We start from the raw sequence: 144,179 nt of genomic DNA on the forward strand, positions 1-144,179 counted from the left end.
TCATTACTTTTATTAGTTCCACAGTAGTTTTCATCAGATTACATGCGGGACCATTTCAAGGCATTTTGTCTCTCAGGATATAGATGTGAGTAAATTGCACCCTATAATCTGCCATCATCCCTAGTGCTTTTTCCAGGGGGGATTTACACTCCCACATAAAATAAACATTTAAACCCCCACTGTAAATGGCAAAGGTTCTTACTTTCCGAGACTGCAAGCATCTAAAGTACATGCTGTTTATCTTTTGCCTTTGTGCTGCAGTCAAATGAGGAAAGCCTTATCAGATCATAATGTTAAGTAGGAATTTAACTTTATCACTATTTTCACTAAGTGTAACATTTTAACAAATTGCAATTGTCTCATTTCTCAATATAATAGTTTGAGATCCTAAAAGAAAATGTGCATGTTTTAAATAATTGATATGATTTTTAGTACAAACCAGCATTTTTTCCTATTGTAGTTAGCAACACTAATGAGGGAATGGACCTTGGGTTATCACTCACCCATGTTCAGCAAGTGTACCAGAAACATAGGAGAGAAACCAGTAGCTGAGTGAAAATAAATCACAGTGTATAAACATAATTTCTTTTATATCCTTTTACCGATACTCAGATATGCCATCTGTTTTCTGCCATAATTTAGTTGCTCTGCTGGAGGTCCTTGAAGAGGTTTCTTCCCATAGCACTGCTTTTCTTTTCATATTTTTATGTGGGATGGAAAACTGTTGGCTTGATTTCAGCAAGCCCCTAAAAAGGAAGACATAAGGAAGAAGCAAGGAAGTATTACAGGCTGCTCTAAGATTTTTTTTCCCCCCAGACTTGTTTCTAAAGAGTGATCAGAAAACAAACAAATAAACAAAAGAATCCCCATTGTCTTTATAACAGTACTGCCATTTTCTAAATTAGCCAAAGGTACTGTTCTGCATGCAGTTATTGAAACACCAAATCCATGCTATTACCTTTTCTCTTTAGAGAAGGCCACAAAAATACTATTTTTTTTCCTTTTCATCTTCCTACATTTTCATGACTGTATCCATCTATAACTCTAGAAGACCTCTCACATTTATGAACTCAGTGACTGTTATCACTTATGTCATAGGGTCAGTGGACAGGACAGCTTATAATACAGTACCATTTTCTGCAGGGGGGAAAGAACACCATATCTTATTTTCAGCAAAAAGACTGAAGCAAGGTGATAAAAGCCATTATACTTCCTCAGTCATTTAACTCAATGGCTGGCACCCTTTTTCACTGACCTTACATCTTTCTACAAATATCCTATTAGAGCTCCTTCCTGTGACTAAAACAGCCATCTGCCAAGGCTTGCAAGTCCTTCTGCCCCTGGAGAAGACCATTTTACCTCACTCTTTTTAGAGAAACTGACCTCCTGGACATATTTCTACTTGCAGTGCTTGGGCTACAAAACAAACTGCTGATTTCAGCCCATTTCCTGTTCATCAGGCACACCAATCAGCAAAAACCATTAGAACAGATGTTACTATCTTTAAGTGCCTTTAAAAGAGAAGACACTGGAGAGCTGAACTACCTTGCAGAAATTTCCAGATGTGAAATGGTCCAATGCACATCACTTTCTTAATGTTCCTAGCCTGTGGATAAATGAACTTTATTCTCCATTGTTGCTAGCTTTGCATTTTTCAAAATATTAAAAACCAACTTGAGGAAAAGCAAGCACAGTCACAGATAACAGTAGTTGAACTGCTTAGAGTGTTTCAGAGGATACCAGCATGGCAAACAAAAAAGGACCTCCTAATGTCTCAGAATACCTTTTAATTGTCCTTGTGGTGGTGCTAAACACAGAAATAAAAAAAGTTAATCTCAACAGTTTATGTAGTTTTTTCAGAAGAGGATTACTAAAATATGGAGTCACTACTCCTGGCTTGCCAAGAAAGTGTGTAATAATGCTGGATATTGGATATCAAATTCATAACTTCTGTCCTGTAACAACATGATCATCTTTCCACTCTGCCTTGCACTGTGAAGCTAAGATAGCAATGCTTTTTAATAATGTCATTACTGATAGTATTTATTACTTAAAAGATTATGCAGTGTTGTAGTACAACTGCCAGTCAAACTGTATCTGCTTATACCAGAGCTGAATCTGTTTCATAAGGCATTATAAAATTTGAAGCACTTCAAACATGTAGGTAGCCATGACCAAATACAAATGAGGAGATTGAAATACAAGTTTTGGATTTTCCTCCAGGTAATTCTCCCTATCTACCGCTACAGTACAAAGCAGAGTCTTTCAAATTCATTTTTGGGGTCTACTGTTGGCTTAAGCACACGCTAACTAGGTCTTCCAAGGTATCTTCTTCCAAGCATTGAAAGGTTGTGAGTTGCTACTCTTCCAAAAATCAGCCATCATCCCTATGTGAAGTAGTTTTATCTTTCCAGCCAGGGAGTGCACTGCAGATTTGCATTTAGATATACCTCCTGACTTTCTATCCTTGTCTTTGACCACCGAGAAACTCATCTTTTTCATAATTATGTTTTGAATTAAAGGTGCAATACATTCAATGTGGGTTCCATAGTCAATAAACAATTGTCAATAGGAACTTGAAATATTCATTTAGGGCCTAAAGTAAATTTCATAAAAATTGCATAAGAGTTAATTAACATAAAGCAGCTGAATGCAAAATGAATTAAATAAATAAAATAAAGTTCATGTTTTAATCAGCAAAGCCTTGTTGCTTAACAGCTCCTCCAGGCTTAATGTTCAGCTTAGTTTCTGGATCACACTCTTTCAAATTGCTCCACAGAGACATAAATCTGACTGCAGCTACAGTATACTCTTGTGAGAGTGAGTACATGTGTATATTTCTGAGTGGGAATGTAAAATGCAGCATACTGGTGCATTGCATGTGAATTAATCCTTTCTGTAGTAGAAAAAATACATTATAATATATTTCTCTTACAGAACACTGTCAAATATTTTCAACTTTCTTTTGTTACAGGTGATACCAGAGAAATTCGAGAACAACACTGGATTTAGTTAGACTATATGACAGCACAATAATGTTACTGACTTTACTGAAATTTTCCTCAATAGACACCAACATGTCTGAAATCTCATGTTAGTCCAAAGTCCCCTCCTTTGGCATGCTTTCACTGCAATATTTTTCTCTCTTGGGGTGAAAGAAAAAAAAAGCATTTCACAATCTGTTAATCCACTGATCTAGGACACATGTGTTTCAAAATAATGTCCAAACTTACACTTAAACCCACGCAACTAGATAAGTTATCTGGATTATGCTAACACAAAATGTGTTAGCCTGGCCTGACTTCCTCTATGCCTCATCATGCAATACTCTAAACACTACATACTCAGTGAATGAAGATGTAGCCTAAGAAGTCTTTTCTCCCTCTGGTTTCTTACTGAGGTTCAGGAAGTCTTGACCATAACATGCTCTAAAGAACAAAGCTTCCGTTGTTTCACAAGGTACAGCAACTAAGCAATCAATACACTAGCTAGCCACTTCTTGGATCTAAAGTGAGTGGGTTGAACTCCCAGTAGATTTTCACTAGCCCTCCTGGGACACTGCCCTGGCTGCTGTGTCTCTGTCTGGGAAGATGAAGAGAGAAATGTTGTACAACATTAGCTGTGACACTGGGTCCAGGAATGTATCAGACAAGTATTTTTTGTATGCTCCAAGATATGTTGAAATTTTCCTGACAAAAACCTGCAAGTTTTGTTAATAACTACTTGGAAATCTACTTGCATAGTCACCTAGTTTATAAGTATATTAAAAATCTACTCCATTGTCCAGTGTATATTTCTGCTAAGGATTTCTATTATCCTATAAGTTATCTGAATTTTTTTTCCTAATTTTACCTATCTGTAAGATCATAATAGTGCTATTCTGTACTGCAAAGATTGTGAAATAAAAGTGTCAGGAAGCAGTTTTTGAGCCTCAGATTGAAAGTTTCACACAAGTGGAAAGTGTCTTTTTATTTTCTGAAGTATATAAATGATTCTGCAGCTCAAAGCAAGCTTGTGAAAAGCAATTCTGTGCAGCAAAATAAGTTACGTGCTTCAAGTACAACTAATTGAATTCTAGAAATTTTTATATGGGAGTAATTACTGAACAAAATAATGATAATATTCATAATTAATATTAAGCATGACTTGTTGGGGTTTTTAATCCATACTGATTTCCAGTATCTTCTTAAATTACTAAAGACCACACTTAAAGAGGGTCCCCTCTGATAAGCTTGTAGCCACCAGTACTGTGTCACAAAAACAACACTTGTGGAAAAAATGCCAATCATCCTTTTGCTATTGATATGTCTTAGAGAGTCACTGCATGAAATTTTCTGTTTAACCCCATATTCAATGGAAAATTTTTAAGGGAGAAATGTAGCAACATCTTTGACAGCCTGGAGAAGGAAAAACCCTCAGGTACACTCTTGATTTTAAACAAAGTTGCTAATATGAAAACTTTTGATGAAGGACTTTTATAGTTTGAAATGCTTTCTCTGGAACTAACAACTCTACCTCAATATATCACTGCTAGACCCACCTAGTAAAAATTACTTGATTTTGATGATGTGGAGGAAGTTGCTCAGGGTTCTTTAGTAAATTTCCTATAACCATTTTCTGGTAACACTTAAAAAAAAAAAGAAAAAGAGAGCTCTAGAGGATACCCAAACTGATCTAAAGGCATCACAAGCCAGAAGAACATAATGAACTTCAAAAATAACTTGAAACACAGTTAGGCTTTATCTGCTTTGCACGGAGTGATGTAATCGTTCTTGGTCTCAGGGAATGTCTTTTGATTGTATAATGGAAACAAAGGTAAGTAACATTCTGCCTAGGATAATGTTTCTTGGAAAGATGATGTTGCCGTATTTTTTGTTTGTTTGTTTGTTTTGGGGGGGGGGGTTGCCACTTTTTTTGTTGCCATTGGTATTTCCTATAAACAAGGGTGGTCCTGATTAAAGCATCCACAAAATTGTGGCAAGGACATTAAAGTGCAATACATGCACTTTAACATTACAAGAATATCAGTCCTATACCTTTTTCAGTCTGTCCACTGCAAAAAAAGTGTTAGAACAAATTTGTCAGCACAGTGCCCCCAAATCAACATGAAATAGAGGTCAAAACAAAAGTGGAGGGGAAATAAGTAATTGAGCAATCTCTAAAGAAAACCAAGACCAGGTTAAATGCAACTTATGCAATTCTTTTTAAAGAGAAGATTCAATAAATTTATGGAGCTGCAGTCCTGATTCTCAGACTCAAGCAAATGAGAGCTGAGTGGAGAATACATTTTATTCGTATCAATCTTTGCTTCTGTGCCACAGACAACTGACCCCATGGATGACTTGAAACACAGTTCAATCAGTCATTGGATCCTTCAGTTGCTGTGATTTCTTTCCTGGGATCTCTGCCCAGGAGAACATTTAGTTTTGAGAGATTGCTCATCAGTTATAAGGACAACTACCCAGAGTGAAGTAGAGGGTCTCTCTAGACAAGAAAGAGATGCTAATGTGCCAAAATATAAAAAGAAATTTAAACCATTCAATGTCTATGTTTAGATGTTCTATAACTAAAGATAGTATGATTCCAGAGGACTTGCTTTATTTGCAGAGTTGATTCAATATACAAATTACATGCCACTCATTTATTTGAGAAACTATATGTGCAGATTAGCAAATGCATTTAAAAATACATAATGTATTGAAATTTAACTCTTTAACACTCATCTTCATAGGGCTTGTGTTGACTCAGCATCCACAGCAATTCCAATGTGTGGGTTTATTGATTTAACATGTAATGTACTAGCAGTTCAGTTTCATGCATTATTTCCTCCAAACTAAGTGAATTGACTTGAAAAGTGAATTTACATTTTGGTTTCTGATTACATCTTAGAACTACTGGTGATGAAGCAAGCAACTAACTTAATTTGTCATATTCTTGTACTCCTTGTATTCAGTGCATATTTACATTCCATATTGTGATAGCAATACTCACAGTATATCCCCAAGATACATAGAAACTACTTCAAGAACTAAAGTTAGAATGATCAAGGTATTTTTTATTTTAATAAATGAAGTACCATCTACATCTTCATAAACCTGTAAATCTTTCAGTATTGACATTCTTATTGTCAAGGAGCTCATCTGAGTATTGACAGCCTTGCTAGGGACAGAGTTATATTCAGGTTTAACAAATCAGCCCAATGTTCCATGTAGTTAAAATTAGTTTTAGGAATCATAATTTTTGCACACAATTTCAGGTGTAATGCTGTAAAATGCTCATTCCAGCCAGCCATGAGACTGAGAGGTCTCGAGTCTTCTCAGCTTACACTGATTGTTACTTTATACCTAGGGAATTAAAAATTCACAATAGATATTAAGGGGGTTTATTTATAATAATAAATAGAGAATTGTTCCTTCAAACTTTCTTTTGTTTTTTTCTTTTTTATTTTTTTAATTGATGTTTCTCTTCTTAGAAACATAGATTTCTTTAGGTCATTTGTATACTGCATTAAAATATTCTTTTATCTCTCAAATGTATTGCTATGCATTTTTATTCTCGGTTTCTTCATTCCACATTACAGCAAAATAGATGACTGCTTTAATTGCCTTTTATAGATTTCAGTGTCTGATAGACGGCTACGATTTTCTAAAGTATAGAGGGCATTTGGTATCCAGTTCAATTACTTCATGACTCTAAGACAGTAGTAACCTCAGTTTTGTAGGATCTTTCATATTTTCATTTGAGAATAAATGCTCTTTTAAAATATCTTTTCTTTTGAAGGAGCTAGTAGCAAGCAGTAGTGAAATGCCCTTTGCCATAATCTTTAATTGCAGATCATGCTTGGGACAAAGCAGCTCTGTGTATTCATGATATTTCTGAAGAATAAATTTAGTTTTTGCACTCTTTGGGCTCATTTCGGTGTTAAGTTTGCTCTATTCACTAAATATAAAGCAACTAAAAAAATACTGTTTATATTCTTTAAGGGGCACATTTTTAACAATGGAAAATAAACAGCCAAAGTTAGAAAAACCTCTAGAAACATTTTGTGTCTTCCTCCACTTCATAGAAATAAATCTTCTGTATCTCTCTATATATAAAGATTTCAGGATGTTCATAAGTATTTTCTTTGTGACCAAAAAAATTCAGAATTTAGTTTCAGGAAAAGAAAACCAAAGCTCAGTTTAAGTGTATTTAATTGGATATGCAAGTTTTCATGGCTTATTTTAACCGATTGTAGCATGGCTAAACTATGACTTATTCCTGTTGCTCTTTTATAGGTTTCTCCTGCTGCATTACAATCACTTGAGTTCTTTCTTACTTTTTTTCTGTTTCTGAAATATAAGAACTGCTGTTGGACCAAATAATTGGAGTTCTAAGGACTAAATATATTTGGATAGGAATCTATAGCAGAGTTCATATGCAGTTATACTGTGAGTGTTCTCACTGTGTCTGGTAAGTTCAGTTAACCAGTAGATCTCCCAGATATTCTACAAAGTGAAAAATTCTATCGCATTTATTTTGTTACATCAGAGCAATTGATATGTTAAATAAGTAACATCATATTTAATATACCTTTTACTGTAGGTTTTTGGCAGAGTACTGCCTTTTAAAGTGGAATTTATCAATAAATCTGATTTGAAACAACATTCACACACTTTATATGTCCTAAAATGAGTTGGAGGCTTCTAAATCAGGTAGACGGTTATCTCACCTGTGTAACTGTCTCTTAATAGAAAGCATCAAAATGATACTTGAGGTCTAGTCAAACTAAGAATCAGATTTTACTCTGAACTGAAAATAGCAAAAGTAGTCCATAACTGCATTTCAAGTATTTTAAGAAGTGTGTGCTCTCAGGATGGCTTAGTCTCAATTTATCCAACACAGCTTGTTGTGTTGGGGTTTTTTCTCACCCATTTTTTTTTTCTTAAACATGAATAACACCAAAAGAAGTACCATAAGGTATCTCATAAGGTTTGGAGGGAAGTCAAAATATACTGAATGTAAATTAGTATATTAATGAAAGCTTTTGGTCTGCAAGGGAGCTTGTTCTTGATTTTTTTGTGATACTCAACCAGTGACATATCTTCAAGCCTAAGTAGCCTGGAGGAGTTGGGGAATATTACTTGAAAGAACACTTTAACTTGGAAAGACGTGTTCACTGTAGAGCTATTAAAATTCTTCTTGACTTCAGTGAGAGTTTTGACTGAATAAGTAATGAAGGAACTATTCACATAAATATACATATATATATATATGAACACATGCACACACAGATGCATAAACATACATATATAAATATGGAATAGGAAAATCTCAAAATACAGTAAGTGAAAAAGAAGGATAAAGAAAAAGTAAAAATAACATGAGTGTCAGATTTTAGAACTGGTGAGAGTACCATTTTGCCTGGCAGGTAAGAAAAATATTTAAATTCAACAACAGTGAAATCTTTTTATTTCATGCTATTTGTGATATAATTCCAACAAAAAGGAAGCTGAAGACATTAAATAAGGTTTTATAAGGACTTACTAGCATTGATTTGTCTTGTCTGTTTAAGCAAAATAGTTAAGGGTACTTCACAAATGAAAAATAATATTAGTGTATACTCTATTGAGTTAATTAGTTCATGCTTATAAAGTGCTTTGAGGAAGCATGATGTTACACAAAAGGAGACATTTTTACCATAATATCATGCAACTCCTTTAGCTATTTCCCACTTTCACAATACATAATTTTAAACTGCTCAGTAATTGATACAGCCTTCCTTCTTGGGCAAAACTTGTGTGAAAGAGGACATCATGGAATTGTTCTAGAAAGGTAAGGATGTGACACTATGTTCACACTATATACACTTAGAAATGTTCCTGCAAAGTTGCAACTAGTTCTGTGACTGCCTTATGCTATTATTATACAGGAATTGTGATAATGATTCGGATCCAAAGCCTATCCTGACCAGAGTCACTGTCTGAGAAAGTGGCCAGTGTTCAGATGCTTTGGAGTCTTGTAGCTCCCTCCTCAGGCACTCCATATCATGTAGTCTGTCCCCACTTTTGACATAATTTTGGCTGCAAGAAGAGATTTAACTCTGAATCATGAAGTACTTCAACATGTCTGTATATACAAAAATCTAGTATTTTATGTATTGTGTGCAAAATAAGTTAAGTTCTCCAGGTAGATGTGGATGAAGAAAAGTTTTTGGCAGTTGTATTTAGAAGCAATTGAGTGAGCCAGTGGGCTGCCCTAACCCTCACAATCATGCAAGTGGTGCTCAAAGAATAGTGATGTGAGCAAGCAAACTTCAACCCTTAGCTGCGATTTATTCCCTAAAATCATCATTACCTCCACTATCCATCATCTCATTCGCAGTCAACTATATTGCATCCATGTTCTGATTTTACTTCTCTGTTTTTTTCTCTACCCGAGGATTATAGTGCAGTGTACCTTTCTGTATATGCTAATCCTCTCACTCATAAATCACTTCTTTATTCTGGGTTTAACACTAAATCAAATCAAACCCCTTCATAATCTTTTGGTTTCTTTTTCATTTGTATAATTTTTGATAGATCTTACAGATACTGTCCAATAACTAAAATGATACGCACAAGTAGAAATGAGAACTCCCTTCTCTGTGAAAATATGCCTGAATTTGATACTAAATCCTTGATTATGTTCGTAATTTGTTGGCATTTCAGTCTATATTCACTGTATCTCTTATCAGTTTCTATTTGGTTTTAAAAAGAAGGAGGAGAGCAGATTCCTGTGCAGTAAGAGGCCTTTTACTTTGTAGAGAAGTTCATTACCTTAGGCTTGTAGCTTCATTAGGAGACCACCTGCAGTTTGTGGCCTCAAGGACCAAACAGAGTGAGGCTTGTGAACTAAACTGAGATAATGAGTTCTCACTGGGGTATCTTCTGCAGCCCAAACAGCGTTATAAGGATCACCCATCCCTTCAGCATGGCTATATGCTAATGGATGCCAGTGGTTCTGGTAATCGTTACTGAAGAGAGCCCCATAAAGGACTAGAAAGGGATGAAATGAGTATTATTTGCCCTCAAGGATTCCCATGGATCCATAGTGGCCTAAATCTCTGAATTGCTGTCCAGTCTTCTTGATAGTTCTTGATTTGCCTGGAATTGACAACATATGCAATATAGGCACCTCATGTAAGCACAAAGTTATACAGGTGATCATCCTGCATGCCAACTACCATCAATGAAAACTGAGGACTCTGTAGAGAAAGATGCCACTTCAGACCTCAATGCTCTCCTTCAGTTTTCATCAGCTTGCTTCAGGTAGAAAGACTATGCTCATCTTCAAGTTTCTCTCTTACTTCTTTCTTCCACGTAGTCAAAACCAAAACTATAACTCAGGGTATCCTTTGGACCAGAAGACCACTATATTGTGGTTATTGTGAAAAAGAAAAGAAGGAAGTTTTGAAGTAGAGTTTTGATTTGTTTTTCCTTTAATTTATAGGCACACTGGAGAGCAATGAGTGCAGTTTTGTGCAAATAAGGCTTGCTCTGGCACTGCTGTGTAAAGACAATCACTCACTTCTGGGTTGTGATCTGGAATACATTCCTACTCTGTGTTCCGTCTCCTAATTAGTTTTTAATCCATAACATGACTGTGCATCATCCCTTTTCATTGCTTAATATCCTCAAAAGAAAAAGTCTTTCAAAAGGCATTTGAAATTCTAAAACAGTAATTTTGTCTGCTTCTGTTATGTATTTTGTTAACTACCCCAAGTAGTACTAACCCTTTCACAATGTAAAAATCTCTATAACAATAAGCTTTGTAGTTTTTTTTTCCTTTTCATGTTGTAGTCATCAGAGATTCCCATAGACCTTTGGTCACCGATACCAGTTAGGAGACATACATATACAGGAGCCCAGGCTTAGATCTGTACCAGTTCTTGCCTGTTCCATTCAGTACTGAAAGTGCCTGGAGTAAAACAATGTGATACGGATAGTACCTTTATTAACATAGGGCATAGCAATAGCTATCCATGAATTCCTCTAATGGGTAAGGCTTTAAAATTTCTTTTCTTCAGTAGCCTTTCTGCTCAAATTTTGAGGGCTTGAGTATTTGAGTTTTAGGCTACATTCTGCTGAGGCATAAATAGACATATATGTCATATATATGATGTTTTTTGTATATCACCAAAAAAATTGTGCCCACCTGAATATTAAGCCCTGCACCCTCAAAATTAATATATGGGAACTGATATATTTTTTTAAAATAGGATTTTCTGTCCAGAAAGGGCAGGGAAAAAGCTGTTGCACACTATTATTTTATTTTTTTACGCACAAGATGATATTGTGTAGAAGACCAAATGAGAACTTGTTTCTATCAAACATGAATTCAGACCACTTCTGTACCATGGTGCCTAGCTTATTAAAGCCCATATCGTGTCAGACTGACAAATGGCAAATGCCTAAACCCTTTCTACTATTCTCCTCAGTGTTTGACACTGTCTCAGACGTTCCTGCTTGCATGCTGTACAACTCTGGCAAATGTAGGCAGAAGCATGATGAAGTGACTGATCTTTCTTGTCAGGTTAACCCCAGAAGGATCCATTTCCATCTCCAGAACTTGCCATTGAAGAACTTGGTAAGGTTCAATTCCTTCCCCTTTCTCATTCAATATCTGTACCTTGGGAAACTATTACTTGGCAGAGGCTTGGAAAATGACCAACAAGAAGAACATATACCTTACTAGCAGAATTAGATTAAATTCAGGTCATTTAAGAGCAGATGTGCCCAAATACTTTTAGCATTAAGCTTTCCAAAGAAGTATGTATAAATCTTCTGAAGGAAATTGAAAGTTTTAATTTGCTTTCTTCTGCCCTCTCACCCCTGCTTTTTGTTATGCATAGTTACATATGAGGTTGTGCTGTGAAGTTGGTCAGGAAAGCAGTCCATGTTAAATAAAATGAATTGAAAACACTTCTCTTTTGTATTGCTTAATTTTAATAATTGAAGTGATCAGTTTTGCAATGTAGACTCACACACATGATGTCACCCTAGCTCACAGGAGAGCTAAGTGGCAGTACCGGGAGTAGGAAGAAAGAAAAAGAGGAATGTCTCAGCTGGTTTTGTTGCCAGCAACACCAAAACACACAATTCTACCCCTTGCCTAGGTAAATTTTCTGTTGAAGATGCAAGCTCTTCTTGATCTTCTAAAATTTTTATTGAACATGCAGGTTTTTTTCCTATGTGACAACAGTAGAAATAGGATGAAATGCTAATAAAGGAAGAATGAGGTGTACCTCAGTTTTTTGTCTATAATTGTAGGAGTTAAAAGATCTTTTTAATTTTTTTTATGTGAAGCCACGTATCACAGACCCTAGGACACCATTTGGACACTTTCTTTTTTTACATCTCAATTTTTCTGAGTTAGCAGGCAGATTTTTTGCATACATTTTCCCTTAGATTCCTTTTTTATACCTGCTAATTGAGCAAATAAGAAGATCTTTCTCCTTTCTTGTTCAGCTTACAAAGTTACCTCTTGGATAACTGTACTTCAAAGGCCATGTGTTATACTCAACCATTCCATCTAAATGCAGAGCCAGAGTAAATGCTGTAATTTCTAATTTCCCCTGATGTTAAATCCAGAGTTTTAAGAATTAACATCCATTTTTTGACCAGTCTGGCAAGATGACCCATATATCTGTAGAGATCTTACTTTCCTTTCAGAGGCATCAAAGCATGCTTCCTTTTGAAGTGGTAAGTGCTTGGTATTGTGGCTTAATGCAGTACAATATTGTTTTGTTCGGCCTCAGACTTGGAGAGCTGTTGGTCTGATTCTACACAGCAGAAAATATTGCAATCTGATATCTGGAACTGAAGCAAGTAATGCGCAAGCTTGGCTGCACCAGGAAAACGAGGAGGGCTATGCCTTCATCTTTCCCTGCTAATGCCTGCTCAGAGCTCTTATCTCATTTTGTAGATTAGAAAGAATTTAAAAAGAGATAAATACCAAACCTACTCCCCCTGCCCTTTTTTCTTTTATTTTTTTTTTCTGGGGAAACGGCTTTGTAACATCTTCCAGTCACTGAAATAGGTTGATAATAGGAAATGGTTCAGTTGATTATTCTTCTCTGTAAATTGATTATAGAAATAGTTCAGAGAACTTGAATTCAATGTTTCAAACAATACTGTGAGGGGGATGATGACATAACTGACCTTGAATTACACGTACATCACGAATACTCTGCCAAGGGTTAAACAGCAAGATGTTCCTGAGCCTGAACTGTCAGTGCTACTATTTTAAATGTCCCCCAATTAAATAATTAGGTGTAACTTCATAAATGTTTGAACACCATTTTCTCCGCTCTTCTTTCAGTCCAACTGTCTTGTAGTTTATGTCACTATGGCCTACTTTTCAGCCAGAGCATGTCTTAATATTGAGTGTATCAAATCTAATCCTACGGTTTATTGTGGGCAGCCCCAGTTGGTCCTGTTCTAAGGCTTTCCCTCTCTTTCTGGTGAAAAGAACTTGTACCACGGCCCTGCTGGTGGCATGAATCACCTCAATTTGTTCTAGCAATCAGAGGCAGCTGCTCCATGTGAAAGAAGTGTGGACCACTGAACAGAGCATTATGACTGACCTTAGGCTGAATGCAAAAGGCCCAGCCTTTTCTGCGAGGCCAGTCAAGCATGTGCAAACAGATTTGCTGAAGTACAAAATGGTCCAGTGATTTAAAGCAAGTTTTCTTCTCCCTTTCTCTCTTTTTTCCCTTTCAGAAATGAAACAGGATAGAGGATAGCCTGGGTACAATCTTAGCAACATCTGTTGCCTTTCACTAGGGTCTTGGCCAAGGCCAATAGCTATTCAAAGAGCTACTGACACTTTACTGAAAGAGAAAAAAGACTTAAACAGAGAAGCGTTTGGACATGTTTCCCAACACACACAGTTGGGTCTTTTTGTGGGTCAGACTGCTTTTGGTGAAACACTTCTCCACCTCCTCCCCCACCTCCCCCTTTTCTGGTGAAACTGTCAGAAAACAGATCTTCAGCAAGTCACAGAGCTCAGTGAGCTTACAACACTGACGAAGAGTTAAATTTTTCCTTCTTTTATTCTCTGAACTAGAGGGTGTCTGACAACCAAAACCTTAACCACAGTTAATAAGAAGTGCGAAGGAATTTATGCCTAAGATTGTTTCACATCTGTTACTTTCTAATTTCAACATTAATTTATCTTTTAAAGTAACTAGTAATAGCAGTGGAGCAAGTGCAGCATTTCAGCACTATTGAGGTGACTGATATCGTATGAAGATATATTTTATGAAGTTATTTCTAATGTTTGTTTTCCTGTGTGCTCTCCCCTCCCCACCCCCCATAAATACTAATTTCATCCTGCACTTAGGAAGAGGCAGTTACCTGTTTCTCTCTTCCTTTTTTCCTCACATAGCTTTTCACAGACAATTTTGCTCTGTCCAACCATGACATGCCTTCATAAAAATGACAGATGAAGCAGCTGAGTAACTGGTGGGTATATTATCCTCCTGCAGGCATCTGCTGCTCAAAAGGCACCTATTCTTTTGTTGGCCTTTAGACAGAGGATGTATATTGCATCCCGTATGTGAAGTCATTCTTATCAGTCTTGCCCTATTTTGAGGATAATTACAGTAAATTAAATAAAAACTAATCAAAGGAAGTCTAGTAGATATATTTAATTATACATATTATCAGTGGAGTTTGATATAAGTACACATCTGTAGACACAGAAGATACTGCCAGAATCGTCTAGGAGAAATCTTGTGGAGCCTCTAGTTTTGCTGAACTTTGTTTTGATCAAGTCATGGTCATCAAGTATGGTCAAAGCAAGATGAACATGTATGGAGGAACACACGCTTCATGACCTGGGATGTCTTAAAGTAGCTGACTCATGTGTGTATTGCATGCATATGTATAGTAAATTATTAATAAGTATCTGTATGGTAGCACTTCACACTGAGATCAGTGCACTTGTGCTCTGTGTCCCATGACTGACCTAAAACCCCTTGTATCAAAAGGTTCACAACAGAAATATTTATGACGAACCTCAGTGACTCAGAGAAACACAAAAGCAGTACTTCTGTTGAAAAACCAAGGCTTGCAGGACTGGTAATACTAAGATCAATGTTGCTGAATGATTAAACATAGCATCCTAGTGACCAATGCCTGATGTCTCCAGAGGCCAAACTGGAGGAAATATGCTAAAGTGTGAGAGGGATTGAATGGCTTTAACTTTTGGTGCTAGGACATTAAACCATTAACCTCCTAAGTGTGGGAGGAAGAAAGTTCAAGAGAATTGTCGGAGTAGACCCAGGGTTTATACAGTGGCAAAAATACTACAAGAGATGGATAGATGAGGATGCCGAAGTCCAGGAACCCGGCTCCCCGAATATGGAAGCTCTGCGAGAGATTTATAAGGACTCTAATTAAAGTTCACACCTTATATTGATGCTTCCCAGTCTAAATGTTATACCCTTAATATGTCTACCCTGGTTATTTTTCCCTTAGTCGTTCCTTATCCAAGTTTCCTCTTCCCACAAAACCCTCCGGGTGGCAGCCCCCTGTCCTGGCCCGACCCGGCCATGGGGGCGGTTGCCGGCGGGGCCGCCCAGGTGGCGCCGCAGGAGCCCGGGCAGGGGCTGTGTCTGCCTCAGAGTGCCGGAAGCCCTACGGTAGACTTTCCCCGCCCACCTCATTCTCCTATTGGTCCTTTTGCCGCTCCTCCCCTCCCTCCTTCCCTACGTTTGCATGTACCCAATGAACTGTGTTACTCCGCCCCGTCTCCGCCCCTCTTCCCCGCCTACATCCGGGGAATTCCCATGCTCTCCTTATAGCAGCGCGGCATTAAACTTGGCTTTTCCTCGTGGACTCCTGGCCAGTGCAGACTTGTTCCGTTGGGGGCGGTCGCCGGGCCGGGGGCGAGAGGAGCCGACCTCGCTTCTAAGGGGCCTGATCCTAGGGGAGCCCTGCTTGCCGCTTTCCTAGCCTTGCTCCTTGAAGCAGAAACCTCTCCACCGTATCGGTGGCTATTTACAATCCGCTGATAGAGAATGGCTATTTTTTTCACCTGCCCTCAGCCCCTTTTTCCCCCTTATATAGACAGCCATGGGTAGAAGTAGGAGGAAACAAGGATTGATCCAGCTCTTTCTTAATTCTTACAGCACAACCATTAGTGTAACACCCTGGGATTTGCATCTTCATAACAGTGGGCAAAGATTTCCACCACCTTCTGTAGAAGTGGGACAAAGTGCTGTGCTCCATACTCTGAGCTAGTTTTCAAACTGACAATTACTGTTTCCCTACTGATTTTAATGAATGCAGAATCTATCCCAAGAAAAGGTAGAAGCTGGACAGGATCAAGGGATTTATAATGTTTTTAACATTTTAAGTAGAAAAGTAATGTCTGAGTTGTCATTCCTAAGGAGTAAAAAAATTGATGGATATATTAGCTGGGTGGAAAACTGACATATCAAATTATGTCTCCGTCAGCACTCACACCAAGTAATTTTGAGAGTGGGCAGTTCAAGATGATGAAGACAGTGACATTTTTTTATCTAGCTTGCTTAGGAGACATTTCCATCTGCTTCCTATACAACTGCTTACATGCCAGTGTAGAATTCTTTCTCCATAAACATTCAGGCATAGGAGTTTAGCATTTAGGTTAACATTCAGATGTGAAAGTTTGATTGCCTGAAGGGCAAAATGAAGGGTCAGCAGCATGTTCCTTGCTTGTACTGATTCTTAGGCTTATACTACTCAAATTTCACACTTTGAAAATGGATAGTGTTTTGGAGTTGTTTGGGATGTTTTCTCTTGCTTTTTGTCTTTAGTTTTGGGAGGGTTTTTTTGACAGAGAGGGACTGGCTGTCCAATTATTGCTGTGGTCAGGTGAAAAAAACACAAATAATAATAATAAAAATTGCTTACTTAGTTAATGTTTTTACACAAGGAAGGTTATGAACATCTTGAATATCAGTCATGATGCAGAAGAATACATAATTTGAGCATGTTATTCAGAAAAGACATCTAAAATTACAGCTGTAATCTCTGATCTTGTTTGTCAAGTGTTCAAGTTTGACAAAGCACACTGGAACACTAAAATCTGGTTTGTGTTTAGAGGTCAGTGGAGGAGTTATTCACAATAATTTTGTATAGTTGGTGCAGAGTATAGAGTCTGACATGAAGAGCTACATCCTGGTATATAAGGGCAGTTACTGGTTTAATTGTGTATATATTGGCATTTTTCATAAGTAACGTAGCTGCAGATTTTTTGATGACTGCTCCACAGTAGCAATACCCCTGAAGCGTGTGTGTTATGGGTTTAGGCAGGTGGGCCTAAACTTAGGTTTTAAAGTTCAGCTAGGCCTAGGATTGTCAGCTGATTTAAGCTGGGCTGAGCTGACAGCTGACTTCTTCTAGCCAATAATATTGTATTCCATACCATACTACATCATCTCAAAGGGTGTAAAATCCAGTGTGTGGGAGTGGCTTGGTTAGTTCCATCATGGCTGCACTAAGAGGAGGACATCTGGCAGCTCCTCTACTATGCTGGGCCCTGCTTCTGTTGCCTCTGCTTGCATTTTGTTTGCATTCAGGGAAGTAGAAATATTTTGCTGTTATACTTTCTCTTTCTTGCTGAGTGTCTTTTGGAGTGCTTATGAATTTAGAGTAATGGGCTTTGTATTAATTGGGGAGTGGGAAGTTATTCCTTGTTATATATATGTAACATGTATAAGTGTGTGTTGTATTGTAGTATCCTCTTAATTTTCTCTTTTCTGTATAAATACATGTAGTTAGTTCCAGCATAAACCTGGTTTGAAGGTTTTTCTTTCCTCTCCCTCTTCTTTTTCCCTTAGCTGGTTGGGGGGAGGAGGAACCCTCTTCACTCTGTCCTGGACACTTGGTGTTTTGCCAGCTCAACCCAGGACAGTGTGAAACTCCCTGAAGCCAACTGGACCTCCTATGCATAGCTTCTCATAGAATCAGAGTAATGTTTTCATTCTATATTGCAATTCCGCTGGAAAAAAGAATGACCTTCATTGTGCCACAGTGTGAATGCCCTGCAGAATTTAGCTTAATATCCAGCAGAAATATACCTAGCCTATTTTTTTTCAGCATATATCAAAAAAGAGAGGAGTGCTGATTATAACAATGGTGATGCTTCCTCTCCACCAGCAGGATCGTGCTGGCATGAAGCATCAGTCTGCGACCTAAGTGGGTTTTTTTTACAGTTGGGATTGTGTTCATTAAGAGATGCTCGCAAGCGTAGCTATGTGAGGTCTGACACAGAGCTACTGTTTAACTTAGTACCATTGCAATGTTAGTGCAAGTCTAAGGATCTACAAGTAGTTGACACTTTGCTTGCACTTATCAGAAACTGGATTCTCTTCTGCTACTGCCCCAGTTCTGCCTTTGTGATCATTTTTTGTTTGGACAATGTTCTTGACTGAAACAGGAAAAAAAAGAATTTTTTATCATTCTGCTTCCCTTTTAATTATCTTTCTTATCCTAGCTGTTGTGGGTTTTTTATTTTAAAATTATTTTAATGGCTGTATTCTCAGCACCTTTCTCTTGCTGCTGCTGATTTTTTTTATTTCCCTATTGGTAATCCATACTTCTTGCAGAGTGCTCACTGCATCACACTTTGTCACGCTGTATCCTATCTCAGTGCTGGCCAGCTTGGTACATCCACTTTTAATATGATGAATAGGATCTGGAGCCTGGCCACACAGCCTACATTCTGGTCTTGGGGCTTTTTTAAGCCATCTATCCTTGCTTGTACAAATAATGCATTCCTGTGTGGCCTTAATGAAATTCTCCATTTCTCTTTTGAGTCTTCTGACAGCCTACCTGCCATTTGCCACCATCATCTTGTGACATTTTCAAAATTCTTTCCATGTAGTTGTTTTTCAATTGATTTATTCTTGTGCTGCTCTTACTACTGTGACTAATAAATTACACTCACTGGCAGAATTTTTTCTTTTAATTTTTTAGCTTCCTAATGATTAAACAAGCCTATTTTCTATTCTACAGCTTCTTAACTATACAGGTTCCTTTCTTACAACTTCCTCTGTTCCTTTTCTCTGTTTTTCCTGACAACATAAATTCCACTCTTAACTGCATTCACATTTATTATCTTAGCCAACAATAACTTCTTATAACTTTTACAGTTACGTTGCCTTAGATTAATTAGATCTACTTGTGAAGAATACCATTCTTCCAAATAGATCATTACTCAGATTTGCCAGTATATGTGGACAAAATATGTCATCAAAAGATTGTGGAAGGTCAAGGGAAGATTCAGAGGAACCAAACAGGAACATATGGAGCCATGATGGGAATGATGAATTGATAAGGTAACACTTCCTAAGCAAAATAGGTGGCTGTGGATATAAGAGACTTCATAAATTCCCCAACTGAATCACCACTACTATTTACTATAGCGTAGTTCATATTATTGTGTCTTTTTGGCTGCCATATCTTTAGAGGATAGTCTGCCAAATATATTCTAAAAAACAGGTTTTGAAATTGCAATTAGGCAGGTCCCTATAATTACTGCTTCCACATGGGGTGAAAAAACTCCTAGAATATAGACAACAATGTAATTGTTTAAAAATTCAGTTTAAATAGGGAATAAAGCTATGGCTGCAAGGACACAGAAAGGCAGAGACATTCCTGTGTTGAGTATCTTGTTAAAGGCAGTGAGTGTGTTCAATTTCAACAGGCCTTTTGTTTTCTCTTTTGCTATTTGTAGAAATGAGGAAAAAAAGAAGGCTAAAGAAAAACAATGCTCTGTTCTAGACTGTAATCAGAATTGTAGCCCCCTGTAAATAATATTTCTGGATGGCTGAGGCCCTTATGTAAGAGTAACTTATAGAGGTATTAGTACTTGTACAGGGAAACCATGTACTAATGGTCTTAAGAAGTGTTTTCCTTTAAACAAGATCCTAAACTGTAAGCTCTCCTATTTGCCTCATGAAAAACTAATATCCATCTAACTTTCTAAGAAAAGTAAGGAAAAGTTAGTATTCTGCCTCTGAGCATTTCTCAACATTTTCATATTGAAGAACTCTGCAAGCTGTTGCTGAGTGCATAATGGAAGTTGTTTCTTCCCACACAGTGAGTTACCAGGACTCAAGGTAGCCCTTATAAGACATTGCTCTTTTTCAGAATGTATATGGAAATGGTAATGTCAAGAGACAGTCAGGTGGTCAGAGGACTGAATACAATCATGAAACTTTTTTGGTTTCTGCTTTGGGTCAAAATCCTCCATAAGCAGGGGTGACCAGAGCTCTCACTGTCTAAGAAGCATCTCACAGTATGTTTCAGGACAGGTTTTGTGGTCCTAAATCTGCTTATGGATCTACTATACAGAACAGCAACATAACTCATACTGTGAAGAGGTATCTTTGACACTTTTAGAAGTCAAAAGATGGGAAAGGTGCCAGTACCAGTGCACACTTTGATGCCTGCAGTCAGTCTTTACAGAGCCTAGATAAGAGACAGCCTAGCATGGCCCAAGGTTTGTAGAAACCATAGACTTTCCTCTGAAAACAGTACACCTGTACCTCTCAAGATGAGTAAATGCACTACAAAACATATTAGAAGGAAACACAATATCACTGTAGGTATGGATTACTGCCAAAATGATCCAGTCAATGCACTGGAATGGACTGACTCATTGGCAAAACCCACAATCAAGATAGTCAAGAACAAATTGCATTAAAAAATATACATTTGCTTGTTACTAAAAATGGTAGCTTGCCAAAAATGACTAAGAATAATTGCCTATTTATATTTCATTCTGCCTGTGCAATGAAATTAAATTGGTGTGCTTAGTCACACATCTTGCTCGGAGTCACTGTTTTGCTCCCATGAAAGTCAAAGGGTTTAATACATTTTCTTTTGATATGACAACATAAACATTTAGAAAAATAGTAAGACAAAAATATCTATCCTATTTTCAACATAGTAAAAATAAGTTCAAATGTTCTCATTGACATACAGTTTAGTGAAAGGTTTTGTCTGAGAGACTAGATTTTTGGAACATAAAGCACATCCTTGAGAGAGGTCTGTTAAGTTAGGAAGAACATCATGAAATACTATGTGAAGGTCTACACGTGAAAGCTTTCTAATTGGGTGATAATTGACTGTTCCAGTTCTCTATTAGTAATATCTGGATCAGAATCAAAATTAATAAGGAGTACTTTTTTTATAAAGATTTTAAGTGACCGTAAAACTATTTAGTCCATATTTTGAATCTGAAGAGCAAAAATAAAAGTTTGAAGATGTTAGGTAAAGTTCATGAAGCTCATAACCTCTTGTTGATCATTTTTTCATATCCCCCTATTTCAAAACAAGGATTTTTTTTTCTGTTTTAAACTTCTGTTTTCACCATTGGAATCATAATTACTGAATTAAGTCAAAAAAGTAAGTTTTCCTAGTACTGGTTACATCTCTGAATGAATTTGAAAGAAGATAAAGCAGAGGTGATTGAGATACTTCACGTTGGAAAAAAAAAATTGTCCTTGAACCTTGTTCTCTAAGGATCGGTGCAAAGACTTTTATTTTGATTAACTTGTGAAAGATGAATTAGGGATTGGGGGAAGGAGAATAAAGGAAAGATGAATCCTTAATTACAATCTGAAGCAACTGTGTGCAATCATGTTTCAGGTTTTTTTGCCTGAATATATCTTATTAAGTTACAACCACGTACTCAGACGCCCCATAACTTAGAGAATTAAGACTGCTTCTAAGTTGCTGTCTTTAAACCACTTCTTCGGTTCACAAATGCCATGATGTTGGAATTACCTCCCTCTGATTAGACGGATGACATTGCAAATCACATGTCTGAAATTGAAGCTAAAAGACAAGTAACATATAGCAGTCATATATTACATTTATTAAAATAGTCACGCATGCTGCACTTGTGTGTTCAAAGGCTACAAAAAAAATCAGAAAATTATTTAAAAAAATACTTTGCAATCCGAAGTGTCTTTATCCTCACTTTACTTTTTTAGTGTTGACAATATTGATAATGCATAATCAGAAAGAAAATCAATTATATATGCACATTATTAGTTTGTTCATAGTATGTTGAGAATGCTCTTCAGGTAAATATAAATCAAAAGACATTGGCCAAGGTTTATATCATACAGTTGTCCTTGGTACGATCCATTGTTCTAAAAACAGTGTGTGTTAAAAATATTTTTGTCCGTGGAAAGTGTCAGTTCAGCAGCTCTGGCAATATTTGGAACCTCTGACTTTTTTTTTTTTTTTTTTTTTTTTTTTTTTTTAAGGAGGAGGAGGAGGAGGTGTCCTGATTCCTGGGTGATCGTCTTTCAGTCGTAGGTCTGTTTGATACTGCAGGCCCCAACGGCTTCAGGAGTGCTGAACGGAGGCAGAAAGTTTGTGCTGCTGCTTTCCCCGAGCCGGACCACGTCCAAAGAAAGCAGGTCCTCCTTTCCCAAAGCGGCTCCCCCGGGTTGCGGGGCTGTGCGTGGGCGCTGCTGGCCGCCAGCGCCAGAGTGACACTGCGCTTTCCCCTGCTCCCGGTGCGCGCACTCCCTCACTCCACCCTTTATTCTATGAAAGCACCTGTTTTACTTATTCTGGTGGGGGTTTTTTGGTTTTTTTTTTTGTTTTAGTAATCCTTTTCTCCTCGCTCAACACCACGGCTCCACCACCCCGCGGTTTAAACGGTGGCCGGGGAGGCGTGACAGCAGCACTAGGGAGACAGAGGCCAGCAGGGCTGCGAGGCTTTAGGTCCCCTGAGCAGGTGGGTGGTGGGTCCGTGCCCTGCCCCGGGCGGACGGGCCGGAGGAGGGAGTGCGGGATTCGCAAGTGTCAGGCTGAGGAGGCTGAGAGGGCAAAGCTATAAAGCAGGGATTCCCGAAGTTCGGATTAGTTTTACGACTTTTGTCTTCACGCCTCGGGAGCTCAGCCGCTCGTAGCTTCTATGACAAATTGCGTGGTGGGTTGCGGGGAGAGAAATAAAAAAATAAACCAAAAATCTTTAAGTCGCTACTTCAGCTCCGCAATTCAAATGCAAATCGGAGAGAGATTGGTTCCCGCCCCACCCCCCAGCCCGGCTCCTGATTTTTAGCCAAAGGATTCCATCTGTATATCCTGTCAAGGAGGAGGAGGAGAGGCGGGAGGGGGGCAGAGTGGGGCCGGGCAGGCTGCTTGCTCCCTGGATCCCTCTTCAGTAGTCACCGCTGGGTCTTCGGGCGGTACAAAGAGTCCCTGTGCCGCCTCCGTGCGACCTCGGACGGAGCTGGCAGCCGGCTCCGGCTGCCGAGCGGTGATATCCCCTGCCCAGAGCAGCATCCCCACCTACTCTGCCTTCTCCCTCCCTCCCCGCTCGTTCCCTCCCTCCCTCCTCTTCCTCCTCCTCCCGCAGCCCCGATCCGCACCCAGTCGGAGCTGGGCTTGGCACAGGCACCCACTTCTCCCGCCGTGTGCCCAGCGGCTGGCCGTGCCGGGCCGTGCCGTGCCGTGAAGGAGGAGGAGCGGAGCGGCGGCGGCAGCGCTCTTTCCTCCGCGGGTGCGGGCGAGTGCGCGGGTGGGCGCGCAGCCCCCATGCCAGGCGGGCGCCCCGCCGCCCGCAGCCCGACCCCCGCTGCCTGGGAGCATCCCGCCAGCACTTCGCCGCGGAGGCGCCAGCGGCCGTTGGAATTAAAATACGCACCGCGCTGGGAAGCCGAGAGAGAGGGGGAGCAGGTAAGTGTCGGCTGCACCTGTGCCTTTCCTTGCCTTCTTTCCCTTCCCATGTAGGCAGAGGGCGGTCGGAGCAGTTGCAGCAAAGCGCTGTGTGCTGTTTGTCCGCAGCCGGTCGCCCCGGAGCGACTCCTGCCCAGAGCGGGGCCGCGGCGCTGCGGGGCCGGCGCGGGCGCGGGCGAAGGCGGTAAGTTTGGCGTTCCCCGCGCTGGGGGCGGCCCGGGCAGCGCGATGGGACCGGCCGCGGGAGCACCGGCACCAGCTGTGTCGGGGAAACGGTGGGAAGTGAGAGCAATGGTACTATAGGCGTCTGTGCACCTTATGAGAAATAAGAGAACAATAACATCACTCTTGATTCTTTGGAGAAGTCTCACAGACAAGCGGGGAAGTGGGGTGGGGGAAGGGAGGACCACGGACTTCTGCAAAATACAGGCAGCACAAAGTCCTGACTGTCTCAGTCCTTTCTGCCAAGCGAAAGCGGCTGTCTTGCTTGGCCTCGAAGTCCGGCAGTGATGTTACAGTGCAAAAGATTACTGAGGCAAGAAAATTTCCTGAGTTGTTTCCCAGAGCTTTCGTCCATTTATGGCAAGGATATTCTAGAGTTTGCAAACGTTGAAATTAGGGGAGCTATTTCTTTGATTAGTATTCAGCTGGTAAGGCTCTGCAGTGCTTGAATGATACTGACCCTGCCCCCTCTGCCCCGTTTCCCCCCCCCCCGCGCCACCTACCATATATCCACACACGGGGATGTCCTGCTTTCCTGCTGCTGTGTGCACCGATAGCAAGTGGTTTGTCATCTGAATCCTCAGACTTCTGGTTGCTAATGGAGATAAAAAATAGCCCTTTTTGAGATATGATTTAGCCTTTATACTCGTGGTTTCAAAAGGTGAGATAGTTCAGGTGAGCCAGGATTCTGCAAACGATATCTCAATCGGGATTTAGGGTGGGATGGGAGATGGAAACTAGTGAGATACTCTGATTTGGGGAACTGAAATGCTGATACTTTATTTCTTTTTTCTATTGCAAGGATAAAATCTTGTGTTCTGATAGATAACTTCTCAAGTCAAAGTAGAGACTTGAAAGGGCAGAGTATACTTCATAGTCTCTCTAACAAGGCATACTGCCTTGCCATTTTTCAGCTAAAACATAGGTGATTGTGCAGCTTTGCAGAAAACAAATTGCTTTCCCAGGACAAATAAATAGATTAATACATAAAAGAGCCAAACTCTTAAGCATGGCAGTTTCTGAAAGTCTCTCCTTGGCGTTGATGTGTGACTTGACTTTTCTACCCTCATTACATCTTCTAATAGTTTCTGTGCTGTATTATTTGAAGTTTGCAGGGAATTGTTACTGGTAAAAGCTAGATACTTATTCTCTTTCTGAAATAGATGGATCTACATAATATCAGGTGCAGAGCTGTTCAGATGGGCAGTAGCATGTAAGTTGCATAACTGAATTAAGTTTGCTTAGAATACAGCTTCTGAAGGTACAACAGGTCTACAGATAAAGATCAGCTGTAAAGTCAGGTTGATTTTCTCTTATCAACAGAACAGTTTTAAAGATGTGGAGGTGAAGTGAGAATGTTTAGAAATTATGTGATTGTGCCTCATCAGAGCTAGTTCAGTGCAATGTGTGTGTTATCATCTTTGGAGGAAAAAAAAAAGAGCAAAAAACCCACTAAAAAAAATTCAAAAGAACTATCCAGGGACCAAATGTGTCCTCTTGTTTAAAGTCCTTGTACACAGTTTTATTGCTTTCCAGTCCACACCTACTAGGAAATCTAATCTAGGCATCTAGATGTACTTTTTTTTAAGGTCCTGAAGAGAGGATAAGATTTAAAAAACAATTGAAATAAAGCCCACAGCAGGGCAAGAAAACCAAAGGAGCTAAAACCTGACTCTAACAATTTCAATGTTAAGTATGTGCAATATATCCGGTTTGAGTACTTAATAAAGATTTTAAAACTACCCAAATTATTAGGGAAATGTCAAAAGTAATAAACTGATCTATCATTGCATGTTAGAAGTACATGTCAGTTAATGTGAATGAAAAACTTCAGTAATACAGACTATTTTCTTGCAAAAAGCCATTAAAGATTGCAGTTTTAATCAAGGGGCATTTCACCCTTGTAATGGGAAACTATATTGTAATTAAAGGCTGATGTAGGTCATTATAATTGTGTTGTCAGATGACAGCCTCACAACTCTCTTAAGTCTACTGTCATTGATTTAAGAGCAAAGCACTCTTGATTATTTGCTATTGATTTAATAGTAAGTAATTCTTATCTTTTCATATAAAAGGGTAATTGTAAAGGATTTGTGTAACTGCAGCTTAACTGAATTATCTGATGAGAAGAATGGATAGAGCATCCATGTAGATTTTCACCTATCCTTTACATGTATGACTGTCTGCATGCACACATTGTGTCCACATTTTTCTGTTTCTTCAGCATTCAGAGACTTGACTGAAGAAAATCATTATTAATGCAAGACCTTACGTTGCTCTAGTCCAACTTAAATTCATACTTTATTAAGGCTAAGCCTTTTCTCAAAGGGATTGAACTCACAAATTGACTCCACTGTGTGATGAAAATAGAAAATATTTTAAACTTCAAATAGTTTACAGATGAATATTCTGCTTGGGAGTCAGTTTTAGTGATGAGTTGACTAGTAAGTTTCTGTGTCTGTTTTTTGACCATTGACTTCAGTATCTGATGTGTTCAGCGGTTCTTCAGTGAAGGCCTTTCTTGAGCCATTCCATTTCCATTAGTTTATCGCACACATTTTTAAATGTGCACTTTCATACTACCCCTGGGTATTGCTTTCTTGTGGCAATAAAAATCGTTAAATTCTAGGCGAGGAAGGGTGCATAAAATAGATGGTTACTTCGTTTCTTCCTGTCAAACTAGGCTTAACTCTAAGCAGTAATGCAGGAGTGCCTCCTCTGGGAATTCAGTGGTTCTGCAAGAAAATTATCCCTAGGCATTATGTGAAGTTCCTCAGCTGAAATGAGGCTGCAGAAATTGAGCTTGTGGAAATTTAAATATTTGCCTTGATTGGTCCCAGATCCACAAATACTGCTGGCATTTCTTTTCAAAACCTGATCAAATTAGCATAATCTTCCTCAGCAACTTAGATCTTTCGAATGTACCATAGCAAGGTGAAAAACCAATAAAGCACTTTCACATGGAGAAATTATAGAGAATTATATTTAACCCCCTGCCCCCAAATCTGTAGTCTCTTAATTTTTCGTGGGAAAATAATGAAACTTACCAACAACCTAAACACTTTTAACACTCTAGCCACGTTCCATCTTATGATCAACTGCAGAGCTGTATAAAAGACAAAAAGACTCTGTTTTTCTTTATATACGTTTCAAAGCCATATCAGTTATTGAGGTGTGCCTAGTGTTTTTCTGTTGTCTCATCAGGTCCTTTTGCCTGAGTCAGAGGGTATTGGAGCCAGTTTAGTGTAACAGCACCATATGTTTGAAGCAGTGATAGTTTTTTGCTTGATAACCAGATGCAGACTGTAGGATGTGCACTACATTTACAGGTCTCCCATGTGAATATTTAGGCCAGTTAGCGGCAGGAGGTTGTGGTCTGTAGTTGTAATGTCATCTGGCACAGAGTATTAATAGGTTTCACCATACTGCCTTGATTTGCAGAGCTTCATTTCCTCAAAGGGTCCCCACTTCATTTTGTCCAAGGCACCCTCATTGTTTTTTTTTCTCTTTTCCTGAAAGAAGTTATAACCAGACAATGAAATTGACAGCATAATTAGACATGTTGTCTTCTCTAAATCTTTTGTTTCAAGGACCACATAGTTCTAGTGTCTGTGAAGGAATCTCCTGTAATACTTAGGATGTGTGACATGAAGGAGCTGCAGACTCCTAACAAAGAGGCATTTTCTGTGACATTGAATGTAACACCCTGTCTACTGGACATTTTAAAACTGAATGTCAAAATACAAATATTTCAGTGAGGCAGTTCAGCTGTCAGGGGGCTCAACTGCTGATTCCACTGTGTCTAAGGGGTCATGCCTCAAGATCCGGTGGCAACAGTCACCCCACGGAATTATTTCAACACCCAGAGTCTCTGATTTTACTGAATGACTAGAGAAAAAAAACAAACAAATGTGGGATAACTGTAGATGGTTGGCCAAGCTAAAGCAAGATCTACTAGCATGTGGTGGCAGGGGTGCACTTTCAGAGTCAGTGATGTCCAGATTTATTCAGTAATTTTTGCAATGGTATCAGAAATCAAAGCAATTTGATGAGAGGAGAATAATGGGAAGGAGAGGAGGATGAGGGAAGAGAAGGCAATAGGAGTGGTAAATGCTTCAGTTATGCCTTCAGTGAGTACCCTGGGCTGACAACAAGACTTCAGAATAGAGAAATGCAATCCAGATTGGTGGTGGTCAGTAATGGAAAAGGTTTTGGATTTCCACTTCTTCCTGAAGCATTTTGCATTGGAAAGACTTTAGGATAAAATATGCTGAAGGACAAAATTCCCTGTTGGGTTGAAGAGATTGACAAGGAAATTATATGGTTCATAGATTAAGCTGGCACTGTGACACTGGTAGCAACGTGTGAGCAGAAGTCTGCAGGAATTTGCATTTTGGCAGCAAAGGTTAGGTGGTGCAAAGATGATCTCAATAGACTTCAGAAAACTGCCCTACAAGGCTAGGAAAATCTCAGGGGTGGGGAAGAAGGGCTTCCTAGAGGATATCTGTGAGACTGAAGACTTATCTACTGGTGCTCATTTCTCCACATAGATAGTGAAGACTAGTTGTGGTGTGTTGTTTTAGAAATTATGGAGCAAAGCAAAATATTCAGAGAGATTTCCAGTGGGTGTAAATTGCCTTTAATTGCTTGCAGTGAGGGGGATTATTTCTTCAAGATGAGGATCTTATTCATGATCTGAATGTTTTCAACACATCAAGATTGCCCCTCGGAGACAGTGCATAATAGTGTCTTTTTGACACTAGCAGATTGTTTTGGTGGAGTAAAGTAGTAACATTTTCCAGATTAGCAGTGTACACCAGAACACTTCTGCTAGACTGTGGCTTAAATATGGTTTCATTTTTGTACAACAGATGGGAGAAAATGTAAGTTTTATGGTATATATTGAATAAAGAGGGTATTATTTTTCAAATGTGAATTCTTCAGTCTCATGTTTTATATATCAGCCAGCTATTTGAGAACATAAACATGAGAGTTTAGATATCTAGTATATATTTTTTTATTCTTACAGCTGATCACAGGGACAACATGTTACTGCTCAGCAAAGACTTAATGCATGCACTGTCCAGATCACATAACATACTCTTCAAATTACACACCAGTTTTTTTTACTTTATATTTTTCATACTTGTGATTGCCAGGACTATAGGTAAAGAAAGTAGAGAATACAAGCTCAGATGTGAAAGCTAGAGCCTAATGCTTCAAATATACCAACAGACAATTTTATTTTTAAAGCCTGAATTACTTTTTATGTTGGCAGTTGTGAATGAAGAGATATGATTGCATTTTGCCCATACTTGGGGGAGGGGAATAGCATTTTGGAGATCAGAAACAAGATGTAAAGGTGCAATTTTTACCTAGGGTAATTAAGGACATCAGTTACAAGTGCAAATATTTCTCAGTTCAGTGTAATCTGAGTCTTATTTGTGCAGAAAGTGGTAACTTTTCATAAAAAGGCATCTTTAAACAAAATGTACAAAATGGTTGCAGGTCAGTTTTGCCTTGACACTTAGGTCTGTAAACACAGATGACAGTGAATACCTGGAATCAGAGCACTGAACACCCTCTATCAGCGGTCAGTGTTAGTCATATCCGCTGCTGCAAGTGCAGCCCTCAACATTGAAGTTATGCCTTAATGAGGAAAAAACCACCAACAGTACCTCTTAGTTTTCAGTTTTAGGAATGCTGTGGCATTGCTTATATGGACTTGTTGACTTCATACTTATGGACTTCACAGAACATGTGATGTTGAAATGCTAGTTCTGCGTGGGCAAACCACATTGTTTCTTTTTTTTAATTTAAAAAAAAATATGTATATATATCTGTGTGTGTGTGTATATATATATGTATATTAGTTAGAAAGGTAATGAAATGCAATTTAGTAAAGAGTTATTCCCAAAACAGAAAGGATTTTTAAATTCCAGAGACTTCTGCTTTTGGAGGTACCACACTCAAAAGGCAATGTACTGAAAAAACTATAAATAAAAACATAAAAAAAGGGCTCTAAGAGGAATGGGAAGACTTATCTTGCAGAAGGAAAAAGGGAGGGAAGAGTGTTTTGGAGCAGAAAGTGCTGCCACACAGCTGAATAAAAATAATTGAAATTTTGGAGTCTATGTATTTGAGAATGAGTAAACCACAACATTTTTTTCAGGAGGTGTGAGTATTCTGCTTTTCATCAGATTGTGCTGTCTAGCATATGGACTGTTTTTCAGTTGGCATTTTGGGTGCGTTTTTCAGTTCTGCACTGTGGTGTGTGGCTAGGGACCATGGCACTCCATATGGTGGCTTTCATACTTTCCTGCAGGTGTAAAAGAAAGGATATAAGAGAACACTGTTCAAGATAAAGGTTAGAGCAATTCTAGGTTTGGAATGTCTGTTCAGAGCAAGAACAAGACATTTCAAACTGCTTAGTGAAAAGACTCTAACATATTGTAAATGTTTTACTGACATTTCTTAAGAAAATCCATTTTGTATTTTTATCTCCGTTAAATAACAATCTGCTGCTTCTTTGAAATAAACTGACAGTTTATCAATATCAGATGTCTTTAACATGATGTAACTTAGACACAGAGAGGGGAAATCAAGGGTGCGTAAACAGCCTCTACTACAAACAATGCTTACCATAATTGAACAGAGTGGTAGGAAGTGAAAATATCACAGAGGAAGCACAGCCATTCTCCTTAACACTTTCTCAGTAATTACTCTCATATGGTCATGATTTACCCAAAGGATCAGATCAAAACTGAGCTCTGACTAGTTGGGATTAATCATTTCAAACTAGGCTCTGCTAGCAAGGATGACACCTGCATGGTAATCTCACTGTGAGAAGAGTCTTGGTCCATGTTGGAGTAATGTCTTTTATAAATGTAGCATCATGTTTTCAAAATTAGGGTCTTTAGGTAAGACATTGCCAATTCTCTTTGTTTTGCCTGTAGAGAGATTCTGGATTTTCACATATGGAAGCTTTCAAATTGCTGCTGCTTAGCAAACACGCTCAGTGGGTTTGTGGTTTATCCCACCAGCCTCTAAGCAAAGCCTTTCTAGTGCAGGGCAGTACCACAGAAGGGATTACTATAAAAAGGCTTTAAATACAGTCTGTAATCAGAAGAGCTTTTTATTTGTTTCATGTTTCTGCCCTCTAGGTACCTTTGGCAGCACAATTCGTAGGCGTTCTGCAGCTGAAAGAGCCTGACATACTGAAAACAGATAGGGGATATCACATTTCACTCAGTTTTAATAGTAGTGGGTAGGGTTATAATGATAATCTATCTGGAATGTTTAATGTGTATGTGATTTAATGTCTAGCCTTTTCAGATTAATTAAATGTAGAAAGGATGAAATCTTCTTTCTTCCATGGCTTTCTAAGTAGCAGCAGTTCACTCCAAATTAATGCCTTGTTATCTATTTTATTTTCACCTTTATTTTCACCTCGTGTTTGGCACTTCATAAATGCTTCTTGTCTCCCTCATTGCTCACTCAGAGAACGCCTGTTTCAGAGACAGCATTGCTTACCTGGTCATTTCCCCAAAAGGCAAAGCTGTGTTTGTCTCTGACTGACAGAATTTTTATACTTATAAAACGTTATACTAAATATACATTTTTACTTGGGCAGAGAAGGCTGACAGTTTTAAAAGGCAGAAAAAAGGCTTGTTTAAGTATTGAAGTTTGTGGAGGGGAGGGGGTAAAATATATTTTAGTGAATTCTACCAGTTATTAAATTATTAAATTTTGAAATAAAAACAGATCCACAAAAAATAGAAATTGTATGTGCTAGTGCTGAGAAATCATTTTTCATTAAATCAAGGTTTCATTGAAAACAGAAAATCACATTATTCTCTGAACTTTCTGAGCAATATATTTCTATATAAAGATAAAAACTAGTCTTACAAGTTTCTTACTGTGCCTGATACTTGCTTTAGGAATGTAGTAAAAGTGAGTGGGGAAACTCAGAGCTCTTTAGTAGGTCAGGTTCAGATCAGAAAAAATCGTAGCATCTGGTGTACTGTGACTAAGAATCAATCAAATTGTTCTGATTAATCTTATACTCCTTTATTTTATTTTTGAGTTTTATGGAAAAGAGTTAGACTAGGATGTGTCCCTGGTGTTAATACAACTTCCTGCCTGCAGCTGGTTTGTAATTGCATCATAGTAGTGACAAGTAAAGCAAACCATAGCAGACAGAGGAGAAAAAAAAATCAAATGACTGTAAATAACTACACTTGCTTTGATTATTTTAAAGAGAAAAAAATTACCATTCGTACTGGGAAAAATGGTGTATTAAGAGAACAGCCAGGAAAAGACTTTATGACTATAAATACATCTGTATCAGCAGTACTAATGCTGTCCAAAGAGTTTGCTATAAACTCTGAGACTTCTTATGTAAACTTACCAAAGCGATGATGAGAAAAGTAATAAATATAAATATTTTTGATGAATGATGTGAAAGCTGTGAAGAATTTGCATTCTTTAAAAAAAATTCTGATAACAGCTTTTGTGTTTTTTCTGTATAGGTACCTATTACACCATTTCTTTGGTGAAGGCTATTCAGCAGTGGTGACATCTTCCAATCGACCACTCCGCAAATTATTATCTCTGGACTCCCAGCTGACACCTTGCCAGAGGCTAGAGCTACTGAGACAATTGGAATTGTGCCTGCTTTGGTCAAGGTTTTTTCTATCACGGAGAAAAAAAAAAAAAGATGAAGTTGGGCAAAGTGGAGTTCTGCCATTTTCTGCAGATACTAGCTCTTTTTGTGTGTCTTTCTGGAATGAATCAAGCAGAGCTCACAAGGTCCAGGTCAAAGCCCTACTTTCAATCAGGGAGGACAAGAACCAAACGCAGCTGGGTGTGGAATCAATTCTTTGTGCTGGAGGAATACATGGGTACAGACCCACTCTATGTAGGAAAGGTAGGGGATTTAAACAGACTTTGGAGGGTGCAGATGGTTGCTTTTTATGTGTTTATATGGTGCAAACTGAGAATTTTAATTCTTATCCGCATGGTTAACTTAATCCAGGATGGTACAAAGTTTTGTAGTTTGAGAAAAAAAAAAGGTTTAATACTTCAAAACAGCAACACCTTACAGTCCTGTAAGAATGCAATATTCCTCTCAAATTCTTAAAAAACCCCTCTTCGTATTAGCACTGCTTCTTTAACAGAGTATGGTTATGAAAGTGTTTTGCCACCACTGACAGAAGGAAAATGTTTATTACGTATATTAGATTTTATTTCTTTTACGTAGAAATAGGGGAACATTATGATGAATATTCTTAAGAGCTAACAGCTAGTCCCAGAAAACAAGAGTTCTGTATTATTTTGTTTTCTCCCTGAAAATCAGCACTGCTGAAGGCAAGAGAGAAGGAATCAGGCATCAGTGGGTGTGATGAGTGAAAAGCAGGGCATGTCTGCATTTCTGCTTTATGCTTTGACGTTTCCTGGCTGGCAGATTGACACCTTTGGGGCTTTGCTATCCTCTGCACATACAGCCTTGTGGCTTTACCTCTGATGGGCATGGGTCCAGTACAGAGCAAGCCCTTACATCAGGGCATCCCAAATGGTTCATTCTGAGCGCCTGTCGCTGCACGTGGAGCACACTGAGCACAGCTGTGAATCCGGGACTTAGCTCATTCACTGCCTTATGCTAGTGGGTAATATGCTTCCTTCAGCAATTATGAAGGGGAAAAAAAGCCCCCCAAACCAAACACCAAACAAAACCCTTCTGGTGTTTATATGTAACATTTATGTGTAATCATCTTATTTAAAGGAAAACCCAATTTCTCTTTAATATCAGAATCAATAAATAGAGTTTCTTGTTTAAATATAGCAAATGCATAGAAAACAGGGGATTGAGCTTCTGGCACAACAGCACGCTTGTAGAAAAGGAGATGAAGTAATCTGAAATCAGCTGCTTCAAATGTGCAAGTGCAATAAATTTTAGCTTACTTAATGCATCCTACTGAGACAAACCCTTGATGTTTGTGTTAATACAGTTAAGCACTTAAAATTTAATCATGCCAACTGAATAATCAAGTTAAATGATGAACTGCTTTAATGATTGCAGCTGTTGTTCTGTTTAGGTGTTTTTCTGAACTGGGACTAGTACTTTGCACAACTGAGTCTTTAAGAAAGATACGTTAGAAATGTCATCTTGTATTACATGAGTCATGAAAGTTTTGGTAAAGTTTGAGGCTATGTCGCAGTTTCCATTCTGATGCCATGCAGCTGCTGTTTGTGTGAGTTTGTCTTTTAGGCAGATTTGTTCTCAGGTTGGTACTTCTCTTCTGCCTTTGAAAATGGCCTATCTGGCATTCTTTTCACTGATAAAATAGGAAGTGTGGCTTGCAAATTTGAATTTCTTCCCTACAAAAGAACTGTCTCTAAATACTTAAGTGAAGACCGGTTTGATCTGTAGTAATTCTCATATTCAGTTGATTGCTATGTTACGGACAGAAATGCTGTGGCAGCGCTACAGTACATGGTATTTGCATGTACATGATTATTTTTAGCTTCACAGTTTGCTCTTTCCTGTCCTTTATGGGAGTCCTGACATTCATAAGCAGATATCTTCTGAAATGCAAACCTTTTTTATTGATTTTTCTTTTTATCTGAAACTGTCTCTGCCCGGCCTCTTTTTGTATCAGCAGTATGAATTGTTGGATCAGAAACTCACATTTGTATCAGCAATCCATTTTATAGGAAAAGCAGATAAAAATTTGCACTTAGAAAAGGAAGCCCATTTTACTGGAAACAGAGTCCTTGCTGAGCATCTTGTAAGATAAGAAGTGCCCAGTTCTTAACCCTCTCACTGAAGAGGTTTTTCACTGTGTGGCTTCTGAAGTGCAATCATGATCGAAGCTGCATTCCTACATAGGGGACCAAAGAGGTGAAGAAGTGATTTTTCTGTTCTATGCCTTAACATATTATGTGTAGCACCACTCTGAAGTGAGCAGCAGTTGCATTCCTCCCCCTCTTCTCCTCTTAAAAATATTACTGTTCTTGATTCAAATCCTTTGCAGGCAGGTAGGGACTGAGAAGACCAAGATTTAGTTTGGATAGGAAGGCTGGATTTTTTGTGTGTGTTTGTTTGTTTGTTTGTTTTGTTGTTCTGTTTTTTGTTTTGTTTTTTTCCTCTTGGTGAGGAAGCAACAGGAAAGCAAAAAGCTGGCATAACTCACTTCTCTCATCAAGTAAAGTGAAACCAGCAAGGAGACTCTGCCTCATGTTCTCCAGAGTGCTCTGCTCCTGGGGAGGTTAGTTCTGTACTGTCCTATGTTCAGGATGCTTTGCAGGGAGCCAATCTCACTGCCTATCCAGGAAGGAGGGACCTTCCTCCTGCTTTTTAAGGGCTGTGAGATAAGGCTTCAGAAACACTCAAGCAAATGGAGCTGCAATAGGGAATATTGTCTCCCCACCACTATTCAGTTTTACAAGCCTTAGGCAATTCTGGATAGAAGGCAACATTTGGAGAATATTGGGGTTACACAGCAAATCATTCAAGAGTTGTGAAATACCAATGTTAATTCCATGTTCAACATTAACTCACTCCTCTTGGGTGTCTGCATTCTGACACTTCAATTACATGTTCATGCAGGATAAAATCCTACTCCTTGTAAACTATGTAACAGGATTCCTGTTCATCTCAGTAAGACAAGTTTTTCACTACATTTTTCAGTGGTTTCATGTTTGTTTAACGAGGTGCCAGATCCATACCTGAGGTATATTGCAGCCTTCCTTCTGAATTTTCTTTCATAAATGCATATATATTTCTTTTCTTAAGGTGGCAGAGCCTGTTTCTCATGTCACTTTTGGGAAACCTCTGAAGGAGTTCTTTTAGTTTTCAGCTGATAGGAATCAGAGGTGACAGAACTTCTGTGCCCTTTTTTTTCTTTTCTTTTTTTCTTCTCCTTTTTTTTTTGTTTTACCTTAGATCTTTCCCCTCTGTGGTATGAATTTTAATCATCTTGGATGTAATTCTGAGCACCTCTTGGGAGGTGCCTTAACATGTAATCAGATTGTGGACTGAATCATACACAATTTTTTTCTGTCTGTCAGCACAGCATATGTTATGTTCACTTGAAGGGCTAAAGCATTTAACTGTTCAGCCCATTTACCTGTTTGGATAGGCACTGTTCTCTTCCAGACATTCTGTGTAGGAAATGAGGCAGTTAACTGTGATGTTAATTGAGCTAGAAGCATAGTTGGCGTCTGTTTTTTGGAAAATGTTTACTGTGGCTTGGTAATATGTTTGGTGAAATGCCTTACTCTGTATTTTCCATATAAATGACTTTAATAGAATCTATTTGGGCAGTTCTAAATGATTCAATACATAAACACCTAAAATTAGGAAAATGTGTATTCTATTACATTAAGTATTTGAAAAGCTGTATACAGTCTTGTAATTGAAGTTTCTATGGGTACACACAGGCAAAAAGGGATGCAGTTATAGTATAATTTGAAAATTTTTTTGATGCAATTTTTGATTTTGTTACTTATCAGACATTCAGGGTTTGTTGTTTGTTCTTTTTTGTTTTGGTTTGGGGTTTTTCTAATTCATTTGTTTGGGTCTTTTGGGGAAGTTGTGGGGTTTTTATTTGTTTGGGAGCTTTATTTTTGAAGGGTTTTTTTGTTGTTTGTTTTGTTTGTATTTGTAATTTTTAAAAATTTCTTCTAATGTGTTCTACTGCAAGTTTCAGGCTCCTCAAAAGCATCTTAATGACAGCCAGTAATACTTTCATTTTTCTCATTAAAAAGTTAAAAAAATCAAGCGAAGTCACAAATAAACCTGAATAAATGAAGCAAGGCTGTGAACTCCATGTGAGATGCTTATTGATGGCTGGCTTCACTGTTTTCTTTTGGATCCAAACCAACACTCCTTTTTCAGTGGCTCTGAATTTAGCTATAGTTACAGGACGGTTTCAAGCTTTTTGCTGAGTTGAACTCTTCTTTTCCCGTGAGATCTCGCTAACCTATGAAGGACTGAAAATAAAAGACACAGACTTTTGATTAAGCACAAACCCAAGAAGCTGATATGTAACTTTTAGAGGCTCACTGGTAGTTCTCAAAAATAACACTTGAAACTTGTAAGATGTCCTGCATGTAGTTGTTACTTATAATGTATGGGAAAGGAAAACATAAATTCTAGTCTGCATTTTCTAGATCATAAAATCAAGAAAAAAGTTTCCATGGGTGAACTAAGAGCATATAGTATCCTAGAGGTCACAGTCATTGCCTTCCAATATAATTTTGTCTGCCTATTTGTTTTTACTCTGTTTTAAGATTAAAAAGCCTGTTAGAATGAATTTTAAAACATGGACAGAAATACATAAAAGCTAATATTTTTTATTTATTATTTTCTGGAGTCGTGCAGAATGAGTGAAATACAAAAAAATGCAGTGAACTTAAACTTTACCTATAAAATTGGGTCAATTAAGAGAATTCACATGTTTTACAAGTTTTAAGAGATCTTCCAGGCCGGATGGGGGAAAAGGTTTTTAAAGCAGAAAAATAACAAGAAGTGTATGTTATTGTTGACATAGTGAAGGGAGGGTTTTTTTTCCATTTTGGACAGGAGGAGGCCAAACAGGGAGGATACTGGGGTTTTGTGTTTATTTTTTGTTTTTCAAAGGTTTTGGTGAATGTGTCAATTTGTATGGCCAGACTTCACAAATTAAGGTTTGGGCAGGGCTCTCCCCACGTGGGTGTGCCCTTCGAGCCTGCACAGTGGATTTTTTAGGTGAGGCACAGTGTGCAGAACTGGCCCCACCGTTTAAGTCCTCAGGTCCATCTGCCACAGCCAAGTGAGCTTGGACGGTGACAGTGAAGTCCTCGGGACTGTCACAGCACCTGGTACTAACCGGGGCTGACGCTGCTGAGCATCCGAGATGTGACAGGATGGGATGGCAGGGAGGCTTTGAACTGCCCAGGGGACGATCCGCATTGAGACTTGAACTCAGGTCCTTGGGATTCAGAGTCCAGAGTGCTCTCCTTTACACCATGGGAATGTGTCAATAGGGTGATGGAATTATTTATGTTATATTTTTCTGTACTCTGACCTTATGTAAAGCCGTACCAATGTAGTCAGCAGTAGAGCTCTTTTCATAAAATCATAGTCTGACAACTTCAGATCTGGCTGATGAATTCTAACTGACTTGGATAATGAGTGTCTTTGCTAAAATACTTAAACACAGCAAGTATTGTGAACGTGCTGGCCACTCAGTCAAACTTGGACCACTCTGCAGGAATATTAGCTGCTGAGAAACTAAGGAAGTTTCATCTGTGATGAAAGAGCTGAGGATTTCTGGACAGAATTAGACCAGACAGTTTTTCATCTCTCTAGAAACTGAACTACATCAGTTTTACTGACACTTTTGGAAATGGAGAGGAGATGGAGTGATGGTATGAAGGCTAAATGTAGGTAAGAGAGATTGGGCTGCCTCATTTGCAGATAGCAAGGCAGGAGATAGGTTGAGTGCAACCCTGGAGGAATTTGTCCCTCCTGCTGCTTCTGGAGGCACCCATAAGGTCCTGGGCTCTCTGCTTGGCTTCGGCCTGGGGTCATTTCACAAGATAAATGTTCATGTCTGCTCTGCAAGTAAGCTCCTGGCTCAGAGTAGTTATGGCTTTGCCTAGATTTTTTTTTTTACTTTTTTTCCCACCCAAAGTAGTTTTGGGAAAAAAACCCCAAAAAACAACAGACAAACCAAACTGCAAACAACTATTTTTTTATATGTCTTTGTGGCCTCTATATGGAAAACAAAGACAGCATAATAACTCAGAAAGAAAGTTCCCCTTCGCTATTTTTTCCCCTTAACTATTTGTATTAACTTTTATCATAATCTTTGAAGCACTGTTGTTTTATATACTCCCCCAGGGCCATTTATAAAAGGGAAGAAGCAAATCTCCTCTATTTCTGATATTTCTCTGTTTCAAGAGCTCTTTGCTTTTCTCTGCTATGAAAACTGATAACAGTTGACCTTTTAAGTAAAATGGGACCTGCCATTCCTGGCAAAAGTTTTTCTACCACAAGTGCTGCAAATGAAACAAATGGACAAACAAAATAGTCAAGTCCTGCTTACTTGCTTTGTGGATTGAATAGATCTTGGTGAAGGGATGCTTTAGTTTTACAGCAGTGATATGAATTTATCAGCTCAGCTTGTTCTGTCGAGTCACTAGTAGTGCACACTTTTCTTCACTGGATAGTCACTCTAGGCTTTGCGTTATTCCATACCATACTTCATGTGGATTACCCCAAATAACTAAGAGCTGACTAACAATCTGAATTTTTCCAGCTTAGCATTCAGGGCTAAAGTGTCTCTGGGGAGAATGGTGAGATTAAGATACACAGGAAGAATTATCCAAAAGGATAACCTAAAATCTACTGCCTTTTCCTGGTTGATTTCATTAGCCAACACAGTTCTAATGAAATTTCCCCTTCCCTCTTTTCGGGAAGTCCTCTTCTTACATAGCTGATTGGATACAGAAAAGGGTTTTGTGCTGGGGATTTAAAGTGATGACAATTTCACACACTCAAGCACTAAAAGACAATTTGTATGTAATTTCATTATTAGAAGTGATAATAGAGTTGAGAGACTTATGGTAGGATACTGAACCAGAACATGCAGCTTTTTGATCTCTTAGTATAATATAGAACATTGATTTTTAACATGTGCCTTTATGGAAGAGGAAGGTTAGTGAAGGTGATGACAACATCTGTAAGTTAAGTAGCCCTCATTGCAATTTTTTATTCAATGGCACAGTCATGCTATTTATATAATACTGTAATACCAGTTCAGTATTTGTGTAGACTCATAGGTTCTACCTGCATTACTCTGCTCTGAATGTCTTTTGGGCATTATTTAAAACTATATTTTATGGGACTCTGGCAAAACAGAAAAGCAAGAGTAAAAGCTAATTTTGCAATTATATGTAGATGCAAGTCTCCTGAATGCTTTGCTGGTTATCAAAAATACCTTATTTTCATGAAAGCATGAGACCTAAAGTTTTGATGTCAGCTTCAGCTGACTTCTTTTTGGTGATGCTGTGTCAGTTCTTCTCCTTTCTGTCTCCTGAGGTTGTTCTTGGTCCTCTAGTTCTTGCTATTGGCTATTATTCAACATCCAGATTTACCTCTATCCTCTAGTCTCATAGTTGTGTATTAACAACATTGGAAATAAAGTACTGTAAAACTACAGCTACCGAGAACTGTATTTGCATTATTCTAAGGCTAAGGAAGTCCATTCATGAATTATTGTGCTAGACAAAATGCAAGCAAATGCAACCCCTGCTCTGAGGCAGTGGTCTTGTAAGGGGAGAGGTAATAGCAGACTAAGAAGCAGTGACAAAATTCAGAGACATATAGTCTTAGTCAACATCTGAAAACAGTTTGAGAACAACAGGCCACTATTGTTCTTTGCCATGAAGATAGAATATTATTTGATCTGCAAAGGAGATTCATCAGGCATTTTAAAACATTATGAATAGATAACAGAGATTTCTTTCCTGCCTTTACTTCCCAGCATTTATGGATGACAAGTTGCTTGAAATTAATAAGTACAGACCTATTTAATATCTATGTTAGTAGAAGGCTGCATCCTCTTTCAGACCAATGAAGATAAAGGGTATTTTTCAATTGCCTTCAAAATATCAAACTGCATATGCTTTAAAGTTTTACATCTTGTAGCCGGCTGTCACACTACCTTTTTCATATTGCTTTTCTTTCTTATACCTCTTCTTTTAGTCGTGTCTGTCTACAGACTCTTTGGGCATTCATTCCATGTATTAAGTATTTTCCATGTGTCACGGTCTAAAAGTGCTGCCAGAACTATTGCTGCCTTGTCATAATTCTTTTGCCGAATTTCTTCTTTGCTCCACATTTGTTTTTAAATATAATACTACATTTCTTAAGTCCCTTTTTCTTTTCTTTTTCCATAACCACTTAAATGTGTGTGTGTGTGTGTGGCTCGGCTTCGCAAACGGAGATTTGGGAAGGGCTGTCCCCCCGTGGGTGTGCCCTTCCAGCCTGCGCAGTGGATTTTAGGTGAGGCTCAGCGTGCACAGAACTGGCCCCACCGTTTCAGTCCTGAGGTTCATCTGCCATGGCCGAGCGAGCTTGGACAGTGCCAGTGAAGTCCTCAGGACTAGAACCTACAGCACCCGGCATTTTCCCAGGAGGTCTCCCATCCAAGTACTAATCCGGGGCCGACCCTGCTTAGCTTCTGAGATCTGACGGGATCGGATGTCAGGGAGACCACTTAAATAGTACCTGTGTATATATGCTAATTGTGAGCAGTTAGAGGGAGTATATGGGACAACATATCTAAGAGATCCTGAAAAATCAGGGAATGATTCCTTCATGTGCAATTAGCTGAATTTTACATATTTATGCGGGTGACAAGTTCTGGAAAATCTCTGCAGTATAATCTTTTTCTCTCAGCATTACGCATTTCCGCGAAGAGATAGCTGAGCTAAGTGGTAATGGTGCAACTGCTGAGAAAAAAAAGATGTTAATACACTAGGTTGCTTAGTTCTTTCAGTTATAACTGTTAGCTACCTTATACAACCAGCTTCTTCTCTGACACTTTTGCATTGGAGGAGACACTTACTGTCATGTAGAGACAAGTAGCTCTTGGAAAAGGCAGTGGAATTTTCACTGTTGGGAGAACTCTTAATTGTATCCTAGTTGTTCAAACTGTGGTCATGATATGAATACCAGCTTATACCAAAAGCGAAATTTAAGGATGTCATAATGCTTAATCTCATAACTTTAAGGCTGTAAGAAGGAAGATCAGCCAGTTAAAAATAGTGAGAGGGGCTGTTTACTTGATATAGATAAATGTTGTGAACACCTAACTATGGATCACTGTACCTGACTATAAATGGGAACCACCCTAACATTCCTAGGCTAAATATAAGCTTAGCCAATAAAGAGACTCCACTGACAATAGAAAAATACACCATGAAAGAAACTGATCACCAAAATCAGCAAATACGTTCATAAAATGGTAGAATATATTTAGTATTAATTCTTCCAGATGTTTTTGACTCTGCTAAAAGTTGCTACCATTAATAGTTCTGTCCATATACAAGTGTTTGCTGGTGTTAAAGCCCTGTGCTGTTGCAGAAGAAATACTGTTATTTATGTAAGTCACATAGTATAGTAGAAGCACTCTGTAAGTCATAAACATAGCAAACAATAAACTTTTTTTTTCAGATAAATAAGAATACCAAGACAAATATAGCTCTTTTGCATACAGCATTTCATGTGCAATTGCTCATGTACCAGAAAATACAAAATAGGCCTTACTGGCTCAGTTTTAAGCTGTCTTTTTCAGAGTGCTCCTCTGGGAAAAGAAAATAATTCTGAACATTCAAGAAGAAGGCAAAAGTTTTTTAATAAGTTTTGATTATTAAGTTGTGTTGTTCATACAGTAACTGAAGATTTAATCCAGAATCTTGATACCAGTTTCATTGAGCCTAGGAGACCATTTGAGAATATTAATGTTGGAATACAATTATCTGGTCATTTTAAAATTGAATTTTTAACTGATTTTTGGTCTGTAGGTTAGTAAAAGAGAAATGCTGAAGAAAGATTTGCAATAGATATCAACATATTCCACATTTTGACAGTGAAAAAATAGTGCCTTCCTTTCATATAGTTATACAGTATTCTTAGAGCACAGAATGCCTGCATTGTGGTATTTGATATAGGTGAATAGAGTGTATGCTAAGAACAGTTTTACATAACGTTCTGCCTACATAAGAGGAGATTCTTTGTACCTCTCTGAGTAGAAAGAAATACATTTAATAACATTTTCCACGTGACATAAAGGAATTTTGCTGCATAAATGCTACAAAATTCTGCCACAGTCATAGTGTCTCATTTAGTTTTCCTGTTTCTGTAAGTCATCAGAAATTACCTTTAGGATTACAGAGACACGCAATTCTGGTGCTGTGGAGTATGTGTGAGAATTGAACCCACAAAGTTATTTTCCATTTGAAATGCTTCCAAAATACGGAAAATCTGGTACTTGGATACATGTGTAAGGATGATAAGCTGCTTAAACATTTCATACTGAGGTACCAAATTGTAACCCTGCTGACTAGGCAATCAAGCAATTCATTTTCCTTACAAGGTAGGCAGGTGCTGTATTAGGCAAAGTTTAGCTTGTTATCCTGTAACAATGAAAAGTTTTTAGACACAGCTGGGAAAAGCAGATGGTCATTCCTTGAGTTTCCATAATCGTGGTATAAATGCAATGCCATAAAGTAGCAAAATGCTTAACTTGTCTTTCTTATACAATTTATACACATTATAAGGGAAGAGTAGTCATTTGGAAAAGTGTTTGGCATATTTTTATGGTTTTTGGTCTTTTTTTTTCACTTGCAGGGTTATAATGCTGGGTAATGTTTGTATTAAAAACTGTTAAATAATTCTACTTGCTCCTGGATGTTCATAATCTTGATGCTTATGTAGACCATTATCCTCCCCACCTTTTGCCCTTTACTGTTTGACTCTTGCTTACCCGAGCAAGACTTTTAAACGTTTTCCCTTTTGAGTCAGCACTGCAGTCTTTTGTTCATCCATACTGCTCTTCTATTCATTCCCTCTATTTTTTGAGTTTCTTCTTGACAATAAAAAACCATGAACAAAAGCACTCCATTATATCTCCCTCTAAACAGGAAATAAGCCACGTGAAACTATTACTTCCTTTCTCATTGTATGATTCCAATTCCACTATTGATGAACTCTCTTTGCAAGTTCATGTCCACTACCACTCCAAAGATCTTAAAAAGGCTTATTGATTTTCTGGTTTTCTCCTGATGCTGAATCAAGTGTAGTCCTCAGTGAGTCCCAAGCCAAAGGAAGTATTAGTTTTTTGAAAAGTTGTTTCAGTTTCTGTGACTGATAAACTAAATGAAGCCATGTCCAATGAGGTTTTATGGAACAAGCATACAAGAATCAGAATTACAGCAGTGATGGAGCATACACATAAATGTGTCCATAGGTGTATATATGTCTAGCAAACAATGGAGGGACCTCCCATTGAGGAATAATTATTGCTTGTACTGACACATTTAATCAATTCAAATTTATCTTAAGAGTCAAACAAAATGTAAAAAATTCTAGTCTTAATGATTTTAGTACAGGAAAATAGAGATTGAAAAAGTTAAAGAAAAGAAAAAAACTATCCCAAAGAGTGTGAGAAAGGAAGGACTATGATGAACTATTTTACTATGTTTTTCTTACTCTAGACCCTGATGTAAAACTGCAAAGAACATACGAAAGCAATCAATGAAAATATTATTTTAGATTAAGGTATAAAAATCCAATCACAGAATAGGTAAAGTTCAAAGGGATCACAGTGGGTCATGTGGTCCAACTTCCCTGCTCAAGCAGGGTCATCCCAGAGCACATTGCACAGAATTTTGTCCAGACAGCTCTTGAATGTCTCCAGTGAGGGAGACTCCACACCCACTCTGAGCAACCTGTTCCAGTGCTCAGTTACCCACACAATAAAGAGGTTTTTCCTTGTGATCGGATGGACCTTCCTGTGCATCAGTTTCTGCCTGTTGCCTCTAGTTTGTTGTTTGGCACCACCGAGAAGAGCTTGGCTCCATCCTCTTGAGCCCCTCCCTTCAGATACTTAACAACATTTACAAGGTCCCCTCTCAATCTTCTTGAGGCTGAACAGGCCCAGCTCATTCAGCCTTTCCTTGTAAGAGAGATGCACCAGTCCCATAATCATCTTCGTTGCCCTCTGCTGGACCCACTCTAGGAGTTCCATGTCCCTCTAGTACCAAGGAGCCCAGAACTGAACACAGCACTCCAGAAGTGGCCTCACCAGGGCTGAGTGGAGGGTCTGAATCACCTCCCTCACCCTGCTTACAATGCTCCTCCAGATGTAGTCCAGGATACCATTGGCTGCCTTGACCCCGCAGGCACACTGCTGGCTCGTGGACCTGAAGTTGTCCATCAGGACCCTCAGGTAATTTTTTGCAGAGCTGCCTTCTAGCAATTCAGCTACCAGCCTGTGCTGGTGCATGGGGTTATTTTTCCCCCGCAGGACCCTGCATTTGCCTTTGTTGAATTCCATAAAGTCTTCTCTGCCCCTTTCTCCAAACTGTTGAGGTCCTTCTGAAGGGCTGCACAGCCACTCCTCCCAGCTTGGTGTCATCAGCAAACTTGCTGAGGACGATCTGACCCTTCTTCCAAGTCATTGATACCCAAGTTAAACAATATGGGCCCAGTATTGAACCATTATGACCCTCTGGGATCAGCCAGTTCTCAATCCACCCCACTCTTCATTCATTCAGTCCACACTTCCCAAGTTTTCCTATGAGAATGCTGAGAAAGACAGTGCTGAGAAAGCCTTTCTGATGTCAAGCAAGGTAGACACTTTCCACTGCTCTGCCCTAATCCATCCAGGTAGTCGTTTCGTTGTAGAAGGCAATCAGGTTGATCCAGCGTGAATTACCATTAATGAGTGCATGCTGACTACTCCTGATCACTTTGTCATCCGCATGGATAGAGATTGCATCCAGAATGAGGCATGCCATCACCTTTCCAGGGATTTCCAGACACCTTAGGTACATCTTGATTCTCTTTGCTCTTTGCTAAGGAAGCTATATGCATCTGTATGGCTCACACATTGATTTAAGTTGCATCAATCCACTACACAGGTTCTAGAAAGACCGTGTAGGTACCAATGCTAGCTGATTTGGTAATGTTAGCAGAGATAGAAAAGGAAAGCAGCTAGCCAGACATCCAGTAACACACAGGTTTGAGAAATGTGCAAGGGACTAGGTCTGTTCACTAGTATTTGAAAGAGACAGAATGGTAAGTGAAGCTCATTTGTAATCAGAAGAGGAAGATGCCATGTGCAGCAAGGTAATGTGTGACACAAGACAGCAGCAAAAACAAATATTATCAAGACAAAAAACTAGTAGAACTCGGTTTTATATTTCTTTTACAGGAACAAGGAAGCCATGGATAGAAAATGAAAGATGTAAAGAATTCTTAGAAAACATTACTGATGAGGGTTAGAGAATTTGGAATTTGTTCAAAAAAAGCCTTAAACATGAACAGCATAGAGCCAAGCCACATAGGACAAGACAGAATAGAGTTCCATACATAGAAGTTCCAGGAATTGCTGGGTCAAGGTAAAGTGTGGATAAGCAAAACAACATGCAGAAATGCAGGAGTCCAGACAAGTCTGAGCTCTCAGCAGACGGATGGAAGGATGCAAATATGTGCAGCTGTAAAGGCAACAAATGGGCCATGTTCAGACTGTTTCCAAAATAAGAGCTAAGTTTCAAAATGATGAATTTTCTGGTCTAAAGAATGCAGCTCACACCTAACAATTTTCTTGAGAGTTAAAGGAATGAAATAATGACACCCATGGTTTTTAGAACCTCAGTAGACACCTTTCCTTCTAGACTGGTATTTTGACATCATTTCATGTAAATATATTTCCTCCCATCTTTTTGAATGCTGCATTAGATTTTTTTTCTGCAGACTAATTTAAATGTCCTGTCAAAATTAGACAGTATCACATTCAACAACTTCCATTCATCTATTATTTTAGTAAGTAGAGATGGGTAGAAGATGATGGTCCATACTGCTAGTCTGATGGCAATCATCTTTCTGGATTTCCTTTTTTTTTTTTTTTTTAAATTTTGCTTCTAGTAACACAAAATGAAATTGATGACTGCTTTTCATGTGGGATGGTACAGACTGAGGGCCCAGGTGCTTTGTCATGCTTCCAAAATACCTGCCAAGCAAGCAATGAAGCTGTGAGGAAGATGGAAAGATTAAGATGTCCTTCTTGATGACAGATCCTTCTGGTATCTTTAGAGGTATAAGGATCTGTATCTTCATACTACGTTAAAAACTGAAGATATTTACCTTTGCTTCTGAAATTGTGTTACCATCTGTGTATTATGTAGTGTTCCACCTTCCAGTTCTGACTATTTGATGCATGCTTTGTACTATACTTAAACTGCAGATATCTGTTCAGAACACTGTTTTGGGCTGTAGTAGTATATGTTAACAGGTTATGGATCAGATTAAATACTTTGGAAAACTGCTTCATAAAATAATTTGCAAAATAAAGAGGAAACATGCTGAAGCTTAACCATCAAGAGTTAAGTTTGTTAGAGTGAACAAAATTATCTGCAATATCACAAATTTTCTGATACAGACAAACACTCTTGTACCTGTAAATAACCTTTACTGATAACAGAACTCCAGCAGAATCAATGTAAGTTCCAGATTATTTTCCCCCCATAATAACTTGGATCTGGTGAAAATATAAATACAACTGAGGATGAACATTACATTCAATCTAAAAATCAAAGTGTATTTTTACTTTTGTTGATAGCAATGGAATTAATGCAATAAAATAATACAGATTTTCTTAAACGTCAAGGCACTATTTGATAATGTTTGGTAGAGGTTAATATTACTTTATGAATGATGTTTTGGAAGGCAAAGTAAGAGTTATGTTCACATTCCTGAAGTTGTGCATCTCAGTAATCAATAGAACCTCCCTGATGTTTTATGTAAGGTTGGGCTCAAACATTCAATATTGTTGAATTTTTTATGTCAGTATTTAAATGCCTTCAGTGTAGAGTGTGGTACTGTCTGAAGCAGCAGCAGGTTGTCTCATGGGAAAGGCTGCTCAGGGCCATGAGCCTTCTTCACATTGACTTAGAAACTGTGTCTTCACTAAAACAGTATGATGCTCTAATAAATGATTGTTTACAGACTAGCAGAAAATTCGCTCTTAAAAGTGACTGTATAAAATTACACTGTGTTACTTAGCAGATGAATTTTGTGTGGGAGTCACACCTGCCTGTTCTGCTGATAATTTTTTGTACTTATTATTGCTATTAGTCCTGCTGAGTGAACACAGCTGAGAGACAGCAAACTGAGTCGTCCACAGATGCGTTTGTTATGTTCCACTGACTTGCACCTGCAAAACCCAGTTGTAAGCTATGGGACTGTACACTGTTAAATGAGAACAGAACCTGAAGATAGCAGGGGTTTTACTTTCTTATGTAACCTGAAACATCTCCTGGAAAGAGCTTGTGTTTGTAGGACTTAGCCATGATTGCAGTAAGAACACCTTACATACGACTTGTCCATTGACTCTATTTGAAAAGCAAGTGAAAGAAAGGCATTGCTGGTTTTATACTACCACTTTTAATTGTGTAGCGCATTAATAGTCTGTTTACTGTCCTAATGCTTATTTTGGCATGCTTTACCTTTGACAAAAATTGCAGAAATTAATGTATTTTGATTCCCTTATTCTTTTATATAGCCTTCCAGTCCTCCACTGCTGCAGAGAAAACTGAAGGGTATTCCTTATCTTTTGCTATCATGAACACTGACCACCAGTGACTGATCACTTCCATGAGCAACATGCTTTAGGGTTTCTCATGTATTCATCACTGAAAAGAAATTTTAAAAACACCCAAACAATCTTTTTGTGTTGTTGAGTAAATAGAAATAGAGATTAATGTAAACAACAGAAATAGAAGTGATGAAAGGGATATATGTAAAAGAAAAAAATAAGCTAATATTAGCTAATTACAGATTCCCAGAAGAGCAGAGGTACTGTGGGACAATGGATTCATCAATTAGGAATGCGTGGAAAGAGCATGGCTGAAGAAACCCAATTACATTTGAAGATGTATATAAACTAGAAATAGGTGGAGAATATAAATTCCATCTGTGAACTACAAGTGAGATTAGGAAGTAGAACTTTCTCTTCACTTCAGAAAGTTTGATTTTAGTGATATTTGGAATTTATACATCATTAATTTGACTAATTTGCTTGTGACTTTTCTTTGCAGAAGCTCTGAATTATTTTTGCCATTTTCACAAGGTAGATTTTATCTATTTGTAAACAGTATAAACTTTTTACTCCATGTTTAAATGACAGTTTTGCACATTTTTGAAGGGAAAGTGTAAAGCAAAGTAATGTAAGACATTTGTGGTTCATGTGCAGAAGCAGTTACTATTTGGAAAATATTTTCTGGATTTAAAAGAACATTTCCTTTTAAAAAGATAAAACGGTTTTGACACTACCTGTTAATTTATAGGGCTCAGAACTTTATGCATGGGTATATAATTAATTGTTTATTTTCCCCTTAAAACTACAGGGTCCTCAGTTGATAGAATTGTACCCTTCTTGCAGTTCATAGAGGTGTGCTGATTTACACCAAGCTGAATAGAACTTCCCTAAGGGAAGTTGCTAAATTAAATGATCATTTTAATGGACCACACAGAAGGTGTGAGACAAAACTGAAAACGCCTTGAGCATGAAGTTTTGAATGTTACAGTTGGTGACAGAAGGCCTATCAATGAGACAGTAATCCTATAAAAATACAGAAAGATCGGATTGCTTGTCGAATTAGAATTGCTTTAATATGGATGCATGCAAAGGGATAGCAAAGGAGCTGGAAACCTTCCATCTGCTTTGTATACAAAGTGATTAGATTGTGATCACTTAGTCCAAGAGGATAGAAATGATGCACAATTCTGCCAGGATGAGACATGCAAATTGGATCAATTAAGCTTTGAGAGTGCTCCGACAATCTGGTAGAGAAGTTTACATGCTGTGTCAAGTGAAACTTAGCAAAGATCAGTCTTGAATGCTGGGGGCAAGTATTGTAGTGATTTAAACTCTAATCTCCAAGAGTAATTCATTGTTTTCAGATTTAGTTGTAAAATGGATCAGATACTATAATAAAACAATCAGATACCATTATGAAAGATCCCTTCAGGAGGTGTTTGATGGTATACACAAGAAGTATGACCGACAAATCAGTAACAGTCATTTGGCTGGAAACATTTAAGGCAGATGAGAGTAAATTCACATGACTAATCTTGTTTGTAGCTAACGGAATGCACAATAATAACTGCTGAACCTTCATGTTAACCACAATGCTTCAGAAGCAGGGAGTTTTCTCATAAGGAACTCATTGTGTGCACTACTTTAATTGAGTCAGAGCTGATTCAGAAGGGGAACAACTGATCATGAAAATGATCATGAAAATTATTAGGTATGAGTGCTCTAACTTCATCAGGGACCACCAAAGAGTTTAAATTATGGACCTTTTCCAATGTCTTTTATAGTGTCAAAAGGATATATTGTTTCTTATAATCAGAGGGGTCTTTATGTAAATGGAAAATTCTTAATATATGTGAAATACTGCAACCTTCAGAAATGAGTTTCTGAAGGAAGACTGAAATTTTCAGTAGAAGCCAGATAGCTTTCAGAATTAGAAACAGGGCTGCATAATTTGAATTTTAATGTAGATTCAGCAAGTACATGACCAAGGTAAAATAGCACCTCCCATTTTACTATTTTCTCATAATTTGTTTATCAATGGCACATAAATTGACTGTATTGCCAGCATTTAATGACAGTGAGTAAGAAACACAGCAGGAATATGTTATGGTAAAAACATGAAGAAGAGATGAAAAAATCTTGGGTTGGCATCAGCATTGTACATGGCAAATCTCATATCCATGATTTTTTTTTTTTTAAAACGTCTGAATTTCAATCTTAACTCATAAATATCTTCTCACATAATTTGAAATGTCAAAATATTATTTAGGAAACATGGTATAATGATGGCATAGGAATTTGATGATACTGTCTTTGTTAAACACTCATTGTGTGCACCAACATAGAAAAAGGCACTAGGAGAACCCTGCCCTTTACATGAAACTGTTACATTTAACAATTAGCCTTGTATTGTTCATATTAAGGCAGGTTGTTTATGGGTTTGAAACACTAAAGCATTATCATTCCCTTCAAATACTTTCTGAAAGCCAGCATAAAACATGGACATTAAAATCATTTATTTTCCAGCCCTTAATCCTGTGGAGTTAAAATGCCTACCAAAATATGAATTACTGTTTTGAAATCAGCCTAGTTTAATCTCTGAAAGGGCTGCCAGACCTGAGAGTTTGAATAGTTAAAAAGAAGCTAAGGAGAAATCAAACATTTTAAAGTATTTATTCACAAAGGATTGTCAATGATTTGAACAGTTTAAAGCAAACTGTCAAGTGTCCATATTTACTGTGCATACTTTGCTTCAGCTTGTACTGAATACTGAACAGCTACAGGGTGAATGTATGTAATGGAATCAGTTAAGCTTTCAGTGTTGCTTCTTACAATTAGTGTATGTGACACACATGTTCATTAAAGGAACCTTCCTCTTTGATTAGGGATTAAGGCTTTTACAAAGGCAGTTAGGTATATGCTTAGTACCAACTTACATGACAGTTAAGCAATGTATATGGATGAGGATGATTTCTTAACTTAGAGAATTCTTAAACAGAGGTTTAATTTGTGTAGCAAAAGGTTAACTATCCCTATGTTTTGAAGTGAATTTTGAACAATAGGCTGTGAATTAACTAGCCTTTATGTATCTATGGATGGATTTGTGAAATACTTCGGGGTAAAAATCAATGTGACAAACTATCTTCAGATACATACATAATAGTATAGGGAAAAAAGAAAAGAAATTGTCCTATAGCCTACTGAAAGAACATCTTATTTGTCATTCAGTGTTTTACCTTTACTGAACTGCAGTCTTGGAAATCAGTCATAGTAGTTAATAGAAAGCACTACAGAAATGTTAGGGTGTTTAATCAAGCTAGACTGAAAAATATATTCTAAATAGAATGTAAACAGACAACAGTAACGTGTGTTTTAAGATAATAGACTAACGAAGGAATTCTTCTGATCTTTTTTAAGGGAACTCATTTTAAGGCTTTGTGTCTTAAAAGTAAGTGTCTACAGAAAGATGCCAAATATTCTACTTGATTTGATCATGCTATATTTCATGTTATATCATTATATTAGCAATGCAATTGTAATCCTTTGCTATAGATATTCATCACAACTTTTTTCATGTGAAATAATTTGCTCATATTAAAATGTTGTAAAATTTTCTGTTCAAATTCTCTGTTCTTGACTTACTTCCTTGGCCCACTGTAAGCTCTGACCAGTTGTAACTTTCTTCTCAACCTGCCTTTCAAAGTACTGACTGTGTCTGATGTGGGTATGTATCAAAGTCTTAATTTTGCAGTTGAAGTCTTGGAGTAGTCCCATTGATATTACTGGGAAGACTTATGGCATTAGATTTGTGGAAATTCCTTGGGAAATGCCATACAACCAATTTGTTCATATTGAAGAATTGTTCATTTCAAGTTGACTACATAGGTTCCAAGAAAGTCAGCACCAATTATTGCATTTTTCCGAATATATAAAACTTAAAAAGAAAGATAATAGGAATTTATTTTTTAAGAAACAAACCACAGGTAGTAAATACTGTTATTCTTGACATCTGTGTTATCATTTTTGTTAAAAAATAAGATTTAGACCAGCATGTGAATTTTTCTTTGTTTTGCCAGTTTTGTAAATATTAATTAATAAAACCATAACTCTTTTCAGGAAGTGATAGATTAGTGAGGATGTGGACCCAGTTATTTACATTTTTTCTGTATTGCAAGTCCATCATTAAAATTATCCGATCATACTCTCTTATGTAGTCCAGTATTTATAAGCTTCCACAGACACAATTAGTAATGCTAATTACTTCAACTGCTTTACAGTTGCATATTTTACCATTGTCTTGTAGTCTGTCAGGGTTTCAGCACTTCCTACTAACACACAAGGTAAGATTATGAGTGGATCTTTAGTAGCATTAAACTTTCAAAACCAAATTAAATGTGAAGAATTGATATAACATAAAACCAGAAAGGAAAAAAGGAAAAAGCTCTACACCCTCTGGGTGTCTATTCCTTGGTACTAATGTTCTTTGGAAGCAGGTTCCCATGAGAAAAGTCATTATCATCCAAGCAATGCTGCAAGCTATTTTGGATAGTTGAAGCAGAAAGAGGATAATCACTCTAAACTATAGATCAGTAGTTTGACAAAGAAGAGACAATATTGGAGGTATAATTTCCACTCTAAAATAAACACATTCAGCATAAGTACATGTCTTATCTCAGAAATACTTCAATAATACTGAATGCATTTTTGTTTGTAAATTTGGTATTACTGATATGGTAGTCAAACAAGAAGTGTATATGATTGTTTTTCCTACTCAGTACTGTTACAGATAATTCTATAGATTACAGAGTTAAGAGATGAAAAAATAGATCCTCTAATAAACTCTCATTTTCCATGGTTGAAATCCTAGGCCCAAATTACTATGGCTAAGTAGAAAGAGTTATAGGGAAGAAACAACTTTACAATCACAATATTTGCATTCTAATTTCTTATTTCTATTTTCAAGAACAGGTGAAAAAGTAAAAGCATTAATTTTACATTATTGCAGGCATATAAATTCTGTTACCGCATTTCTTGTTTCTTCTCTGCTCTTTGCCTTCTTTCTCTGCCATAAGGGAATGTACATCCATGCATTGTCTGGTCATAAACAAATGAGCAAACAAATAAATAAATAATACTGAAATAATAAGTAGTTAATAGAGGTATGTCCAGTGGCATAAGAAGAAAAATATATTACTGTAAATATATATATTCATGCATCTATAATGTGTTCAGTTAAAAAAAAGTTGTATGCTTATGAAAGCTTTTTATGTGTATCAATATTGTGCAAGCAGAGATTGCTTCATGTGTAGTTGGGAAGTAATTTGAGAAGAATGAGTGAAGTTTCTTGAAGGTTCTGTTTCTGCAAGCTGCTACGCACACACATAAACTTTTCAAGTCCGTGGACATCTGCTAGCCCAGAGATATTCTTCTATGAAGTATATGAGTGTCTTCGGTATTTATTTGCCATGCTTCATTCTTTAAGCCTGAACACTTTCATAGAAGCCATATGTGGGAAATGCAGGGAGAAAGCATCCTCACACAGTTTTATTACACTGCTGAAAGAGTGTAGTGACTTTAAGAGAATTTTGTCTTAGAGCTTCAGTGATTCTTGACAACAAAATAAATCAAATCACTGGACCAGTAAATACGTTGGTTTAGTATATAACAGCAAGTTGTATGGTGGATTATGAATAGATTCATGTGAAAATACTCTTGGTATGTATGGAAAGGAATTTAATCCCTTTCCTGGAAAATGAGTAAGACCCAAAATAGAGCTAGTAAGAACAAACATTCAAGACTTTGTAAAAAGAATTTCACTCCAGTGGTATTTACACATGATTTAATTTTTTTAGGCACTTGTATGAATGAGGTTTGAGTCATTGGTTTCTTTAATAAAAAATTAAATCTATGGGGTAAAAACAGAAGCAGTTTTTGTATGGTAAGTCAGATAGCAAATCTACTGCACTGTGGCTTGGTTTGTAAGTGATGCAGTTTTGTTACTGAGATACTCAAAATGACCACTTGACTGCTTGAAGGAATAAGTACCGATAGAGAATGGTATGGGGAAAAATAAAAACAAAACAAAGAATGCCACCACAAAAAAAAAAGCCCAAAGCTGAATATTGAACCGGGTCTGTAAGGATTACTATGTGCATATTGTTTAGAAACATTGTGGTCTGTTTCCCCATTCTAGGAAGCTGATTTCTGAGAAACTTAAATTCGGGGGGGGGGGGGGGGGGGGGGGGAGCAAGTCTCTTTTTGCCAGTTGCTGTTACAAATGTGTTATGTTACCTATAGGCTCTTGGTGGTGCTACAATACATATTGTTGTCCCCCCACCCCCAATAAATCCTATGCAATTACAACATGATGAGTCACAGTATACAGATGGTTTTTACCTCTCAAAGCTGCCAAACTGTCTTTTTAAGAGAGTGAATGACAAATAGTCATTTTGGAGAGTGACATGTCATGATGATGGCCCATTAAAACTCCTCAAGAATACTCAGCCAGCTACATATGCCCACTCAGCTCCATCTACAGCAGCAGCTGCTTGAGTTCCTCCTGTAGCTGCACTAAACTTAATGGGCTGGCTGCACAATTCCCTGTTGCCACAGGGCATTTCATGTTCTTATTAAAACTGGAGAGGGGAGAAGGCACACAGATTTGTGAGTACAGCATCTGCAGAGATCGAAAAAGAAGAGGGCATAAGAAGGAAGAGTATGTATGTATACACACATGCACTTAAATGTATACATATGTACAAGGACTATATAAAGAGCTACAGTATATAAGTACACAGGGAGAGAGAGCACTATAGACACAACATTATTAAGGGAAAAAAATCATAGAAATATGACATAGTTGCTGTTATCACATCAAGTTTCCAGTATTTCCTATTAATTATTCATCTCACTAGCCTTTAGATGATAATATCTGTTATTCCTAGAGGAACTTTTCATCTGAACTTTGTCTTTGACTTAGAAGCCTTCAGGATTTACTTAGATCCTAACTGGAATATTATGAAGTGAAAGTTTTAGAAATTTAGTACTTCTGTTTTGAATTTTGTTTGAACAATAACCATCAAGGAAATAAAGAGGTTTCCCTGTTCTCTTTCCTGTTTAACCCCATTTTTCAAAAGGTTGGAAAAATTAAATATTCACGTCACTTCATGTAGCTGAGGTGATAAGGTTATTATCCTCCTGGAGCACTGATCCATCACTTAAAAGTATAAGGGCTATATAACTTTCACTGAACTTTTCCACCACTATTTCTGAACCTTTCACTGGGGAAACAACATGGAAGAATAAGGGAAGAATAAAATCTAACTGCTTATTCCAAGTTTGTTGATGGGAGAGAATGAGTAAATTAATACGAATTCTTACTCTTTTAATTTCTTAGGCACAAAAACATGAATTCTGCAAGAGAAAAAATAGTTCAGAAACTGCATTAACAGGGTGAATGGGGGTTTTGTTTGTTTGTTTTAAAGAAAAATGCCTAGCTTGTGCACAGAAAGCTGAGTTGTGCTACTCTCCCTGCACATCAGTCATGTTTGTTACATTTTCTCCTCTGGTTCCAGGACTTTAAAATCAGTGACAGTATAAATTGTGCTTCTTTTTTTTCCCCACTCCAGAGTAGGCTGGTTTTTTTTTTGATATATTTAGAGTAGTAGTATTACGTATCCTCAGTAAAATGACACCTTCTCAGATTCAGTTTATCAACACTTTTAATTCCTGTTGCTTTAAGCGGAGTATGAAAAGAAGATGCTGATAAAGTTATACAGAGTTACACTCAAATACTATTGTTTCCTAACAACCATCAGCCCCTTGAGATGAACTCCACTTACTACTACATTATTTTCTTTCATTTTTTTTTCTATTTTCCTTTCTGTTTCCTCCCATCTCAACATGTCATTCTTCCTTTTACCTATCTCCTTTTGTCTTTCTGTTGCCCCATCGCCACATTAATTTGAGGTCCTTCATCAGTTCCCTGGTCTCTCCTGGTACTTCAGACCTGTCCATGTTCCCATTCACTTTGATTTTTTTTGTGGATATTTTTACCTCTTTTTTTTTTTTTCCTTTTTCTAAACTTGTTTTCCTCTCCTCTCTCTTGGTCATTCTTAGTTATTTTATCTTTTATATGTTTTCTTAATCTAGCCTCTGTGTGAATAACTTGATCTTAGAAGGAGCTTTGATGTGACTGGCTTTATATACTGTCTTAAAGATCAAATTACACCAAATGTTGTACAATTTGCCAACAGGAGGCCAATTAAGGATAAACTGGGGGATGACACAACTGCTATACTCCTGAGGTGCCTTGGTTTTAACTTGAATGTGAAATGTGCTCCTTTGATAGGTAATTTCTCATTATGCCATTGCATGTGGAGTGATCCTGGGTAGATATGTATCTGCGTGGCTTGTGGTCATTTGTAGGGCTTTGGTATTACCTATAGCAAGACAAAAGATGATTCAGAAACAGTCTGAGTGCAGGCAACCTATAGGGCCAGTGCTGAATGTGAAGAGATCTCAGAAACGTCTTGGACCTCAGCTGTTTCAGAAGCTCTTAGGTCTTGGGTCCTAAAATCAACACAAAAGTCTTGTTGAGGCTGACTGGATTTTTAGTGAGTCTGTCACCAACTGTTTGTGTTAGATAGATATAACGTGGTTATACTGTGGTCTGCAGCATGAGACCTTGTTGTATTCCCACATGACTATCTCTGCACTTGCAGACAAAGAGAAAGTCTGGAGGCAACAAAACAGTGCATGAAATTGCTAGTAGGTCGACATGGCAAATTATGGTTGTCTGTGCTGGTTCCCTACTATATTGTCAACACTACTGAGATAAGGAAACTCTGGCAGCATTACAAGCATATTCCTTCTTTTCAAACTCTAATTAAACGTGTTGGAGTTTTGGGTATAGTCATTTATATTGACTGGATCTCTTGTCCTCTGTATTATCTGTTAACGCTGAAAGCACTGAATGTAGACTGGCATATTTCTTTCTGAGCCTAGGCCTGTATTATAGTTTTACATAAATTAATAAAACTAAAAGCAAACAAAAGCCCTCCAGGAGCTCCTTTATCACTTTCTCAATATTTCTTGGAAAATAGACTTTTATAAGAAAATCATTACCTGCTGAATAGTGCTTTCACTGACGTGTGTGTGAAGACAATTATATGAATCACAAGCCTTTACTGACATCAGTAAAATGTTCAGGAGTCTGTTTCTGTCCCACATGACTTTTGTAATGAGACTGAAAAAGAAATCTAAAAAGGTGTCTTAAGCTGTTGATATTGAAATGTGGTTTTAGTTTACAAGAGTGAGAGTTTCATGGCTCCTGAAAACAGCAATCATATTAGTAACTAAGGTGTTTGTGAAGCCCTTAGACCTGCAGAAATGTAGTATTTGTGCACATTGTATTTTACTTAAATGTTAACTCCATTAGCTATGCTGAATTTTAAATATTAGCTATTACTTGCATTGAAATTGTTCCAAATCAGCCACATTGAACCCTTAGTAACTTATGAGTCATCGTAAAACAAGATATATACTAACAGTGATAATCTGAGAGGAAAGGGGATTTCAAAACTTTCCATATCTAAGCACAGTAAATACTGAATCCAAGAACAGAGTAAATGGTGAATCCAAGAACAGAAATTACATGTTAAATCTCTATACACCCTTTTTAAGTCTTCCCGGAAAGCAGGAGGGGAGCATGTATACAAGAGTGTCTTCCTCCCACAAGCAGTTCTTGGTTGTTTTGTGATAGTAAATTATAGCTATAAAAAGAACAAGGAGATTGCTTCTGGCTTGGTGTTTTTTTTAATTTGGTATTTTTTTGCTTCCTAGTTCCTCCTTGCTTTTAGTGAAAAGGTAGAAATAAAGCTGCGTATCACCAGTAAGTATGGGTGCCTGCATGGCTGAGAGAAGGCAATTTTTATTCCTCTTCTCCCTTCCTCATTATTTTCATAGTGAGAAAGGAAGAGGTGCAGGCAAGGTAACTCCTCCTCAAGAAAACTTTTCAGTTCTGTAAAGAACTATACATTTCCTGTGATGTCAGGAAGCCATGGAGTTAGATTTTATTGAGGCAGCTAGTGTTTGCCCTGTCCATCTCTTGCCATTACATCTGTGATCCTGCTGGTGTCAAAAAACCATCAGCTCCTCATGTTGTCCCTTTGATTTTCTTCTTCACCAGGAATCTCTAAACTCTGCAATTACCCATGCATGGGGAGGAAAACTGCAAAGATGGATCTCTGGGAAAGAAGCAGCAGAGGAGAGAGGCATATGAACATTGCATCTGCTTTAAAAGAGCCTGAACTGAGAATCAGAAAACCAGCAAACCTCTCATTCAGACATGAAATAGATCAGTGGTGGCCAGATAAACTGCTTTTAATACTTTAAATGATTTTAGTAATTCACTGCAGTATTTCTGCTTACTGATAAAAATGTATGTCCTTCTCTATTGGAAATAATGCATTAGCATACTTTAATGGCAAGTGTTACAAAATGACATCACCTTTGGTTATACAGATTTTTACCTAGAAATAAGCAATATCCATAAACTATTGAGTATTAGGAATTCTAAAGGAAATGTTTTATTTAGGTTTCCCTAGAACAATCCTAGAAGATAAATGCATTAGGGGAGACCCTATGCTAAGCTATATTGCTGCAGGGCCAGAAAAATGTGAGAACAAAATTGGGTTTATTAAAAGAGTTAGGGTAATAATGCCTTTGCTGTTGAGTGAAGCTGACAGCTTCCTTCCCTCACACATATCCAAAAAAGCACTTCTGAAAACTGAGAGGAGTTTTAGGAGCTGGGCATAAGATTATGTGCCCTCTTTTGTTAGATTGAGTTCAGAGACAATAGAGAGCACTCAATACATTATCTTCTAAAAAAACCAACAAAGAAGGTGTGCTTCTTATACTCACTGTCCCTCTCTGCCTCCACAAGGCTTGTGTGGCTTTTCTTGTTAGATCTGTTCATTCTCCGCTACCTTTCCAAACCATACAAAGTTATCGTCCTGTTAAAAAATACGTCATCTCTCTGTAGAGGATTGCTGCTTCCCTTTCCTGTTCCCGTGTACTTCTTCTTATACATGATGTAAGGCAGGGAATACCCAAGACCAGAACATGTAAAATCTTTGTGTTAAACGCATGTGGAAAGTAAAGGCATATAATAATTGGATCATGAATTTTATACTGGAAATGAAGTTACTTGATGGCCAAGGCAAACTAGAGAGTTACAATCATGGATATTGTGCAGAGGTGCGAGTGAATGAAATTAGTTGAAAACATAAAACTGTCTCTATCACTTCTCTTATTAAAACCAGGGAGTTTTAGTTACAATATCTATTGCAAACTGACTCTGAAAAAAAAATTGTCTGGAATCATACAGAATGGGATCAGATGAGATTTACCCAGTGAATCCATGAATCCTCCATGTTTCTTGAAAAAAGAGTTTGAAACATAATTCCTATGTGCAGCTACAGACTGAACTGTGGTTCTGTCTCTGTAGAAAGGGGAAACAGTGATAGATAAGGTATCAGACAGCACCACCATAGAAGCTTTCTGGAATCTTCCTGTAAAGTGCAACTGTCCTGGGAACTAACACAATTTCTATATATTTGTCAAATGAATAACAAACCCTAATAAAATCCCGGGTCTTATTCTTTAATGTATTTCTTCTATAAAAAAGGGGCAACCCACCCTCCCCCACTCCCCTGCCCACCAAAACAACAACAAAACCAAACAAGAAAATCTAACAATAAGAAAAATGTGCAAAGTGTTTTCCAAAGCCAACATTATAAGCAAAATAGTACTTCTCACTTCCTAGGATGTTAAGTTGAATAGTTGGAACCACAGGTAGTTCTAAGTCACGTTTGGTAGTAGCAGAGCTGTAAATATGATACAAGACATTAAAAATTTTTGTTCATGGTTGCAAATTATTGAAGTCTCAATGACTTTGACGATCACTGAAAGAATTACATTGTGTGAAACTGAAATACAGGTGATCTGAAAACTGCACCAAACTTCACAGTTTTTTCAGCCTAGTATTTTTTTTTTGCACTGTTCTCTTGTACTTTTAAGTTATATTTGCTTTAGAATACATAGAAGAATGTTGAAAAAAGGTCTTTATAGAGTGCTTTACACTGAATGGATTGCACCCAGTCTCAAGCTATATCACCTTCCTGGGGTTAAGTAGGTAGAAAATGGGGCGTTAGTGATTTGAGCATGGGCCAGCATAGTTTTTAAAAGCTTAGTAGCACAAATTTTTTAATAACGGTTTCAAAGAAGTTTTGCATTTCCAGAGCCTTAACCATGGAATAACAAAGGTCCTTGCTAATCACTTTACTAATCCATATGGTAGTAGTTTTCTTACCAAGGCATCATTCCAAAAAAAAATAGCCTCTCTTCAGCATTTCACTCCAGGTCGCCAGCCACTGTGGTGTAATCCATGAGGAGATTTACGAACCTCAGACTGGGACTCCTTAAAGAACAATGTGTTGTTAATCAGCAGGCCACTGAGTGAGCAAATGGGAAATGCTGAAACTACAGAATTTCTTCTTTCCCTGGGATATGAAAGGCTTACTCAGTTCATCTTCAAGGATTTACATTCCTGACCTCTCCCCCGAAGGTCTCTTTTCTTTCAAAACACTTTTAGTTAGTTATTCAGGATAGGGGTGTAACTAAATACAAGTTTAAAAGTAGGCTGTGCAACCCTGCAGTGTACCACTTTAGTGTGCTGATGGGTTCTGCTTCATCCCCATGAGGCAGTGCTATGTTACTCTCAGCAAGGTGAGGCATGGAAGCCACCTTTTCTCTGCATGAAGAGATCTGCTTGTACATCTCTAACCTTCAGAAAACTGCTCTCCTGATAAACTGCTGTGTGTGCTCATGTCATCTGCTTTTCTCTAATCCAGCACATCCTTATATATGCCGCAAAAGGTGGAATAACCTTTATGAAGAGAATGTGAGATTCTTGGCCACCAGAGAAAGACCAGTGCCCTGCTACAATATGGGATATTCAGGAGAAAACTGAATCACAAAGGCAGTGAATTTTTGTGTTCCATAACTTCAGTTCTTAAGTAATGTGATGCTCAGCATTTCAGTCTAGACGATAGGATTCTGGCCATGTAGGGAAACCCACGCAGTGCCTCTGTAACACATAGGAGAGTTATGCACCCTGAAGTATATCTTAAGAAAAGAGATTAAAAAAAAAAGGTAAAATGAAACACAAGCCAGAAACATACTTGCACAGGCCACTGCTCCTCTGTAGGGAAGATGGATACTTTTTCCAGTCAGTTTGAAAAAGCATTGAAAGCTCTAGTGGCCAGATTTGCGAGATGAACAGCGGTATGATTTGTTCAATAAACCCTCAGCCATTAGGGCTGAGGAATAGGCAATGCTGTGGATCTTGAAAGAGCCTGAACGCGAGATACACTTTGACCTGCTCACAGTGTCAGCATTGACTATTCCTGAGTGTACAAAGAAGTAGGGCTTTAAATGCTCAGTGAACTCCCACCAAAGAAATCTCAGGCTTGTTTAGGTATCTGTGGAGTTAGGTAGCAGCAGAATGAGAATAAGCTCTATTTTGAAATAATGTAGCTAATCTGATTTAGACACCCTAGTTCTGTTTTTCTGCTCTGGTCCAAAGCTCCAGGTTCCACTTCTGTCTTAGAGAAGGAGTGCACTGTAATTGTGTAAGATACCCAAACAGTTTAAGTGAAATAATGCGTAACAAACAGGCATCTTTTTATCCAGCTGAAAAATTACAAACCAGTCACGAATATTTCCCTGCTGAAATGGGAAAAGGTTTTGCAGCTGTACTAAGTTATGCCTGAGACAGCAATTTTTTGCATATATTCTGGAAGTGATTAATATCTCAGTGATATTCCTAAATGAGAGGAAAAAAAAAAGTGTAAAAAATTGTGATGATTAGGATGGCAGACTTACGTCCAAACTCAACACAACGTGGAGTTAGGACATCCACACATCTTTAACATTGCCCTGTGCTATTTGCAAGCATTAATCCACTTTTAACAAGCAAGAAGGTACTTTAAATTTTACTGATGTTCTTTCCACTTGTACCGTATTAAATATATTGCATGTGTGTGTTACTTTAGTGTGGTATCCAGATCAATGACATTGCTGATATAAGTTTGAGAAGTATGTTAAGAAGTGTTTGAGTGAGTTCTGTAACAGAAAGGTGAATCACAGAGGATATAAAGAGCTAGAAAACCTGTGAAATCTTGCTCTGTAAGTTAAAATAGCTTGAGTGATGAGGAAGAAATTCTGTTTCTGTAAATCTGTTTTACAATTCTAATGGAAGATACTTTTTGACCTACTGAGGTTTATTTGTTATGTGCCTGCTACAAGTAGTCCCAGGGAAACTGCACCTGCCTTTCAGTGCTGTGTACTTGGAGCAGTGCCAGTACACCTTGATCTTCCTCAGCTCTGCATTTTTCTGAAGTTAGATAATGGAAAACAAGATGTGGAATTGAAGAAATGAAGTTACCAGCCCATCAGATAGCAGTGAGCCATTTATCAACCAATGCATTTTACTTAATTTCTTAGATTCGTTGAACATACTGTGTTGAAAGGAACCCATCAGGATCAAGTCCAACTCCTGGCCTTGTGCAGGACACCGCAAGGATCACACCCTGTGCCTGAGAGCTTTGTCCAAGTGCTTCATGATCTCAGACAGACTTGGTGCTGTGACCACTTCCCTGGGCAGCCTGTTCCTGTGCTCAGCTAGCCTCTGGGTGAAAAAGTTTTCCCTAATATTAAACCTTAACTTCCCCCAACTCAGTTTCATGCTGTTCACTCGAGTTCTGTCACTGGTCATGAGCGTAAAGAGATCAGTATTTGCCCCTCCACTTCCCCTTATGAGGAACATTTGATATGTTTTACTGCTCTACACGTTAAACATGAAGAAAATCTGTAAATATGCACAGGAGCAAACATACTGGTATTAAGGTTATAGTGACATTTGTTTGAAGTCCCACCCTTCAGTAGAATAATAAGCTGAAACAAACAACATAGTTAAATCCAGATGTAAAAAAGACATTATTATGATCGTATGTGTGCATGTGTGTGGCTTTATAAAACTTTGTCATGAGAGGATTGTAAGAAAATGAGGTTATTTGCAGGAAAGAATGAAATTTTGTTGCTTAAAAGAGCAAATTGAGAGATTGCAATGGTCCCTCACATGCCGTGCATGATAAACATTCAGCTTATCTTTCCAAGAACAATAAAATTTCATGTACTAGAGCTCAACATAAGAATTACTTTTACATATCTTCATGCCACTGAATCTCTTGTAAGTTAATCTCATCTCTCATCAATTTTTCACCAGCTTCACTCTGATGTTGATAAAGGAGATGGTTCCATCAAATACATCTTGTCAGGCGAAGGGGCAAGTTCCATTTTCATTATTGATGAGAACACGGGGGATATTCATGCTACAAAGAGGCTGGATCGAGAAGAGCAGGCCTACTACACGCTCCGAGCACAAGCACTAGATAGGCTGACTAATAAACCTGTGGAACCAGAGTCTGAGTTCGTCATTAAGATTCAGGACATCAATGACAATGAGCCAAAATTTCTGGATGGTCCCTACACAGCTGGAGTTCCTGAGATGTCTCCTGTGGGTAAGTGCAAAATACAGTGTTGGTGTTGTGGGAAATTTGTTCCTATTGCCGTTTTGAAAGTTTCATTATTTTTTACTGTATCCCACTCAGCTACTTAATTATTTATGAGGCACCTGCAACAGTTAGATATTTCAAAACTTAGCTGGAAATAACATGCTAGATTAAGTATTTACCCTTTCAAAAATGTTGTGAAACTCAAATAGCTATGTAAGGATTCAGATAACCATTTTATGGTGTCTTTCTCATTTCAGTGCCCAGAGGATTCGTTTTATAATTCCTATTAACGGTAATAAGTTTCACACCTATGCTATGGTACTCAGAGGTGATAATATATAATTTTATTCAGATAAGGTCTGTTCATAAGAAACGCTTCAAATTCTTGCTAGTGCATAGCATATTTTTTTTAGTAAGTGTTGCATGTATCAATAATGGCGTAATTGATATTTTTTCTAATACTGAAATCCCGTGTTCTGGGAAATACATGCAAGCAGTAGGAACCGGGGTGCAGCTTGAGATAGTTTCAAAGTTCCAGTGAAATCAGAGGAGAATGGGTTTTGGAGGCTTCAGACGCTCTATTAGAAAATAAGAAATGCTGATTTTTCATGAATTTGAATTGGGGAAGAATTTCAACGTCAAATCTATTATCTCTTTATTTTAAAGAGACCAAATGCTTGTCAGTTGTTAAGTGCCACTATTCCTTTGAAAACTGACTCTTTTCAAACCAGTTTGAGGCTTGGCCCAGAGATGTTTTGGTAAATTTTACTTTAACATGAAATTATAAATGCAAGCAAGAAGGAAAAAAAAACCCAGAGGAACTTAATCAGGAAATTCACTGGAAATATGTATAAGGGAAGGCTCACTTTTGCTTGAGAGAGTTATATGGTGATTGAAGTAAAGATTTTCTTTGCTTGACTGATTTTAAACCATATTAAAAATTGATACTCTTTCGGTAAGACTACATTTATAAAATTTGCCATAGTTTCCTCACTATGATTTCCTGTGTTTTTGAACATTAAACAATGCATCTAAATTGGAACTAGAGAGAGAAAAAGAATATTCCCTACCTACATGCCCTGCAACAATCAATGGTCAACATTATTTTTCTATTTGAAACTTAGCTTAGAAGCAAATAAGGGATAAGTAAAACATTGCTAATTGATTTTCTTTATAATTATTTTAATAAGCAGTGAGCATAGACACTATTTCTCATGAGTACTTGGCATTTGTTCATTGTCACTCAAACACTATATGGATGGCTGAAGAGGGTATAGTAGCCCTGGAATAAAAATAGACATTACGGCTTCTGTAGAGTAACACAGAGGAGATGAAGTCGTGATACATTGCTGAGAACTTCTTATTTCTGAACTTTGAAAAAGCAAAGATAATCAGATAATCTAAGACTGTAAAACCTAAATAATCAGCACTTCAAAAATATGTTTTTGTGAGGGTTTTTTTTAATGTTGTTATTGGTTTATTTTAGAATTGGATTACTTAAGTAAGATGTAGCATGCAGCAATGATTGCACTTTTTTCACTTTTGCCTTATGCACTGAAAAGCAATTATCTTCAGAATTCTTTTTTGCAGGAGTTACCTCTGTCTTTTTTTGTACTGGCATATTGGCATATGGACAACTATTACTGATGTGTGAGGTTTACCTACACATATGTATCCATACCTCTCTCCCTCATCCATGCTCCATTTGTTCCAAAAATATGTTGTAAATCAATCTGTGGGGAGTGCACTATGTGCAGTGGAGATTTAAAGATTGTTTTTCAAAATGAGCTTCTTTTGCATAGTTTGTTGAATCTTTACATCATAAATGAGTAAAAGAAATTCTCTTCCATATGGACCATACAACACCAAATATATTTTCAAATCAGGTGAAATGGTGCACAAAATTATTAACTTAGACTTGTGCACTCTGAGATTTGTGTCAGCTACGAGCAGTTTCATGTTCATGAGCTTCCTGTAACTGCACATTTTCAACTTCTTCATGGTTAGTATCATACAGCTACTGAATACTGCACGATTACAGAGTTAAAGATTGCCATGGAATGCCTTTGTTGTACTTGTCTTACATAGTTACAGCAATTCATAGTTTATTCATATAACATAATTTTTAATTAATCACCTAGAGCATTCATGAAATATTAAGGAGATACAAAGTATCTCTCTCCTACTTTGTTTAAAATTTATATCCATGACAAGGATTTTTAATTGGATATTAAAGGAAATGAAAGAGATCACAGGATTATAAACCCAAATTAACTGTAAAGCTAGGAAATCTCTAACCTTTAACCTACAGACTGGTTATGCAAGTATAATGATTCTGTATTTTATTTGACAAATATTTTAGGATGTTATCTAAGGCTAACTGAAGTCAATCTTTTCTGTTATTCAAAATGTCTTTGGGTCAGGTTCAAATTATATTTGGGTCAGGCCCAATTATATTGATTATCCTGGATAGAGTAAATATCTTGATGGCTTGTAAATCTATTCATAGCAAAACCCCTAAAGATACGGCTTATCTCAAAATCATAAGACTTTTTTTTTTGTGTAGTATGTCTCCTACTTAAAAAATCTAACAGCTTTATATTTTAAACAAAAAGATCACAAATTACAATTAAAAGAGTGTTCCTGTGATGTCCACCAGAAAAAAATTAGCTGATATGAGATACTAGTTTGATTTACAACCAAGAGAAGTGGGGATGGAAATTACAATACCCAATATAGTTTTGGTTTGTTTAATCTTCTCTACTCTATGGCAATGTCAGCAGCTTTGCTTCTAACCCAGCACAACAAACATCTCTCTTACCATATTCATTATCCTTGATTGAGATGAATAGAAACATTTGAATTTTATAACAAAGAAAAGGAAAAGAAAGGAAAAGCATTGTATCATGCTTAAATCTTTGATAGAAGTGTGTAGTGGATTTGGAGATTCTGAATGAAGGGGAAATGTCTCCAGGCATAAGCCACCTCTGTTTCCCTTTATCTGACCTTGCTGCTTCTCTTGGACCAGACCTGAGCTCTGTCCCCAAGTAAAGGTGACCCAGCAAGGCTGTGGGAGGGAAGGGAGGAGGTGAAGAGGGTCTGTTTGTCCCTCTTCACACTCCTGGAGGCGGAAGGTTGTGAAGGCATTGCTGCATCAGCTGTGAGTGAGAGCCAATGGCAGAAGAACAGAAATAGCAGATGGTACTGAGCAGAACCAGGCCGGTTTGTTGTATGCAAGGATTAAGCAGAAATTAACTTGATATAACAGAAATAACTTGATAGGAAAGATGTTTAATGTTTTCAGTAGCAGCTGATACCATGTAGAAGTGTGATGCCATCGTGGAATTGGTTTGTGTTACACATATTACACATCATTAATTGATACAAAGTTTTACCATTAATAACGAACTTCCTTTAAATGCCTATTTTTAATTTGTTAATGTGGCTAAAATTCAATTGGTAGGGTTTGTGCTATTTCCAAGTTATGGACCTTTTAAGATCATCTGGTTTTAGAAACCAGTTTTCCCTTAAATGATCTCACCAATGTTAAAACAGAAGTTACACAAGCATTTTTCATTAAAAAAATCATTTTAAAACTTTGATAAAATACACAGAAGTTACTAGCAAGCTTTTTGAAAAGCTCTGCAGAGGTTTCTAAAACAATACATTCAGATTCTAAAAGGATTCCTTTGAAGGATCTCCAACTCAAAATGAACTTCAGCAACCAGTTTAGCTTTACCTGATAATATCTCTGAAAAGGCTGATAAACGTTGCTGAGTCTTCACTTGGGTAAATTAAAGTACAAATAAATTCCTAAATTCAAGGTCCTCTCTGCAAATATCTTCGCTTCCTTTTGCCCTAATATCAAAATAAATAGGTCACATTCTGAGATTACCGTGATTTTATATGACACTATCTGTTAAAGGGTAGGTTAAAAATTACCTTAACCATTCTGGAAAATAAAATCAGAAATCTGTGCCAGCCACAAGGAATTCAGTATCAAAAAAATAAATAGGAGAAATATTTTGATAAGCAGCATAGATTTTTCCTCATTATTTGCTACGATTGCTGAAAAAGTTTATGAAATTGCCACATGTAGCATTCATTTTAGTAAACTGATGGTCACTCTTTGTTACAAACACATTTGCAGAGAAAAGTAATTGTGGAGGAATTGATATCTAAGAGGAAAAGACACTTCTTAAATAAATAACCCCTATTTATTTTTTCAATCCATGTCAGATACACAAACTGTAAGTAATATTTAAAGTTCTAGTTGTAAAGCTACAATTTATAATAAGTCATTAAGGAGAGTGTGGGGTAGCATTATTGTTCTATCTACAATTGAAATCTCAGGCTTTGAAGAATGCTGACATAAATAAGATTTACTGGCACACTGGTTTTGTTAGAAGGAGTAAAGGTACGGTACCATTTGTTGACTGTCGCATGTTACCCATGAGTCCTAAACTTGAAAGCTTATATTGCAGCTGACTATGTTAGAAGGTAAGACAAACTTTTCAGGAATAAAAGGAAGACCTAATTTCAGTGCAGCAGAACAAACTCTTCTATAACATGATGTAGTTGGAACTACTTTTTCCTCAACCTATAGATTTAGTTACTATCCATGAGTATCCCTACAGCTTTCTGGGTTATTTTTTTCAAAGGAAAGTAAGTATTTGAATTTGATATCCATCCATTGCAGAAAGATTAGGACAACTGTGTGTTACAATGGTCATCCTCTGAAGGAGTAACTGTTCTTCAAGAGCAGTCTGCTTCTTCTGGAAAAACCTCTGGACATTTTCACATACAGATCTCTCTCTGAATTATGTTTCCTTGGAACTGATTTCCTTCACATAGGACTATTCACATAGGTAGAATACCTTCTGTTATCTTGTATATTCTTGTTGAAAATTATATTATGCAGAAATCTTCCTCTCAGCATGGGACTTTGAAAGCTCAAATTCTTTTGTGTGCTTTTAGTAAAGAAATAATGACAATAGCAGTTTTTGGTTGTTCTTGATTTGGTGGGTGTTTTTTTGGTTTGGTTTGGTTTTTCTTTGTTTTTGTTTTTGTTTTTTTTTCTTAAGATCTTTCTCCCATTGATGTTTAAGAGAAGTAGATTAGCACAAAGGGACTAGAAAGTGTCATTGGTTTTTGGTTACTGATTACGCTCATGTGGAATTATCGCAGAAAGATTTGATGTTACTTAAAACCACCCTTTTCTTAAGGATCCATGTGTTTTAGCAGAGAGACAATTAGATTCAGAAAATGGCTTTATTCATCTTATGGAATGTAGAGGGTTTGTTTGCTACATCAATACATTTTTACAGCAAACAAGCACTTCTAAGCTTGCAGTATTTCCAAAATGTCTGTGCTGAGATTGCAGAGCTTGTAATTTCTTTAATCTTGTATTGGTCTGGAGTCCTTGAAAGCACTAAGAGTAGGGAGCAAAGACATAATTGTGTGTGAGGTTTATAAGCACTTTTGCCAATATTTGCAGACATTGTAAGCTTCATTGGCAGAGCTTAGGAACTTTGTAAATGTGGTAAGCCTGGCTTTCACAAAGAACAGAGGATGTCAAATAGTCATTATGATACCCTTGTTCTCAAAAGCTGGAGAAACTCTGACAAGTTTAAAATAGGTCCATGTATGAAATTACATTATAGAGTAATATGTAAAATCAGTCTGACATACTGAATCAAAGCTCTTAGTTACTGGTGATCAGAAAATTGATGTATTTTAAGTCCGATAACTGATAAATGACTTGATGGATTAACTACCAATTTTCTTTTAAACTTTCTATCTACTTAATAGTTGCATGTGAAATTCCAGGTTGAGAATAACCTTTTTCCTGTCCAAAAATATTAGGCCACAAGAGAGAAAAATTGCATTTAAATAGAATTGCCATCTTACTACTTTATCATGGATACTTCAGGGATAGAGATCAGAAATATGGGTTAGCTAGGCCATAATTTAAGTGAATAAAGTTACCTTATGAATTATCATTTCTGGTCAGAATTCTTTCAAACAGGTCCCATCCTTTGTAATCTGTTCCATTTTATGGAGAGCTGTACTTAATCCTCTCTCCAAACCTTCAGCCTAGTCCCAGGATCCATTTATGATGCTCCACTTAACTGGGAATTGAAAAACTGAGGAAAATGGATGGGAAATATACTGTATCAGGTAGGAAGAATTTCTCCCACCATTTCCTGAAAAAGTCCAAATAAAACTGACAGGAAGACCATGTATATTGAGTTCACCCTAGACACTTGCTATTGCAGTTGGTTCTTAAAAAGTGATTTCAACACTTGCTGCTCTCATTTTCATGTGTCAAAAATGCGTTCTTTTGGAAAATGAACACTGTCTTTAACAAATGCTTCTCTCTAATCTTGTGTCTAAATCCAGTCTATGAAGCAATCTGATCTCTTGAAGGCCTTTACTGGGCGTCTGCCAAATTGCTACAGTATTAATTTGCAATCTACCCTCCAAATGGTTCCCTGGGCTGTTGAGTAGAAGGTCTGAATGTTCCAGACAATCTGTCAGTGAGAAAAAATAATCCTTTCTGGCTATGAAAGGGTGATGGCCACAGCCAAGGCCCTGGCTCCCAAGTGTTGTTTTATTCTGCTCTCAGCGTACATTGTGGAACCTTTGTAAAGAACAAAATGGGTGCTGACATAGAGAACATAATGAATATGAGCTGGACACAGAATGAGGTTCTCACCCTTCTTGCTAGCCAGTTAAACATTTGGAAGTTTTTTGTCAACATAGAGACGTTTCTTGCTTTAGGAATCTTTATGCACTTGGTTATAACCACAATTGATACTAAAATATTGTATAACATTGAAGGAAATCAGTACTTTTAAAAAAGCTTTTCACCAGTTTTCCTCTGAGCTGATACAGAAACTCTTCAGCCATCTCTTCATGAAGCAGTAAATAATTTTGTAGGCTAACATTAATTTTGTGTGCAGTTATCAAAATGTATAAAACATATGTGTATGTATGTTTGAATTTCTTTGACTCATTACAATTTCAGTGTTCAGACATCTGTTAAAAGAAAAACTATTACTTTATTTCATATTCAAACAGACTTCAGGCATCACCATCGTTACAGAAATATTGCTCACATATCCTCCATCAACCAAAGGCAGAGATAGAGAGGGGAAGCTATTGAGTGAGATGGTTTTTATTGCTGTGAGTCAAAGGCTGAGACTGTTTGGGAAGTGGAACTCTGTAATAGCTGATACTACTAGTTTACAAAGAGAATCTTATACACTAAGCTAAGTTACCATGGAAATGATGAACAGTTGTGAAAAAGTCACTTCACACTGTTCCAGATTTATATTGAAACGGCACATTGAATAAGTAAAGTTCAGATTTTTTGATTTTTCATGTCCCTTCAACATTTTACAGGTACCTCTGTGGTTCAAGTGACAGCCACCGATGCAGATGATCCTACTTACGGCAACAGTGCTCGAGTGGTTTACAGCATATTGCAAGGACAACCTTACTTCTCTGTGGAGCCTAAAACAGGTAACTTTCCATAAACTCCGCAGAAATGCTGAGAAAAAAGAAAATGTGCATTAAAACTTGCTAGGAACTTACTAATATGGCCTCTTGGTTAATGGAATACATTTGGATTTTGTTGATATTTTAATGTCTTATTTTTTAGACTAGATTACAAAAACAATACATCTGAGCTGTGTAATAAACAGACTTTTCTAGAATGGAAATTCTTATCTTGCCAATCTACCAGCTGCCTGATCTGCTGCCTGTTGACATATGTCTGATCAATTAAAATATTAAGATGTTATGGACTATGGTGACCAGTGACAGGACCTGAGGGAATGAGGTTTAGGTTGGATATTAGAAAAAGGTTTTTCGTAGGGGGAGCCCCCTTATACCGAGCTGGGTTGTGGACTGGCAGTCAGAAGAGCTCCAGCACAGCAGACATCAGAAGGCTTGATGAGAAGGCTCACAACTTAAGGAGTTTATTCAGATAGGTTAACAGACAGTTCTCATAGCTCATAGTAGAAGTAGATAGTTCCTATTACAACAATAGATCTAGATCTGACTCACTCTCACATCCTAGTAAATCTGTCTCTCACGCAGTAATGTCCACACCTTTTATGCACTCTCATGTCCAACATGCCAACACATAATTGGTTAACCAATTCACCTTGCATATACCACAGCCTCTCATTGGTCACAATCCACCACACATACTCCAGGTAGCTCTGTTTTCTTTAAGGTAGAACTCCAAAACAGCTTTCCTTAAGGGATGCACTTACACTCACCCCCACAGTTTTTCACCCAGAGGGTGGCTGGGCACTGGAACAGGCTCCCCAGGGAAGTGGTCACAGCACCAAGCCTGACAGAGTTCAAGAAGTGTTTGGACAATACTCTCAGGCACATGGTGTGACTCTTGGGGATGGTCCTGTGCAGGGACAGGAGCTGGGCTCTGTGATCCTTGTGGGTGCCTTCCAACTCAAGTTATTCTGTGATTCTGTGAACAATTTTTTTGCAGATGTTTGTTTTAGAAATATCTAAATATCACATAGACAGATTTCCATAAGAATAGATTTACAGCTTTTTAGACTGAAGTTCTGTTGTGGGAAATGAATCTATATATTAATTTGAAGAAGAAAACACTGTGCTTCCTATGCTTATCTGATGTAACATTTCGTTGCCACTTTCCAAACACATTACTGGTGAAACTTTACAATTTTTATGAAATTTTGTGAATATTTTTAAGCCACAGCAAGACAAAATCTTTCGTTGGTTTAGTAAATGTTACCCATTCTGTTGCATCAATTCATAAAGAAAGAAAATAGATTCTTGCTCTGTTCATTTCAGTTTAGTGCCTGAGCCTTCACTTACACCTACAAGAAGAGTTACAATCTTAATTTTTGAGATAGCCAAGTTGAGACAAGGGAAAAAAAATGTTTACCCCTTTTACCGTAAACAATCTTTGATGTGAATCAGACCTGAATCCCAATGCTATGACCAAAAATTCACATTGAAAGTAACATCTAAATTTGCAGAAATAATACTGTAATTATTTTCATAATGCAACAGGTTCATGATCAGCAGGTGCATATAGCACTGTCTTTTTATCTCCAATGAGTATGATTTACAGTAGTTTTCTCTCTGTTTCTCTCTCTCTCTCTCTCTCCCTCTCTCTCTCTCTCTCTCTCTCTCTCTCTCTCTCTCTCTCTCTCTCTCCCTCCCTCCCTCCCTCTCTCTCTCTCTCTCTCTCCATGTATATGTATTTAAAATGCATATTGCCATAATGAATGCAGATGATCCTTGAACAATAATATGGCAGTTTCTGCTAAGCCAAGATCTTGAAGAATTCAGACTGAAATGTTTGCATGCATTTTCTCTTTGATGTGATATTCCAATTTACTGTGTGCATGACAGTTATCTTCCAAATGATTTGGTAATGTTGCCTGGTAATTTAACTATGATAGAAAAACAAGCAGGCCTGGAAAAAAATGTAGAAACAATAACACTATGAAATTGTATATTAATTGTATTTTAACATGTCTTGTAAAATGGGTGAAATAGTGCCGGGCAGTTCTGTTTGTGAAATAAATGTTTCAATGCAGAGGTGATTAATGGCAAGTCCTGCATTCATAAGGGAAGAAAGAAATAAAACTCTAACTAAACATTCAACAAATAGCAGATGAAGAGATATGTGTCCCAATGTGCCTCTTCTTTATTTAGTTTGTTTATGTTTCCTTCACTGCTGACACTAAGTGCTGGTGGAATAAACGGCTGCCTCTCTGGAAATCAGAGTTAGCAGCTGTAATGTGTACTGAGCATGAAATATTCATAAAATCATATCTTGAAAGGATATATTTATTTTTTGATCTGTATCAGCATAACCGAAAGGATGAAACATGGAATTTTCTTACAGTTTTCATATGAAATCAATTAATTACAAATTGTGTGGAGAACATCAAATGGACATAAGAAAACTGCTTCAGATACACAGTATTTCCATCAATAGATCAAAAAGCTCTTAATTATGCTAATAATTTAGATGTGGGTATTGTTAAATCAAATATATGGAAAAATAAAATAATTTCATTTATCTGCAAAGTGTAATATGATATCAGTATCAGTAAGAGTTAATGTGGTGAATGACTATTCAAAAAATCGTGAAATTAATCTTTCCCTTACAAATCTTAAAAAAGTAATGCAGAATATTCTATTCTTCCTAGTTCTAAAAGAGTAGGAAATCAGATGCAGAAAAGGATATCTTCCAAGGAAGGCAATGTTACTCAAGACCTTATGAAGTCTAGTTCAGGGGGGGGATATTTGGAAAACGCAGTTATGTACAGCATTAACCAGTGAATCTGTTGCTAAATAAAAATTGGTGGGTTTCAGTGGCTGCTTAAAATAATCTTGTTGTATGTCAGTCCAACTCCTAGTCAAAACCTGTGATATTAGTGTTGAAATTAATTTGTTCCACTCTTGTTGCAATCATTGACTTGCTGTTACCTTCTAAAGGCAAACTCAGCTTTCACAGTAGCATATTTGATTGTGCAATCACTGACACCTTGTCTTACTGCAGGTGTTATCAAGACTGCCCTTCCGAATATGGATAGAGAAGCCAAGGACCAATATCTATTAGTGATTCAAGCAAAGGACATGGTTGGGCAGAATGGTGGGTTATCAGGGACTACATCTGTCACTGTCACCCTGACTGATGTTAATGACAACCCACCTCGCTTTCCACGCAGTAAGTTCATTTGTGAATACATGATTTAATAATATTAATCTTAAACATTGTAATTTTCCTTACACACCATGATATTTCTAAACAAAAAGTGCTTAGTTTCCATCTTAAGTACTTTGAGAATCACTGGACGCAAGTTACAATTATAATTATTATTACGTTATTTTAATTTTCCTAATACATATCAGATCAGTTGAAAAGAAGTGCTGTATTGCAGCAGGGTCATTTATTAATGTATTTTACTTCCTCTCTATGAATAAGAAGACAAAAACCCCCAGATCTTAATAGATACCTAGCTCTTGCCAGTTAGACTTCTGTATTCTTTAACTAGTCTCTTAATTCTTCATGCTCCTTTGGCATTTTAACAGGATTTCTCATGTGCTTACAGTGTTTCCAAAAGAGTTAATCACAAAAGAACTGGAAAGTGACCTTCAGTACATTTGCTTTCTTTGTCCAAGGTGTCTTTCCTCCTAACCAAAGAAAGGGTCACACGATTGTATGTTCAAACCTGAAGAGCTCAATTTATTCATAGCATTAAGTCTGGAGTGCTTTCACTTAATTAAAAAAAAAAACACAAAAACAAACAAACAAAAAAAACCAACCCCAAACCAAGAAACAAACCAAACCAAACAAAAAAAACCAGCAAAAAACCCCAAACAAAACCCACTAACTTTTTAAAGTAGAATTAAAATAATGTGAAGAATATATTCACCTCAACTCCAGTGTCTCACCTCCAGTGATAAAAAACTAGATCTGTACATAATAGATTTCCTGCTATTTCAAGCCACCAACTGCTTGAAATAATGAAAGAATAACTGAAGTTACTTTTGAAGGTGAGGGTGTTATTGGCTACAGGCTGCACCCAGATACCCTTTTGACAGCATATATATCATTTTGTACTTAAATAAAGAAACTGCAATTTTCAAGATGATGCACTTACTCTTACAGAAATGAATATATATCAGTTTCTAGTGATGTTCAGATTACAGACTGCCTAATCATGATACACAGGTATAAGATAATAAGATTTTATGTGGGTATTATTTTACTTGCTTTTCTTTCCTCTTTTCTGAAAAAAAACATTCTCGGCCTTATCAGACATTCACCTCATGATTTGCTGTTAAGTTTAGAATTACATTTCTGTGTCTTTTCTCTTGTCACATGAAGAAATTATGCCCATAGTACTTAAGGCAGAATCCATCATAAAGAAAACCTAGCAAAAAGGGCAATTCTATTTCAAAACTGAAGACTATATTCTTGCAGCCTGAATAAATACTCAGGCACATGATTTAAAGGAGTGTAGATTTAAGAAAGCTAGAATTTTTAGTTTTAGCCATCAGTCCCAGAAGACTCTGAATTCATTAAATTTTTAAATTTCATAGGATCATATCAATATAATGTCCCAGAGTCTCTGCCGGTGGCTTCTGTGGTAGCCAGAATAAAAGCTGCAGATGCAGATGTGGGACCTAATGCTGAAATGGAGTATAAGATTGTGGATGGTGATGGTTTGGGAGTATTCAAAATTTCTGTCGACAAAGACACCCAGGAGGGAATCATAACAATCCAGAAGGTGAGTCTGAGTTTGTCCACCAATTCTGTTTGGGTCTCTGCAAGATAAGGGCAAGTAATAAGAGCATGTTTTTTTCTTTCTAAGAGCCTTGTCTGCTGTGAAGGTTTCCATTGGTATATTTCACCTTGACTTCATTGTGTGATTTTGAGAGTTTTAAGACTTACACTGAAAAATATTCTCTTTTTTTGTATGATCTGTATTGCTTGTATGAGAATTTTTTTAAATGCCTGCATTAGGATTGGAAACTAAGCTTTAATCTTATTTGTCTTTGCATTGAAGAGAAAATATGATAACATATCTTAAAGTAAAAATGCAAGCTTCAAATAAGAAATGGATCCTAAAATTAATTTTAAAAATAATTATCTAATTGTCTTTTGCTGATGTCATTTTATTCAGAAGGAACAATTTATAAACTTTAAAATTATGTGAGAGTAAAAACAGTTGTTTTACAAAATCATATATTATTGAAAATATTTTTTAAAATTTGAAAAATTTAAATAATGTTTTTTTCTTCATAGCTTTCTGTAGGTACAGTTAGAATTCCTTTTAAAGTTGAAAAATCATGTTTATATAAAAATATTAAAACAGTTTTCTTACCTTCCCACAACACAAATTACACTACCCTTCACTATCCTTTAACAAAATAAAAATGTGTTGAAATGTTTTTCAAGAAAATTTGATTTTTTCAAACAGAAAAAGAAATGCAACACCTTAGAAGAATCTCTTAAAAAAATTCCTACTCTGAATGTGTGAGTGCTTGGCAATGACAACACTGTATCTATGGACAAACTCTGGTAGACCAATTTTGTTAAGGAAACTTCTCCGTCTGACCATCCAGGAGCCACTCTGGCAGTCACACACACCACCTGAGCTAGGCCCAAGGTCCCTGTACAGCTACACACTCACAGTCAGACCAAGTGTCCTTACCAGCTTTACCCCAGGATTCCCATAGAATCACAGAATCAGCTGGGTTGCAAAAGACCTCTGAGCATCAAGTCCAAACCTTGATCCAACACCGCTGTGGTTACTAGACCATGGCGCTAAGTGCCACATCCAGTCTCATCTTAAAAACCTCCAGGGATGGAGAATCCCCCACCTCCTTGGGCATCCCATTCTAATGCCTGGTCACCCTCTGTGTAAAGAATTTCTTCCTAATATCCAACCTAAACCTCCCCTGCCAGAGCTTAAGCTGGTGCTCTTGTTCGGCTGCTGGTTGCCTGGGAGAAGAGACCAACACCCACCTGGCTACAGCCTCCTTTCCCTTCACTAGCCATATTGGTCTTCTCTGGACCTGCTCCAGCACCTCAGTATCTTTCCTGAACTGAGGGGCCCAGAACTGAACACAATACTCAAGGTGTGGCCTCACCAGCGCTGAGTACAGGGGAAGGATCGCTTCCCTCTAATCCTGCTGGCCACACTATTCTTAATACAGGCCAGGATCCCACTGACCTTCTTGGCCACCTGGGCACACTGCTGGCTCATGTTCAGCTTCCTGTCAATCCAAACCTCCAGGTCCCTTTCCGCCTGGCTGCTCTCCAGCCACTCTGTGCCCAGCCTGTAGTGCTGCATGGAGTTGTTGTGGCCAAAGTGCGGGACCTGGCTCTTCACCTTACTGAATTTCATCCCATTGGAATCAGCCCATCTCTCCAGATTATCCAGGTCCCTCTGTAGAGCCCTCATGCATTCCGGCAGATTGACATCCCCCCCAGCTTGGTGTCATCTGCAAGTTTTCAAATGGTGGGCTCAATCCCCTCCTAAATCATCGATGAAGATGTTAAAACTGGGCCCAACCTTAATCCCTGGGGAACACCACTGGTGACCGGCCACCAACAGGATGCAGCTCCATTCATCAGCACTCTCTGGGTCCGACACTCCAGCCAGCTCCTAACCCAGCAGAAAGTGTCCCTGTCCAAGTCATGGGCTGCCAGCTTTTCCAGGAGTGTGCTATGGAAGACAGTGTGTGATGGGTTGACCTTGGCTGGATGCTAGGTGCCCACCCAGCCCCTCTGTCATCCTCCACTTCAGTGGAATGGGGGGAAGAAAATAAGGTGGAAAAAACTGTTGTGGGTTAAGAGCAGTTTACAAAAGCAAAAGTGAAGGTTGCATGCACAGCAAACAAGAGAAAACCCCCAGAAGATCTTATTCATTATGGTGATGTCCAGACCCTTACTAGGAAATAGGGCTTCATTCATGTAGCAGTTGCTTCAGAAGACAAATGTTGTAAATAATGAAGGCTCCTCCTTTCCCACCCTCTCCTTCTTTCCCTTAGTGTTTATATCTGAGCAGACAGCCTATGGCATGAAATAGCCCCTTGGTCAGTTTGAATCAGCTGTCCTGTCTGTGTCCCCTTCCAAGATCTTGCCCACCCATAGCCTACTGGTGTGTGTGGGGAATGTTGGAGAGCCGTATCTGGCAGTAGCCAAAGCCTAGTGCATTGTCAACACCTTCCCAGCTACCAACACAAAACGCAGAACTGTGAGGGCTGCTGTGAGGAAAATTAACTTGTGCTACATACAGACACGGTGCACTCTGACATACCCAAGTGAGTCCCTGTGCTGAGGGGCACCTCCCAGACCTCTGGATGTCCTTAGCTCTTCGTTTTGACCCAGGAACTTGGTGCCTTGCCCACGGCTGAAGGATACTCCCTGCGAACCCTGTAGAAAAGAAGAAAGTGAAGAGCTCAAGCACAGTGGCTACCAGGCACCTTGTTCTTCTCTGGAGAACAAATCCATAGAAGGTCATTAGTAATGGTATATACAGGTTAAATGTACTTCAGCCCCCCAGCCTTACCTGCCAGATCACTATTGGAGTCTGGCAGGGGTGATGCCTGCACCATAATGTGTGCTTGCTAGTGGGAAATCAGGGAAGAAATTAAGGTTGTAAGCTGGAATCTGTCTAAATATTTCACTGTCCGGCACATGCTGTTCTGTACTTCTCTGAGCGCAGTTACCTCTTTCCTTTTCATGCCCTGAAATCAACTGAGATACTGAGAAACAGCTTAGCCTCAAAATGCATGCCCATCCTTTTCAACTTGTGAGTATTTATATGCTCAGATGACATGTCTGTGTACACATCAAGCAGTAGAATGCCAAGGCAAAGACTTCTGAAAAGGCATGCTTTGGTTCTAAATGCAAATGGATGCTTTCGCTCTGCATACTTCTGTTACAATCATACATAAAGCTCAGCAGGCTGGGCATGAAAATCACCATCAGTAACTCTGAGCAGCCGAAAGCACTGCTCCATTCATTTTTGTGCTGGGTGTGTGGATAAAGTTTGGCACCTGGTTATCCAAGTTCCACATGCAAACTGAGGATTTTGCATTCTGCTTTTAGAAGAATGACTGCTTTAGGACAATTTGAAAAATTGACTTCCTCACTAAAAACTAACACTTCTTTTAACACATAAGTAGCAATAAATAAAAAGAGGTTTTGTAGGAAAAGAAAAAAAAGATCGTAAGAAAAGAAGTGAGATTTAAGAATTCGCTGAGGAAAGCAGCATTTTTGTGAAAGAAAATGCCCAGGGATGAGCAAAAATTGGAAAATGATCTGGTTTTAAATAGAGAGATTACAGGTATCATGATGTTAGAAAAATGTTATGTGTTTTGGTATATCTCAAGATTACTTATGTATAAGGGACTTGACTTATACATGTATTGATTTGAAAGGCAACAAAATTGGTGAATAAGATTTGGGTGTGTTTAATTTTTGGTTTGGTTTGAATTATTTTCTATTCACATTTAAACACATTTCATCTCTGCACCCTATGACACAAATACTTCAAACTTCAAGAGCCAGCAGAAAAAAAATTTTTGGTTTTACTTGAACACTGATATTCATAGAAATATATGGAGTTTATTCTTCCCTGATTTAAATCTCTTCCGCATTGCTAAATCCAGATACCTCTTTGGCTTGCACAGTTTATTCAGGATGGATTTTTCTTAACAGTTTGAGAACAGTGTTGTTTTCTGAATGGTAGTGGTAGTTCTGCTCACATTTTTTACAGCCATGGAAGGACTGGAGATTACAAATTCCTGAACATGGTACTACTGTTGCTTCATAGTGTCAGTATATACTAGGTACTAGACTAAACGTCAGTTCAAAATGACACTTTGACAATAGTCTGGTACTCTTGTAATAACTCCCCAGGCCACATGGAATCAGACAAGGGAGGAATGCTTCTTCTGTGTTTTTATTGCCTTTTCTTTACTCTTTTTCAAAGAGTAAAGAGCCGGATTGTACTATTTTATGCAGCACAAATAAGCATGTGTGCTGTATCACTGTATAGTGTTTGCTACTGCATTGTTTTTCACATACTCATCACAGATTTTTTATTTTGTCCTGGCTGGGATATTTGAATTAGGATCAAATGAATGAGATGTGAAATCCACATATTCCAGGAAGTTGCTTAAGTTCACTCTAAACAAAACAGAACAACAAAACCCCCAAACAAACGAACACACACAACATTTTCAAAAGGACATTTTTTTTCCATTACTTTGTGGCTTACCTAATAACAGGAGGTTATGTCTGGGTAGAACTGCGGGGAGGGGGTGGGGTGGGAGGGAGGTGCTGAGTACAGGGGAGCAATCACTTCCCTGGTCCTGCTGGCCACACTGTTTTTCACACAAGACAGGATGGGCCAGCTGGACAGTCTGTGGGAGCATGTTCAGCTGTCTGTTGACCAGCAACCCAGATCATTTTGTGGAAAGCTGGGATGCTTTCCAGCCACTCTTCTCCCATCCTGTAGTGCTGCATGGGCTTGTTGTGACCCAAGTCCAGGACCCAGCACATTTGTTACCTTGTTTAACCTCATTTGATTGTCTTCAGCCCACTGATCTATCCTGTCCAGATCCCTCTGCAGGGTCTTTCTACCCTCCAGTAAATTAACACTGCCTCCTGGTTTTACCCAGGGTGCATTCAATCCCCTCATCTAAATTATTGATAAAGATATTAAATAGGAGCATGGGAAGCGTGACTAGTGACTGGAGACCGGACGTAGCACTATTCACCACCACTCTGGGTGTGGCCAGTCAGCCCAGTTTTGAAGTCAGTGAAGAGTGCACCTGTCAAAGCCATGAGCTGTCAATTTGAAAGTTAAACACTAAACTAAATGTGTAAGTTACTTTCAAGCTGGATTTAGGAAAATATCCCCCTCAGGCAAACTTTTCAGGAAAAAACCCCAAAACCTAAGAAACCCCAAAAGAAGTATTGTACAGTTTCTGAAAAGGAATTGAGCATTTATATTTCTTAGAAGTGTTGAAAATTTTTTCTTGGTTCACACTGTGACTCAGTTCTCCATCTGTAGAGTAGGATCAATTCCATTCCGTGGTTTCATTTGTAATTTCCATTCTGCTATCAATGCTCAGTTAGTAAAGGACTCAGATCATTTGCATAGCTTGATTTCACAGAAGTGAGAGTGTTTGGAGAAGAAGTGCAATTTTTATGCATATATTGGAGTTCTAAAAAATGTGTCAGATTTGTCTCTGCAGTAGCAATCTTAGAATTAAAGAAACATTCATGGGAGTGAATTGGTTATTCATTGATGGAAGTGGAATGGTGATACAGTTGTTTAATATGACAAATGCTGAAGTGTCCATGCAAACCTGTGTGTGTACTGTTTTGAAGCTGTTGGCTGTTTGCATAATCCTGATCATAATACACATGAATGGAGTCTTGGCTTCACTTTCTAAGCAAAATGCATACACAAACCCTTATATTTTGTAGTTTCCAAAGCACTATTCCTAAAAATACTGTACTATAAAGGGCATCATGTAAGTACAGATTTCACTTTATTCACAAAGTTGCAGGATATAGTTTAATTTCAGTAACAGTAATAGCTTGGTATCAAACATCTCAAGATAAAAACCTGATGCTCTGTATTCACCTACACCTTTATCAAATACTTGGTGCTTAAAGTAGTAATGGTAATTTAATAATAAAAAGGCTGTAAGATATGTTTTTATTTTATGTATCATACATGATTTTTTGGAATGTTATGAGACCTGATACAAGTCATTTGAGAGTCTATGGAGACATTTTAGTGGACTTAAGAGTCAAAAAAAGACCAAAAAAATCCTGAAGACTCTGTAGAGAGAAGACTGTAATGTCTTACTGCAGAAAGTGACAAGCATTAAGATTTCCCATGGTACAGCTCTTGCTCACTTTGCCTTCATTTCTCCACCCAGTGAACAGCCTTACCTCCAATATCACCAACCAATTTGAATGTTAAAGAGAAAAATGTGGAAATAGTGTTGCAAAGTACTTTCTCAACAGATAGTCACTGCTAAGAGATTATTCTAAAACCTGAGTTCGTTCTAAAAGCAATACTGGCAATTATAAACTGGGAGGCAGAGAGAGGATGGGGGGATGCATCAGCTTTTGAGTGAAAAGCTATCTTTCCATTACTGTTAATATTTTTTTCCAGCTAGAAATTTTTCTTTCAATTCTGTACCAGAGTTTACAATGTAAGAACTTCAGGCTTCCATGGTTCCTTTGAGAGATTGTGTGCATTTGCATGATGTACTGCAGTTTTCTGTATAAAACATCAACTGGGCTTAAAAATGGGATTTTCACCCCTGAAAAGTACATTATTACAAAGTTACCATACAATAAAAATGAACATTACAAAAATGGGCTTTCCGTGAGTTATAACTTCATATTCAGCCCCTGTAATATAGACTTGTTTTGTAATTTCCTTCTGAGAAGATAAAATTCTTACCCTTAAAAGGAAAAACTAAAAAAAAATTACAGACTCCACAAAAGGAAAGACTAATGGATCTGCACAAGATCTAATCAGAGAATACTAATGCATAAATATTAATGAATCTGTCAAGTTCTACTCACCGTACTGAAGGACTGAAGTCATGGCTAGGCTTCGCGAACGAAGATTTGAGAAGGGCACTACCCACTCTTGCTGCAAGCGTGCTGGTGGCTAAAAAGACCAATATGGGATAGGCAGGTCCGGTCACAAAAGGCACAGTGGAACTCTCCGTGCATTCTCAAAGGAAGCAGCAGCATCATGAATGGTGTGTCTCCATGAATCCCGATTGGAGGCCAGAGTGGACCATTGGTGACAGTCAATATGGCCAAGGCTGAGGTGTTGTTTCAGGGAGTCCTTGTATCTCTTCTTCGGGGCTCCTCTCTTGCAGCAGCCAGTGGCGAGTTCACCATAGAGCACAATCTTCGGAAGGTGGTGATATTCCATCCTGGAGACGTGCCCTGCCCAGCGCAGCTGCGTTCTCATCAGCATGGCCTCGATACTGCTGACCCCTGCCTGTTCAAGAACAGACACATTGGTCACATAATCAGACCAGTGGATGTTTAGGATTGAATGGAGGCAGCGCTGATGGAAGCGTTCGAGAAGCCGCAGGTGGTGGCGGTAGATGACCCAGGATTCAGACCCATATAAAAGAGTAGACAGTACAATGGCTCTGTAGACACTGATCTTTGTACTTTTCTTCAGGTATTTATTGGACCAGACTCTTTTATGGAGTTTTCCGAAGGCTCTGTATGCCTTTGCTAGCCTGATGTCTATCTCTTTGTCGATCTTACCATCTGAGGAAATGATACTTCCCAGATAGGTGAACGGCTGGACTGACTTAAGCTCTGAATTGCCTATGGCGATGTGAGGATGATGGAAGACTTCTTGAGGTGCAGGTTGGTAGAGAACTTCCATCTTCTTCAAGCTGACTTCCAGCCCAAAAAGCTCAGCAGTCTCTGCAAAGCAGGATGTTAAGCGCTGCAGAGCTGCTTCTGTGTGAGCAACGAGGGCGGCATCATCAGCAAAAAGCAGCTCATGGACAAGGTGATTCAGGGTCTTGGTGTGGGCCTTCAGTCACCTTAGGTTGAATAGGCTTCCATCGGTACGATATCGGATGTAGATGCCGTTTTCTTCATCGAGGTCTGCTGTGGCTCTTTGGAGCATCATGCTGAAGAAGATTGTGAATAGTATTGGTGCAAGAACGCAACCTTGTTCCACACCATTGGTTTTTGGAAAGGGCTCAGAGAGTGCATCACCATATCTGACTTGTTCACGCTGATCCTCATGTAGCAGGATGATCATTTTGAGGAAGTTGGGGGGACATCCTAAACGTTCCAAGGTCTGCCACAGGCCTTTTCTGCTCACAGTGTCGAAAGCTTTGGTGAGGTCAACGAAGGTTACATAGAGACCTTTGTTCTGTTCCCTACACTTCTCTTGCAGTTGTCTGAGAACAAACACCATGTCTGTGGTGCTCCTATTGGCTCTGAAACCACACTGGCTTTCAGGTAGAAGATCTTCTGCAATAGTGGGTACTAATCTGTTCAGAAGTATTCTTGCAAGGATTTTACCAGCAATGGAGAGCAAAGTAATACCTCGGTAATTTGAGCAGTCTGATTTTTCTCCTTTCTTCTTGTACAGGGTGATGATGACTGCATCACGGAGATCTGGTGGTAGTTCCCCTTGTTCCCAGCAACGCACAACAGGCTCGTGGAATTTGGCATGGAGTGCTTGACCTCCATGCTTCCAGATTTCAGGTGGAATTCCATCAACCCAAGCTGCCTTGCCAGTTTTCACCTGTTGTATAGCCTTGAGTATCTCTCCCATAGTAGGAGCGGCATCCAATTCATGTTTCACCGGTTGTTGTGTAATGTGCTGAATTGCTGAGCCTTGGACTACACGGTTGGTACTGAAGAGAGTCTGAAAGTGCTCAGACCGTCGGTTCAGGATGGAGGTTTTATCTGTTAGACGCATTTGACCATCTGCACTGAGTAGGGGGCTTTGAACCTGGTGTGTGGGTCCATACGCTGCTGTCAGGGCCTCATAGAATCCTCTTTGGTCACCCAAATCTGCGCATGGTTGTATCTTTTCTGCTAGGTTGAGCCACCATTTGTTCTGGATGTCTTGAAGTTTCTGTTGGAGCTTACTGCATGCAAGACAAAAGGCAGCTTTTTTTATATGGCAAGATGGCTGAGCAAGGTGTGCTTGGTGAGCAGTTCTCTTCTTCTTCAGCAATTCCTGGATCTCTTGATTGTTCTCATCAAACCAGTCTTTGTTTTTCTTGGAGGAGAACCCTAGGGACTCTTCAGAGCACTGCAGGATGCAACTTTTAATATGTTGCCAAAGCGCTTCAGGAGAGGGATCTATGGGATTATCTTTAAGTCTAGTTTGAAGGTTTACCTGGAAGCTGTCTCTCACTGTGGCTGTTTGTAGATTGCTGACGTGGAGCCTCCTCCTTGGAATGCCGCCTCTCTTAGGTTTGGGCTTGAAGTGGAGGTTAAGTTTGCAGCGCACAAGGCGGTGGTCTGTTTGACATTCTGCACTCGGCATCACTCGAGTATGACGGACATCACTGACATTTCTCTGTTGTACTAAGATATAGCCAATGAGGTGCCAGTGCTTGGATCGAGGATGGATCCAGGTTGTCTTCAGGCTGTCTTTCTGTTGAAAGATAGTGTTGGTGATGGTGAGCTGCCGTTCTGCACAAAACTCTAGCAGGAGGCGTCCGTTGTCGTTGCAGTTTCCAATGCCATGCTTGCCCAGGACTCCTTTCCAGGCTTCAGAATTCTTACCTACTCTGGCATTGAAGTCACCAAGGATTATGATCTTATCATCTGCAGGAACATTTTGGGTGAGGCGGCACAGGTCTGTGTAGAATTTGTCTTTTTCCACTGGGACAGCTGGAGAGTTGGGGCATATATGCTAAAAAGAACAACATGTTCCTTGTTGTGTAGAGGGAGGCGTAAGGACATAATGCGATCAGAATGACCTGTCGGCAGATTTTCAAGTTTGAAGGCAACGGAGTTTTTAATCATGAAGCCAACTCCTGAAAGGTGTCTTTCGGTTTTGGGTTTGCCTGACCAGTAGAGTGTGTAGCCAGCACCATGTTCTTTAAGGCTGCCTTCCTCATGAAGACGAACTTCACTGAGAGCAGCAATGTCAATGTTGAGCCGTGATAGTTCGTGGGCAATTAGAGCAGAACGACGCTCAGGACGTCCACTATCCCCAGTATCAAGCATGGTTCTGATGTTCCAACATGCAAGTGTTAGTTTGAGCACAGCTTTGCAGGCAGGTGTATGCCTTTGAAATCTCTTTGTTTTTGTTTGACCGCATGGAAGATGCCGGTTGGCCGCGGTTATCCAACCAGGTGTGGGGATGAGCTTTGTTTAGGCCACCTTTGCTAGGCCCCTCTCTGTGTGGAGCAAGCAGTGCTGTCCCTAGAAAAGGCTGCTTGGTCATTCAGGATGCTGCCTCATGAGACTGTCATCTCCGCGGTCAAGTCTCTAATGACCCATATCCTGAACCGCCTGCATGCAGGGTTGGGTCTGCGGCTTCCAGCTGCTTCCTATCACCTGCCTTTTTCGACCCTCACCTGTCGCTACAGGGCTTTGCAATGTGGGTGAACCCTTCAAGCCTGCGCAATGGGTTTTTTAGGTGAGGCACAGCGTGCGCAGAACTGGCCCCACCCTTTACTCCTAAGGTTCACCTGCCATGGCCTAGCGAGCTTGGATGGTGACAGCGAATACCTCAGGACGTAGGTTTGGTTAGAGTATCCTTCTCTTAGATGGATGGCCTTACAGGGCTAAACGAACTCCATCTGCCCGGGTTTGGGGTTGGAGTTGTCCTTCTCCTAGGATGGTTGCCAGATGGCTAGCGAGCCCATCCTGCCCGTGGACACACTTTGTCTGACCCTTCAGCTGAGACCTGTCTGGCATGGGAGACCCTACCGGCGGCACAAACCACCTCCAGCATAGCTTTCAACCTCATGAGGGCATACAAGCTTCTCCCCCGCGACAAGGGGGTGTCCCCGGAGAAGGACTGAAGTATACATTGTTCATTTAACCTTCAATGCTGATGTAGTGATTTGTAGTCTGTTAAGTTGGTGTCCATTATTGTAATCTTGTGCTTTTGTTATAGCAGGAAATAATAAATGCATGATCTGAAGGGCAGTTAAATAATGCTTTCTGTTAACAGACATCAATGATAATTAGATAAGAAGAAGCAAAAAAGAAAATCTTTTCAGTTCACTTTTTCAGTCTTTCATTACTATCTGTAGCATGTAATGTCTTAATTATATTACCTAAGAAATGTTGAAATATTTCCACCAGTTCAGGAGCTCTTGCCTATGAATCATACCTTAAGAGTTTTGTTTGTTTCACCAGAATATATTCTGTGTCAAAACCTGAGATGTCTGTATTCACCACAGGATCTTAGGATGTTTATTTTATAGAATTAGATTGAGGATGATGACTGTAGGTTTTCTAGACATTACCACACCCCACAGGAGACAGGCTGTGCTACAAAGAACTCAAATAATACATTACTGCCACTGCATACCACAATAACAGTAAATACTGTAAAATCCCATTGCTAATCCATACTTACCCTTTTCTAAACACCAAGTGTTCTCCACTGTATATGTACATATGCTAGACTTTTAATTTATTTATTCATGTTGTATTAACAGGGATCCTTACAGCTTTTGGATACTGTCAGCAGCAGTGGGTGCCAGAAGATACCTGAGGAAATCCTGGGGCAGCATTCATGTTGCTGAGAGCAGATGTTTACTTCTTCTAGTTATTGATACTCCCTTACTAGTGACTGGTGAAAAACAGGTCTTAGTAATTAGGCCAGCTGATTTCTTTCCTGGAAGAATTTTGGTACAGTCACACTTAGGACCATATGGTGTCTTTCTTACATGGCTAAGTTATAGAAGGTTAAACGTGCCCTTAGTTAGCAAGGCTGTTTAGAATATGCATCTACACCTTCAATAGTTTTGCATTCTTTTCTGAGGAAATACTTTTCTAATGAAATTGTATTTTTGGTGTATTCCCTACTAGTAGAACACTCCTGTAATCCAGTCAAATGAAGTGTTCTCTTTCTGTGTTACAAATGAAATATGATTATTTAAAAGTGCTTGTCAGCGCTCATGAGAAACATTCAAATGAAAAAACACGTTTTTATGATTTCAGTTAATAAAGTTCTAATTTAGTCTTCTTTAGTCATTATTGAAATATGGAAGTATCTTAAAATTAATTAATTTTTTTTCCTTATTTTGCTAGCCTATTAAAATTTATGTAAATTGTCCAATTACATATGTTGTGCTATCTGCACTTTGTCTATTAAATCAGAATTTTCAGAATCTTTTTTACTTAGAATGAATGTGCTGTTGACATTAGTACATCAGAAGACGATATCTTGTCTGCAGTCTCAGGATATATTTCCTTGTATTTAATTAGGTATCACTGTACTCAATCATTTAATTTCAGCAGATATCACTGATTCAATAAGGATAAATTAGCTTTCCCTTCCACAACATACTTTTGTTCATTCTGACTGAAAATGTAGTGTATGCTAAAGGCTTTGTGGTTTGGTTTTTTGGTTTTTTTTGTGATTTTTTGTTGTTGTTTTCCTAGTTCAACAAGTGTTGGCCTTCTGTCTTTGACATTTTTTAGGTTATCATTTCTTTTTTTCAATACAATACTTTTTCAGGTCATCATTTCTTCAGTGATAGTTTGCTTCTCCTGAAAAATGTGAAACCTTAAGCCTTAAGATTTATGTGCTTGGTTGCCCTCTTTTTAACTTTGCTACTCATGTGGTCATATCAGTTGCTTAATTGTTATCACCATAGAATACAGTTTCTAAGACATTTTTCATCATCCCAACATCACATTGCATTTGCATTATGGCTATGAAATTGTTTGATAACACATACGTTGTACTTTAAATATATAAAAAAGTGAAAATAAAAAATTATTAAACATAAATACTACAAATGCTAACTAATTGTATCCAGTATAACCACATGGATCCGGACAACCTTTCTTTTATGGCATATCTGTTTTGGGAGAGCTATGGATACTACAGCTTTGATTCAGTGCAAAAATTAAGGATCTGCATTATGTGAGGATCACACGCATTTTCATTCAGAGAAGCCTTTTGCTGCCACATAGAGTTTGTAAAAGTTCAGTGCCTTTCTGAGTGTGATGTGCTGCAGTTCGTTTTTCATATTTAAATCTAGACTGTTTACAGCTGTATTATAGCATCAGCATAATCACTGACTTTAAGATGCACATTTGGGATTTATTCTGCTGTAACTTGATGGAGAACACAGGCCCTTGTAGGTCAACAGATGTGTGTTTCACCTCTGCTGCTCCTTTGACTGAACACTGAAATGTTTTGCAGATGCTGGCGGATTAATTTGCAAGCACATCTCAGATTCCTCTGATGTATTCAGTAGCAGAACTGAGTAAAACCATTTTTAATCTGTTTATACACTTGGAATGATAGTTTGAAGATATAGTTGAGTAACAAGACTTCAGCTTTAGAACTGCTTGGGTCTTTTGCTGCTGTTGTTTATGATTAAGTTTGGAATTGAAAAGGAATAGTTAGCTGGACATTGGTGCAGGCTGACAAACTAAGACTATACATATAGGGTAAATGGTTCTAATATTAACTTAATGCTTTCTTTCAATAATTGCCTGGGAGTTAAGATGATTTTTTGCTTCTAAAATAATTTTCCTTATAGAACTGTCCTCCAGATCACAGATATCAGTTGTAGGGGTTAATTTTTGATTGTGATGCCGTATTTATTTGAAAAGCAAGTGTAGCTTCGTCAAAGAAAATTAAAGCAGAAGGAAGGTGTAAAAAATAATACGCATTTTGCTTAAGAAGCAAAGGAAAACAAAACAATCTCCAGGTTGCATCTCAGTACAAAGTGTTGTCATATAGGCAATGTCATTTAAATGATTGCCACATTTTCTACACTAATTTTTACAGATGTTGGGGTAACAATTATTTAGACAATCCCAACATTATGTGTAAAAATAACAAATCCAAAGAAAACGAAAACAAACAAACAAAAAACCCCAAACTTACCCACAGTTTTCTGAAGTAGATTTTTCACCTGTAAATAACTTGCAAATATTATATTGAGTTCTTATGTCTGGGTACTATCGCCCATTGTACTTCCTATTTCCTTAGATAAAAAATTAAAAAGAAAAAAGTAGTATTCATTCACAAAATAATGGGTGAGAATTCAGTCCTCACAGAAGTCACGGAAAATTTTGCCATTATCTCAGGGAATTGTTTCATTCACGAGATAGAACTATCTTCACCGTTAAAGTCATTGGGGGATATTCATTAGTGAAACACTCCAAAGAATGTTTTGAGAAAGCTAAAAAATGAGACATCAGCTATCCTTTGTCAATTGAAAGTGCTGGTTGTATGCAAATGGAAAAGTTCATTTTATACTTTCTGATAAGTTGTAAGCAGAACATTTTTGTGTCAATGTCACAAGATAATAAAATTTTCAAATAACTTTACCTGTACAGGAGCTGGATTTTGAAGCTAAGACAAGCTATACCCTGAGGATAGAAGCAGCCAATATGCATGTTGATCCTCGTTTTCTGAGCCTGGGACCCTTCAGTGATATGACAACCGTGAAGATAATTGTTGAAGATGTTGATGAGCCACCTGTGTTTACTTCACGTTTGTACTCCATGGTGGTGTCTGAAGCAGCAAAGGTTGGCACTATCATTGGAACTGTAGCGGCCCATGATCCAGATGTCTCAAATAGTCCTGTCAGGTAATTGTAAGATGTCATTGTTATTTATTTAGCCTTTGTATTGAAGTTGTTCAATTTGTGGTGGGAGGGTCTTTGGTTACACCAAAAGCAATTAGTAAGCTTTGTTCCCTTGCAGAAGGAGATTGAGGTGTTCTATGAATTTCCACAGTTTGACTTTTGTATCCTGAACTATAAAACATTTAAAAAAATATATATTTAAATCTCTGTAAACCAAAGAGAAGATAGTTTCAGGATTCCAAAGGAAAGAAAAATATCAAAATATTGCTCATATTTATTTCTCTTTAAGATTAGAAAAAGCCTATTGTTATCTGTAATAAGTTATGTTCACTTAAATGAACCAGCAGCAAAAATTATAATATACTTCTATGTGTGTGAGAATAATGAATAATGATTCATATTGTGTGTGCACTAGAAATAAGAATTCAATAGGACATAGACTCCCACATAGTAAGCTGGAACTAAGATCCGACAGAAAGGAACATTAGTGAAAACTCTTTACATTAGAGAAGTGGATAAGACAAGATGCATCCTGTCCTAGTCAGGTTGGTTAAAGGCAGTGTTTTGGTTTTGTAAATTCTGCTGCAGCCAAATATCTTCCATTTGAATGGAAAGAGATACGATTGTTAGAGATGCATGAACTGTCTGGGGCCTTTGTCTTCAGTGTGTGAAGAATCTGCAAGTCTTTCACAATATAATGTCCCGGATCATTAAGAAACCGTAAGAGAACACAAATTATCAATTTTCGTTTTCCTATATCAAAGGTCAAAGCTCAAGGACAAAGACTCACCATCTGAAGTTAAGCCAGTAATGAGCTTCTTGTTATTTTTCCTATGCATAGAAGTAATATTAATTCTCAAAGGAACATGCAAAGGATCCAGAGAGTAGTGGTTATGACTCAGAAATTTTGTAAATGTAAATGTCTGCAGGAGGAGGAACACATACATAATTAAAAGGTAGTACATAGTTTCATTTGCTATAATTGTTCACTTAGGACATACATAGAAAAGACCTTCACAGATACAGTACGTGTTTGAATGTCACCTATTCTGGTTATGTTTTTACTTTCAGGCATTGAAAATAAACTTGGACTTCATAGTAGCTCTGTGATTTCTAAAGCAACAATTTAAAGTTGCAAAAATAAAGCATATGTTTCACTCCTAGAGATGATACAAGTGTTCCCTATCTTTCATTGTCTTTTTGCAACATATTCAAAATAGCTAACTCCTATAATGTATAAGCAAGTCCTGTGTGGATGGTTGACATGGATTTACTTGTGAAAATTATCTTTGCTGGGCTCTTCCTTTGCTGTGACAGTGTTTTCTGGCACTGATGTTATCATCTGGTGTATCATATCTGGTTTAGCAGAATCATTCAGAATAGGATTAAACATAGTTCCATTAATGCAGGCCATGTTAAGAATACTTCTGACTCCTGTGTAAACATAAAGATAAGTTTATTGGCCTTGATCTGGTTAATTTTTACAATTCCAGCATAAAGAATAGTTACATCACCAGATTTCTTCTGCTTCAAATTTGCTTGGAATTTGAGGGGGAGGAAAAAGAAAAATAGTGATGTTTATCTAAATGCTTGCAAACCTGCTGTGTACATTGTTGAAGGTACTGAAAGATTGTATAATTTAAAGCTGTTCTGCATCTTCTATGATACATTAGAGCTAGATTCACATAAAATTGGAATGTGTTAAGGAGGATTAATGCATAAAACTTTTCATGATCTGTTTAAGAAATTTAAATTATTAATCTATAAATAAGTATTCCAACTTCCAAACATTAGATTATATTGATACTGATTAAAAATTAGATTTGTTACAATTCAGAAATGTTGAAATTACAAGATCAGGTACAAAACCTTTACAGTACCAGGAGCTGGGGAAAATAATAAATGTTTTGAAAATAAGAGGTTATTTCATATAGACCAGAGCACCATTGATGTTTGAACTAGCTTAAAGAAAGGATTTAAAACTCCTGCAGCTCAAAGATTTTCAAGTATTAATGGCTGCAAGGAATTAAAGGATTAAAAGTATTTAAAATATTTTTTTTTAGAATTTGAGTATGAGTACAATGCTTGTAAATAAGTTAAGGGAAACTGCTTGCTTCCTATGCATGAAAATTATTTTTCTTGGTGTTTCATAAGAATCTGTCATACTATTTATATAACTTGTTTGCTTTCCCTCCCTCTCTTCCTCCTTTTCTCCCTCTTGACTTTTTATTGCTTTCTTTCTTTTTTTTGTCTTTCTCACTTCTCCATCTTCTCCTTCTCCTTCTAATCCTTATCCTTCTTCCTTGACTTGCTTAACTAATTTTAAAAGAAAGGTTTTTGACTTTTCAAGTTGTGTAGTGATAGTGTTAATAATCTGAGGGCTGGAAGGAGATTGAGTCCCAGCTACAGGGCCTGCCAGAACTGACTGTGTAGCAAAGGTGACAGACAGTCTCATGGGGAAACTTGTCAACCACAAAACAGTTGTAGAGCACTGCTGACCAAAAAAATTACAGTTATGGCACAGAATAGAGTGAAAAATTACCTAGAGTTAACATAAAATAAAAGAAGAAAAAGTGAAAAAGGGAAAGTGGTAATCCACAAAACCTTCTGTTATTGTTTCTCTCTGTCTTTATGCTCTCTCTCACTGTGACATAATAGTGTAAAACAATTCTACTTACGTAGCAAGTCTCTGCTCTTAGATTATGCAGCCAAGAGGAACAGATAAAAACACAGTAACAAAGGAAAAGCTGCTATATTACAACATAGAACAAAACAAACAGTTCCATAAGATCATTATATCTAGGAAGTTCCATTTTTTAACTGTCTTCCATAACTCATTCTTGCTATGTTGTTAAAAGGTTTTGGTTACTGTTATATCAGTGATTGAATATATCATCAGTGTGAGAGAAATTGTGATGATCACATTTGATCACACCTGAACTGATTTTTTTAATTCATCCTGAGTGTTAGGGAAGTGCTCTAGAGTACATACTTGACCTAAATGAGAGTGCAAGAATCTGACCCAATATTAAATCAAATGTTGAGAATTTTCCAGTTGTAAATCTAAATCTGCCTAAGCAACTGTCCCTTTCTCTCGAAAAAGGTTATAAGCAAATCACCCACAGGCATTTTGACCTTTTCTCTTATGCTGTTTTCTGTTTGCTAAGGAGATCCTTTCTCCTTCCTATTTACTTGGGAGGTAAAGATGTGTTAAATCAAAGAGTTAAGGGCATGAGCCTCTATTGATCTAATGACAGTAAAGCATCGGAAGCTGACAGTGATACATGCAATCCCTTGACCTTACTCTGCATCATCTTTCTTTTCTGCTCCTGCCCCTGCAGCTCTGGGTATCTCAGGGGCTCTTGTGTTGGGCATAGAAAGCTCTGTGTTCAGACTGCCAGTTCCCATGGGATCAGTGCCCAGCTGATACAGCCTTGTAGCAAACTTTCAATTCACCTTCTCTTTAGCTGGCTTTCAGGAGGATGCTATTTCATTAATTCCTGAGTTTCTCGTACAGCAGAGGAAGAAAGAAAAGAGAGTGGGATACCTATAACCTCACTTAATAGGAGTGGAGCCCTCCACTGTCAGCACAGGTCACTGTATAACTCTCAACTTTTCATATGGCTTTGCTTATTTCAATGCCCCAGGGAAACTGGAGTGAACAATGTCAAACTAGGGAAACAGTGAAACATTTTCCCTCAAATAAAAAACCAATGAAATATTTTTACATGCCGTAATTGAACATAAATAAAAAGTTTAATTTCATCCTTTACCTAGGTATTCGATAGATCGAAACACAGACCTGGAGAGGTATTTTAATATTGATGCCAACAGTGGAGTAATTACAACTGCCAAATCTTTGGACAGAGAAACTAATGCTATTCATAATATCACAGTTTTGGCCATGGAAAGTCGTAAGTATCAATTGTAATATTTTATCATCTGTTTATGGGTAAAACTTCAGGGTCGGTTGTGATCAGATGCATTGAGAGAAATTCTGAGTTTCAAACCGTGCAGATAAAAATAGCTTATTATTCAATGCAAACTACCCCCCTATATGATAAAAGTTAAAAAATACTACACTGTAGGTATTTGCTCTTTCCTTTGGTTCACACCTTGTGCATTCTTTTGAGTTCTGAAGAAGGAGTACAAAAGAAGAAGAAATATGTTAAGTCAGCAGTCTCAGACAAAGTGTCCTTACAGGAAAAGTGATATGCAATATAGAAGAGAGTGGTTACCCAATCTTAGTCAGGGCACTAAGAGTTGATTGGTGTTGGTCAACCACAGTGTTCGTAGAGGGTATGAAGGAAAGGGGATGTAAATGCTTATGTGGTTTCATTTTCCTAACCCTAAAGTTCCACTGTAGAGGTTATTTTTTACTTTGTATTTTTTCCAGCGTTATATGAAAAGCGTTGAAGAATATAACCCTTCAAATGCATGCACAGATTCTGCAAATGCAAGTTAAAACATAAACATGTTCGGCTTTGAATACATTCTGTGAAGAACAGTGTATTTTTCCCTTTATATTAGAAAAAATTATTTCTTCAAATTTCTTCCTTATTACTACTCTGTTGAGTTGTGATCATAAAAGTGTTACTACTTCTCTGGCCTGCTATTTTAAAAATCCTCAATTCTTGCTTTCAGTGAGCTTAACTTGATGTTTAACCTGAAAGTTTACTTTTATCATTTACTGTCTGTATGAATTTCTCTTGTATTATCAGGAGTAGAATTTTAGTCCAGGAGCCCAATATGGAAAAAATATTTTCCTTGGTAGTAATAAAACTGATGAGATAGACAAGGGGCACATCTGACACAAGTAAGTCTAGGAGAACAAGCAAAACCTTATACTCATTTAGTTTATGTTCATGGCCTGCTTGGTTTTCTATAAGCTTAGATCAGCAGAGGAAAAAGTGGGTGTCAAAATTGCTTGCTTTCTTGTATTTCATGTGTGGAACAAAAAAAACCAAACTAAACCATTTTGTGACTTACATTTGGATGCATTGCTTTAAATACTTAAAATATTTGCTAAAATGTGGTTACGACACCCTATAAAAAGATAGACATGCATTTGAAGTTGTAAACAGTTTTTCATTTTTCCCTGCTCTAACACCTAATATTGCCACTTGTGGTAAAAATGTATGTTGTCTCTCTTTTCTCTCCTCCAAAAGAGAAACAAAATAAATTGCACTCACCAATGTCCTCTATCCTTTGTCCAAAACATATCTACTGTTTCAATTAAGACATTAGACCCCAGACATAATCATATTTTAGCTACAAATGTGCATCAGTTTAAGAATGATTTATATTTAAGGTTTTCAACATGTCAGTGACAGCACTGAAATACTTAGTTGTGTGTGCACTTTAAATACTTTGGGATTTGCTTGGTAATGAATCCTTCTCTTTCTTTTCTGTTATATATAGTGATAAAATTTTGCTTCAAACTTCTTAATAGCCTAATGCATCTGAATTGCAGCAAAATGAAAATATTTAACCCATAATAATCATGCTATTCCCAGTATAAATAGTGGTGATCTGGCTAGTTGAATGCCTTGGCAATGGTTCTACATAATTTTGCTGTTATCCTTCCATATGTGATTCAGTGTTGTGATTAGTGAGTTAGATTTTCAGTGTATCCCTGAGAGTAAAATCTTAGTTTAATTGAAAGGGTTGGAACACATAAACATTGTTTCCAGTAGATCCAGACGACCAAGTCAAGAATTTCCTTTCTCTTTGAGAGAGGTTTGTAATTGATTTGACATGTATATAGAAAAGAAGAATGCAAATGAAAAATACACTTAACCAAAGAATAACTTGCAAGGATTGCTTCTTGATTGTTTTGTTGGATGTTTTTGCTATAGAGAATCCAGCACAGATTGGGAGAGGCTATGTAGCCATCACTATCCTTGACATCAATGACAATGCCCCTGAATTTGCCATGGAGTATGAGACAACTGTCTGTGAAAATGCTCAGCCTGGTCAGGTATGGCTTGATAAGTTTGTGTTTATTTTTATCAGATAAGACAGCCATTCCTTATGAAAGTCTACCAGCTTTAAGATAAAGAAAAATTAATTTATGACAGTAAAAATGAGGCTTTGCATTACAAGCAAGTAGTAAGAAAGGTGCAGGTGTAAAAATTACTAGTTGAAGATACTTTTACAATCCCTGGCTTTCTAAGTGGCATAACAGAGATTTTGCTAAACTCACCTAATTTTGTATAATATTAAGAACATGTACTTCCTCCTAATTTTCCTGGGAATTGGGAAGTTTTGACACAGAGGTTATTCTGAGACTAGAGACCTACCATTCCAAAAATGAGTATACACTTTTATTTCCCTTAAGGATGCAATTTCACAAGGGATAATGTCTTCCTAATGTTTTTAATTATCCCAATATCTTCCAACTAGTCCTAGACTCAACCAAAGCTGTATGGTTTTTTTCCTTAGTGTATCTCTTATTTGGCCTTTTCCTCTCTACTTTGTAAGACCTCACAAAATATATGTATTTTATCATTCTTCTCTCAGAAAACTAGTCGATGTTGTGCCCACACAGATCTCACATATTCCCTGGAAGACTGTGCTTTTGTGCCTTCTTCCAGTGTATTATCCTTCCTGTGGCAGGTGTTGTTTATGGCACATTTCAAAATCACATCAGAATTTAAATTCTTAATGGTAAACACTATGATTACTAGCTTATGTTCATGAGAAACACAGAGTATGTGTGCTCTTATTGTTGTACTCTTTGTTTGCCCTGTGCTCTGGTCAGAACCGTTAGATTGGAGTATTCTTTTTTTATGGGTTTTAAGTAATGATGAAATTTACTTTAGGGGTAAATTCTGACAATTTTAGAAAATTAAATGTAAACAATAATAATGATAATAAAAATTAAATTCCAGAAAACATTAATATGCTTATAGCATGCTTTATTGTCTTTCATTATATTAAAACTTATATATTAATTAAAATGCTCAAAAGCATAATGATTTCCTTGAAAAAGTTTACAACATTGATTGCAGCCACAGATAGCCACATTAAGAGGAATTCAGATGACACACTTCTTTCACTGCTGTGTAGTTTTTACTCCAAGCTCTGGTGAATGACAGGACATAACTTTCTCCCAGGCCCTGTGGATCATTGCTTTGGCCAATAAAGTTGGTACAGATAAACAGTTGGGTCACACTTTAATTTTAATAGTGTCTGTATATGCTTAGGAGATTAAAAAAACAAAGTGCAAGATGATCAGGACTCGAGCAAGGATTGATACTTTGATAGGCAGTGAAGGGTTATGCAATATGTATGTATTTATGTTTCTGTGAAACCCTCATGTGTCTCAAAACAGGTGATTCAGAAAATTAGTGCAATTGATAAAGATGACCCACCAAATGGCCATCAGTTCTACTTCAGTTTAACAGCAGAAGCAGCAAATAATCACAATTTTACATTGCAGGACAACAAAGGTAAGAAAATTTTGTTTTGGTAAATATTCAACAATAACACCTTTCATTTTCAATGCAGCATGCTCATTATGACCTACATAAACTTCTCTTGTGGTAGGAACATAAATTAAATGACAATCAGCCTGCAAAATAATTTTATCTGTAGACTATTTGTCAAGGGAATTAAGCTGTTGTTTGAATCATTTAAAGCCTTGAGCCAAACAGAGCAACTTCAAATCTTTAAATCTTTCTTTTTCTTTTTTTTTTTTCCATGAGTCACTCTTCACATTTTTCCCTGTATTTATAGGTTTTTATCTAAATTAGATTTTACCTTGGGGCAATGACTGAAAAAATGTCCAGGAATTCATGTTTTATTAATATAACTCAGGGCAAAAAAAAAAGAGTGCGCAGTCAATGGAGAAGTTTTGTGATTTGGTTTTCTTTTTTTGTTTTATTAGAAAAACACATCTTTTCATTAAGTGTACCCTCTTTTGAAGAATGCTTTTGACAGTGAATACTGCCTGGAATATTTGCACAGACTTCTTAAGAACATTTCCTCAAAGACTCCCATCAACATCACATTTCTATTAGTTAAAATATCTGAGAACACACTTCTAATTAATGCACTCATTAGTTGTACTGCTTAGTACAACAGCTGTGCATGTGTCAGTCAGTTTAGCCAGTAGCTGAAGCAAATAGAACTAAATAGACATGATATTGCTCTTGCATTGCTCTTTTATGGATCAGTACTAAACCAGAGCTACAAAGTCATCCTATTAGTAAAACAAGAAAACCAGACATATGGTGGACTAAAGGACACTGCTTGTACAAACAGACTTTGAATAACATTCATTAAGTATAACATGTGACCTAATAAAGCTCTCTCGTGCAGGTCTTCATTATCTTACCTTGCATGTAGTTACTGAAATGTTTAGTTTTCTTCAAATGAGCAGCTTGCAGTTTAAAACTGGAGTCTAATAGTAGTAATTATCAAAATGATAAAAATGCATTAGAATAAGACTGTTCAGAAATCTGACATCATTATGAGTACTATAAAGTACTTAATGAAAAGATAGGCCCTCTTACAGGGAACTTACAATTTGTTAAAAGTAGTAATAGACTTTTGCAATGTCAGTAAAATCAGTGGAGTTACAATACACAGCAGCATTTGCCTCTTTTGACATTAGTTAATTTTATGCATATCTCCTACGATGCTATATGTACAGATGCTTGCATATTGTGCCAGGTGTGTTATAACAGATGACACAATAAGATAACTTTACTGGCTCTCAGTATATCTATGAATAGATAGGTAAGCAGATAGAAAGACTAACTGAATGAACTTTTTTATACATCCTAGGAGATGTAACTCCCTACCTTGCAGAAGCTGCCAATCTGTATTGAACACAGTGAGTTTTGCACATAGCTTCTCAAACCCATGGACTTTTTAAACAAGCAACTCAGAACAGCATTGAACTATACATTTTAGGCTGATTATATTAGTCATCTCGATTCTCTGAAGAGGCTGAAAACAACTGCATGTCTCTGCAGGATGCACAATTACCTATATTTGCACACTGACTGGACTTTTTTTTTGCATTCAAAAAATATTTCATTGATCTTCAGAGCCTTAATATGGTTATCGCTTCCATTAGTATGATATATATGTTTCTAAATAATTGGAATGCTTGTAAATTAAAATAAAATTGGAATATGTATGTAGTTACTTAATCCGATCACTGAGAGGTAATTTATTTCTTTTTTATAATGATCTCATCTTCAAGTGTCTGTGAAGGATGTGGAACTGTGAGCTTAACTGAAACCAAATTGACCTTTGTTATTTGGAAATAGTCTTTCATGGAAACTAGAAACCTTTTTGGTTAATTGGGTATTTTTTCTAGCTGATCCTGGCTCTACACCTTCAAAAATATATTACCAGGAAAGATAAACTTGGTGAAATAATATGTGTTTATAAAGTCTTTAAGTAAAAGACTATAGTATTTATGGGCTTGTGTTTTAGAAAAGTCACATATTTAATAATTTGTCTTTTTATTCCCTTATCTAGATAATACTGCAACAGTATTAACCAAAAGAAATGGGTTTCGAAGACAGGAACAGTCTGTTTTCTACTTGCCAATATTCATAGTGGACAGTGGATCACCTTCACTTAGTAGCACTAATACCCTCACCATCAGGGTCTGTGATTGTGATGCAGATGGTATTGCTCAGACATGCAATGCAGAAGCATATATCTTGCCTGCAGGACTTAGCACTGGAGCACTGATAGCAATATTGGCTTGTGTCTTGACACTACTAGGTACGTCTTCTTTCTGTTACCCTTATTTTCCATTCAATGTATTGTAGCAAAATATATATACGTATAAGCTTTGACATCCCCATCACCCTGATCATTGTAAACAGGCACAGATAACATTCTAGGAAGAGTGGCATTTTGTAATATGACCCACAAAAAAAGCCTTTAGATTGGGAGTTTAAATTTCAGATACTTTGTTTCTATGCCAAGCCTCCAGACAGTAAAATAAAAAAATTAACGCTTGCATCAAGTGTAACATTCAAGAGATAGACAATGCAGTTTATGGAAGCACTTGGTTTAGCATACTTACCTTATAACCAGTATCAGTGCATGTCCCTTTTCCACAGGAATAATTGTTTTTAAACATTTAGGGATTTGCTTAGAACAAAAGACATTCAGAAAATACAGATGTAATTTACTGATGAGAATCATTATTAATTGACATCTTCTACAGAATGATATTTTGTTACTTCTGCAAATAGTAGCTACAGTTGGATTTTATGTTGAGCAGTGAAACTGCAACTACATAAAAGGCAGTGGAAAGTAGTGAAACAGTGTAAACATTTTAGTTTGGTTAGAATTACTCATTTAATGCCTAGTCATTAAAGAGACTGACTGCATGGGAGAGTAAAGGGTCGAATCAGGGAAGAAAGATGAAGGATCAGGTGAGCAAAAGTGGAGTTTTTCCTATTGTCTGTAAATTCATGTGTTAACAGTGACACCGATTCAATATACAAGAATTTTTTTTCAGTGTTGTTATCATTAAGAGATTTTTCTGTTCCTTGCATATACATGTCAGTCTACAGAAAGGGAGAAGACCACAGTCTCCTTATGTTGCTATAATTCCAGTGGTGCTTCATCTGTCACAGTTATCCAAGTAGTTTGGATAGGACAAATCCAGAGACTTTTTTTCACACTTGTGTTCATGGCAGTATTTCCACCATGTGTAGATCTCTTCTTTCACTGTGATTCACATCCCCATAAACCATTAGAAGGCACTGTTCCTTCTGCTAAAAAAAAATACTTCTATAGGACTCCAAAAATAAAAATCTGTTGGATATTTTTTTACAGAGTAAAAGAAATCAGTACCTCTGCAATGAACCCAACCAACTTACTCAGTGGTTATATATAGGAGGTGGCATTTCTAAAGTTTTCCATCTGTGTGACTAAAAAGCACTAACACCATAAGACTATTAAATCTCATTTGACATGTGATTGCGCCTGGGTTTAAATAGAAATGGAAAGGAATGATTGCCAAAAGTTTTACTGCACATTTTTAAATACCATTTTTCTAGTAGCATGTCTAGGCAATATATATACACAAGTGAACTTTATCTGGACACGAAGCTAAATGGTAGAGTTCAAAAAGATATAAAAATACTGTCTCATATCAACTGGCATTAGCATCAGTGGGGAAACACCTATTTTAAACTTTAGTCCAACATACTTAGGAAAATAAGTTCAGTAACAATGGCAATTCATTTCATGCAAAAATGAAATGTCACCATTTCTGTTATACATAAGAAGGGACTTTCTGAAGATTACATAGGAAACTACTGTAGTTACTGCACAGCCTGTCTTGGTTGTAAGCTTTTCTTAAATAGGACTATGACTTAAAGAAGACCATTGAATGGAGACACAGCATGTTACCAGTGAATAACTTGCTTATTCTACTTAGTACACCAGGGTTCAAATGCAACTAATAAATCAAAAAATGTGAGCTTTTATTCCAGTCATTTTTAGAATGTGCTGAACAACAATTTGCTAAAGAATTGAGAGTAAGTTCTCTGAATGTAGTGTTTGAATAATGGGCTGTGCACTGAAGAAAAATCTTGCATACCTTACCACTGATTTTATTTGTCAAAGACTTTGGACTTCAAAAGTCATGTCTCTGAGTGCATCGACTTTGTTTATCCGTATAGACATTTTTATGTGCTATCATCACTTCCAATGTGAACTGTTGCTTTTGAGTACAGTTCAAAGGTGCAGGCACAGTTTAGGCTGCATTTATATGATAACTCTGGCTTTGACTGCTGCATTTTGGTACTGTATCCTGCTACTGTTTTGTTCCCAGCCACATGCCAGTCTCCATAAGGAAGGGCTGACCAAGATGTCCAGTGAAACCTCAGTCAAGTGTTGCTGCTTGTCTGTTCCCTGAGCCTTTCTTCTTCTTTCCTTTGTTCCTACAAGATCTTTTCTGGAACCAGCTGCGTAGTGGTACTGCTAGGAATTTGCACTTTCCCTTTTGCTCTTCACATCATTTCTGAGAAAAATCCTGAAGATCCACTAGCACAGCATAAAAAACAGGCTTCAGCTGTTGGCACGTGATTCCAGGACTGGGACCAAGGGATGCATGTATTGTGTAAGAGTTTATCAGTGATGAGGATCCAGGCTACTGGATCAATATCTTTTTCTGACTCAAGATTAACACACAGTGCAAATCCAGTCACATTCATCAATGCCATCTTAATGTGAGTGCTAGTCATAAAGCAGGGGAGGCATGATATTTGCATAAATTCAATTAATACATGCATTCTGGCCCCAGTATCTTGAATTCTCAACTAGATCTTACTTTCTTAAAGTTAGTATAATATACTTTGATATCTTTTCTTGCCCCATAAATCCCTTTATCTAATAAATAACCATTTGTCGTGATCAAGGCTCAGATTGTCTCAGTGGGATTTCCTAGTGTTATTATTTTTACTTAAGCAACAAATTAATTTTAGATAAGAACAATATTTTCACTGATGCTAAGAAGGAAGAATGTTACTAAGTCATACTATTTTATTATAATTGCATATGAAATGATAGAAACTAATTTTTCAAACAAATAATTTTTAATGATTATAAACATTTTACCAAAATCTTTTTCTATCCTCATGCTAATTGATGGAGATCAAACTGCAAATTTTAATCCACAAGAAAATTCCAGTATTTTGTCAATTATTCAAAATAGCTTTGCAGTTTTGCAGTAAGGCCCCCCAAAAAAACCCACCAAAAAACCCCAACAAACCTAAAAAAAAAGGTGCTTGCACTTTATTCTGTAAAAGCTTATGAAAACGTAGTTTGATTAATTTTGGACTGCACATAATTTTTAGAGAAGTAAGTGGGAATTTTTAACTACTCTAGAAATTACGTGGTATTTTAATTCAAGGTAATTTGTTTTTTCAGTTGGCATCTTCAAGACACAATAATTGTTTTTTAACAAGTGTTTCGAATAAAAGCTTTACATAAAATCACACACGCAAAAAGATACTCACCTGTAGATAACCTAATCATATTTGAGAGGTTAAATATTTTCTTTGCATTGAAGCAATGGAAAGCTAGATTGGCATAATATTTTTTCTTTATTTTTTCTTTCATACTTCTGAGTATAATCTATTAGTACCACCTATTTACTTAGAAATACTGGAAAAAGTCTCCTATTAGTGTGGTATCAGAGTTTATAATTTAATAATACATCAATTGGACTCAAAATACAGCTTAAAGTAATTATTTTTTCAGTTGAAAGACAGCAAATTTGGTATTATTATCACAATACCTACAAGAACCACATTAAATCAGCACACATAACTGTGTGATTTGTGAAAAAGAAGAAACAGTTCTAGTTGTGAGGATTTTATTCTGTAAATAGGTAAAATGCATACAGACTGTGACTATGTAGTATGTGTGGGTTTTGGTCTTGCAGTTTTAAAAGTGATAAATGTATAACTGGTGATAAATATATAACTGGGGATACCCGAAGCAACTCATTCAGAAGGTGGTTGAGTATGCAATGCAAAAATCCAGTCTTGTGTTCAAAGGTGTTTGCTAAAGACTGATTTAGTTGACCTGAAACTACCAATATTAGCATTAAGTTTATACTGATAGAAGGATAAAACTATGTATTGCCACAGCTAATATAAAGACAAATGACATTTTTTTTCTTAGCTATTGTACCTGTTAAACCAAATCAATATTTCTAATAATTCAGGTAAATCAGAAGAAATAAAAGGTTAGTTTAGATCTATCTTCGCTAATTCTGGTTATTAAGTCTTTAGTTCTTTCTAGTATCGATTGATGTTTATTTGTTATACCACATATGAAATCAGTATTGTCATTTCATCTCTTTAGCCTGAGTCCGGTGTACCAGTATGGAGCCAAATTAGTGCCCTCGATGTGCGATACATACATGCCTAGAGCTTTTCCACTGTATTATTTTTTCTCTAAAAATCATGAAATTATGTTTTTAGAAGTTAGCCCATCACTGACTTAATCTCTGCTTTTGTCATAAATGCAGGGGAAAAAAGCCTACTACAACCCAATGAGAAATTAATAAACTTTGAAACCATTTGGATTTGATTTAGATATCAGTGCAAATTGTATAGGGCTTGTTTTCATTTCTGCAGCTCCTGCAATGCAGCTAAGGCTTTGTTCATTGTTCATAGCTATTGGAAAGTCTAAAAATTAATAATCTTTTAAAGTCATCTAAATGCTAAAATATTTAACCTTTAAAAAGATGCCATATTTTTCTTGGCTTCAAGCAAGTGTGAGAGGTAGAAAGAATACTGTATAAAACATTCACTGAACTTGATTTTTATTGTACCTTTAGGCAGACCTTCCTGCTAAGTTTTGTATTTTACACTTATTAGCAGGGTCTTTAAACATGAAGTGTGTTAGGAGGGACAATTGAGTGAAAATACATTTACACTTGAGAATTTGAGTAAAATAATTTATTAGCTGCTTAATTACATGGCAATAAAAATGTGTCAGTAAATGTTAAAAATAGCAAGAAGAAGTTATATCAATAGAAATCTTGGCTTAAATGTATATTTGTGTTTTCAGCAAGCTAATTTATCTTTCACTTTAAAATATATCTTTCACAATAACAAAAAGCATTAAGAGTGGAGTGCAATTGTCTCTGATGACAATTTTATGTTCTCTGCTGTATAATTTACAGCTTAAATTGTATTATAAAAATATCAGAATGTTTTGAAATTTCATGAAAACCACTTTAAAGGTCAATATCTCATATTATTAAACTGCTTATGTAAATATTGTTCAAGGCAAAAAGCCCCAAACTATTGACTTTTGAATTAAATACATAAAGCATGAATCAGGTAGATGCCAGGGGCAAAAGAAGTGAAAGAGTGTGCTGGTTTAAAGGCAAACCAGCAGGAGAAATGAACTCATCACGAGAGAGATTATAAGTCAGAGCTAAAATTTAATAATAATATTACAATAAAAACACTGACACAAAAGGGAAATTGCTTTCAACTCACAAAACCCCAGCAGTATAACCCAGTTGTCCTGGGGCACAAACCCAAGGGGGTTTGTTTGCCCTTGTGCTGAGACCCCTGTGGTTCCCCCAAGTCCAGAGCAAAAGGAAATGAAAAACCTGTTGGTGCAGGCAAGGGCTGTGGTCTGGGCGAGAGCGGTGATCTCCTCCTGTCGAGATCCTGCTGCTTCTCTGGATCCAACAAGAAGTTCCTGAGGTCTTCTTACTCACCACTTATGTACCCTCAGGGAGCACCCAGTCCCTCCCCGTGGGCAGGGACTCACACAATGGGTGATTAACTCTGGGAGTCAGGAGGTATTGAACTGTTGATGGCCCATTAGCAGCTCCGCCCCCTCTGGCTGAGTGTGAAGGTGATAATGGCTCCCTGGGCAGCTGCTGCTAATGGCCCATTGTCCTTGGGGAATGAATAGAGGGGGTAGAATACACAGCCTTGATCACCCCCACACAGTGTCAGCTGGTCCCTCCTGCTCAACTAGGACAAAGAGTGATGCTGATTATACAGCAATATAGAGTCACAAGATGTCTCTTAGTAGATGGATCATTAGATGTGTGCCTGGTAGCTACCAAAAAAGAAGAGGCAAAGTAGTTGTCCAATATATTTTGTCAAGAAGTTTCAAGGAAAAAAAAGAAAAAGTCCTTTATTTTACAAATGTTGCACCAAAAGAAAACAAAAATAACACAGAAAGTCATTTCCAGCTTAAGCCAATTCCAAATAGTACCAGACTATCTGTAAAATTACAGTACAGCTTTTTTGCATTTACAAAAGACTGACTTATTCTAGCTGAGTAATCCTAATATTGAATAATTCTCACAGTGGCTAGATTGATACTGATTGTAAAAATTCCTCCATCAAAAAAAAGGCTTTCAAGAAAGGTAGTCCTATATCATGGAAAAACACCCAAAAGACAATGCAGTCATTGGTTACAGCCATTGGTCTCAGACTTCAGGAGAGGAAAGTCCTGCTTATCAAACCTGATTTCCTTTTATGACAAAGTAACCCACCTAGTTCATCAAGGGAAGCCAGTTGATGTAATATTTTATTTCAGTAAAGTTTTCAATACTGTCTTTCACAGTGTCTTTCTGGACAAAATGTCCAACACAGAACTGGATAAATGCATCATGTGGTAGATGACCATTTGGCTCACGAGTTGAGCACAGAAGGTAATAATGGGGTGACATCAGACTGGTGACCTGTCTCTTGCAGGGTTCCACAGGGTTCCATCTTAGGCGCTGTGCTCTTCAACATCTTCCTAAATTACTTGGACACAGGACTGGAAGGGATAGTAAGCAAGTTTGCACATGACACAAAACTGGGAGGACCTGTTGATTCGCTTGAAGGCAGGGAGGCCCTGCCAAGATGCCTCAACAAATGAGAGGACTGAGCAATCACCAACCATATGAAGTTCAATGAAGGAAAATGCCAGATTCTACATCTGGGAAGGGGCAGCCCCGGATGTATGTACACACTGGGGAATGAGATGCTGGAAAGGAGTGCCACAGAAAGGGACCTGGGGATCCTGGATGAGGGCAAGTTGAGCATGAGTCAGCAGTGCCCTGGCAGCCAGGAGGGCCAGCCAGGACTGGAGGGCATCAGACACAGCATCACCAGCCAGTCGAGGGAGGGGATTGTTCTGCTCTGCTCTGCTCTGCTCTGCACTGGGGCAACCTCACCTTGAATATTGTGTGCAGTTTTGGGCACTGCAATAGAGGAAAGATATTAAGCTGTTAGAGAGTACCCAAAGGAGGGCAATGAAGATGGTGAAGGGCCTTCAGGGGAAGCCATATGAGGAGCAGTTGAGGTCACTTGGTCTGTTCAGCCTGGAGGAGACTGAGGGAAGACGTCATTGCGGTCTATAACTTCCTCCTGAGGGGAAGAAGAGAGGCAAGTACTGATCTCTACCCTGTGGTGATCAGTGACAGAACCCAAGGGAATGGCCTGAAGTTGTGTCAGGGAAGGTTTAGGTTAGATACTAGTAAAAGGTTCTTCATCCAGAGTGTGGCTGGGCACTGGAACAGGCTCTCCAGGGAAGTGGTCACATCACCAAGCCTGACAGAGTTTAAGAAGTATACGGACAATACTCTCAGGCACATGGTGTGACTCTTGGCGATGGTCCTGTGCAGGTCTAAGGGTTGGACTCAGTCCTTGTGGGTCCCTTCCAGCTTGGCATATTATGTAATTCTGAGTGATCATGCAATTTATGGAGGCCACTTCTGAGACTATCTAGGGAATCTCAGGCTTAATTTTATCTATATCACCTTTTAGCTCTTGCTTTTCCGGATGTTCCTACAGCATTTAGTTGGCATATCAAAGTGCTGTACGTAAAGATTGAAAACCTTATGGATGCTTATAATAACATAATCTTAACATTAAAAATAAACATAAAAGCAGAAGAGATTAATTGAATGTGGAATGACACTTGTCAATGTACTGTTATTCTTACAATCATAGTGATGCCTGCTATTTTCTAGGAGTATCATTAACTCAGCAAACGTTATCCAGATGTTGCAATGTAGTATTAATTATTTTCTAGGAGGATGATTCACACTCCATCATGTTCCACAGATGGATGCAATATTCATATTATTGGTTCCATATTCTGTGTGTCAGCAATGATGTTTCTTTACCTAAACTGTATTTGAACATTAGGAGCCTTGAGTTAGTTTCTCCCAGCACTTTTGGCTGTCACTGCAGTTCAGTATTAGCTTTCAAGCCGAAAGAAATTTTGAAGATTAAAATTAAATAACCAATTGCATTTCTAGCATTAGTTCATCCAATAAACTCCAGCCGTAGCAGTTCTCATTAGATGTAATTCATAAAACTCAAGTGTAGTACTTTGCACTTTTCATGAAAGTGGGATCTTATATAAAGGTGCTTTTAAACCATGAACTCAGACAGTCTTATTTTAGACATTTTTTAACAACTCAGTGTTTTCTAATCTATGATTTTTTAACTTTATTGTGTTTCAGCAGAGATTGGCCCCATATTCTTTAATTCAGTGTCTTCCCAAACCATGGTTGTCCAATTCTGTTCTGTTACTTTATGAATGTGCTTTTATCACTCGGACAATTAAGAGTTCACGAAAAGGGATTTTTTTTTCTTCATTTCATAGCTGTGAGATTTTCATAGTCAGACTGAACGAGTCCTACAATTTATGTTTAGCAGCCAGCATACTAGAGATGAAGATGTTAATCCAGAATGATTTGGGAAATAGATTCTTTAATGTGTAAAAGGTTTATGGTTTAAAAGCTATTTCAAAACCTGCTAGGTTTCATATCTAACTGCATAAATTGCCTGCTATTTCCTTGGATCTTTGCCATATAAATTAGTGAATACTTACACCACTAGTAAAAATATGAGGAAACTTCAGCATTGCCTAAACTCTAGTGTTTCTTTGTTTCAGTTCTTGTCTTACTGATTGTCACCATGAGGCGACGAAAAAAAGAGCCCCTTATTTTTGATGAAGAGAGAGATATCAGAGAGAACATTGTCAGGTATGATGATGAAGGTGGTGGAGAAGAGGACACGGAGGCTTTTGACATGGCTGCCTTGAGGAACCTCAACATTATGCGAGACACCAAGACGAGAAGGGATGTGACACCTGAGATTCAGTTCTTGAGCAGACCAACTTTTAAAAGTATCCCAGATAATGTCATTTTTAGGGAGTTTATCTGGGAAAGACTAAAAGAAGCTGATGTGGATCCCTGCGCGCCACCCTATGACTCGCTGCAGACATATGCATATGAGGGGAATGGCTCAGTAGCAGAGTCCCTCAGTTCTTTAGATTCCATCAGCTCAAACTCTGACCAGAACTACGATTACCTCAGTGACTGGGGCCCTCGTTTTAAAAGGCTTGCGGATATGTATGGGACCGGACCAGAGTGCTTATACTCATAGCCTTGAAACCTTTCTCTGAAAATGCACTGAAGAATATTAAAACAGAAAACTCAGCCTTCCAGACTGAGGAAAGTTGTAAATATTTCTCCATTTTTAAACTTTTAGGTTTGGGGTTTGTTTTTGTTTATTTTTTTCCTTGGTGGAACATATCTTCATTAGACTTGTCCTAGGGACTGCACTGACCACACAGAATAAGAGCATTTGGTGGCATTTTTGATAAAATAAAATGTTCAGCCACGTTCAAATAGACAGCAACGCTCAAATACCTACAAAGGCAACTCACTTTCAAGAGTATGTTATGCACTGTCACCTCAATGAGCTAGGGATACTCTGCAGATTCCTTCACAGTATTGCTGTATCTAGAATACAGAGTCTCTGGTATAAGAAGAAACAAATTTGCAAATAAATAATGAAATACATCTTTACAGTATATGGTATTTACACAAGCAGGGTTTTTATTTTCTTTACAGTGTGCATGCAGCTTGCTAGAACAAAAGCATAAGAACTTACTCAAAAACAAACAAAAACCCAAAAGATACTATTTCTATGTTTCTCCCTGTCTGTTCTCAGAGCTATTTCAATTAGAATTCTCTGTAATCTTCTGAGTGTTTTTTGAGAAATCAGTTTGTACTAAGAAATTCCACAGTATTCATCAACTTATGAAGTAGCTTATAAACCACATTAAATAAGAACTATGGAAGTGTAGTCTTATGAGTGAAAAGTTTTGTGATGCCTATGTAGGTATAGAAAAGATGTTGCTATCTATTTGCTATTTTTTTATTCTCTCTTCTGATTTGTACAGGAGAATTTTTCTTTTTTTATTATCGTTTGACATTAAGTGTTATATTTATTTTGGAGCTCCAATCTCCACCAAATTCAGGTCCATTTTACTGCCTCATGGTATTAGACTTGTCAGAACATGCTGATTTTTCTCCAGTCTCAGATAAATGTAGGAAATGAAGCATGGAAATGGAAAAATTACAGTAAAGCAATGCCGCCCACCATTCATCCCTCAGAACGGAGAGCAGCTCCAAGGATGTGCAGTTGTTCTTCTGAGCCGTTACAAAGTTAGAGACATTTAAATAAAATATTTGTACATTAAATTTTTTGGAAGAAGACCACAGAGGTAGCTGAGAGTATCTTTAATGCAAGATTTAATTTTCAAGGTTAAACATGCTGTGTTCTTCAAAGACTGTAAACACCTTGCTTTTCTCCTTCTTCTCTTTTGCTGGTGATGAATCACAGTAAAAGATTTTTCAGTTTCTTTCTTATGTTAAGCAACAGAAGTCATCTTTAGATCCTGCTGCACATAGGTATTTTTGCCCCAAAGGTGTTAACTCATGACACATAATTTCTACACTGGTTCAGGAGTGCCAAAACAGAAGGAAAACTGCTGTTGGTTAAAATACTGTATGGTTTTGAAGTAGGATTTCTTAGAATAATACAGCTTTTTTATGATTCTTAGAATATTTATACTTCATCTTTCATGATTTATTACTAGATAATAACTCATATATTCAAGTTAAATAGTGTTTTTATGTATTACTTCAGACTTTTTTTTGTTTTAGATAAAATGTAGGTAAGTTTCTAAATTAGTCTCTTCCTGCAAACTTTTTTGCTTGTACCTAACTTGAAATGACTTAACTTTCCTGCAGTTACTGAGAGGTATACAAAATTGTTTGCAGAACTGTCTTTCTGAATAGAAGGTGCTTCATAGAGGATGATGATGCGCACTCTAAAAGTCCTTTCTGAAAGAAGGATCCTTATACTGAAATCCTAATGTATGAGTAACATGAGGCTGGGAGATGGGAAATTATTATTAAGGCTTTGTAATTTTTGCAGCCCAGCATTATCAATTAACTTTGTGGAAGTGGCCTTCAGCTCCATCAGAAAAGAAAAATAATGTTAATCATCTGCAACACATTAAATTTGAGTTACATTTTAAGAGACAATCATTGTTTCATAATTCAGTAGATCTGCTGCTTCTAGTTGTATTAAATATATATATATATATATATAGGCATATATATATATCTATATATCTATATATGAGACAGATTTTGTAATGGAACTGAAAGATACCGCCCATGAATTTTAGTCATACATGTAAGATTTTCAATAAAAAGATAAAAAGCAAAAAAAAGAACCATGTGTATACAGTTTAATGAGAGCAAAATATGCTGCAGAATTTAAGCAGGTATTAAAACAGCAAGGTTTTGAGAGAACAGTTTTTTATTAATCTCCATATTGTTTTTTGGAAGGTAATTCATGCATCTGAATTAAGATGTCAAAAATGCTGATTTTAGCACATAACACTTAAAGGAGATTTAAATGTGGTTTAGAATAAACAACCCAATTCCCTTGCTTTTCCACCTTCTATATCTTTAAAAAGACCAAAAAGCTTAACTACTATGAAACTATGGTAGGGTGGGCTTTTTTGGTGTGCTTTCTATGGAAAAAAATACACTTTATTCTGATGCCATACAAACTTTGCATATATATGTTTTCTGTTGCATAGTTCTAAAATAATTGAGTAAACTTGCTGTTGCATTATATATGTTTACCTTGTAATATTGCAGTAAGAAAGAAAGATGGAAATCCCTTCTGTTTGACGATAGATGTTACTATAGTATATACATAAGATATGCATAATGCACATAATATGTAGTGCTCTCCATAAGTTGCCATGACTATATGTTTTCACACTTTATATAATCTGATTCAAATTCTTTCTTTGAGTGTTATTTATATTGCATAGCCAGAAGTCATAAAGCATATTCTACTGACTAAATAGTGTACAATGTAAGAAATATTTTCTCTATCCTAGAAAGGTAATGAAATTGAGTAATTTAATTAGAGAGGCCCGTTAAAAGGACTTCCAATCTTATTTATTTAACCTAAGAGCTTCAATATCTTCCTAGAAGCCACAAATCCTGATTAAGAAGTACACCAAACATTGCAGTCACTGCCATCTTACAGTGAAATGGCAACACCTCTTTCCTTCCACAATATGCCAGTTGAATAAGCTTATGAGTGTTGTCAACAAAATCTACATAAAATTAAGCTGTTTGAATATGATTTAAAGTAAAGACACCCTACTCTGCTTTGACCAATGTGAAATATACTGAATTCAACAATGGACCTTCTGGCTTATTTTCTATTCAAAAGAATAAACTTAGTATACTTACTCTAAATTATATCCCCACCAAGACATAGCATGGGCCTTCCTGAGCTTACTAGTTCTGATAGCTGGGTTAATATTATTGCTGTAGGACTCATGAAATTTGGTGCTACCAACTGAATCTTCTTCTTCTCCCTAAGAATTAAGGGAGAAAAAAAACCCCAAACCCAAGAATTTCCTTTTTGCTGCTTCTTTTGTTTGCTGTTTTGAAAGGTAGCAGGAGGATTAATCTAAATTTCCCTTTAATGTTAGGGTCATTTCTCAATTAGTTTTTCCTCTTTACCCTTTAGGTGCTGGCAATAAGCAATAAAAATGTTTTCTGTCCTTTTTTTTTAGAGATTTTGGATGAAAGCATGTTATGAAATATAAAATGGCAGCATTTTATTTTTTATGGACAAATACTCTTGTATAAAACAAAGAAAATAGTAGTTTGTCATTCTGAAAAGGAAATAAATATACTATAAAACATACAATTATATTGACTTTTAAAATCATTAAAGAGTTGAAAGGTGAACATAATTGCCTATATCAAATCTAGTATTAAATTCTAGATTTCAGTCTGTCGTGGCTGATTTAAATTTTTTATATGTTGATTCTTTTTCTCTACTTTAAAATCTATGTAGAGTAATATTGGTTTGAGACTTCCTTATATTTGCCTCATTAGGGATAGATGGGGTCAAGTGCATTTTTATTTGTCTGTGGCTCTAAAAATTAATTGCAAAATACAGAAACATCACTTTATTTATTTGACAGGCACAGAAAAGTCTACAAGATAACCAGAGCTCTACAAGTTCCTGTCTTAACTATTATATCACTAAGTTTGCCAGATCTATATCTACATTTTCCAGATGCATCCTAAGATGTATTTTCACCCCAGGATCTCTTCCTCTGTTAAATTTCAATACAGTTGAAGATACATTGTATTGTTCACTGAAGGGTTTTTTAGGAATATCTGCCTGAAGTTTTGTTCTTTGTACTAGGAGAATTGCAATACACTACAGGTATAATCTATTTTCTAGATAAAGGGAATGGAAAAAATATATATGATAGGCTATAATTTGTCTTGTTACTATAATATATCTTTTCTCACAAAAGAATGAAAATATTGGATTGGAATCTTTATGTGAATCTTTATGTATCTAATTAAACAAAATGAAAGAAGAGAAAAGCATAAGAATTGTCTGGAAATTGGGAAAAAAAAATCTCATTTGAAGCCACAGTGGTGTCTCACTTAGACACATCTCTTATCTCATATGTGAACACATATTTCCTAAAATTATATGTATATTTAAATATCCCACCAAAACACTATTTTCTTTTTTGTAATCAGAGAGTATCTGAAAAATATAATCCCACTCTTAAGAATGTTGTCTATCCCCATCAAAGTCTGATGTAGAAAAATATATTTTAGACTCAGGGAAAATACTCAACTGAAAATATTTCACAGTATGAAAGTTTCATATTTTGACCCCAGATAACTTAAAAGCTGTTGAAAGTATGGCAAAGACTGTTATTTCCATGAGTTTTCAAGCCATGGGTTATTTCATAATAAATGGTATGAGCTTGAAATTGCTATACCTAGAAAGGGTGTAAAGTTAAATGGAGTTTAATATTCGGATGATTAACTGAGGTCATAAATCTATTGTGCAGCATAACAGCAAGCTGCATACTGAACCAGTACCTGAAAAAAAGTCAAGGATTTTACTTTCTTCTTCTACATGCACCATCTTAGCCAACATCAGAATTTCTTTTCATTGTACAACAAAGTAAAATTGAGTCTAAGTTAGACATGAGAGGGAATGAGATCTTGTCTCCTCTTTACAAAGGCTAAAAGACTGTTTACTAGGTCATTTTCTTCAAATACTCTTGTCTGATTATGTCTGGTCATGCTACCTGAGACTTTTGTTTTTGTTGGAGCTAGGGGGTTGAGGGAGGTGGGTTTAATTTGTTTGGTTGTGGTTTTTATTATTGTTAAAATTGGCATTCTTGCTGAAATGCTTATGTTTGAATGACTTGATCTTTTTCATTGAATTTTTTGCATTTGTTTTTCTTTGGTCCAAACCGTACCAGCCATATATATCCTGTATTTCTTTGTTTTGACTTTAAGTCCACCTTTTTTTTTTTCCTACTGTTAATATCACAAAAGAAAGTCCCGAGGTGCTCTCTCTATTTGATGTCAAGAAGTTGTGGATAAAAAATAAATGCAGATAAATATAGGATCAACAGACTTCAGTGAGACTAGTCTGTTATTTGCTCTAAACACAAACTCACAGAAACTGTATTTAAGCTGCCATGAACACCATTCAAATCATTACATGATCTAATCTTTCAGCTTTAAAATATATTGTCCTTTTCTGGTACTACTATCAGCAATTTTTACATGTTTAAGGAAATCTCATTAGCTAGAATTATCGAGGTTTGTTACCTGTGACTCAGTTTCATCATTATTTATATCATGATCTTGATGCACAGAAAAAGAAGGAAAAATTGCAAAAGTAAAACAGCACAAGTATAAAATGCCCATATGTGCACTGATATTTAATGCAGTGTCTTAATTATTACTCTGCCTTAGTATTCCTAATACATTGATAGATTTTCCACTCTTTGGGACTAACGACTAATAAATTAAGATGCGTGATATTGAGCCAGATATTCAAACCACTTTAGACCATTTGAGGAATGATCAGTCTGAATTTCAATTTTCTATCTCCTTAATGATTGAAACATCCATTATTATTACCATCACACTATTGAAATTATATGGAAAAGGAAGGGTTTACTGATGCACCTACAAAATGTTAGGTGAAATCTTGATCATGTTGAAGTACTTTGCAGATCTCTCTGTGGCTTTCAAGAAGTGTCAAGATTTATACATTGTTAGGGGAGACAGATAAATGATCATTTACACCATCAGGACGAGAGATTGTTGCTTTGAGCTGGATACCCTTTCTTTTTTACGCAATCTTTTCACTTTTTAGCAGTCACAATATGCTGCTTTTAATGGTAAAGCAAGTAGCTTAATAGGATATTTGTAATGGCATGAGCTACTTCCTATCAGCATAGCACACAAAACCTAGCTGTAACAAACAGTGCCCTTGCTCATAAACATAATTTCTGTGCATGCGCTAAATACAGGTAGTGTCACAAAAGACTTACGTTTGCTGAAGTACCAGTGGTAAAATACTCTCTGGATTTGAAAAACCAAACACATCAAAGCTACAAGAAACAAGACACAAACACCATCTTTTTCCTCAAAATTAAGAACATACAGAATTTCCCAGCTATGAAAATTAAATTATTATCCTTTCCTGAGAGTGTATGACCATCTGTAGCTTTACTGACTTCTGTGACTGTAAGTACAATCCAAATTAACCGTAACCACCTTGTTTTGAAATATGTTGTCATGCTGATGCTCGAGATTTTGTTAACATAGAAAGAAGCAGTAGCAACAGAATGACAGAAAGATTAAGAGTATCAAGCTTTTTCTGGTGTTCTTATTGTTTCATATATGATCTAATGATATGAAAAATAACATTTTGCCAGATGCTACTGGAATACAATTTCCTCTGAGCTAATAATGTTTCCATCCTGTGGACCAATATCTTCCAGCAGTCTACGGTGCTTGGCCTGGTCTCATCTTCTTCTTCACGTATAAAGAAAGAGACATTAAGGGGAGACATTAAACACGTAAGTGATAAGCTTAATAAGAATTTTTTTCATCAAAACATTCAAGTTATCCTGGTTTATGTGTGAGAAGCACATGAATAAAGCTCTCATAGATGTAAAACCTTTTATTATTTCTGGCTAGGTATTTGTTCATGTTTTTTCCCTTTCAGTTTCTAGTACTTTGTGACATATAGAAAACAACTATAGAGATGAATAACTGTGGTATGTTTACCTCCAAGGATATGGTAAAGATTCAGATAGTTTAAGAAATACATTTTTATAACAAATTCATGAAAACATGAGATGAATGGAGAACAATCCAGTGTCAAAGTCAAAGCTTGAGAATTAGGAAAAAAAATTAATCATTTCCTACTCTTTTTTGACAGTAGAACTATGAGTTATCTTTCAGTGTTAATTATTATATGATAACAAAATAAAATAATATTACAACAGCTGTTAATGAATAACAGATTAATATGTATGACTTTTTTTTTTTACTGTGGCTTAGTACAGGTCAATATACTTTTTTTTGGAACTAAGAGATTAATGTAGACCAACATGGCTCATGGATGTTCACTTTTGTGAAGGGATTTTTAATTCAAATAACTACTGTAAATTGTGGGGTTATTTTAATATTCAAAAGCCACTATTCCTTGGAAATAAACAGAGGTAACCAACAATCCAGAATTCTTATCCTTCTGAGAACAAGTAGATAGAAAGGACAAGCTTTTAGAATTTAACACCTGTAGTGAATATGTATGAAAATCCAATTGACTATAACCGAAAGCAAGATAGAAGCACAGAAGGCGTCTTTCGATGGCATTCATTCAAATAGACTAATTTAGCCAATTATTGTCATTTGCCTTAACAGTTGTCTTATTTTGGTTTGGCCTTTGTAGATTACAAAAAAACACAACTTCAGAAACTGAGAAGATATGTTGCCTTCTGATGAATTTTGCATTCATGAGGAGGTAAAGCAAATACGGACCAAAGCTATGGCAGTCTGGCAGTCTGACCTCACCTACAATGTGGATAAGAATGATGTTATGTGGAGACCATGCTGAATGTCATGTGAAAGAGGAGATTTCTTCAAAACCTTTGTGCTTGTCAGTGCCTTAGGAAAGGCTATGACCCCTGTGCCCAGCTGGTTTGTCAGAGTCCCGTTGTGGGGATACCTGACTGAGCAGTCCACTGGATTGGAGGGCAGTTCAGGGACACACACCAACACCTCCTGGGTCCCCTCAGCAAAGTATGTTACCCATTGATGGTGACTGCTGCTGCTTTTGAAGGACTCACACAACAGTTTCCAGAATAACTCTCTTTATTAGTATAATAAAAATTTGTGACAGGTTAAGGTTCAAAGATTACCAGTGATAGTATCTGACTGCAAAAACTTACTCAAAGCAATATAGAGCTAAGTCCTAATCCCTAACAAAAGCTAGCTAGAGATAATAATTCAGTGTTCATAGAGTATGGTTTCTACTCAACAGGTATCCCTATGGGGAAGAAGATTGGTTTAGACCATCAATTGATCCCAGAAGTTACGATGGAGTCTTTGCTAAATTCTCCCCATTCTTAACTTTTATAATATTTCTTTATATTTAGGTAGAGCTTGAGTGACTCTAGTCATGCTCAGTGTGGGGTTGTTGTGCCTTGGAGGCCAGTAGTTTTGGGATGAAGGTGTGCATCAGGATTCCATCTGAGGTAACCTTGCGATGGAGATGGGTGTCAGTATTACACTAGAAGAGAGTGATTTTGCAACAGTTTCTGGTTCAACAGCAAGACATCTTTTATCTCCCTTGGTTGACAGCTGCTATGTGGCTTATCAGCTAGAAAGTACCACTGAGTTTCCTCCTCTGCAAGGATTTTGACAGACCTTGGCTGCTGTGTCTCCACTCTGTTCCACCCTTCATTTCATCCCCTTTTAGCATGTATTGTGTGTGGGTACTTCGGTATTTTGACCACATTCCATCAAGGGAGTAGCAGCTGCATTTCCCCCTATAATTCCTGTTACAACTGTGTCTGTACAGTGTCATACAATTACTGTTACAACTGTGTCTATAACTTTCCAGTTTCCTCTAATTATTACACCCAGTCTTTTTCCTACATTGAATGAGAATGTCTTACTCTCATTTTTCATCATTTCCTGTACATATCCACTGCTAATCTCTTTCTCTACCTGGTATTTCCTAGAGGAATGTTTTATCCTTGTGAATGCTCTCTATATGGTTCTTCATACTTAATGGTCACAGATGTGGACTAAGTGGTATAAACAGAAGAGCAATACTAATGGTACTACTAATAACAATGGTACTGCCAATGTTGCTTTTGAAATCAGACCATCAGGTTATCTGCCTAGCTTTGTAAGTGATCTGCTCTGTGACTCTGGTTGATCCATCTGTCTTTGTCATCCTGTGGTGTAAAGTACAGAGAAGGAACAGAGAACTTTCAATATTTTGGAGAATGAAAACAGTATGGCAACATTTATGTAATAGGTGTTTGTTTGGCTTTTATTTATTTATTTCAGTCCTGGCATAAGTCTAGAGTAAACCATTCCTGATCCAATGTCAGCAACAATGTAATTTCAGTGGTATATATGGGATCTCAAAGAAGCATCAAGAAACAACAAGGAGTTCTGAAAATTATTTGGCATTAAGAAGTCATACAAATGCAATATGGTAGTTATATCAGTGGGATGGAATGCTATAGGAAAAAAAATCACACAAAAAGGATTCCAATACTTTAGTTTCATACATATTTTTTTCCATAGAGTTTTAAAGAGGGATTACATTAATTTGCATAGTTATTGTCTTTGAAATAAGTGTTCAAGCACATGCACAGTAAAACAATACTATACAAATACATTGGAGGGCTAGTAAACTTTGCTCTGTGGTAAAAGAAAGCTTGATATTCTGTTGCATATGCAAGTAGCTAAAGACAAATACTTGATTGATGTTTTAATAAGAAGTCATATTTGCAAGTAATCAGAGAGGTTTTCGGAATGTATCTTGCCCTCAGCTAATATTTCAACAGTGAAAACCGTTTAAAATCTCATCATCATGGCCAGACTTCGTGAACAAAAATTTGGGAAGGGCTCTACCCACGTGGGTGTGCCTGCGCAGTGGATTTTTTAGGAGAGGCACAGCATGCCTGGAACTGGCCCCACCCTTTAACTCCTAAGGTTCATCTGCCACAGCCGAGCGAGCTTGGACAGTGACAGTGAAGTCCTCAGGACTAGAACCTACAGGCCCTGGTATTCCTAGTAGGTCTCCCATCCAAGTACTAACCAGGGCTGACCCTGCTTAGCTCCCAAGATCTGACAGGATTGGGTGTCAGGGTGGCGTTTAACTGCCTGTTTAAAATCTACTCCTAAAGTAAAACATGTATCTTTAAAACCTTATGGTTTAACTAAAATGAGATGAATAGGTAAAAACCTGTTTAACATGGAAGATACATCTGAGAAGCGGTGATTATTTCATCCTGTTTGCTATTAAACCATAAGAAAACCCACTGGCTTTGTAAATTTAAAAATCTTTCCTCCCTTTCGATACGAGAAATTAAAGACCCTCACTAGCAAGTTGTATTGGCAAAGCAATGTGTGGAAAAAGTTAATGTCCTTGAACAGACTACCTCACTGAAGGATATCTCTGAAGTTAATCTGCTATGGGTATAAGAAATCATCAGTTAGGAAACCAAAATCACTGCTGTATTAGAAAATCAAAGTGGTGGCAGCTCTAGCAAATTCTCGTCAACTTGAGTAGCCAAACAGGTTTCGCTCTATCACTTTATTTCTGTAGTTTGATGCTGGATGGAAATAATATAAACTATGTGATACAGGAAAAAGAATATTTTTTTTAATTTTAAAAGTGACCATGCTGTCCAAAACTAATGTATGTGAAATAATTAATCAAGATTCAAGCCGATAAATCTGGACTGCTCATATTTTTACTGAGTGAACTAAAAAGTATGTCAGTACTTTGACTGCAGTATTAGTTTCTAAAGTAAATGAGATCTCACAGAACATGTGTTGTATTGTTTACTTTCAAGATGTTCAAGAGGGAGAAAAACCAGAGAAACAGAAGACATGCGTTCAAAGAGCTCAAAGAGGACTTTTTGCAACTGGAGTAGTTATTTTGTCTTGCAGTAGCTCAGAATTTGTGCAATATACTGGCAATTATTTTATGCTAGAGCAGCAGTGAATTGACACAGAGAAGAATATGCTTTTCAGTGAATGAGGCAAGGTACAGAACTTCAAAGGAGTTTTGGTACATGACTGATGACAATGGGGCAACTAAACACCTCTAATGGCCAGGAACAGAAGTGAAGATCATATGTAAGTTTTAACTCTTTATGTTATTGTATTGAAAGTGATTATGCCAGTCCTTTATTTACAAAGAACCAGAGCATTGTATGAAACTTTATCTGCACAATTTCCATTAAAATCGTGTAAGGTAAATTCTTTAGATAACTTCCTGTCCTAGTTGCAGGGACCAATTTATCACTATGTGAGGATAACCAAAACTGTATTCCACACCTTCTATATCATTCCTGATGGAGTGTTAATAAGTTTTTTGAGACAGCTGGCCAGATCACACCTGACACCTCAGGCTGGGTGTTAAAGAACCCTGTGTGACAGGGGAGTGTTACTTTGTCTTCTTACCTGTGACAGCTGCGATAACTCCCCTCCGGGAAGGCACTAGCACCTTTACACCCAGCCAGAGGAGTCATCTCTGCTAATGGCTCACTAGGGACTGCCATAGTAGACCTAGACCATCAAAGATTCAAAAAATATCCCATGACTCACAGAGTTAAATCACCATTGTGAAAATCCCTGCCCTGGGGGAGGTACTGGGCATTCCCACTTGAACCTGAGCATACATCTTGGGATTTTGGGATTTCTGATTCCACTCATTGGATCCAGAGGAGGACCAGAACCTCAAAAGGACTACGACTGCCATTCTCGACAACACTGCAATCAGTACTTTGGCAGAACTGCAACCAACATCCTCACCAACAGGTTTCCTTAGCTTTTACTCTGCACCCAGGGGGACCATGTGATGCTCAGCATAGAGGCTAACAAACACCATTCTGTTCTTGTCCCAGTTTGCTGGGTTATACATCTGTCTTTGTGGGCTAAAAACCATTTTTTTTCTGTATCATTGTATTTATTGTAATCTTTTTAGTAAATTTTAACTCTGGCTTGTAATCTCTCTTGATTTTTCCTGCCAGTTTACTTTTAAAGCAGCACACCTCCTTAATTTTTCTAGGGAATCTTTGACAGTTAAAAATGAAGTAATTAAAATTTTCTAATTATATTTATCTTCTTTCTCCATGTACTGGGTTTGTGTGACCAGGCTTTGTTAGTGAAGGAGAATGATACTACAGAGGTGGCGTCTGTGAGAAGCTGCCAGAAGCTTCTCCCATGTCTGGCAGAGTGAGTGCCGGGTGGCTCTAGGATGGACTTGCTGCAGGCCAAGGCCAAGCCAATCAGACATGGTAGCAGCACCTGTGTGATAACATATTTAAGAAGGAAAAAAAGTTATTCCACAGAAGTAATACCTTCAGAGATGAATGGAGTGAGAATTAGTGACAGGAACAAATACGCAGACACCAAGGTCAGTGGAGATGAAAAGGGTAGGATGTGTTCCTGGCACTGGAACAGAGATTCCCCAGCAGCCCATGGTGAAGATGATGGTGAGGAAGGTTGTCGCTCCTGCAGCCCATTGAAGCCAACGTGGATAGAGAACGAACTTGTACCCCGTGGAGAAAACTCATACTGGAGGAAGCAGATGCCCAAAAGAAGGCTTTGAAACCATGGGAAGCCTCATACTGGAGCAGACTTCTGGCAGGGACCTGCTGACCCATGGAGACAGGAGCCCAGACTCGAGAAGATTTCCTGATAGGATATAAGACCCTGTGAGGATCCCAATATGAAGCAGGGTGTTCTTGAAGGATTGCATCCTGTGGAAAGGGACCCACACTGGAGCAGTTTGTGAAGAAGTGTGGTTTGTGTGAAGGTCTCAGGCCGGAGAAGTTCATGGAGAACTGTCTTCCATGAGAGGGATCCCATGCCGGGGCAGGGGAAGGACTACTTTCTGAGCAGCAGCAGAGAAAACATGTGGTGCACTGACCGTTGTCTACCTGTACCTCTGAGGGGAAGGACATAGAGCCTGGGAAGGAAGGAGGGATGCAGGAAAGGTCTTTTTAAGATTTATTTCTCATTATCCTGCACTGATTTTGTTGGTGATAAATTCAATTAATATCCCCAAGCTGAGTCTGTTTTGCCCATTATGGTAATAAGTGAGTGAATTCCTGTCCTTATTTCAACTCATGAACCCTTTGTTGTATTTTCTCTCCTCTGCCCGGTTGCAGAAGGAAGTGACAGAGCTCCTTTGGTAGGCATTCAGCCACGGTTAAACAACCACACTCCACCTGCTGGTTGAAGAACCACACATCAATAAAGCTTCTCCTTTCACTATTCATACTTTTGTAAAATCTAATCTTTTGACAGTATGACCTGAACTATAAAATCAGAGTATCTTTTGTTTAGAAGAATAGCAAGCTAGCTGGGCTTAGGACAAAACTGTAATAGTTCTTGAAACATCCTATCTTCTTTTTTTTTTTTTTTTGTGATTGTTCTATAAATAAGAGCCTACTGACCTTTACATTATAAGATTACAAAACAGAGAGCAAATGTAATGGTTTCTAAACGTATTGTCCAAAGACATAGAGATGTGTTATTTGCAGCTAACAGGCAGAAAAATGAGTTTGTGCTAGATGTCATGATGTTGGACTAAAAGGATGCAACTTTAACCAGCTTAGAAACAAGACATCTTGTTTAGAATTGAGTATATTCATCAGATAGCTGTTGTGTGAATTATTAAACATTTCAGAAAATGTAACTGAACATGTAAGACTAAAAATTTAAGTTGTAGTCTTCAAGTAAATAAATGTAACCTACTCCTATTTCTAAAATAACTATAAAGTATAAAATTAGCATAAAATTTAAAGGTCAATTTGTAGTGGCAGTACATTGGTATTATGAAGGTTAGCTATGCTGGCAGCTTTAAAAATAATTGCCTGGTCACATGATTTTACATACTTCTGTTACAACCATACTCCTTCCTTTTTTTTTTCCCTGTTATTTTTCTTTTCCTCATTCTCCTTCAGTTGTTTCCCCCTTTAATAATTCTATTTTGTTATGCAACCTCTCAGTCTCTAGAAGGTTAAGATATACCAGGTACTCTCACTATTTGCATTGCAAAACTAGATCGCAGGGATGGGTTTTGTAATCAGTGCTTCTGGTGATGCTGTATTCCTCATCAATCTACAACAAAATTCTATACCAGTGTTTAAATGTGGTCAGAATTTTTCCTATTTTTATAAAAAGCATACAAAAGATATACAAGTGATACATTGCCTGAGTTTTTATTCTTCTGCTTGTGTATTCTATGAATTATAAAAGAAAAGGTTTTCAAGAAACGGATATAGAGTAAGGGTAGACTAAAACAACAGACTTCATGTCTCAAGAAGTTTGTAGTGAAATAGTAAGACCCTATGCCTATAGAAACAGAGTTGTGAGTGGGAAGGAGTTGCTAGTCAATAATAGAAAGACATTACATTGCACTTAGGTGGCAATCAGGGAGCCTATGTCAAATGAATTGTGTTTTGAAACTAGGTCATAAGAGTATAAGTCTTCACATAACTGCTGACCATTAATTTAACATCTTTTTCAACAATCTCAACAAAGACAAAAATTACTGAATCAACACACACACGCATTAAAATACCTTCTCTCTTTCTATCTGATTTCAAAATGTCCCCTTCAGGTACTTTTTTTCAGTCACACCAGTAAAGAGAAGCTGTATTATTAGCCATCACAGAGCAAGATCAAGAAAGCTTTAGATGTTAATGTACTGTTAATTCAGCATTTCTATTATAGCATTGGAAACAAAGAAAATCGTTGACTAAGCAAATATAATTCAAGTTAAGGTCAGTCATAAAACCTTTGTGAAACTTAATATGCTACTATGCTCAACTTTCAAAATCTCTAACAGTTATGTTCAAATCAGGTTAAAAACAATCATTAAACCAGGTGTGTATTTAGATTGAATTTAAATCCAGTTTTTATGAAGTTCCAATGTCTTCCTTTTTTCTTACATTTAATCTTTAATTATTTATATTTGATCTTTAATTCAAAGCAGGAGGGCACTATAACAACCTCAAATATGTCCAAAAGATTATTAGGAAAATAAGCATAAAATATGGAAAAAGACCCTGCAATAAATTTGCCCATGACAAAATTGCAATGAAGTACAAAACCAAAGTGAAAACAAACAAAATACAGTTAAGCTGAGTCTTTTAAAGAAAATTACAACTGTCAGTGACAGAGATAAAAATAGAAAAGGGTCAGCAGGGATAGGAAACAGAAGAAAAGTGATATTAATACTAGCTCTGAAAGGAGAAAAGATCGAGGTTAATCTATTCCAGGTTCCCAAGGAATACTTTTGCCTCAGATTTTTTTTTAAAATGTGAATTCTATACAGAAAAAAAAAAAGAGTAACCTCTGAAATAATCAAAAAACTCAAACCAATAAAACACAACATAAAACCCAAAACCAGAAAAGAAGTATGTCATGAAATCAGGAAAAATGAAATGGAAACAAAACTTAGACTTCATATTCTAAAAAAATATCAGGATTGACCCTTAGTCTCTGTCCTGAAGAATCTATTCCTTAAAAGAGTCATCATTTGAAATGGAAAGTCCAATACTATGAATGAATGATGGCAATACGCTCTGAATGAAGAAAATACAGCACTGTAGGTACATCAGATCTATGTACATAACAGGCCTCAAGGCTGAGTAACGGCCTGGAAACATGTTTTGGAGAAAAAAATTACCAAATCCGTGGAACTCTGCAGACCTTTGAGTAAGTTACAAAATTATTATCTAGCACACTAAGTTAACTCCATACATATTTTTTTGAAAATACACATGCATAGTTTCTGAGAGCTAATCCATTAAATCATCACAGTCAAGTCAATTCCAATCTATCTAGACTTACGAAAGCACTTCATACAGTTCCATATAGAGAGTTATATTTCAAACGGACTTATAAGAATCAGAAATTATGAATAGCTAGGCAAAAGGAATGTGACCAAAGTTTCACTGAACAAATCAGTCTGGGATGAGATTAGACTGATTTTCCTCAGTCATTTTCTTGGGATAGGTATGGCTAATATTTTTGTTGGAGACTTTTATGCAGGAAGTAAATGGCTACCCTGAGATGTGCAGGTGTTAGAAGTGGAAAGTATTATCCATATACTAACGGTTACCTGATGAGTAAGTGGAAGAGTTAGGTGAACTTGTGAACTAAAGCAATGGAAATTAAACTAAATCAAATAACAAAAATTCCAAAGTTATATACTTCATGATTATTGAGAATCTGAGCCTATAAGTGTCAACTATATCCACTGTATGAACCAAAAGAAAGGAAAATTTAAATACATTGATGAGTAGTAGAATGACTGTGACATGCCTGTGAAAATGTTGATGTATCCTAGAACACATCAAGCAAGCAATTCTCAGTACAGATATAAAAATATTGCTCCCATTTTGCAATATTGCTGGATCTTACTGAAAATATTTTATACAATATTAGTCATCTGATAAGGGTGAAATTTACCTGAATTAGATGCACAAAAAGACAATAAGGATGACTGAAAATGGAAAAATCCCTATGAAATCATGTTAGAAGACAGAGTAAAACAAATATAGAGGGAAAATTACTTTCTCTATAGGTGTGAAAATATAAGAAGGACAAGAATGATCTGCTCTAGAAGTCAGTGCTAAGCATTACCGTATGGATATGAGAGGGTCATGAATAATGTCACCACAATGAGAAGGATGTTTCTAAGTAAAGTCTTGGGAGCAGCCTTTCCAATAGTTTGGCTTTAACACTGAAGCTGGAAAAATTAGAGAAACAGAGATCACATAAAACAAAAATATATCAATCTTATTTCTCATGATAAAAGATTACGTGTATTCAACTCATTTAAATTTTTGAAGTCTGTTTAAAAAAAACTTAAATATTTCACTGATTAAAAACCTGAACTCTGTTTTTTGTTACTACACAGAAGTTAAATGTCTCCTAGACAAATAATTTGGCTCTTGTTTTGGTGTTCTATCTTTCATTCTCCTTTCAAAAAGCATTTAGATACTGATCACTGACTACTGTACAGGTTCAAAAGTAGTTCTAGCAATACTGAATTTTTTTGAAGTTTCTACATCATATTTCATGCTTACATACTGAAATGATCATCATATATCTTTACATTAGTAGTCAGAAAGTCATCCCAGGATGACTCGCAGAAAACATTGGATATTTGGTTTTATGTGTTATCAGTGTCCTTAATTATATGGTTTCATTTAACAAATGCTCACATTCTTCCTGTAATCTGGGATAGTGTCAATGTCTTAAATTTTCTAAGCTATATTTCTGTACATCTTTGGATCTAATATTGAAATACTGAAATCTTTGGTTTATGGAAGGAAAATAGTGTTCTGACTTGTCAGTTAAGGTTTTCTGGTGCCTGCTCAAGAAGACGATATTTGATCTATAACTGATGAACATTGGGCTCTATTGCTATAGATATTTTTTCATTTGTTTCCTTGGATTTTTTTTGTTTTTGTTTTATTTATCTACAAGCCCTACTTCTTTATTTATTTGCATTTATTTATGAGTTTAAGATGTGTTACTGACTCATTTTTTCTACATGATATGAGACGTAATACCATAATTTGTGTAATTCTTGCTCTCTGAGGTCTTAAAACAACATTCTGGTTATGAAATTTACAATTTTGATACTGTAAAGAACAGAATTCTAGATGTTAGAGTGTCTTAAAGACTGCAAATGTATATACCTACAAAATCACTGATTTTAGTTACGCTGGTCTGATTTGTCTATTTTCCCTTTACTGACACTTATCTCACCTTTTCCAGTTTCTCTCATTTCTGACTATCTGAAACTACCTGTTATCATTCCCCTACTGTATGTCACTCAAGATCACTTTTCCAGGAGTCAGTTGGGAAAAGACAGCTCACCCTGACAGGAATACCCTCATGATATTTGAATGCAGGAGTCTTTATCACAAAATCATGACTGATGCTGCTCTATATATATCACTGTACAGAAAAGAACAAGAAATTTAGAAGGCATCTCCAGTATTTTTCTCTACAGCATTCCAGAAGAGAAGTGGGAAAATACTAAATATTGGTTTTGTATGAATAGAGGGGAAAAAAAGATATTAGAGAAAGAGAAATTCATATTTTTAATACTGAAGGAGTAAAAATATTTTTAATCAGCAGTTTTACTATTCTTATATGCAGAAATAAACAAATATAGACCAGTATGGAAACAGATTTTTATGACAATATTTGTTTGTCTTCTTAATATTTTCTTCTTCACTGCTTCCTCTGCTTTATCATAAGAAAGTAGCAGGAAATTGTAGGTTATTTTCTCACTTCTTTTGTTATCTGTTTTAAAGTACTAATTTTTACATAATTGCTTTACAAAATACATATTTTTTAAGTAAATATTGTTCATATACAGAAAGCAGAATGACTGATCATATTATTCACTAGCAGCAGAATCATACTATCTTTAAATCAGTATTGCAACTTTTTCCCTAATTAGGGAAAAGCCAGTGTAGAATGAAAATAATAATCATAGTGGTAAAATTTCACTTTTATTTTATATGCTATGTGGGAAGAAGTCAAAGTATTTTTGAAGCTTGGTAGCATTTAGTCAACTATTAGAGCTCTATTGGCATAGGGGAAGCTAAAAATCAAGGCATACAAAATTTAAGTGACTTACCCAAGGCCACACCAGTTCAATTCCAGTAACAAAAATAAGATTCCGTAAGTCTCCTTCTTACCTGGCTATACCTCATTCCTGCCAAGCATCTGTCTTACAGACAAATACCCTTGTTCTCAATTGTGAACTGAAAGGAAAGGAAATGAAGTCGCCTTGTGAGATTTTATTAGCTGACCTGTCTTAATGAAATATTGAATCCTCTAAAGATGGTGCATAGAATTTATCTTTCTAGTCCTACATATGTTAATAATATTCTTTTTCTCCTGTAGAAATTTTGGACATAACAGAAATGTTGCAGTGCCACAGAGGTACATCCTTACAGGACATCTTTTGCATCTGGGTAGACTTAAGAGTAAAAGAGAGAAGATGTGGTAGCAAAGGACTGACTGCATTAACAGCTTAAATATAAAGTAAATGGTATATCAGACAGAATGTGAAGGAAGTGAAATACCTTCTATCTAAATATACACATGCAGCCACAGCTGTTTCCGAGGTAACACAATGTGCCTTTCTGAACAGTAATTCCCCAAAGCAGGTGAAACTTCTAAGGGATGACTCAGTGCAGAAAGACATTCAAAACCATAACATATCTAGCACTAGCAGTTAGTTATTTTAGGAGATTTTTTTCCTTGACACAGGCTTTTTTAATAATTGCTAGCAAAAGTTTGCTAGGAAAGTAAGTGCAGTCTGCAGGCAATCTCTATACCTGCTTCTTGTAGAGTGATCTGTACTTCTGTATGTTGGTAAAAGCAAGAACAAAAATAAGTTGATAAGAAAGTCAGGAGAAGCAAGAGGGGGAAGGGGATTAAAGTTTCACTGCCTGACAGAACAGCTGTCTATAAATCTTCTGTGCATCTTTTACCTTTGCCAAACTGGGTACTAGCCAGTAGTGTTCAACATAGACAGGAAATCCAGTTCTTTACTGCCTGAAGCTTGTGTAATTTTACAGCTTTTCAGTCTCCATGTAAAATGCTACTATTCTGATCATATTCACACTTTTTTACACAAAAGGTAGTGATTACCTAAGGCAGTGTGGAATCAGACCAAGAAAGACAGGGAAGAGGACTGTTTCCTCATGATTGATACTTAAGCGAGAAAGTACAGAATAATAAGTAACACATGCACATAAAAGAGTTTTCACTTCTCCCCCCCAATACTCCCCCCCAGTGTTTGCAATATCACTAATCAATTTTTAATTATGAATTCAGACAGGTGTTAAAATATTCAGACTGTATAAAATTTTCCAATGAATTATCAATGCATTCAAGCCCATTTAAAATTATTTTTGTAACATACCTCTGAAACTGCTACTTAATCATCTCTGCAGACCTATCTAAAACCTATACACAGTTTTAGAAAACTAGATTACTTCTGTGTTATTTTCAGGTGGTGTAATGTGCCTATTAGTACTTTGCTCAGAGTGCTAGTGGACTAAAATATCTAACAATGCATGGAATTAATATGGAACATCTACATGTTGATCTTTTGTAACCTTTGAGTACATCTTAGTCCACTTGTCACATACTCAAAGGAAGGTTTGCAGTGAAGAACTGCAGATTTGCAGTTTTAATGGCGTTTGTGTGCTTGTTAGTGCATCTGGTCCCACAAAAGGTTTTACAGAATGTGACTGACTTTTTGTTTCTTGTTTATACTTATGTTTTTCATTCACAGATTGAAAGTAGAGGTCTACAGACAAGGAAGATGTGACTGGTTGTTTTTCAGCACTATAATGGAGAGTATCATTTATGTTCTCCTTCCCCCCCACAGTTTTACTCATATGTGATAATAATTGTATTGTAGATGAAACTGTAAAAAATGTAAAATATCCATGTTCTGCTGTAATTTTTATAAATGACAACAAATTTATGTGAATAATTTCTAATACTACGTCAGCATTAAGATGAAGTCATTCAAAGAAACCCTGAAAATCTCGAGATGTACATCAGGATATAGATGAGAGAAAGAAGTTAATATCCACAAGAAGGTTAAGAAAAGCTATAGTTCAGACTAAAGACTTTGTAGTAAAAAGTGAAAAATTAATATAAAAGAGACCTAGCAAGCACAGGATATGCTGAAAGGTTCTCAAAAAACTTTCCCAGGCCTGAGTTTGGAATTGCTCTTACAGGACATAAGGCAGCTGATATGTCCTTGCCTATACTACCCAGATAAATGTTGCGAATGGAAAGTGCTTTCATATATGTTGCTTTTATTCCAGGCAGACTTTGTTTTTCTCAAAACAGTTTGATCATTGCTGTATAAAATACCTCAGAGACTTTATGTTCTTTGCTAATGGTCAGTTTAGTCATCAGAGAACCATGGACCACTATGAATTTACGCATATTCCTCAGCTGCCACGTCTGACCAGGCAGTAATGCTTACTGATTGGCACAGTTTGCTTGCAAAAAACCGCGCTATTGCTATTATTTGAAACAAGAGAAACAGAAGAACTTGGTTCTGCAATTTTCCTTTGTATGAAACTGAGGTAAAATCATTAAGATTGGAACGAATGAAAAATAAAGAGGATTTTTCTGCTATAGAAGTAATGGAAGAAAAAGCAGAAGAACACTATACCTGTAAGAAAAGCATGTGCTGATAGCATCAGGTGATCATCAAGACACACACACTTATGTGTTGATTTTCAAAACATCTATATCAATAGACAAATAACAGTAAATTCTGAAGTCTTGTAAAGATTGAACAAAATGGAGAGATTAATCTCTGGAGTCCAACAGATATATGCAAAATGGGCATTTAGTCACCAACTGTTGCATTCAACTTACAGTATCTGGAATGGAAAAAAGTCCTGTCAGAAGTGGACTTGGGAAGAAAATGAAGAAGCTAACCCAAATGCCTTAAAAACTGAAGTTTTTAATGTTGTTTAAATGTACAAAATGATTTTTATTGTTCTTTTTGCAGTCACTGTTCCTCCTTCCCAAAATCCCCTGAGATAACTGTTATCTCACCCCTGAGGAATGTATTTAGTGTTCTGGGAAGAAGTTTCAGGAATTATTCCTATTGAATGTTATTTACTCCCTTCTATTGGTTGTTAACTCTTTATTCCTGTTGGCACAGACCCAAATCCCCTTTTGCTTACTATTGGTAGCTTTAAGAGCCCCCCAAAACCCTGGTAAACCCTCACCCTTGAGCAATAAACTCTCTGATCCCTCTTCTGTGGTCCCTGTGTGGGTCGTTGCGGGCTCCCTGGGGGCCACATGGTGGGGGACAGTGAGGGGAGCACACCCCTCTAGGTAATGGGCTGAGCCCCAGGACCTGGAGTCCCACTCAACCGTTGCAACCAACCTAAGAAAAACTGAGGAGGTGATGAGTCATTCATTCCTTGGAATCTGTATCACACTGGGACCACCTACTGTTGCAAAAACACCTTGATCACTGCATGCTGAAGAGGATGCTAAAGCACAAACCCCTTGATGATTATGAGTATGCAATCATGAGCATTAATGTAAGTTAAAATAGTTGGGCAGTTCTGTGTATTTTATTTATTTATTTTCATTTGGTTTGCTTGTCAATAAAACCATTTTTCCTTCCTAGAAGGCCTGTACTAAGTTTTGCTATTCTTTTGCTACCATGTTACAACATTACTTCCTAATTTCTATATTTCTGTTTTGTTCCTATTTTCTGCTTCATCACATATTCTCCTTCTGCATGAGCTAAAAACAAAACAAGAGAAAGTAAACAAAAAATCCCAAGCAACCCAAATAACTAATTATTATGTGGTTCCTAAAATTTGTTTCAAATATAGTATTTTCGAGCCATAGAAGTTTAAAAGAAAGAATGCCAAAAACTGAAGCACAGGCTATGAACTAGCTTCAAAAATGTCTCCCTTAATAGAAATTCAACAAGGTGCCTTCTGTCAAGAGTATGCAATTCAGTCTGCCTTTTGGTACTTCATAGACCTTGCAGAACTTCTGAGAATCACGTGGAATTCATTGGAGGTTCAGTGTTTAGTTTGACTTGGTGGTTACATGATTTCTCTACAGTTCACAGAAAACTGAAAGTATGTCAAGGCACAGATTCAAAAAGGAAAATTTACTTCTTGGTTATAAAACCAGAAAAGGTTGTGGAATTAAATACACCTACAGTTGCTTTCACAGAATGAAGTGCAGCTGTCCTTTGCACAGCAAGCCAGGTTGGAAGGCCAGTACAAAGGGTCAACAATGGACACTTCTCCAATCAGCTTTTGGAGACATCTTGTTTCTAAAAGGGGATGCATAAATAGTGTAAATTCTGATGTTAAGGATAATTGTATCAGGTCATGAAGGATGCACTCCAAAAAAGAGCTATCTCACCCTCTTAATTATTGCAGCATGCTGGAGGAAGTAAACAAAAGACAAAAGTTTTATGTTAGTTCTGGGAATATAAAGTGAGAGGAAGTAAAAAGAAATACGTCAGTTAAATACCTTTTTTCATTAAAAAAAATCTACAATTTCTACCAAGTCAGGTAGTTTAAGCTCTTCAAGCTATAAATGACGTCTACATGTGAATATCTCATATTTAATTAGTGTGTGACATTTTGGAATATTAGCCACCAGGTGCCTATGTGTCTAAATAATTTCAAAGTAATTAGAGCCTCCTGAATACTAGCTCAGGTTAGCTGTTTTTCACTGCTGAAGCCTAAAGCATTTTTGATTTTTGATTTTTTCATTTTTATAGATTTTAGAAGTACTTGTAACTGTAGTAAAATGTAGATTTAGCTAATATTTCTAGCAGGTTAAGTTCAATGTTTATACATGCCAACCTATGCCACATGTCAGTAGCTTAAATTGTTTTAGTTATTTAGTCTTGTTTTCAAGGTAAAATGCTGAAAACTATCAGAAAGACCTGTAGAATGAAACATAAACATAAGCCACCAACCTTGAGTCTAAGAACACTGGAAAAGCTTCAAGAGCCCTACGTGTGCTGAGAAAGACAAAAATGAAGAACAGAGGGTCTCACCGACCCTAGACTCAAATCCTAAGGGAGTGGAACAGGGGTGAGACCGGGACTGGACTGAGAGATGTGTGACCTGGGGATTGGATAGATCGTATTATTAAAACCATAGAAACCCGTGTTCAGGAGGTGCACGTTGATATGTATTCCTGTGGGCTGTAGGCCTGATATTAAAGGACTTTTCACTTACTATCTTATCCCACAGTAACTTGGCTCAGAGTCCTGCTTTGTTGTGGTCTCTCACAGCATCACTGCACAGTTAGGATTCTTCCATAGTTCCCATTAGTTTAAACATCACTGGTATTTGCTCAATATAAAGAGAGAAAGAGAAAAGGAAAGAGACAAAAAGTTCGGAAGAAAGCTTGTAACTCTTAACAATTTTTAATCGTAACAGCTAGGAAATTGGAGGCAGGGGAGAGGGGAGAGGCAGGGCAGTGCTGTTGTTTTGTTTCAGCTTTTGCTTAGACATTTTAGTGATTCAGACCTGAATGATGTCTGTCTTTGGCTTGATCCAAAGGCACAGAAGTGGTCATAGTGACTCCATTTCCACTGCCCTGGCACATGCCATTGACAACTAGATATGTGGATCAGGCACAGATTTAAGCCTGATGTCCTGAAGGTGATTTTTTTTTTGCATGTAGAATAAAAAAGCAGATGAAAACTAGAGAGGACTTGCAAGTCTGAAATTTAGCTTTGTAGCCAAAGAAACAATTGCAGCAACATCCCCCAGCTGTGCTTATTAATACTGCACAACAGTGATAATTACCAAATTTCTATATTTATAGAAAACTAGTGCCTCATAACTATCCAGCTGTGCTTTTATCGAAGTACAATATGTGACAATTTTCTATAAGTAAGGGCATTTGGTAGAAGAAGAATTACATTTTGTAACTGTTAAAATGCTGAATTAAGTTATGGGAATGTTTAATTATTTATTTATAATGCAGGAAAATTCTGCCTTTCAGGAAAATCAATGACTCATTGCCATTTTCAGTTTAGTGATTGTTTAGTGATTTTTGACCACGAGGGCTACAGAGGGATTTTTCTAGGAATATATCTTGACAGGAAACAAACAGATTATCAAACTTTTCGATCATGATGAGTAATGTGCATAATAAATGTCTATAATGCTGGAAACACTGGCACCAACAAATCTGTCAGTGGTGTGGAGCTGCACAGGTGGAATGAAACAGAGACATTGATTCAGATGAGATAGGTGGAACATTTCAATTATTTATCTGCAAACAACCACAGCAGCAGCAAACCCCTGACATAGCATAAGGTGGTTAACTTTGAACTTGGAATAGATCTTATAGTCACTAAGGTACCTCAGAGGCAGAAGGCAAGTTGTCAGTAATTAATGGCTTGTGGATTTAAGAAAGAGCAATGTGTCAGCATTTACTTAGGAAAGTACATGGGACCAATCTAGCTGACAACTGCAGGGAGTTTTGCAAATGTTTGCAAGAGGCATCTTAAGAAATATTCATCTGAAAACTACTATACTTATAAATGGATTATGATATCTAAGACTCCACATGCCTTTTATTGTCAGTTCTGTCTGCTGGTCTTCTTCCATGTTGTCTAATAAGATTTACTTTAAAATGTTTGTCCTATTTTAACAACAACAGCAGCAGCCAAAGAGAAGAAAAACAGTCAACCCCTTTTTTAAGTCAGAAAAACTTTTTTCTTTTTATTAGTCCAAATAGTTCCATGGGCTGTTTTTGTATAGTGCATGATGTGTGTGTGGTGGCAGTGGCTATATATAAAACAAATATACAACATTGGCAAGGTGGATTTCTGTCTGCTGCTGCTGAGCTGCCTCCCTTTATCCCAGTTTCTGTCTTGAAATAAACTGCTAAGCTTTCAAATGCTATCCTTTCTCCATGCAGTCACTTGACGAAAATGGATTTTAAACTTTTCACCTATTAAAGCTCTTCTTTTTCAAACAGCACTAAGGGAATCCAAAACAATAAAACACTAGCAGAAATCCCAAAGTCATCCAGAGACGGGGAAGGGGAGAACTCAGGAAACTGAATTGCTGCTTATAAAATGTCAGCAATTAAAATTAATTGAAAATAATTAAGGAACTCTCATCTTCTTGTTTCTCCACAGTGTTTATTTAATTTTGATAACATTACTACAGTAAGTTCACACACAGGCTGAAAACATGTTGAAAAATGAACTGGAGTTTCATTCCTGATGTTCAGCAGAAGAGTATAAGTGCTCTGTGGGAGCCAGAGGCCATGAAACCACAGAGCCTGGAAGCCAGGGCCATCTCCCCACCCCAGCCAGAAGCAGGTAGCCAGAAGAGCACCAGGGCAGCCCCAGCCCCAGCCCCAGGCATGGGGAACCCCTCTGGGCACAGGTCCCTCTTGGTGGAGCCCAAGGCAGAGCTGTGGAAACAGTGGAGGACAGAACACGAACAGTTCTGTGTATTGTCATCATCTCAGCCCGGGGATGACCACTTCCATAAAAAGCCATCTGTGGCAAAGAAGAAGCTTTCTGGGAAATTGTATTTCAGGGAGTTTGGATAGCAAATGTATTTTTATCTTATTATGATAATCCAAGCAAAATAACCATAAAAGAAATCTGTCCTACTTGCTTTCAGCAACCACTGTTCAATTCTTGTTTTCCAGCTAGGATTTTAGCAACTTAAAATCAAAATATTTATTCTGAAATTAAAATGGGTGAAGAGAAGACAGCATTTCCTAAACAAAAAAAAAAAAAAAACAACACTTAGTGAAAAAAAGAAATGCAAGGCTGGAGCAATAACTAACAGTCTTAATTAAAAAACAAACAAACAAAAAAAACCCCAAACAACAAACCAAACACAAAACAAAACAGAATGTATTTGTGAAAACTAAACATTTGAACACACCACCATTTCTTTGTATCTAACTCAGACTATGACCAGGCTGGTAGGGACTGTCAATGTTCATACACCTTCTCCTGGCTTCATATGTCCTTAGCTGTTCCTTTATGTGGTCCCTCACACCTCAGCTGTGACAATAAATGCTTGTAGGTCATTGGTATAAACCAGATGAGTCAAATGATCCAGAATAATGACAAGCCTTGGGAACTAAAAAATGTGGAATGGCCTACATCAAATCACACTCAGAATTCAACTTACTTATATTTGCTGTCCTTTTGAACTTGATTTCTGTCAAGAAGAATAAAGTGTTAGGCATACTAGAAGTAAGAAAGGTGTTCTAGTCTGCAGAACAGGGAGGGATGATTATCACCTAAGAAACATTAAAAACTCCCTGGAGAAAGATGGGGAAAATTGCACAGAGCATAAAAAGAATAGCCCTGTCGAGCCTTTGAGTCTTAATTTTCTAGGGTGGAAAAAAAAATGATAGGAAAAAAATTTCCAAACCTGGCCTGTCTCTGGATTAGAACTTCACTAATTTAGTTTTTTCTTTCTTTTTTTTTCTTTTTCTTTTTTCCCAGTTTTCTTCTATAGCCATGTAGCAAATATCTTCCTCCAGCTGCTATTCTTAATGTTTTGCCAGTGCTGAAATCAGAACATGGAGTGTTCCTTAGTAATAGCTTATCCTCTTTGTCTTTCTTTTCTTGAGATTTTTGAACAATGACTTTTGTCTAGTACATGTTTGCTGTCTCATCATGTCTTCCTCACTTTTAAAAAGTAAACTACTTTCTCCTCTCCTTTGATTCCTTTAATTTATTTTTTGAAATTTCTTTCCGAGTCAGAGCATTTCCTCCAATCAGCTGCTATGCTGCCGGGCTTCAATTTCTTTTGTATATTGTGTAAAGTTGCTCCTGTCAGCATAACTCTGAGCATTACAAGACCTAGTTGTATGGCACAAGACTTTTTATTTCACTGTACAGGCTGAAGCTAACCTAATCCCTTTTAAAGATGAATTACAGGTGTAGCAGATTGGTGAATGGGGGCTAAGCATTCAACCTTCCTCAATTCACAAAAAATATGAATATATTTATAAGTACATAAGACTTGGTAAAATACTGGCTTTTTAGCTCAAGCTGTTGAAATTCATATTTATAGGTTTGGAATTTCCCAGTCTATCTTCTATAATTATTGACAGTTTTTCAAACTTACCTGGACAAGATTCTCAGCAACTTGATCTTGGTTTGAATTTAACCCTAGTTCAGCAGAAAGCTTGGCTAGGCAAGCTTCAGAGTTTCCTTTGAACCTAAAGTTGTCTGTGCTTCTATGAACCATAATGGACTTGATGAGTCTCTTCAGTAGTGAGTGAATTTGCTCTTCATTCTCAAAACCTCATGACCTTTGCTTATTTTAATTTATGTTTATCGAAAGTTTTAAATGACTCACTGAAATTCTACTGCATCTTGTATTGGGTATTTAATTTGATAGATTGTTTTACTTTGTTTATAAAGTAACTTAAGAATATAAGAAATGAACAACAATTAGGAAATTTACCACTTTTTTCCTCTTCTGATTGCCAATAATTATATTACTTGTACATCTTGTCACATTTTGTCTTTGCCCCTCATGGTGCCATTAATGTTCTGTGAGCAGCCACATCTATTTCCCCATTTACTAGTGAGAGGAACAGCTGCTATTCACAAAATCTTTCACAAAGAATTTTCCTTTCGGAAATTAACTGACAAACAACAATTTTCTTAATAAACTATTGATTTCTTGTGCTTTTCACATTAGACTTAGAAACTTCATACTTTTGAAGATACTGTAACTAGGAAGTCAATGCAGTACGTATGTTTTGCACCAGATTTCCTTTTTCATCACATCATCTTTATGTTTCTGTAAGCTTTTCAATGCCTTTTTAACATTATCTTTGCCAAGCAGTCAAGCCTTTCTTGAATGCATAAGTCTTTAGAAGCTGTAGTGATATTGGAAGAACATTGCTGACAACTGCTCTTGGGACACACTAGTAAATCACATTTTAGGATTATTTACTAAACCTCTATTAAAATTTGAAAAATAAAATGCAGTAGATTTAGGGTAGGAGGAAATAAAGAGCTCATTAATTTGTTTCCCCAAACAAGAATATTAAGTAATCTCATTTTCTATGTTTACATATCTTATCACACAGAGCAGGTAACTATGGTATGTTTTAGTGCACTCCTAAAGATTTGTAAGAAAAAAAGGTGTTTCCTTTTTTAGAAATAAGTATTGAAAAGCTTCTTACAGATGAGCTGGGTACAAAGAAACCCTTGTTGTATATAGTTGTTTAGTTCTCAGCAAGAGTTATGGGATTAATACTGCTCTTCAGTGAATATGAAGATTAATAATTTTCTTTTGCTTCCCAGTAAATTCTTTGGGATTCACAGATTTTGCAAAGAAGGCTAATTGTCTGTGAGAGTAAATACAGGTAGGAGCCCAAGACTGCAAGTGCTCATTTTTTGTACACTGCCATATTCCTTCATCAGTTTTGCAGGTGTCCATCTTTTTGCAAGTAACCATCCTACCACATGATCACATGTAGTACTTGTGTTGACAATGACATATTTTAGGTCTGAAAAATAAGCAAATATTTTAAATGACTGAAGGCTGACAAGAAAGGCTGTTGTTTGCTCTAGGTGCAAGCAGTAAAAAATAATAATAGGATAAAGCTGAATGGAAGTGGTGCAAGTAATTTTGTCAATAACTTTCACTTTCCAGTTTCAAGATGCAGCATGTACATGTGGAGAGAAAAGGGTACCATCTCTTGGACTTTTTAAAAGGTATAATTCCACCTTATTTATTGTTATTCTGACCTTCTGTTAGCAGCAGTAGAAAATCACTATTCATTTCATATATCTATAAAGCATTAAATATTTTAGAAAATGCAAGAGATTGTATTTGACTAGAGACACATTTCAGAGAGGGTTTTGTTTATTTGTTGTTTGTTATATTTGCTTAGATTCTAGTCTTAAAAAAATAGCTCCTTTCCAAATCTATGGAAGCTGTGAATCCTACATTGTTTCTTAACAGCACCTTGTAGTTCAAATGCTCATAGTTACTGAACCAGAACTGAAGGGTATTTTTTTATCGTGAAGGGATAACGCTCGTATGATATACCATAGAAGGAACACTATTCAAAGATTCAAATATTGGTGTGCTGTAAAAATGATGGGAGGTAGATGAATGTTCTTATTAGACAGCATCAGCTTTTAATACAGTAATAAAATTTTCTGTTCTTAGGTGTTGTAGTAAATTCCGACAAGGGATATTTTTGAAAGTGACTATTGATTAAAAGCACCTAACTTAAATATTAACAATGGTAGATCTGCAGCAGAAAAATTTATAGATCTTCTATCAATTTTCCCCTACTTAACAACTGTTGATATTAAGATTTTAAAACCATTTTCAAGAGATATCTTGAACAGGATGTGTAATAATTACAAGTCAAGACAAATCCATATTTGTGATTGAATCTCTCCTTTATTCAACCTCTGGACTCATAACCTCTCTTCATTTTGCATATTCCCTTCATCTATCACTTACATGGGTTTCTGGTCAGAAATTGTAAATTCTTTGATCCAGTGTTCCTGGAAAGACAAAAAAAGTTTTAAAATCCTTTCATTGTTGATTATTTAATTGATTTTATATGTACATTTTAGACTAATCCGTACATACACTAATCCAAAGCAGACAGCTTCTTATTCTCAGGTGCACTATGGCATGAATTATTAAAATAGGAATCACAGAGGAGAGGAAACCTCAGGAAACAGACACTTTGATCGCTTCTATTTCCAAATGCATCTCATAGTGATTTATCTTTCAATGACCCCACATAGTTCCAGCAGAGACTCTCTTCCTAGTTATTCTTATTTCTCCTCATTCATATTAAGAAATTATATCCATGTCAAAATTGAGATTCTTCTTAATCATATTTGCCTGTAGAAAATTTAATTATTTTTGTTTCTTCCTAGTTTACCAGGCTTTTCAGACCCCTCAGCAAGACCATGAAGTGTATAAACACTTTAGAGGAAAAGTTTATGATTCTCCTAAGGCAGAAAGTTGGAGTTATTAAATAAAATAGAAAACACAAAAATTGAACATAATTTCTTAGCAGTTTAGTCAGACAGTATTTCAATATGGCTTTCTTTTGTGCCTGTATCAAAGAAAAATGGGAATACACACACATGCACACACATATAAACACGCAAAAGGCAAACAAAACAACAAAATTCCTACAGAATCCCCTGGTGAGTAAAGGAGGAATGGTGATAACAGTTATTAGGACACTTTTGGAGGGAATTAAAAAAATGGTGTAAGCATTACATAAGTTTTCCCTAAAGACCACAGAAGAAAATGTTTTTTGAGATGGTGACCCAAATATAAAATGAATGAATGCAAAATGTTCTTCTTTGAAGGACATGATAACCCGACATGATGATACCATATTTTTTAAGCCAAAGATTAAGAAGTGAAAATAAGCTGCTTCTGGGGCTGCTGAATCTAGATACGTATATGTGCCTAATGTTTGAAGAAGCAGAAGCAAGCATAATGTCACAGGTACATTTTTGAAGAGTAGAGGTTAGTATCGGGTAAGACATTTCTTACTAGTCTGTCATCCTTTTTTCTTGCCTTTCCCATAAAGGAAAATATCATACCAAATTTGTCCAAATCACAGACTCAACAAAATTGCCACTAGACATCAGAGGACTATACAACAGCTTTTTGGGAGCCAGTGAAACTTTAAGTGGTTTTTTTTTGTTCAGAAAAACTTCTGTCAATGTAGTGTCTTTATGCCAATTGTTGAAATATCCTTAGTAGTGTCACTTATGAAATTTCATAAAAATACCTACAGTTTTGCTTTAAAAGCCTAACCAAGTTGGACTCATTCAGTAGGAGAGTAGACCATCAATTCTACATGCCAGGTCCTGCATTACAACATGAAATTAGTGCACAGCCTCGAGCCTTCAAGTGACATTAGATTTTGTGGTCTCTTCCTCATCAGGACTAGACATAGTTGTGCATGAAGAGTTCTAAGAATGATCCAACTAAAAACCTCTTCAGGGAAGAAGACATTTAGACCTTTTTATTATCTCTCAAGTTACATTTGTTCTGTTTCAGAGTGATTTTTTTTCCCCCAATGCCGCCTATTTCTGCACAGCACCTCCCTCTTTCTGTCTTTAGTGGTATTTTCTAAAGCTGCTGTATCCCTTCATATTTAGCCTGTACTGATTTTAACTCTTCTGTCATGTTCCAGTTAAGAATGTTCACTTAAATGGAACAGTCACCTGTCCTTGTCACTAATAGGCACCCTGTACCAAAGATGTTTAAGTCCAAAGAGCAGCATATCAAAAAGGTTAACGGCAAATGAAATGGTACATTTCAGCATTACTTAGGAACTTCATTAAAATTTAGTACCCATTACTGGTCCTTTTGAGATCCCAACTTCCATTGAATTGTCTGATTTTGTCCTTGCAGTTTCGTTAATAATTCAAAAACTTTTGTTTCAAACACCATGTCAGCATCTCTGTCAGTGTCATGCTAATGGTTTGAACTTCACCTGAATATAAAAGGAAGGAAATCAGCATAGATGGAGAGAATGAAACCTGAAATCCAGCCTTGTAGTAGTGATCAAAGGAAATGTATTTTCCACTGAGGATACCATCAGGCTAAAGGGTGTTTGTTTGTTTGTTTGTTTGTTTGTTTGGGGTTTGGGGTTTTTTTTGTTTGTGTAGTTTAGTTTGGTTTTTTAATTAATATTTTATTGTATGAGAAATATAATCATATGCTTGTACTGCAAGGAATATTCATAAACAGTTTAGCTATAACATGTAAACTACAGATTATGTCATGGAGATGTCTCAGAGTAGCTCATTGCCTACTAGTAACCATAATATTGCCAAACACATTCCAATTATAGAATAGAAAGGGGATGAAACACAGAGAGAGGGAGGAATGAAATGAGAGAGAAAGAGATTGTGTGTGAATCTTCATGTTCTGATTCTGATTTTAGTTAGGTTCAAGTTAGGAGAATAATTGCATAGGAAAGAGTAATATAGCTTTATAATAAATTCCTATACATTCCTTTACATGTATAAAAATGCAATTACACATGTTGTCTCGGTAGAGATGCGATCCATTCCTTTCATATTCTCTCTGTGAAAAGTATTTTTCAAAATATAAACACAAACATTTTAATGAACAGCCAAACTGGTTGCCATAGAATCAGCAGTCTCCAGCAACCTTTTCTTTTCCTTTTTGCACTCAAAATGGAAACCACTTTATATTTAAGGAACATCTAAAATATTCTTATGAATGCATAAGACACATATTCTAAGATAATAAAAAGATTAGTGTCAATACCATAAATGGCTCATTCAATAAATATCAATCTTGCTCACTTGAGGTTGATTTCTGTTTTTCTCCAAAAATATTATTTTAACAGTTATTGTTGCCTTGTTTTCTCAATTACAGACAAAAAGTATTTGTTCACATATGTTTACTTTTGTTGTTTCTAGAACATGAAAAAAAGAATAGAGAATTTCTTGAAATAATATAATAATAATTACTCATATAATATTTTTAAATTTCATAAATATAACAAAATATTTTTCTAATTTTGATAACTTTCATGCAAAAATAAATCTTTATGAGTATCTAGGTTAGTCTGCTTGACTAACCTAGATACTCAGACTTTCTGGGGACTTTTCTGATTAATTGACATTCTAAGAACTTTCTTCAGTATTTTCACTATTTCATTTATCAAAACTTTGGAAAATTTTAGTGTACATAAGAAATTTTACCTAAACATTGATAAGCAGGGAAAGTCTGTTTATCTCACCTTCAAAAATGGAATGTTATAAAGGCCAAATCAGTCTGTCTGTCTGCATCAAACTTAAAGAGACCGTTTGCTAGAGAGATTCACTGTGAGGGACACGACTTTTGATGCTCTGATATGAGACTACACATGATAGCAAGAGAGAACATTCTCTGTAAGGTTCTCTTACAAGTTATATTGCTACCAGCACCACAAAAAATGTGTGCTAACTCTAGCAGTTCCCAAAATAACTTTTGTTAATACAAGTATGTGACAATCACTATAGGGGACCTGTTGTCAGTGTTAAAATTTAATCTGCATGATTTCACTTAACTAATAACAAAAATCCAAACCCAGAAACACACTCCACAAAACAGCACCACAACCTAAGTTTGAATACAAAATTCATGCAACCCCTCTACAACAGACTTAACTGAAAACAAAACCCAGCAACCAGAAACACAATGACCTAGAACAAAATCAAAACCACACTCATTAACACAAAGCAAAAAGAAAGCTTTCCACCAACACGTTAAAGGAACTGCATACTTTAAAGCAAACCACTAAGTACAGTGTAACAAAACAAAACAAAACAAAACAAAGAATATAAAGTAAGGTATATACCCAGTGAGTTATGAGGTGTAAGGCAAAGTGAAATTAGTAGCAACGCACAGTTAATAAATAAGATGTCCATGAAATAAAGGTATAGCAAGGAAACATAAATAAGTTAGCTATAGGGTAAAAGTGAAAGACTGTAATCTGTAAGGTACAAGATATTACAAGAGTGTAAGGTGTAGGGGTATAAGGTAAAGTATAAGGTAATAGGCACTATAAGAGTATGGGGTATATGTTACAAGGCATAGGAAAACAGATGGCTGCTCACCCCTACATTGTCCGAAGGAGGCTTGTTGGTTATCCCTGCAAAGATGATGGCAGTTCTCCCCCAGTTTTGCTCATGTCTGATCTTTTATATTTTTTTGCTTAGGGAATTTGAGTGACCATAGTCAATAATAGTTTTTGAGGTGATGGATGACATAGGCCTAAG

General features: G+C 37.1%; 1 protein-coding gene across 1 annotated transcript; it reads left to right on the top strand.

Moving 5' to 3' along the window:
* Positions 1-23,445: 23,445 nt before the first annotated feature.
* CDH7 (cadherin 7) lies at positions 23,446-113,298 on the top strand. The gene is made up of 12 exons (XM_071554892.1): positions 23,446-23,717; positions 32,471-32,868; positions 63,666-63,960; positions 71,362-71,481; positions 74,531-74,698; positions 76,078-76,265; positions 90,575-90,828; positions 94,603-94,739; positions 96,684-96,805; positions 98,162-98,279; positions 100,324-100,575; positions 109,252-113,298. The coding sequence occupies exons 2-12, from the start codon at positions 32,659-32,661 to the stop codon at positions 109,743-109,745; spliced, it is 2,358 nt and encodes a 785-aa protein (XP_071410993.1). The 5' UTR covers positions 23,446-23,717; positions 32,471-32,658; the 3' UTR covers positions 109,746-113,298.
* Positions 113,299-144,179: the final 30,881 nt, after the last annotated feature.

The sequence above is a fragment of the Pithys albifrons genome, chromosome 4, assembly GCF_047495875.1.
Source record: "Pithys albifrons albifrons isolate INPA30051 chromosome 4, PitAlb_v1, whole genome shotgun sequence".
In the NCBI taxonomy this organism is placed as follows: domain Eukaryota; kingdom Metazoa; phylum Chordata; class Aves; order Passeriformes; family Thamnophilidae; genus Pithys; species Pithys albifrons.

Excerpts from the sequence above, each read along its gene's own strand:
- CDH7 (XM_071554892.1), top strand. The coding sequence starts at position 32,659 with ATGAAGTTGGGCAAAGTGGAGTTCTGCCATTTTCTGCAGATACTAGCT. Across the intron at positions 76,266-90,574 it reads GAATCATAACAATCCAGAAG|GAGCTGGATTTTGAAGCTAA; the intron begins GTGAGTCTGAGT and ends TTACCTGTACAG. Across the intron at positions 96,806-98,161 it reads AAAATGCTCAGCCTGGTCAG|GTGATTCAGAAAATTAGTGC; the intron begins GTATGGCTTGAT and ends GTCTCAAAACAG.